We start from the raw sequence: 122708 nt of genomic DNA on the forward strand, positions 1-122708 counted from the left end.
CACAAATGCAGTTCTTCCATCCTTTCTCGTGCATCAGAACGTCACTTGAAACGTTAAAAAAAATCTAATTGTGGCGGTGTCTTCCTAACCCAGCCATCAGCTGAAGCAGTCACAAGCTTACCTGAGTAAACATAGGATGCACTCAATGTAAAATAGTCTCGAACGCCCCTTTATCTCGTTGCAAAATTCTGTGGACGCACAATAAAAGGTTCAGAAACCGGAACACTTGCTGACCTTGGATGCAAAGGGGATTCAGATCAAGGATTGTATCCTCCCTGTGTCTTGGCTGTTCCCCTGGAACCTATAGGTGTGAACTGAGCATCCCCTTTCGATCAGGGACCTGGCCTGACTGGGGAGAAAGAATATTTACTGAATAGCCTGGTCCAAAAATACAAGAAAGCCTGGGGGTTGTGCTTCCAAACAAGTAACACAAAAGAAACAGCTGATCCATCTATTCCCATGGAAACATGTAATAGATAGGACCTTTAAAGTGACGGCTTAAGGGCAACTGGAGGATTTAATTTTGCCGAATTGCCCTTAAAGGGGAAGTACAACATTTAAAATGCGAGATTTTCCTCATGGATTCCCAGCCTCGCTCGTTTGGCTTTTTTTTTAATTCTTTAAAATTGCTGACAAAGAGGAGCCTCCAAAAATCGCTTCTTCACAGAATTCTAAAGATTTACAGGAAGGTTAGGCATTACTATAATATCCTCTCATCTGTGTATTCTCCAGGAGGCGCCAGATCATTGTCCCCAACCTAGCTTTCTGTTACCGACACTTCATGAATGGTCCAGCTCAGAAAGACGCCATTGAGCCCATTACAGCTGTGCTAGCTCCTATCCAAACATCCCCTGTTTTGTTCATAGCCCTGGAATTCCCTCACCTCTCAAAGGAATTTCTACACTGTGAAGGCAGGTCAAAATAGTTCTGCTGACCCTGTATTGGCATGTTGCTGACAGTATGGGACAAATTTCTTGTGCCAGAATAACTAAGCTCATAATTTCTAGGCTATGTCTTTTGTTTGGATTTTCATCGAACCCCTAGAGTGTGGAAACAGGTCACTTACCCATCAAGTTCATACTGACCCTCCAATGAGTGTCGCACCCAGACCCATACCCTTGCCCTATTCCTATATTTCCCATGGCTAATCCACCTAGCCTGCCCATCCCTGGACACTATGGAGCAATTTCCCATGGCCAACCCACCCTAACTTGCACATCTTTGGATGGTGGGAGGAAATCCACACAGACATGGGGGAGAATGTGCAAACTCCACACAGGCAGTTGCCCAAGGATGGGATTGAGTCTGTGTCCCTAGCACTGTGAGGCAGCAGTGCTAACCACTGGGCCACCGTATCACCCCTCCGTTCATAATTTCCTCTTGAATGTCATTATTTTTTAAAATCTGCTTCCACTGACCTTTTCAAACTACACACTCCAGATTGTAACAACTCACCATGGTAGAAAATGGATTTCCCCCACACCTTCCCGTTGTCCCCTTTATATTCTCCGAATCAAGCGAAGGTGATACTTTAAAATGTCTGCTCCATGTTTGTTCCACGTTCCTGAAGAAGGGCTTATGCCTGAAATGTGGACCCTCCTGCTCCTCAGATGCTGCCTGACCTGCTGTGCTTTTCCAGCTCTTTTTGTATGTCTGTTCTCCCACCCATTCATCCAAACCATGCAATCTTTTATTGAGAAGGACAACACAGATTTAATGAAACATTCCCATAATCTGTTTGTCTTTTCTCCTGAAACAAACAAAAACAGAAATTGCTAGAGAAGCTCAGCAGGTCTGGCAGCATCTCTGGACAGAGAAACAGAGTTAACATTTCATGTCCAATGACCTTGCTTTCTCTTCACAAATGCTGCCAGCCCTGCTGAGTTTTTCCAGCAATTTTGCTTCTTGTTTGTTTCACGGTGGCTCAGTGGTTAGCACTGCTGCCTCATAGCACAGGGACCTGGGTTCGATTCCTACGTCAGGCAACTGTCGGTGTTGAATTTGCACATTTTCCCCATGGGTTTCCTCCCACAATCCTGGATACAGGACTGGCTCAAAGGTAGAAGACAGAGGGTGGTGGTGGAGGGTTATTTTTCAGACTGGAGGCCTGTGACCAGTGGAGTGCCACAAGGATCAGTGCTGGGTCCTCTACTTTTTGTCATTTACATAAATGATTTGGATACGAGCATAAGAGGTACAGTTAGTAAGTTTGCAGATGACACCAAAATTGGAGGTGTAGTGGACAGTGATGAGCGTTAGCTCAGATTACAACAGGATCTGGACCAGATGGGCCAATGAGCTGAGAAGTGGCAGATGGAGTTTGATTCAGATAAATGCGAGGAGCTGCATTTCAGGAAAGCAAATCTTAGCAGGACTTATACACTTAATGGTAAGGTCCTAGGGTGTGTTGCTGAACAAAGAGACCTTGGAGTATAGGTTCATAGCTCCTTGAAAGTGGAGTTGCAGGTAGATAGGATAGTGAAGAAGGCATTTGGTATGCTTTCTTTTATTGGTCAGAGTATTGAGTACAGGAGTTGGGAGGTCATGTTGCGGCTGTACAGGACATTGGTTAGGCCACTGCTGGAATATTGTGTGCAATTCTGGTCTCCTTCCTATCAGAAAGATGTTGTGAAACTTGAAAGAGTTCAGAAAAAATTTACAAGGATGCTGCCAGAGTTGGAGGATTTGAGCTATAGGGAGAGGCTGAACAGGCTGGGGCTGTTTTCCCTGGAGCGTCGGAGGCTGAGGGGTGACCTTATAGAGGTTTACAAAATTATGTGGGGCATGGATAGGAAAAATAGAGAAAGTCTTTTCCCTGGGGTCGGGGAGTCCAGAACTAGAGGGCATAGGTTTAGGGTGAGAGGGGAAAGATATAAAAGAGACCTAAGGGGCAACCTTTTCACGCAGAGGGTGGTATGTGTATGGAATGAGCTGCCAGAGGATGTGGTGGAGGCTGGTACAATTGCAACATTTAAGAGGCATTTGGTTGGCCATATGAATAGGAAGGGTTTTGAGGGATATAGGCCGGCAGGTGGGACTAGATTGGGTTGGGATATCTGGTCGGCATGGACAGGTTGGACTGAAGGGTCTGTTTCCATGCTGTATATCTCTATGACTCTATATGCAGTTTAGGGTGGATTGGAGATGCTAAAATGCCCATCCTGTTTGGTGCATTAGGCAGGGGTGAATTTAGGATAGGCAAATGGGTCTGGGTGGGTTACTCTTCGGGAAATCGGTGTGGACTTGTTGGGCCGAAGGGTCTGTTTCCATACTGTAGGCAATCTAATCTAATCTCCAGTTTTTTTGTTTTATCTTAGTGTCTTTTCTCCTGTCCTGGTTGTTCCCTGAAGTTTGGGTTTCCATGAGATTGGGTCTACACTTACAGGCAACATACTGGAGAGGGTGCAGAGGAGGTTCACTCGCTTGATTCTGGAGTTGAGAGGGTTGGCTAATGAGGAGAGACTGAGTATACAAACTAAAAAGAGCATAGACCCATGGTCTGGGGTTTGCTTGTGGAATCCATCTGTGTGACTTAGTTGGGGTTTAAGTGCACCTATTCTTTTGGAACTTGACATAAAATTCAAGATATTGCAACCAATATCCACCCAGACTTTTGGAGATTCTCTCAGACTAATAGCATTTTTATGGGATTAAGAGGGAGATTTTATTGCTGGAACAGCACAGCAGGTCAGGCAGCATCCAGGGAACAGGAGATTCGACGTTTCGGGCACAGGCCCTTGTTCCAGCAATAAAGTTTCAACTTTGATCTCCAGCATCTGCAGACCTCACTTTCTCCTTAAGAGGGAGATTGTATAATTTGCTCACTAAAGAGTATTTGAAGAATGAAGAGCCTTTTCATTAGTTGTGTGGCTTCTAATTATCACAGCTGATTCATTACAGGATTAGACTGGGTTCACATCCATAAGTTTAGCAATGCTGTGAAGCAATTTCTCTAACATAATAGCGTTAAAGCATTTTTTCCCGTACAGATACTCGGTCAAGGTGTGATCCAAGCATGTTAAAATGAAACATTTAACAGTCCCCTCCCCCATTTAACCCCTATCCTCCCAAGACAGCCTTGTGACCCCAGAAACAGCTGCATTACCTTTACAACATCAACTTACATTCACACAGTGCTTTTATGCCCAAAATGCTGGACAAGCATGACTATGATACAAAGCAAGCCCACATAAAGGAGACTTGGTCAAAGATCTATATTTTGAGGAGGATCATAATGGTGACAGAGAAGCCAAGAAGGATTTTCAGAGCTTAGTGCCTTGACACTCAAAGACCATGATCACTAATGGTGGAACAATAAATATTTCTTTAACAGAAACGCAGGGGTGTGGTAGAAATATTTCACACTGAGTAGACAGTGTTGGTGTTGAATACACCCTCAATTGTGGCTTTTGTACTTGCAATACCATGTGAGCCCTAGTGGGGGTAGTAATGGGCTCCACTGTGGTGGCGCCACCTGTAAGAACAATGTGGCATTGCACCCTGGATTGGCAAGCAATTGGCAACAAACACAAGATCCATAAAATAAAAATAGACTTTGAGTTTGAATTTGATTGATTGATGTCACATGTACTGAGATACAGTGAAATGTGTTGTTTTATGTGCTATACAGGCAGATTGTACAATACAAAATGCATCAGGGTAACAGAACCGAGTGCAGTGTTATAGCCACACAGAAGGTGCAGAGAGAGACAGAGATCAGAATTAATATTTGAGGGGTCCATTCAGAAGTCTGAAAAAAGCGGGGGAGAAGCTGTTCTTGAATCTATTTGTACATGTATCCAAACTCTTATATCTTCCGTCTGACGGTAGAGGGTGGAAGAGAGTATAACCAGGGTGGGAGGGGTCTTTGATTATGTTGATTGCTCTCCCAATGCAGCGGGAAGTATAGACGGAGTCAATGGAAGGAAAGCTGGTTTGTGTGATGGGCTGGGCTGTGCTCAGGACTCTAGTCTTTTGCGCTCTTGGGCACAGCAATTGCCATACTGCGCTGTGATGCATCCAGAAAGGATGCTTTCTATGGTGCATCGATAAAAATTTGTGAGCACCTTTATGGACATGCCAAATTTCCCCAGGCACTTGAGGAAGTAGTGATATTATTGTGTTTTCTTGACCATCACAACAATATGGGTGGACCAGGACAGATTGCTGGTAATCATCACTTCCACCAACTTGACCTGTTTGACTATCTCCACCTCAGTTCCCCCATTGATGCAAACAAGGGGCGTGCCTTCCATTCTGCTTCCTGAAGTCAACTACCAGCTCCTTCATTTTGCTGATATTTATGGAGAGATTGGTGCATTTACATCATGCTGCTAAACACTCTATCTCTTTTCTATACTGTTTCGTTTTTTTTTGAGATCCACTCCACATGGGCAGTGTCATCAGCAAACCTAGAAATGGAATTGGAGTGGAATTGGGACACACACTCACGAGTGTATAAGGAGTATAGTAAGGGGCTGAGTACACAGTCTTGTGGGTTACTGGTGTTCAGAATTATGATGCAGGAGGTGTTGTCACCTATTCTTACTGATTGCAGTCTGTGGGTCAGGAATCTGAGGATCCAGTTACAGAGCGGGGAGCTGAGATCTTGGTCTCAAAGTTTAGAGATGAGTTTGTATGGAATTATGGTGTTGAAGGCAGAATTGTAGGCAATAAGTAGGAGCCTGATGTAGGTATCCCTATTATCCAGATGTCCCAAGGATGGGTATAGCGCCAGGGAAATGGAGTCTGCTATGGACCTGTTGCTCCAGGAGGCAAATTGCAAAGGCTGAAGGCAATCTGGGAGGCTGGAGTTGAGGTAAGACAGGACTGATCTCTTGAAGCTCTTCATAGTTATGGAGGTCAGAGCCACCAGCCGGTAGTCATTGAGCAACACTGCATGATTTTTCTTTGGCACCGGGATGATGATGGTCTTTTTGAAGCAAGTGGGGACTGCAGATTGTAGTAGGAAGTGGTTAAAGATGTCCACTAATATTCCCACCAGCTGGTCCCCAACAGGATCTGAGTGAATGGCTGGGGACTCCCTCAGTGCAGTCTCAATGGACTGAATTGCCTCTATCTGCACTGTAGGGATTGTACAAAAGCCATGAAGTGCTCATAGAATAGCTGTCAACTCTATAAGGAGGTGTTTGTAGAGCTGAAACAGGATTTATGCCCCCAACCCCAAAGTATGAGGGCAAGAAATTAGGGCCACTGTTCCATCAGATTATTTCCTGTTTGAAGATTGTGGTGTTGGAAAAGAACAGCCGGTCAGGCAGCATCCGAAGAGCAGGAGAGTCGACGTTTTGGGCATAAGCCCTTCATCAGGAATGAGGCCTGTGGGCCATAGGGGCTGAGAGATAAATGGGAGGGGGTGTGGCTGGGGGGGGGAGGGGGGGAAGGTAGCTGATAATGCGATGGGCAGATGAAGGTGGGGACGAAAGTGATAAGAGAGAGAGGAGGATGGAGCAGATAGGTGGGAAGGAAGATGGACAGGTAGGACAGTTCAAGAGGGAGGTGCTGAGTTGGAAATTTGGGACTGGGATGGGGGGGAGGGATGGGGAAACTGGTAAAATCCACATTGATCCCATGTGGTTGAAGTGTCCCAAGCGGAAGATGAGGTGTTCTTCCTTCAGGCGTAGGGTGGTTTAGGGTTTGGCAATGGAGGAGGCCCAGGACCTGCATGTCCTTGGCGGAATGGGAGGGGAAGTTAAAAAAGATGTTGTGAAACTTGAAAGAGTTCAGAAAAGATTTACAAGAATGTTGCCAGGGTTGGAGGATTTGAGCTATAGGGAGAGGCTGAACAGGCTGGGGCTGTTTTCCCTGGAGCGTCGGAGGCTGAGGGGTGACCTGAAAGAGATTTACAAAATTATGAGGGGCATGGATAGGGTAAATAGGCAAAGTGTTTTCCCTGGGATCGGGGAGTCCAGAACTAGAGGGCATAGGTATAGGGTGAGAGGAGAAAGATATAAAAGAGACCCAAGGGGCAGCTATTTCACACAGAGGGTGGTACGGGTATGGAATGAGCTGCCAGAGGATGTGGTGGAGGCTGGTACAATTGCAACATTTAAGAGGCATTTGGATGGGTATATGATTAGGAAGGGTTTGGAGGGATATGGGCCGTGTGCTGGCAGGTGGGACTAGATTGGGTTGGGATATCTGGTCGGCATGGACAGGTTGGACCGAAGGGTCTGTTTCCATGCTGTGCATCTCTATGACTCTATGACTCTATTCAAGCATTAAAGCGACAGGGCGATGGGGTTGGTTGGTGCGTGTGTCCCAGAGATGTTCTCTGAAACAATCCGGACGTAGGCATCCTGTCTCCCCAATGTAGAGGAGACCACATCGGGTGCAGTAGATGACATGTGTGGAAGTTCAGGTAAATTTCTGTCGAATGTGGAAGGTTCCTTTAGGGCCTTGGACAGCGGTGAGGGGGAGATGTGGGCGCAGGTTTTGCAAAACATCAACTCTCCTGCTCCTCATCTCCAGCATCTGCAGTCATCACTTTCTTCTATTTTCTGTTCGGTCTTAATGACCCATGTATAGTTAGACACCCAAACTTTCTTTGGCATTCTATTACAAAAGTAAAACTCTGCAGATGATGGGAATCTGAAGTAAAACAGAAAATGCAAGAAATTTAGCTAGTCAAGCGGCGCATATATTGGGAGAGGGCAAAGTTCATGTTTCAGGTCAATGACCTTTTGCCAGGGTTCCACTGTTTTCAGCTTGACACCATTTATGATAATCCATTTTGATAGAATCTTGAACTTAGAGCTAACCAACGTATTTCTCGATCCATCTTTCCCACATTTGCTCAAAGTGGAAACTGGATAAAAATGAGTGTGCTTTTCCCTTTAAGAAACAGGCTTCGTGGACTTCCGTCAATCTTCGGTCACTCTCCCCTTCTGCCTCTACCCAACCTCCACCCCTCCTTCGGTGATCTCCGGCAACTCTCGGCCATTTCCGGAATCGTCCGTCCGTATCTCGTCCTTCCCCGCTTCCGCTCGGATCCCCTCTCTCCGCTGTAGCCGGGCCGCCGCTGCGCAATGCACCTTGGGAGGTGTGGTCCCTCTGCGGTAGGTGCGCCGTCCGCATCCATGGCAGCAGGCGGAGGTACTGAACTACAATTCCCGGCGCGACCGGCGGTACCCGCGCCTGCGCGCTGCGCTGTGGGAGCCGACAGTGCATTGTGGTAAGATGGTGGCTGCTCCATTGTTCAGCTGTATGTTTGCAAGAGAAAAAAATCCCCTGAAAACGACCGGCGGAGGAAATAAGGCCTGAAATTCATATGTAAGGTAATATTAAACCCATCTGTATAAAAATTAATGAAGGTATAATGTGTTTTTAGCAATTTGAGGATTTGACTGTAATGGATTGGGAATATGTTAATCTCAGTGGGGGCAGAGCACCAGAACATCTTCAGGGATCTCCAGTTAGGAGAGCCAGGTTATTGCAGTTCACAGCCACTGAGGATATTTCAAACCCTGAGAGCTGTTGATGCTTATCGCTGCCTCTCCATTGCCTCCCTCTCCATCTTTTTGGATTTGCAAGCCACAATCATCAGACCAAACTTTGGAAAAATCTGCATCGAAGCCCGCTCAGCCCTTTCCACCCGGTCACTCTTTGGGAAAATGTAAGGTTCTGCTCTCACCGCAGTGCACAGTTTGTGATACCATTGCACTGTAACGTGACGAGCAGAGGGAACTTTAATATGCACTCCCCAGCCTCCTGCTCCCACCCTCCCCCCTTCATCCCTGTGCCTTGCCCGTGTCTGCCACACTCTCTGAAAAATTGTCAACTTGATCTTTTATTGAGCAAAATTTAATACCGTTGTATGTGCTTGTTCTTAGCATTGCTTTCTCTCTTTTGGAAAATTGTGAATCATATGTTCTAGGTTATCAATGTGTCAAAAATATTAATGCATGTAAGAGGATGTCTTGTGTGCATTGACAAACTTTAAGTCACAGTTGAGTTGAATTTGGATGGATGGGGGGGGGGGGGGATCATTAACTCTGAACTAAAGTATCATTTTTATTTTCTTTTCCTGCTCGTGATTCTTTTTGTGTATTTTCTGCTGGATGTCCGAGACTGGAGAAGTCGAACTTTTGTCTGTCTCAGGGATCCAGATTTCTCATTAAGCATGCACAACGCAGTTGGATACAGAATAAATCTTCTTTGATTCAACCCAAAACTCAGCATTCGGCATGTAAGCTTGTGGTGTCATTATCTTCCAGAGCTTGAATTAAGACTAATACAGTTAAGGGTTTTTACAACCATCAAATTATCACAGTATTATCACTGTGCTAGATTGGAACTTAAGACGAGGGGCAAAAGCCTAGTGGACTCGAAATCAGGAATATTTTCTTTAAAGATTTAAGCAATTCAAAGAAAGAAGTAGGCAACTAAGCATCCATGGAGAGAAAGCAAGTTTTGAGTCCATATGACTCTTGGTCAGCACATTTTTTTTCTTTTCAATACAGATTCCAACATCTGTAATAATTTATTCCTAAAGAGGCAACTGACCTCAGGTCCTTTGTCACTCCAGATTTTGAGTCATCCAGGCACCATTGGGATGATTTTTGAGTTCCCTCCTTTGAGCATAGCAATTGGATAATATCAACATTACCTTCCTGCTGGCTTTGATGCCTAATTCATATCAGCAGGTCAACTTTCATTGTTATTCACTGAGGAATTACTCTGTTTCTTTAGCAGACCAACACCCCCGCCTGCACTCTCTCTCTTAGGTATCTATTTATTCAAGTCTGAAGTTGCACCATAAAAATATCAGAAGGCTAGCTCAATCCATAATATATTTTCCAATCCATTTTATAATAGTCATTGGAGGCTCTGCATGTAACTAATATTATTGTAACAGTTATGGCATCGGGCTTGCAATACCGAAGTTCTGAGTTGCAAACCAACCCTGACAAGTTGTGAAATTCACTTTGATAAATCTAGTAATTTGTGGGCTAGTACGAAACGTATGAACGTTGGTGGATTGTCTTAAAGTACCCATGATAATCTCCAACAGTTAAGATGGTAATGGACTCCAATTAAGTAAATATAGAGAAAATATTTCTGGTGATTGGCCAATCCAACATTCTGCGACCTAAGTCTGGCACAAATTTCTTAGGCTTTCAGGAGTGATGTATGGTAGAAATCAGAAAGTATTCCATGAAAGGCAAGAAATCGATGCTAAATTTTAAATATGACCTATGTGAACTCTGCTATTACAGAGGTACAAGGGCCAAGGGCATGTACGTGGATTTAGGTGATTTGATGGTGATCTCATTGAATGGTGGGGAAACTGAATGATCTCCTTCCCTTTCTACGTTAAGGGATAGGATCTTATCATGTGTACTTTGTCCGGTCAACATGTCTTCACTGTCCTGCATGTCTGAGGCAGTCTGACACAACTGAAAGTGACCAAACTCATTCGACATTGGCTGATACTCTGTGACCATGGAATCTTGCTAACTAGGAATGCCTGGTTTCATTGGAATTTTTGTGGTGGTGGGGGGGAACATTTCAATGCAGACCATGAGTAAAAAAACCTTGGCTTTGACCAGGAAGTTCTCAAATTTGATTCCTCTGTAGTCTGTGTTGACCTCAACTCAACTCAAGCAAAGCCTTGAAGTGAGGTGATGCTTGCTCCGTTTTAACATTGACTGTGCATCAATGGCTGAGAAGAGCTTTGGAAATCCTGAATTCTAGAGGTGCAAATTCTTCCCTTCTTCCCATTAATTTCATCCATCTCAAAGTACTTGAGGTCAATTTGGGATTTGTCTGTCATGTGGATGGTGCTTCCAAGCATTCAATCCCACCAAATTTAAAGAGGAACCAACCACTAATTCAGAATGAAACCTAAATAGGACTGAGTTGCTTTAGAACTGAGACCTTGATTGTGGCATTTTGTCCCTGAGTCAGGGTGAAAGCTATTTTCCTCTTACCTTGGCTCATTTGGCCTACCAGAAAACAAAATTGGACTAAATGACCAGTGACTGCTTGGCAGTTTTTAAATGTAATCTCCAACAGCACTTGGGAGAGGAGAGGAGAAAATTGATCTGTTTCTGAGGTGCTGTTGGTTTGGTGGTGATCTGATAGTCTCGTAACCCATTTGCTTTCTCACTGGTCATCACCGAGATCAGGATTTGAAATTTATACTTCTGTCCCAGGACCTCAGAACACTGGGGCCTTTTTACCTCTGTCAATGGTCCCTTCTGCATAAAATCATCAGGTTTCAATTCCTGACTCACACCATCTTTTGTCCCACTCCACCCAAAGTTGCCAGCCTTTTGGAGGGAGACTCCGATTGATCTTTAATGTCACTACTTTGGCTCACTTCTCCTTCAGCAGCAGGCGTTGGGAAATGTGGGGAACTCAACAGAAATCATAACATCGAGCCTGTGGAAGATTTTTCCCATCCTTTGCTGGTTCTTTCTCATGGCAACTGGGTTTGCCTAAAATCCTTCCTCATAAACATTTTGATTATGTTATTTTCAGTGTACAGAGGAACCTCGATTATCTGGAATTCGATTAACCAAATTTCAGATTATCCTAACAAGATAGCAAGGTCCCAATGCTTGGCTAACTATGTCATCCGGCATTCGATTAACTGAACAAAATACTCCTGCCCGTGTCCTTCGGATAATCGACGTTCCTCTGTACTTATCTTCCTATCTTATTTACTATTGCTATTCTCCTTCTTAGATCTACTAGGTATGATATCAGGTGTATTTGGAAGGAATTGGGTTAGTGCAGGTGCAGTGGTGCCATTTAGTAACCAGGAAGTGCTGAGGAGTAACTGATCCACTTCACAAATCACTTGAGCACTGTGAAAGGGATGTCACCAGGGAACTTGCATTGCAGGTGAAAGTATCCTTCTCATTCTTGTCTCTTTTCTCTGGACGCTTTTAACAGCTGGCGACTCTCAAACATCTTTGTCCAGCATCCGGTCTTCACCAAAGAGCCCAGACCAAAGAATATTGATTAACGATTTGACTGCGAGGATGTAAAATGGGATTGTGGATCATCAGCCTGCATCCAGTAATCCTTCCAGACGGTGTTCAGTGTTATTGCACAGGAGGGAGAAGTTTGTCTGACTCTCTACCTCCTGTCCCCTCCCCAGGTTACACCAACTCTTTCTGCGCCCTGAGCCAAGTTTGCTATGTTTGAACTACGATGATAACTAGTGATCACAAATGAATGGGCACTGGAGACCAGGATGACCCCTCATAGCTGTGATGATTGATGTGATGATCAAATGAAATAAGAGCAGAAATAGACCATTTGACCTTTTGGGCTCGCTGCACCATTCATTAAGATCACTTATTTGCTTTCGTTTTGAATTCTACATTTCCTTTTACCCCCAATGACTTTGAATCTCTTTGCTAACAAAAATGTATGTATTTTGGAATATCTGGTCGGCATGGACGGGTTGGACTGAAGGGACTGTTTCCATGCTGTACATCTCTATGATTCTATGACTGTGCCTCTAACAGCTTCTGAGGCAGAGAATTCCAGTGTCACACAGCCATGAAACACAAAAATTCTCTTCATCTGTGCCTGAAAGGGGCACGTCCTAACTTTAGAGCAGTGCCCCCTACTCCTGGACTGCCCCACTAGAGGAAATACCCTTTTCACATTGACTTTGTTAAGACCATTCAGGATTTTATTTGCTTCAATCAGTCACTCCTCTAACTCCAGTAGGAACAAGCCCAGTCTGTCCAATCTTTCTTCATAAGATAACCCACTCATTTCGGGTATCAGTATATTAAACCTTTTCTGAGCTGCTTCCTCATTTACCTAAATCCTTTGGTGATGTATTGCCTGTTTGCCTTCAGTTACATTCACTGCTGATGAGACTGGTAAGAATGGCTTTGGTACAAAAAGATCCTAAACAGTTCTGTTGGGTCAGGCAAGAGCATCTTTATGCCATGCCAAAGAGGGACCCAATGCCCATCTCAGCCCACTAGGAGACACACCAGATACTTCCTAACATCAAGGGTCGATTAAAGGCAAATGAGGTTCTAGGGACCTTCATCTGCCAGTCGGTGCTGGCAGGTGCCTTGGAGATGTTCCCAAGGACAGCACTTGCTTCCCTCCCCACCCCACCACCACCACCAGCTAAAGTACCTTAGGTTGTCTGAATGCTGTGAAATATGCAATGGAACAAACACAATAAGCATGCAGGATTTTACTCAATTAAAGTCTCAGGTTCTTGCGAATCCTCTCCCCATCACACCTTCCTGAGCATTATTGCTGTTCTTGCATTGTTTCTGTGTGAAAATCCTGAAACTCCCTCCCTATCAGCACTGTGGATGTACCCACATCCCATAGACTGCATAGTTTTGGAAGACAGCTCACCACCATGTTCTCGAGGACAGTTAGAGGTAGGCAATAGCTGTTGCCCTAACCAGCCTATGTTCCATGAATATTGTAATGTTCTGGAACAGAGACCAAGGGATTTAGGTACATTATTCTTTGAAATTTGCGTTACATGTAGAATGGTGGATAAGATGGCGTTCAGCACACTTGCCTTCATTGCGCAAACCTTTGAGTATAGGAGTTGGGATGTTACGTTGAGTTGTACAGAACGTTGGTGAGGCCCATCTGGAATACTATGTCCAGTTCTGGTTGCCCTATTAAGGAATTATTAAGCAGGATAGGGTTCAGAAGAGATTTACTAGGATGTTGTTTGAATTACAAGGGTTTGAGTTACAAGGAGAGGCTGGATATACTGGGACTTTTTCACTGGAGTGTAGGAGGTTGAGGAATGACCACATAGCAGTTTATAAAATCATGAGGGGTATAGATAAGGTGAATGGCAGGTGTCTTTTCCCTAGGATGGGCAGTTTCAAGACTAGGGGCATATTTTTAAGGTGAGAGGAGAACAATTTTTAAAAAAATGAGGAGCAGCTTATTTTTTTACACAGTGGTTCGTGTGTGGAATGAACTTCCAGAGATGCAAGTACAATTATAATGTTTAAAAGACATTTGGATAAGTACATGAACAAGAAATGTTTGGAGGGATATGGGCCAGGCGCAGACAGGTGGGGCTAGTTTAGTTTGGGAATATGGTTGGTATGGACTGGTTGGACCGAAGATTTTGTTTCCGTGTTGAAAGGCTCTGTGACTGTAAAATAACAAAAGATGCTGATAAGCTGCTCTGAAGATGAATAAATTGACAAAGCAATGGACCCATGTATAGAGACTCTGATTTGAGGTCAGCGACAAATTTGAAGCAGCAGGATTTAATCGTGGATGTCTTTGGTTCAACAAACATGGCTCCACTTGTGAGAAAAACCTAAACTGCTTGCAATAAATATAAGGCAGTTGTTTATAAATTCTGTCGGGAGCTCAGGAGAAATATTTTGAACCAGAACTCTCTCCCGCAGAAATAATTAAGGTGAATCTTAAATGTATTTAAGTGGAAGTTAGACAAGCATAGGGAAGAATGAAATAGAAGTATATAGGTACTGATAGGCTGGCAGTACAGACATAAACACCAACAGTGCCTACTTGGGCCAAGTGGCCTATTTCTGTGCTGTAAATACTTGGTAATTCTCTTCTTCATTATTTACAATTATTTATGAGATCTCTTCTTAAATCTTCTAACTTCTTTTTCTTCCATTGTCTCCTAACCTCACCTAGAAGGTGCTGATTCCATTGGTGGCTGAAGATGGATATTTTCTGATCCGTCTGTTCAGAGATGTTATTACACACCTCTGAAGCAGACAGTACTTAACCTGGGTGTCCTGGCCCAGATGTAGGGATACTACCACTGCAGCACAAGAACCCTTGAAGTGTTGTAATGTACTTTCTGATCACCCTGTTCAGAGATGTTACTCCACACTTCTGGAGCAGGTGTGTTGGGCCTCCTGGTTTAGAGATAGGGACAGTACCACTGCGCCACAAGTGACCTTGAAGTGTTGTGATATGTCAGTTGAATTTCCATCTCCAGTCTCGGGAAGCTACTTAGCTCTGGGGATGTGGCACAATCTAACCTGCTTCTCCCCAACTGCACCTTGCAAGTTGATCTGTTTATTTGATCACGAGCCCATTGGTGCTGAGATCAGTGGGCAGTGCTTGAATTACAGACCTGCCGAAAATGAGTGAATTGAGATCAGCCTGAACTTGACCTTCCTGATTCATGTATCTTTGTGTTTCACTGTTTATCTGCTGAGCTATCAGTGGGGCTTCCATTGTGACTGCTGAGATTTAAAAAGGGCCTGGGGTGATCTCTGATCGTGGCCTTGTGTGTTTGTTGAGGTAATGGAGTCCACGTAGGAGGAGGTGGGTAGTGGTAATGTCACTGGGCTAGTCATCCAGAACCACAGATTAATATTCAGGGGAGATGGGTTCGAATCCCACCGTAGCAGATGGTGAAACTTTAATTCAGTATAAGTCTGGAATAAAAATCTAGCCAATGGTGACCATGTAAGCATTAAGAAACCAATTGGTTCAGTAATGTAAGGCAAGAGCAGTCAGGCTGTGCCACCGTCCACCCTCCCCACTCAAAAAAAGGATTAAATAGCTCCCTGAGTCTGCAGGTGGAAAAGACTCAATCACTGATGTATCGTGATCCTTCAAGGTCTCCTGTGGTGCAGCGGTACTATCTGTACCGCTACCTTCCCATTAAGGAAGGAAATGATTAGATTAGATTGCCTACAGTGTGGAAACAGGCCCATTGGCCCAACCAGTCCACACCGAATCTCCGAAGAGTAACCCACCCATTTCCCTCTGACTAATGCACCTAAAACGATGGGCAATTTAGCATGGTCAATTCACCTGACCTGCACATCTTTGGACTGTGGGAGGAAACCGGAGGAAACCCACGCAGACACAGGGAGAATGTGCCAACTCCACACACACAGTTGCCTGAGGCTGGAATCGAGCCTGGGACCCTGGTACTGTGAGGCAGCAGTGCTAACCACTGAGCCACCGTGCTGCCAAATCTGCCACCCTTGCCCAGTCTGGCCTTCATGTGACTCCAGACTCACAGCAGTGTAGTTGATTCTTAACTGCCCTCCAGTGATGGGCAATAAATGCTAGTGATGCCTACTTCTCATAAATGAACACAAAACAATGAAGTCTGGTCCACTGGGGCGGCATAGTAGCTCAATGGTTAGCACTGCTGCCTCACAATGCTAGCGATGCAGGTTCGATTCCACCCTCAAGTGACTGTCTGTGTGGAGTTTGCACATTCTCCCCAAGTCTGCGTGGGTTTCCTCTGGGTGCCCCAGTTTCATCCCACAGTTCAAAAATATGCAGGTTATGTGGATTGGCCATAGGAAATGCAGGGTTATAGGGATAGGATAGGGTAGGAAATGAGTCTGGATGGACCCTGTCGAAGAGTTAGTGTGGACTTGTTGGGCTGATCGGCCTGTTTCCACACTGACAAAAAGACTATTTGCTGTTCATTTAAGTTCACAGGTTCCTTTCTAGATTTCATGCAGGTAACTACTGGCAGATCCCTCACTGGAGTAGCCTGCAGCTTTGAGTGTAATTGACCCAACAGTGCTGCTATCCCATCAGTATATAACTGATCCCTCTATAATACTCAATAGTGCTGTTCTGTCACTGTATGATTGACTGGCTAACCCCATGTTAATGTAGTCTTGTCACTGTAACTAACCTCATGTTAAAGCAGACTTATCACTCTGACTTCCTCTATCCAAACTGCTGTTGAAGGTGGGGTGTATTTCACTCCTGTGTACTTTCACCTGAATGAGGATTTATTAACCTTCTAGTCATTGTAATTCTGACCTGAGCCACCGGTAAATAGCTTCTGGATGTTTTTCTTTCTAGTGGTACACTCATTGCGTATGCAAAGACCAGAGAGGCCATGATTTGGAGGTGCTGGTGTTGGACTGGGGTGGACAAAGTTAAAAGTCACACAACACCAGGTTATAGTCCAACAGGTTTATTTGAAAGTAAAGCTTTCGGAGTGCTGTTCCTTTGTCAGGTAGCTAGCTGATGAAGGAGCAGTGCTCTGAAAGCTTGTACTTTCAAATAAACCTGTTGGACTAAGACCAGAAAGGTTCCGTATATGAGCACTCGATGAGAACTCAGTATTTTCCTAATGCACCAGACGTTTCAAGCTGCAACCCTCTCCCACATCGTGGAAAATTGAGAATGATTAATCCCAGAAAAAAATTAATAGCATTAGTATCTTAATGTGTTCCTGGACCTTTGAGTGTAAAATTAGGCGTGCCTCTGTTCATTTGACTGAGTTGAGTCTAAGTGTGAATTGTTATTGATGGGAAACAGTATAAAGTACCAAGTTATTGCAGCGAGTGAAATGGTTAGGTAAAATCAGAATTGGACGAAGACTGAAGTAAGAAGAGAAGATCAAGCAGGGTAAAGAATGCCATGGTTTTACGCCCGTGGGAAAAACTTAATTTGAACAGGAAGTTGCGTGCAGTATTGTCATTTCAATGTAATGAAGTTTTAATGCACACAATCCATTCAAGAGCATCAGGCAAGGATTTTTTTCCACTTTCAGAAGTTCCTTGAACTGACCCATACTTTACTCCCTCTCTCCCCAACAGAATGCAGCTGCTTACTGGGAGTGCAAGAAAAGCAACATTGTGGAAAGTCTAAGTGACTGATACAGTATGGCTGTGCAGTCAATGTAACAGTTGAGGAGAGTGTGGCTGGAGTGTGTGCAGTGCAGGGGTGCATACATGGTGTTAATTTATCTTTAAGATGTTCAATGGTGCTATGGTATCATTCCATAAAGCTGCAATGAAGTAAGAAAGACTTGCATTTGTATAGCATGTTCATGTCCTGGGGACCTGTGAGAACTCTTCACCGGCATTGAGATGATTTTTGAGTTGTCATCATGCACAGTGTAGGGAAACAAAAGAGCAAATTTTAGAAATTTACAGCGTTAGGGACCTCTTACCTGGTCCAGCTTTGACAGCTCTGTTCAGATCATGCGTCAAGTACTGTAATCCACTTCTGGCCACTGTGACATAATGAAAGCATTCAAAAGCTGGAGGTGATGATGAGGAGAGACTTAAAAATCTAGGTGCTTTGATTCAGGATTAATCCAACAACAAAGCAATCCCTTTCTAAACCTACAGATGCGCAAGCATTTTGACTTCTGCATTTGAAATTTTGTTAGAAGCTTAAGTTCTGAGGAGCAGCTAGAGAAATGTGAACTGCATAAAATACAGGCAATAAAGTATGCAAGTTATGAAGTATTATGGTAAGGATCAGCTGGAGCAGGTCTTTGACTTTCATCTTGAAAGTACAACAAATTAGGTAGAAGCATATGTTCAAAATGCTGAAAGTTAAATTCAGGACTGAAAATTCTGGAGATTCTTTCCACTAAGTGTGACTAGCTTCCCAATAATGCGGGGCAAAGACCTGAGTTGTTGGAGAGACAGTTGAATGCTGTACCAGTAAAGCAAGCTGGTGTTGAGCTTCTTAATTGTTGTTGGAGCTGCACTCATTTGGGGTAAGTGGTATTCCATCAGACTCCTGACTTGCGCCTTTAGACGTTGGAGAGGTTTTAGAGAGCCAGAATTCACAGCTTCCGACCTGTTCTTGTAGCCGTAATATTTATATAGTTGGTCCAGTTCATTTTCTGGTCAATGGTAAGATTAGATTAGATTAGATTAGATTCCCTGCAGTGTGGAAACAGGCCCTTCAGCCCAACAAGTCCACACCGACCCTCCGAAGAGTAACCCACCAAGACCCATTTCCCTCTGACTAATGCACCTAACACTATGGCCAATCTAGCATGGCCAATTCACCTGACCTGCACATTTATGGACTGTGGGAGGAAACCGGAGCACCTAGAGGAAATCCACATAGACACAGGGAGAATGTGCAAACTCCACACAGACAGTTGCCTGAGGCTGGAATCGAACCTGGGACCCTGGTGCTGTGAGGCAGCAGTGCTAACCACTGAGTCACCGTGCTGCTCAGGTATGTTGGTTGTGGGGAATTCTGAGATAGTAATGCTGTTGAACATCATAGGTTCATAGTTAGATTCTGTTTTGTTTGGGATGGTCATTGTTTCACTCTTGTGCATCGTGTATGTAACTTGCCAACTATCAGACCTTAGCCTGAATGTTGTCCAGGTCTTGCTTCATGTAGGTACAGACTGCTTCAGTTTCTGAAGAGTTCTGAATGGCAGTGAATACTGTACAATTGACTGTGAGCATCCCATTTCTGACCTTGTGGTGGAGAGAACGTCATTGATGAAGCAGCTGAAGATTGTAAGGGGCTAAAGCACTATCTGACAGAATTCCAGCCGTGGTGTATTTGGTCTGAAGTGATTGACCTGCAATGACCACAACCGTTTTCTTATACGTTCAATATAACTCCAGCCTGTGGAAGGTTTCCTCCCTGATTCTCATTGCCTCCAGTTTTACTCAGGCTCCGTGATGCCACACTTGGTGAAATATGACCTTGATGTCAAAGGGGCATTATTTACTTAACCTCTTGAATTCAATTCTTTTGTTCATGTTTGAACCAAGACTGTAATCGTGTCAGGAGCTGAGAGGCACTTTCAGGAACACAAACTGCATCAGCCAGCAGATTATTGCTGAGTAAGTGCCACTTGATTGCACTGTCAACAACAACTCCCATCACTTTGCTGATGATAGAGAGTAGGTTGGTGGGAATGGTCATTGACCAATTTGGACTTGTCTTGCTTTTTGCGGACAGGGCATACTTGAGTAATTTATCATTTTGCCGATGTAGATGTCAGTTTTATATTGGAACAGCTTGGCTAAAGATGTAGCCAGTTCTGGAGCAGAAATCTTATCTTCTACTGCCAGAATTTTGACAGGGCCCTTATCGTGTGCAGAATCAAGTGCTTTCAGCCCTTTTTTGATATCGTGTGGAAGAATCAAATTGGCTGAAGACTTTAGAAGCCTCAGAAAGAGGCTGAAATGGAGCATTCACTCAGCACTTTTAGCTAAAGATGGTTGAAAATATTTCAGCAAGTGCTGGGCCATCCCATTACTGAGAATAAGAGTATTTTTCAAGGCTCTTCTAGTTACTGATTAAATTTCCACTACCATTTATGGCTGAATGTGGCAGGACAGCAGAGCTGATATCTGCTATATTGGTTGTGAGATTGCTTGACTTTAGCACATTTAGTGTAAGATTACCAAAAAGGTAGCTTCTAAGTCCAGGAAACTCTCTTAAGAAAAGCTGGCATCTGTACAGTGCCTTTCACTTCCTCAGGGCATCACAAAGTTCATTACAACTAACTAAATACATTTTGTGTTACAGAAGTAGAGAAATGCCAACTTGTACACCGGAATGAAACGTGTGACCAGTTAAACCTGTCTTGGTGTATGTTGAGAAATATAGTCCAGGACACCGAAGGGCACTCCTCTCTGTTTTACAAATAATGCCAAGAGATCATTTTCATCCACTTAAGAGAGCGCATGGGATATCATTTTAATGTTTCATCTAAACATTTGCACCCCATACGGTGATAGTATCATGAAAGTATTTTGTTCATGACCGAAAGTATTTTGTTCATGACCAAAAGTATTTTGTTCATGACCAAAAGTATTGAATTGGTTGTAAAGTGCTTTGAGACATCTAATTGTTGTGAATAGCACTATAAAAGTGCAAGTCTTTCTGACTTTTGGATTTATCCCTATCTGACTTTTCTCTGTATGGAGTTTTGGAAAAGGCTGTTCTTGATATTTCAGAGGTGGATAAATCCTAAATCAGAACACCAAAACCCTTTGGTATCAACAACTGGAGTAAATACATGTTAATGGGAACTTGGACTTGAATATTATGCACACCATTTGGCAGAAACATCCTTGAAGGGGTGCCCTTGTGCACTGTTACATGGAAGTCGCCCACAGCTGAATGGGTATTGGGTTGTCTCTGTACAGTGAAGTTGTGCTGTGGTTCATCTGACTATCATTTATCTGTGGTTAAACAATGTTGCTGCAGAATTTCAGGAAAGAACAATGCTTGTTTTGTGAACATTTCCCATGTCTGAATTATGTAAAAGAACCCATAGTACAGTTTCTGATATTGTTCATCTAAAATTTAATTGTGTGTGGAGGGAGCAGCCCTAACAGGGTTGAAGTACAGGTGGTGATAATGAGTGGTAGCAATTTGAAGCAATTCTGAGAAACACAAGAAGCAAATAGTGCATCATTAAAAATCCATTGCATTCACTTTTTATTCCCTGTAATTTATAAGGTAATTCTGTGATCTTTTAAGTATGAGACTTCCTGCTGCAGTTTGTCATCACATTTCAGGTAGTTTTGATGTATCCTTTGACTCTCGGTGAACATCGCCAGTGGAGATCTGAAAACATGCCTGTTTTATAATACTAACAACTTGCATTTTATAGTGCCTTTAACATCACAAACATCCCAAGGTGCTTCACAAAAGTGTTATTATTCAAAATTGGACCCTGAGCCAAAGGAGATAATTGACAAAAAGAGGGGGATTTTATGGACCATCTTAAAGGAGATGAAAATATTCAAGAGCCCACCTCCACTGCTCTCTAAGGAACAAAGTCCCAAAGGTTCATGACCATCGGAGAGTAAAAAAATCTCTTCATCAGTTTTAAATGGGTGACTGCTGATTTTTGAATTGTGTTCCCCTCGTTCTAGTCTCTCCCATAAGAATAATTATCCTTTCCGCATCAGCCATGTCAAGTTCCCTCTGGATCTTGTATGTCTCAATAAGGTCACATCATTCTTATAAACTGCATTGAAAAGAAACTGAGACCTGTCCAATTTTGCCTCGTAAGATAACTCTTACCCATCTCATATATCAGTTGAGTGAGCCCTCTCTGAACTGTCTCTAATGTGTATACAACCTTTCTTAAAGACCAAAATGTTTAGTAAGGGAATTCCAGAGCGGAGGGCCCAACAGTGATTGTTAGCAATTGCTGACTGAGTCTTAGCTACAGTCTGAAACTATCAAATAATTTCCAAGCTGCAGCAATCAAACTCTGATTGTTCTTATCCTGTGTTTACCCGACACATCTTTGTTGCCTTGAAGGCCAGGTCCCTGAGCAGCACAATATTACCATTACATTCCAGTCTTCAGCACTCTTGTCCTTGTTAACAGCATGACATACTTTCAACACCGTACTTATCAATTGTGTCTCATTTCTGTAGTGGTTCTTCTCCTGATCTGGAATTATGGAAGATGATGAAAACCGGGATCCACAGCAGAACGAGTGCTCAGGGGATGAATCCGAATCGGATCAATGCACTGAATCTTACAGGGAGCGAGGTACCAGAAACAATCTCTTTCTTTATTTCCTCCAATTTCCTGCCCTCCTGAAGGTGCTAATTCCAGAAACATCAGTATCACTCTGGTACCTTACCCAAATGGGAATTCTACCTGTCTGAGTTAAGATGGTTATTACTGGTTGACTAATAGATGGAGAGATAGTGGTAAGGAGAGGGGGCTGATGTTGAGAGGAGGTCAAGTCCATCCAGTACTTTAGGTCTGTCTGCTGTTCAATTTGATTATGGTTGATTTGTACATTTTGGTTTATTGTCAGGGACTAGCCCTGCTGACCAGGTACCTGTTGAGGCTATGTTCACTGGAACCATCTGAGGTGCTTTGGGGCAGATTAGTTGCCACCAATTCTCCTTCTTGACATTAGTTTTAGTTACTTATAGCGAATGGCAAGGGTGTCATACAATATCTCGAGGAGATGCTTGGTGTTGAAAGCTGAAATAGGTTTACTACATAGTACTAAATGGCTAGTTACATCTGAGTTACATGAGAGGTTTTTGTGAGACCTCAAGCTATACTTAAGAGTAAGTAAACTTTGCAGTTTGCTACATACACTTAGCACGGACCTAGAACTGACTTTGAATTTGTTCTTCTCCGAACAATCCTTGAGATTTTGGTGGAGCTTATCTCATGACATCAGTTAACCCTTTCAGGTGCTAACTGCAATATACAGCAACCTTGATCCCTCACCTTTCCAAACTGTTAGAGTTTTGTTAGGTACAGATACTATCTTCTATAGAAGAGCCCTATTGGGCTCGAGACATTAATTCTGTTTCTCTCTCCACAGTTGACCTTAGATCTACTGAGCTTCTCCGTAGCACTTTGTTTTATGTTAAAAATTTATCAGTCTCAGTTTATCACTTCCAACTGCTCTCCTCAATGCCCTGAATGCTTAGCAATATTTGGGCAGAGGGGGCATACTATGACTGGTAGGGCACTGGAAAGTACTGAAGGTCCAAGGGACCTTGTTCTGAATATCCACAGATCCCTGAAAGTAGCCGAACATGTAGATGCAGTAGTTGGGAAAGTATACGGAATACTTGCCTTTATGAGCCAAAATTCCTGATGAAGGGCTTATGCCTGAAACGTCGATTCTCCTGCTCCTCGGATGCTGCTTGACCTGCTGTGCTTTCCCAGCAACGCACATCAATTTTATTAGTCAAAGCATAGAGTACAAGAGCAAGGAGGTTACACCGAAACTGTATCAAATGCTGGTTAGGCTACAAATAGATTGCTACATGCAGTTCCGGTCACCACATTATCGCAAGGATATGATTGCAATAAAAATGTTGAGGAGAGATGTACCAGAACACTACCGTGGAGGATCTGAGCTATGTGGAAGGATTGGATCAGCTGGGGTTGTTTTTTTCTTGTAGTAGTGAAGGTTGAGAGGTGTACAACGTATGATGGACATAAGAGTAGATAGGAAAGCAGTTTTTTTTATCAGTTGATGTGTCGACAGCCAGGAGGCACAGGTTTAAGGCATGAGGTAGGAGGCTAAGAGAAGAATTGGGGAGATTTTATTTTCGCCTAGAAGGTGGTGGGAGTCTGGAAATCACTTCCTGAAAGGATGGTTGAATCAGAAACTCTCATAACCTGCTAACAGTATTCTGATTTTCACTTGCATTAGAATAGTTTCAATGGATGTAAACATCCATGAGTTCTATATTTTCATTACCCTTTGTTTGAAAAGGTGTTTTGTAACCCAAGGAACATAAGCCTGTGTTTTTGGTTTTAAAAGAAACAGAAATGTTGTTTGTTTTTCACATTGAACGGACCAGTGGGGATATAATTGCGAGTGGATATGCAGTGATGGTTCAGAACCACATGGTGTCAGTGTTTGGTCACAAGGCCATCCACATGTTCCTTCGTGGGTTCATTCTGGTGTTACTGTTGCCTGGGTTCTGTGGTGAGCTAGGTACCATTTAGGGCTGATTTCACATTTCGCCCAGATCAGTGGGATGGAGTGGAGTTTCCTTCACTCGTTGGCTACATGCTTATGCAAAATAAGTCAGGTGATCGAGTTTTAGTTGGCATTCATCCATAGCAGAACTTATCAACTAAGTTGACACTCGCCTATACCCAGCCTAACCAATAGCAGCCACCTGTTTTCTTTGGGTCCACCATTGATCCTTCTTGGCTTCCCTGACCCATCTGCCTCCCCTTCGGTTTTGCTTTCATGATGCTCTTGTTTTTTTTTTAAACTACTTCTTATGAGAAACCATCAAGAATCCAGAGAGTCCAAATCCATCCCAGACTTGAATGTTAAAGATCTGACAAAATGCTATCGGCCTGAAAAGCTGAATCATTTTGTTCCTCTCTCTCTTTCATGATCATACCTGACCTGCTGACCATTGTCAGCATTTTCACCTCCTCTTTCAGATTTGTAGTATCCACCCTATTTTGTTTTTCTTTTGTTAAATGCTAGAGAGAGTACTTTTTAACATCTTGTGGATGGCATTGAGCTTGCCTGAAAGATGATTCTTGTCTCAACTCTCCACATTCCTTGATTCCTTGGTCTCTTTTATTGATAATTTCTAATTGACCTTCTCAGAGGTGTTACTACACATCTTTAGAGGAGGTGAGACTTGAACCTAGGCTTCCTGGCTCAGAGGTAGGGTCTCTACCATACTCCACTAGAGCCTTTTTTTGCTCTGTTTTATTGCTCTGTACTCCCTTTAGCTTTCTAGTTTATCAATGGTACTATGTCATTGTTCTGAACTTTGTTTCTAAGTTCCAAAAGCCCTTGCCCCAATATTCAATCAAAAATTGCCACCCAGTCTTTCCCAGAACCCAAGCAAAAGTCACGTATGTCAGTCTTTGATTCATTCTCTTATTATAGATTTTTTTTAAACAATCCACAGAGCACAGCTGACTAGTAGTTCCTGATTTGTCTGATTACTTCTGCTCTTTCCAATATCACTGCCATCTTATCTTATAAGCTTCAATCCTTCAGCTTGATTTCTTAACCAAAAAGCTAGAAATAGCAGCTCCACTGGGTGGAATCACAATTACATGTATTTATATACAAGCTTAAACATAGTAAAACATTCCAAGCTACAGGACAGATAGATCGCTAAGAGAAGTTGATATCTGTCACTTTACACACTAAAATGTTGTCATAGTCCTAGAGAACCATAGGGCTGCTCGCTCATTATACCGAAACAAATAGTGAATTTAACCCGAGGGTCACTCTGCGTCAAGCGAGGTTGAAAAAGTGAGACCCAGATTGTGACCTCCACTGTTGCCATCATTCTGCGTAATAAACTAGCCATCCAACCAACTGAGCTAACTGACCTCCAAAGTATTGGATGTTCCTCTGATGATGGTGTAAAGTCCTGAGAGCTCTGCACTGCATTTAACCATCTTACCAGTGACCTGGGAATGCTGGAAGTGCTCAGTTCTCCAGCACTAACGTCCTTTGCTTTGCTGAGATCACTCGATGACTTCTTCGAAACTTTGATTAGCCCAGAGGCATTCCTGCTGTGTAATCCCATTTGAACAGTGATTACTTTCATCCTACCCGTTGTTGCAATCTACTGCAAGGCGGAGAGGACGAGCAGAAACCTGCTCACAGGCGTCTGTTACTGCCATTTGTGAGACAGTGCTGAGAACTGCACAAACTGGTCTACAGGCAACATTCAATTCTTGCTGCTCCCTGCTGTAACACATGAACCATATGTAGTTCATGCAGAGATGTACTAACAGACCCTAGGGTACTGCACCTTGCAACAGTCCCCACTGCATTGACTTTCAATGAAAATTCACACTCTGAAAACAAGAGCCAGTATTACAAGGATGCTTATACTTCAAGAACAGGGTTACCCCGGTAAAGTATTATTTGATCATGATAAAGATTATAATATTAAATGTGCTGTCATCGTTTGTTCGTTAGCATAAAAGTGAGAGGTAGCATAGAGATCTTTAAGATGATGAGAATAGACTTATGGATATACAGATATTTGAATTAGGAACATGTGCAGGGTATTCAATCCCTTGAACCTGTTCTGCCATTTGATGGAATCGTGGCCTGTTTGGTTGTGGCCTCTGTTTTGTCTACTGTCTTTCCTTCAATACTTCACCAGTAAAGAATCTATCAAACCTGGCTTTAGCAGTATTCCGTGGCACTGCTTCCACTATTCTCTGAGGAAGAGAATTAACAGATCAGTGATCTGTTGACAGCAAAACAATTCTCATCTCCAACATTAACCGGAGATGACTTACATTTAAACCATGTCCCCTCATTTCAATTTGTCCCACAAGAGGAAACATGCATTTAATGTCAATCCTGTCAACTTGGGAACAGCTTTTTCTCTTTGTGGGGAAAGGTCAGTCACCAAGAAATCCTGTGCTGAATTAAGAGGAGGCTTCTGTTCTCGAGTGGGGTAAGAATGTTGTACTCACTACACAGGGAGTATTGAGCCAAATAGTATATCTGTGGTCAAAACGTTGCTGAATAAATGCGAGAGAAAAAAGCAAAGAACTGCACATGCTGGAAATCAGAAACTGCCGGGAAAACTCAGCAGGTCTGGCAGGATCTGTGGAGAGAGAAACAGAGTTAACCTTTTGAGTCTAGCGACCCTTCTTCAGGATGTTAGCTCTACTTACTTTCCATAGGTGCTGCCGGACCTACTGGGTTCTCTCAGAAGTTTCTGTTTTTGTTAAAGGAATAGAAGGATATGTTGATAGGCTGCGATGGTTAAAGGTGCTATGGACAAGTTGGGCCAAATAACTTGGGCAGAAGTGAGGACTGCAGATATTGGAGATGAGAGTCAAGCTTGGCGTGGTGCTGGAAAAGCACAGCAGGTCAGGCAGCATCGAGGAGCAGGAATATCGATGTTTCAGGCAAAAGCCCTTCAAGGGCGAAACATCGATTTTCCTGCTCCTCGGATGCTGCCTGACCTGCTGTACTTTTCCAACACCGCTCTAATCTGGGCCAAATAACCTTTCTTTGTGTTGCGCACACTGTAATAATCTCTTTACTCATAATTCTTTAATTCCTTAATTCTGTCATTCCTTAATCTCCTCACATCAAAACCAACTACGTAATCTCTTATACATTTTTAATAGAAATAAAACAGAAAATGCTGAAATGGTCACTAACATAGATCTGATGATGTCACACACCTGAGATGTTAATGCTGCTTTTCTCCACAGAGACTTCCAAACCTGCAGAGGATTTCCAGCCCTTTCTGCATCCTCAGTATTTTTTTCATTTCTAGCCTTATTGTTCTTTAAAAACATTGTCCGAACCATAGGAGCAGGAGGAGGCCGTTAGCCCCTTGAGTGTCCTCCACCCTACAGTAAGACCTTGAGTGATCAATGATCTAACACCAGGTGCCCGTCTCTGCCCTATATCACTCATACCATTGAAAATCTGGCAATCGCAGATTTAAAGTTAGCAAATGACCCACTATCAACTTGTGCTTGTGGAAGGGAGTTTTAGAGTTGTACTGGCATTTATGGTGTAGAAGCGTTGCTTGTTTTGCTCCTGATTAGGCTATGTTCCCTAATCCGATATTCCCCAACCAACAGAAATAGTTTATCTCTATCTACCTTATCAGTCCAACGGAAATAGTTTCTCTCTAACTACCCTATCAGTTTCCCTTAATAGCTTAAAACTTTGATCAAATCTGGCCTTAATCTTCTAAATTCCAATTTGTGTTAATCTCTCTTTGCCATTTCGTAGATGGAGTTCAGCTTTCATTCTGATAAATCAACGCTGCATTCCCTCCAGGGTTGATATTTCTTCTGAAAATGTTTGTCGGAGTCGCATTGTACTTTTCTCTTAACTATATTCCTCAGCTTACAGCAATGCCTCCTTCAATTTCTTCCAAATCAAATTTATAAAACAGGCTCTCTCATTGTTAGTCATTATCAGGAGTCCACGTTCCTGGTTTGCTGGATGTTGTGTTAAGTAGTGGCTTTGGTTCTGTGTGTTGCAGGTGCTGAGCAGGTACGGCTGATCCTACAGCCACTGGGGAGGAGCCCACTCGATAAATGGACTGAGTGCAACACTTCGACACAGGTCAACTGCACCCAGCCATGTGTGCAGCAAGTTAAGGTAATGTTTAACGTTGTAATGCTGTGCGGACATCTCCAAGAATTCCTGCTATTCTCAGGGAGCTGCAGATCCGATATTCAAATATTGAAATTGGAGACAGTAAGGACTGCAGATGCAGGAGGCCAGATGTGAGGCTGGAAAAACACAACAGGTCAGACAGCATCCAAGGAGCAGGAGAGTCACCTTTTTTTTTAGATTAGATTATCTACAATGTGGAAACAGGCCCTTCGGACCAACCAATCCACACCGACCCTCCAAAGAGTAACCCACCCAGACCCATTTCCCTCTGAATGATGCACCTAACACTATGGGCAATTTAGCATGGCCAATTCACCTGACCTGCACATCTTTGGACTGTGGGAGGAAACCGGAGCACCCGGAGGAAACCCACGCAGACACGGGGAGAATGTGCAAACTCCACACAGACAGTTGCTCAAGGCTGGAATTGAACCTGGTGCTGTGAGGCAGCAGTGCTAACCACTGAGCCACCGTGCCGCCCCAAACATCGACTTTCCTGCTGCTCAGATACTGTCTGACCTGCTGTGCCTCCCGCTCCAAATCTGTTGACTGTGATTGAAGTTGGTTGGCCATTCTCAGTCAGAAGGTTAGAGAGTTAGACTGGATCTCCTTAGCACTATTTGAAAGACAAGTACTGGGGATGTACAACCTGGTTTCTATTCCGCTGTTGAAACCTCAAATAATATTCATAAAACAGCCTTTTAGGTCCTTACCTGTTGCTGTTCATAGGATCTGCTTCGCCTTTCACTTCTCAAATCACTTTGCATTCTGTACAACAGTTTTTGAAGTTAGATGATGTTAGGATGTTGGGATGATAGCAGCTAATTTGCAAGCAGCAAGATCCAACGTTAAATAAGACAGTGAGGAGATGATCTGGTCTCGTGTTAACTGAGGGATCAACATGGTAAGATGACTTGTTCTTCAAAATAATACCAGAGGGTCTTATGTCTGCTTGATAGAGTCAGCAGGGGTCTCAGTTTAACATCTCATCTGAATGACAGTGACTCTGACCTTGCAGCACTCCCTCCATATTTCAGATCTGCCACCCTAGAACTCTCCAGAGAGGGATTGAACCCATACTCTTCTGACTTTGGGATGGAATGCAATTCAGTAAGCCATAGCGACACTGACACTGTAGCTAACATATCATTAGTCACAGTAACTCGTATATCAACTATTATTTCTAAAGTGTTTCACAGTGATGTAGAGTTGATTGAAGACAAGAGTGCTCCCATTCAGTACAGAGTGCAGAATGCTGGGTTATGGTTGACTGTGAGTGAGCTGACCGTCACATCAGCCTGTGTCAAAGAGAAACTGTGATTTATTTTCCAGAACACGCTGCAGCACTTAAGAGATTTGAATGCAGCCACTCGACAACCAAATGACTGCGGGAAAACATGTCAACGAGGTATGTGTGACCCTTCATAAAGTGCATCCGAGCTTGAATGCAGTTAAAACTCTCCTACGATCAGGTCCGGAGATGATTATTATCTGAATTATTAGAGGTAGGACATTCAAGAGTCAAATCAGAAAATGCTTCTTGAGTCAAAAAGGCTGGTGGAAAACTGGAAACCTCCTGTATGTACAGTCATTGATGATGGGATAATTCAAATTTTCAAGAGTTCAGGTCAATAGATTTTTGTTATGCAAAGGTACAAATGATAATGGAGTTGATGTCCATGCTCCAGAGGCTGAAAGGGGCTGTATATCTGTAAAGATACCTGTCAAGTGTGTGCTTGATGTCGCTTAATGAGGTGTGGGGATCAGCAATCTAGTGGGAGAAGTGTGCAGTTGCCAACAGAGCTGCCTTGTAACAACCATGTCCTATGGCAGGAATAACAAAGGTAATTAATTAGCGATTGATGTAGATATTGACAGCTATGTCTTGGAGGAGAGACCTGTAATTTTGATTTCTTGTCTGTATATGTGTTAACCTTATTTATCATCTCAAGTTGGACCTGCTGCCTTTTTCATATTTGTGGGATGAATGCTGTTAGCAAGGTCAGCACTTAATAACCATCCCTAATTGCTCTATATTACCAGTGTCTGGTTTGTGCACACAGCACTATTGTGTCTGTTTGAGAGATGCAAACCCACATTTGTATGGCTGAGAGCACTCCAGTAAACATTGTGTGAAGATGTCCTATCCCAACCATTATCCTTCACTACAGTCTAGATAACAGCACAGTGGTAGTGCTGCAGGGCTACATGTTGACTTATTTAAGGTCCATTGCGTCTGTGTATGTAGAGAAGCACTGTAAATACACATGCAGTCCCATATGCATCACACAAACCTGCAATATACACCAGCAGTGTGTTCTCGGGCTGTGACAGAATCTGAGATCCCAGTGATGTAAGCTTAAACGTGAATCTTTATTAAGCTATGTGGAGGCTGTCTCTGAGATAGCCCTTCTACGTTCCTTTGGTGATCTGAAAGGGCAGTGCAAACTGATCAAGCAGTCAAAGGAGAATTGAGTTTCTACTTGAATACGAGCAATTTACAGGATTATAACGAGAGAGCAGCAGGTAGTTTTGCCAAAGAGCCAGCACAGCTGAAGTGGGCTGAATGCCCTCATTACACACTGTATGATTTTATTTGTGGCTCCTATTCCCCCAGATTCCAGGAAGCAGAAACAGATTAGAAGGAGGAAGACATGCACACCAGCAGGTTCAAATGCCATCACTAGGAACTCACCGGAGATTGCAGTGGCTGGTCTTCACAGTACAACCAGCAATGGGAACCCGGTAAGATATTGGAACTGCCTATTGGCTGTAAATTTGCCCTCACATCCTAGAAACGTAAGAGTTGCTGGACATTTTAAAAAATGCACAGTCCTGCATTCTCCCTTTCTAATACTCTCCTAGTCACATGATACTATGATAATGCAATCACTGATTAATCTCAGTGATCATTCTCTGTCAATGACTTTACAACAGACATGAGGTGAGGACAACCTTCAGTGCAAGAGGTTTTTTGTGAATGCAAACTCCAAACTTGCTTTTCCTTCCAGTCTCCACTGCCCGTACGTTATGTGTCAAATTATTCATATACTGACCGTCCTATCAGCCTCTGTCAAACAGAAACCGAAACAGGTGTTACTTCTGGAAAAAATCTGTACAATTTTGAAACAAACACAGAAAATGCTGGAGAACCTCAACAGTTCTGGCATCATCTGTGTAGAGGGAAGCAGTTAACATTTCCAGTCAGATATGATTCTCATTCAGATTAGCAGCATCTGTAGGATTTCACTTTTGTATTTAACACTGTCTGCTTCCACCATCATTGAGACTGTGCTAGAGATTGACTTTCTGCACTCTTTACTGTTCTTTTTCCTATGAAGGAGAAGGAAGTGGTATCTGTTTTACTGTCCCACCTCACCAGTGCACTGCAACATATCGGATCCACATATGGAGCCACTTTCCGAACACGGCTGAATCCAGAACCTGAGCCTGTTGCAGATCTGGGAGCTTCTTATTTGTAAGAATCACCTTTCTTCTCCTTTTATTGCTGAGTTAGATGCTACTGTCTCTCTTCCCTGACACATACACTTGTTAAGCTATTGAAGAAACAAAGAACTTGCATTTCTTTAGTGCCTTTCGCAACGTAAGAGCGAGAGTAGTCCATTCAGCTTTTTGAGTCTAATCCACCACGTTCCAAATTCCTTTACAATCATCATAGTTTGTCTTGAGTCAGTTGCTGTTGTCTTTTTAGGGACAAAGTTACCAGTTTGCACACAGCAAGCACTCACAAACAAGAATGAGATGATTATCAGGCCATCTCCATTTCCTTTTCATATTATTGATTATAGAGTCATAGTCATACAGCACAGAAACAGACCCTTTGGTCCAACCAGTCCACGCCGATTACAATCCCAAACTAAACTAGTCCCACCTGCCTGTACTTGGCCCTTATCCCTCCAAACATTTCTTATTCATGTACATATCCAAATGTCTTTAACACGTTGTAACTGTTCCCACGTCCATCACCCCCTCTGGAAATTCATTCCACACACGAACCACTCTGTGTTTAAAAAAAAAGTTGCCCCCTCCCCCCCCCTCCATTAGCTTCTTTTAAATTGTCTCTCCTCTCATCTTAAAAATATGCCCCCTAGTCTAGAAATTCCCCACCCTAGGGAAAAGATACCTACCATTCAACTTATCTATATCTCTCATGATTTTATAAACCTTTATAAGGTCACCTGTCAACCTCCTACACTTCAGTGAAAACGTCCAAGCCTATCCAGCCTCTCCTTATAACTCAAACCCTCCATTCCTGGCAACATCCTGGTAAACCTTCTGAACAGTATCCAGTTTAATAATATCCTGGATACAGTACCCCAGAAGAGGCCTCAGCACGGGGAAAGATCAGTACTGGCAGCCATGCCTTCAGCTGCCTGGTGATCATGGGTCCTTTTATTCCACCTGGGAGATCTGTTCAGTCTCACATTCAAAGAGAACAGGTCTCACAAGTGCAGTAAACCCTCCTTTCTGGACTGGGGGCTTGTACATTGATTTTGTCCTGCAATCCCTTGCATGGGGAGTTGAACCCTCAGACCCTCTGACTCAAAAGTGAGAGTGCTACCCAGTGAAGCCACAACTGCAATGCCTCATATTATACAAAGTTAAAAATCACACAACACCAGGTTATAGTCCAACAGGTTTAATTGGAAGCACTAGCTTTCAGGTGATGAAGGAGCAGCGCTCCGAAAGCTAGTGTTTCCAATTAAACCTGTTGGACTATAACCAGGTGGTATGTGATTTTTAACTTTGTACACCCCAGTCCAACACCGGCACCTCCAGATCATATTTATACGTACCTATAACCCAGTTAACCTAGTGTTTCAAAGCAGCTACATAAAGAGAAAAAGAGATTTTCAGAAGTGTGGAGGATGCGGGTTTCAGAAAGATGTGCTTGAAACCTAGGCATCTGAAGGCGCGACTGTCAAAGATGTGCAAAAGGCCAGGCTCAGAGGAATGCAGTTATAAAGCTGTAGGAAGGATTACGGAAATAGTGAGGGGAAGAATCAATAGAGGATTAGAACAAATAAACTGCCTGCACTTCAACACAGTGACCCACTGTTTCACCTCAAATTCTTCAGATTAGCTGTTGCAAGAAATGGAAAAAATGCCATTGACGTGTGATTGATACATGTAAGCTGATTAAAGGATTTGATCAGGTACATAGAATCTGCATCCTCTGGGAGAGTCCAGAACAAGCGTGCATAATCTCAGAACAAGAGCCAAGTAGTTCAGGAGCGATGTCAGGAAGTATACATTCACACAATGGGGATGGAAGTCTGGAACTCTCTGCCCTCTCCTCCCCAAAAGAAAACCTATCGTTGAAAACGAATTGTAAATTTCAGAACTGGGTTTGCTAGATTTTTGTTCTGCAAAATTTTGTGTGTTCTGGAATCAAGGTTAGAAGTGATTAAGGTGCAGCTCAATGGGAACATAATGAGATGCACTATCTCTGGAACCTTTTCTAGCCCCACGATATTTTAATTGCACTCCTCACATTCAGGCCTTCTGAAATCCTCGCATTTGATCATTTCACTGGCAGCCATGCCTTCAGTTGTTTCAGTCTTTCTCCTCCTTTAAAATGTTTCTGCAAATTCCCTTTTTCATTGGACCTGTCTCTCTGAATAGCTGCTGCAAAGCAGCTTGGCATGTTTTGCAAGGTTAAAGTGCTATACAAATGCGCATTGCTGTCATGGGTTGAATGTTGCATTCTGTTTCAGCGTAAGTGCCCAGTTCCATGTTGGATGTTTGCTGAATATACGCCATCATTAGAAAAATGGCACCTGTCATTTTTTAGCTGGCAGCACAATGCAAGCTCAGGACCTCCTGGACTGTTGGTAAATTTGATTGGTTAAGTTGGTGGTCTTTGTTTCCATGAGGTTGAGCTTAGCTCCATTAGGAGTTCTTTAATCTCTGCATTGGTTTGGCTCCTAGTAGCAGGTTGGAGCCGGAAAGCACGGAGGCCACAAGTGACCTGCAAGAAGACGGCATCTCCAGTCTTGGGATCCGCGTTGTGCATCACCCAGGGTTTACGCTCAAGAAGGATCGAGCCTGGAGATACAAAAAGTCAGGTGGGGAAAGGTCTTTCTTGTTTCTTTTCCACTGTCTCTCCAACAGAAGCAACTCAGGATGTGTGACACCTGTTATTGGGTTGCATCACTCTGGGTTGATGCACTGTGATATCTTTCAGGTTGATCTACAAGGTGTGTTGCTACACTCAAGGTATGAATGATGCTGTTAAACATTGAATTATTTGCTGTCCTTAAATTATTTTTGGGGTGGGTGAGGATGATGTACAGAATTAAATGGAATGTACATCATAGAAATAAGCCATTTGGCCCAACCAGTTCATGCTAGCACTTATGCTGTATGCAAGCCTGCTGTAACCTACTTCATCTCAGCCTAGTTTATCTTTCTGTACCTTTTGTGTTTGTCTAGCTTCCCCTTGGAGCCATTCACACTTCTCGTCTCAACCATACTATGGTTCTCTGCATCATTGCTTCCCCACTCACTGCACATGGTGTAATCTGGTAATTTGACATTTACATGCTGAAGATGACCCTATGCAAATAAAGAGGTCCCACAGTGCTGTTATTGCATATTAAAAGCTAATTTCCATACCATAAGCTTTACATGGGCTATATTTAGTTAAGTTTCATGGAAATTGCATAAAAAGGCGTACATTTTAATATTACTCCTCCTGTATAAAGAAGGCAGAGGTTCTCTGATGTTAAACCATACGGTTCAAGAAATACTCATTTCAATTCTTAGTCTCCACTGAGATGGCTATTTTCAGCCAAAGTATGCATTCAGAAGGTTTCATTTGACTTCCAAGTCCCTGGGCTAGATATTTTGCCATCTAATAGTTCCAGTAGCAAATGGCATGTTTGGTACCTTCTGGTGAGGATAGAATTAAACATTTTCCATGCTCAAACAGGCCACCCACCACTCGCTGCCTGAGTTCTTACACACTGTCTAACATCTTGGTTAAAGCTCTGCACTGTAACCATACAGACTAGCAGAAATCACCCTCTACAAGAAAGAAAGAGGGGAGGGCATTGCAATTAATTAAAAATGTGACTTCTGATGAGTCAGTTGCAACTTACTGATGTATGTTTTGCATTTCTCCTTGCAGCGTCGGCTGGCCTACCACCTTCATCACAGAGAGTACCGTTTCACAGCATCTTGGGAGAAGCTTTACCTTACCAAGATTGCGTATGCAGTGGTGGACTGTCCGGCATGAGAGACGATGCAAACCCATCTGTGGAGTCCCATGGCGCTAAAAAGACAAACAATGGATTGCATTTATTGGATCGATATATGTTGTCACCAGCATCCTTGGAACTTTTGAGACAAGGTTTGCTGAGGAACACGGGCAGCCTAGAGGAATCTGAAACTTTGGGGATCTCTCGAATGAGAAACAAAGAACTAAGGACAGAGACAGGTAGTCAGCCAGTGACTAAAGACTTCAGAACCCCAGTTTTCTCCCCAGATAAGGATTTGGGAATGAAGAGAAAACTGGATCTATTGGATGTGGAGCTCAACTGCCTATCTCAGAGAGGCAGTGGGCTCGGTGGAATTGCAAATCCTAGCACAGATCAAAAATCATCGGATTCTCCTTTAAAAAGGCTAGTGGGTGATACCCAGAGCTCTCAGCCCTCTGAAGGAGCCAACTGGGGCCTGGTTCTTGGGAACGGCAGTGGTATCTCAAATGGTCAACAAAGACCATTGAATGGAGGTGGGTGCTCCAACTCAGGAAACCAACCAAGTTCATCCAGTGTCTCTCAAACATGTCCGGAAAAGGCTGAATCCAGCTCTGTCTCTTGCCAGCAGAACGTTACAAACCGGATTACTTGTTCTGATAGTCGATTGGGGCCTGATACCTATGACCCATTCAGTCCAACTGATGAGGAGAATGTCAACGGAGAGTTTATGGGTGGTGACTTCTCCCCAAAAGACAGGATTGAATTGGATGACGGTGAGGAGGAAGCTGAAGAGGAGGAAGAGGATGAGGAGAAATATGACCCTTTTGATCCCACAGGGTCCATTGCAAGTTCTAATAATTTAAGTCCATTAGGAGATGATTCAGAAGGTGAGCTGAAAATTGTTAGTGATGCAGGGCTAACTGAAGAAGAGGATTGTGAGAGTCCTGAATACGAAGAAGACCAGTCACCGGAATCAACAACATGTGCTCTGTCAGACGTGGAACTGCAGATTGACTGCGGCAACGTGGTCAAATCCAGTCTGGAACCTGATCTCTACAGCTCCCCTGAGTACAGAGATTTAGAATCTGAGCTCCAGACGGGCTTTGCAGAAGGGTTAAGCTGTGCGATCAAAAATGAATTTGAAAGTGACTCCAAACTGCAGATCAATGTTCAGCTGGACTCAGTCTCACAACAAGAGACTGAATCGATTGACTCAGAAAATGATATTCAGTCTCAAAATGAGCTGGCTAGAGAGGGGACCAGCGATGCAATGTTTGAAGATGAGGAGCCATTGTTATCACCAGTTGGCATTGATTATAGCTTAATGCAGAGTCCTGGCCCCAATTTACAAATGGAGAATGAAACAGTGAAGCTTTCATTGAAATCGGTGCAGAAAGAAGTCTTAGTCTGCTCCTTGCAGGAGGGAGACATTTGGAAAAGTGAACACACAAAAGAGCTGGGTCTTGAAGCAAAGGGCAATTCTGGCCCCCTGGAAACAGCGAAACAAGAAACAGATGCAGGTTCACTCAGTGCCCCCAGGTATCAGAAGAATTCTGAAAGGACCATCTCTGAGCCAGTAGAATCGCTGGAATCCCAGAGCCGGTTAAAAGCAAAGTCGAGCTCAAGTAGCTGTGTCACGTCCAAGTCCGCATCGAGGCAACGGGCAAGAACTGAAGTGGTTCGAAAGGACAAATCCGACTCCAAAGTGCATTCAAAGGCAGAGCACAAGAGCAAGTCTGCTTCTGCCTCCAGGTACCACCACAAATCCCACCGTACTGTGGAAAGAAAAGACAATCTGGTTTTCACGGTGAACGTTTCCAAGTGGCCAGAGGATGCACGTAAATACGAAGACTCTGAAATCGAAGAGGGCGAGATTGTGCAGCAAGATGAAGAGAACTTCAGTCCTGCTAGAACCTTTCGCAGTCGCGGGCGTATCTTTGAGCGCCTGAGGGGAGTTGAAGGAGATGATTTCATCTCTTTGCACGCTGATTCCGACGAAGGGGCACTGCAGATAGATCTGGGCGAGAGCTCAGCAGATGGAGGGCGAAAGAAAGTGGACCAGAGAAGAAAAGTGACAAACCAGCAGAGGGAGAAGTATGTGAAAGAGTCCAGGTCGCCAGCAGAGTCCAAGACCCAGTCTGGGTCACATTCCGAATCCAGCTCCCGCAGCCGGAAAAAGCGCAAGAGAGAGCACAAAAAGGCCCGGTCGAAAGATCGCAAACGATCCAGGTCCCAGTCACGGGAACGTAAAAGGTCCTCGTCTAGAAGTAGGTTGCGAATCCACCGCAAAAAGTCCAGATCCAGATCTAGATCCTGGGAACGAAGGAGGTCAAATTCCAGATCACGTCATAAGGTATCTCGGTCCCGGACCCATTCTCGAGAGCATCGTAGATCCAGATCGTGGTCACCTTCCAACAGCACTAGCATTTCTGCGCTCGGGCCTCTGAGGGCTTCAGCCGAGAGGTGGAAAAACCGCGTGCCCCAATCAAAGGAGAGTGGGTCATTCCATCGTTCCCGGTCAAGCAGCAAGTCCAGGAAGGAGAGGAGGAAGAAGGAGAAACACCGGGAGCTGGAAGCAGTAAAACGCCGAAGGCATTCAAGGTCCAGGTCCACGGAGCGGTCACAGAGGGAGAAGAGAGCACTCAGCCCTTCTCCCAGAAGATCGAAAGAGAGGAACGAGAAAGAGAAGGACAGAAGTAGAGAGAGAAACCCCCCAAGTGAAAAGAAACATGAGAAGACTGTAAAGGGAAGGCGGGACAGCAGAATAGTGGTCCCCCCCTCAATTCAAGACCTAAACGATGATGACATCTTAATTAAAGCTCGCTCAATTACCAGGACCATTACTGTGAATCCAGGTGAGGAAGACCAAGATGATCCCATGGAGGTGGCAGCTCTGTCTCCAACCCGGGAAGCCATGTACGACTCCGACGAGTTGGGCTTTGAGAACAGTTTCTCTGACGTCGAGGCTGGGGACCACGCGCAGGAGAGCAGGGTTCCTGGAAAGGGCCAAGGGAGCAAGAACGAGAGGCGAAGCAGTCACGAGAAAAGCCACAGAGCCGGAGACCCTGGGGCAAAGCTTCTCAAAGTCAAAGACCGAAAGCGAGCTCATGCAGACGAGAAGTCAGGCAAAGAGAAGCGAAGGAAAAAGCTACCGGATGGGCAGAAGGGGGCAGCTGGGTCAGAGAGCTTGAAGGCAGAGAAAAAAGGGAAAGAGCACTTGATTGGCAGCCAGTCCGGGAAAAAGGTCAAGTCTGTGCCCAAGGAAAGCAAACAGGTGCCCAGGAAAGTGAAGCTCCAATCCAAGGTAGCAGTTCTAATCCGAGATGGGGTGAGCTGTGCTGCCTCAATGAAGGAAGACCGTGGCAAAGGCGGAGGCTTGATTGGCGTGAAGTTCAGTCGCGATAGGGAGAGCAGATCGCCGTTTATGAAAACCGAGGAACAGATCCATGACTCCAAGCCCGGCAGGCACCGAGCCGTCAGTTCGGAGAGCAAAGGCATCGCCTTGCGGGCGCCAAAGGGAAAGGCCGTGGCCAAGCCCCGCTCCGCGCCCAAGAAAACGAAAGCAGCCGGCGCCAAGGTGAAGGGATCCGGGAAAAAGAAGAAGGAAGCCAAGCCGAAAACGGCCCTGAAGAAGGCAGCGACTGACAGTGGCAGCAGCAGCAGCAGCAGCAAAGAGTCCAGTCCCTTCAGGATCAAGGAAGAGCTGTCGTGGTCTTCGTCGGAGAAATCCGACGACAAAGTCAACCTCCCGAGCCCGTCGAAGGACACGGTGGAGCAGGGGCTGTCCCCCCTCTCTCAGATTTCAGAGTGTGCTCCCCAGCCCGTGGAGGCTGCCTTCACGCCAAAGGAGCCAACTGTCCACCAGCAGCCCCCTCCCCCACCCCCTCCGCAGCAACAGAAGGACTATCACGAGCACAGCGACACTTCAAAGGTCAATGGAGACAAGCCGAGAGCACTGAGCAAACCGTTGTCTTGGGACCTGCAAACAGGCGGAGGAATGTTAGCACGTAAGTGACGTCTCTGTGTAGTGTTGGAGGGGAGGCCCTAATGAAGCCTGGCTTTGGCCACATGCCACACAAAACCGAGTTGAATGATCCTGTGTTTCAGACTGATGTGCAAATCTTTCTGAGTTGCGCTGTATATTTTATCCTGGAAGTGAAACCAGTGTTAGAAAAGGAACCGTTATTAAGATCAGTATACTTTGTATTCCTCTCACTGACCTCACCTCAAGGTGTTATTTCAGGCAGGCATGAGGTTTACACTGCCATAGATGGTGTCTGATGTCTCCTTTGAGTGATTGCTTTAGGGGAAGATCTCCCTGTCAGATTTCTTTGGGCTTGTCTCGCTCAATTCCGATCCTCTGCTTGTGTGTGCCTGGGTAGGGGAAGGCAGGGCTGATGTTCCTGCAGCGAATGGGCAGTATGCTCAGTCCTACAACTCCTGCCTCTGCTCCCTCACAACTTAGCTGAATACTGCTGTTGTGTGCAGGCATTGCCGGGACTTTGAGCAATGTATGATATTTTACTAATAATTCCTTGGCAGAATCACTAAGCCCAGCCCCTCGTTTCCTGTTGTACGCAAGTTATCATCTCATGCAGTCAGAAGCATTTGAAAACTTGAATTAAAAGGACTCAAACCTGTAGGCACATTGGCAAGAAGTTATAAACAAGAGTGTGGGAGGCAGCTGTCCCAACCGTGGCCAATACTTGCAGAGTGTACATCAGTAAGCTGAGCGATTCCATCCATATCTGGTTAGGTAGAGCTCCAAGTTCAAGCAATGGTCGGTTAGTTCCTCGGAGACCTTTGGAGTAGTTTGTTGTCTATAGGTTCTATCACAGTTGATAATTTTATTTTCCCAAGATCAGCTCATCCTGCAAATTGCCAATAACGTGGCATTTGTAGTTTTTTGATGCCCACATTTGTGTTTGCAGGTCACTTGGCATCATCCATGAGAAACTAAACACTTCCCTTTCTACTGTTAGATTCAATATCTATGGAGGAGAAATGGTTAGGACTGTCAACATACTGACAAACACACACACACACATCTCTTCCTTTGATACAAGTTCAAGATTGAGGTCAGGCAGGAAACAAATTCCTGTAAGTTAACCTGTTTGGGCATTATCCATGTCTGAGGGGGGGGCTTTTATCTGGGCCCTCTGGGCGAAAGTGAGGACTGCAGATGTTGGAGATCAGAGTCAAGGTTGGAGTAGTGCTGGAACAGCACAGCACGTCAGGCAGCATTGAGGAGCAGGAAAATCGACGTTTCAGGCAGGAGCCCTTCATCAAGGATCCCTGATGAAGGGCTTTTGCCCGAAACGTTGATTTTCCTGCTCCTTGGATGCTGCCTGACCTACTGTGCTTTTCCAGCACTACTCTAACCTTGACTCTGGGCCCGCTGGTCCAAAGACCCACATCATCATTGTACCACGAGACCCATGTATGTATGTTGGAATAATGGAATGAAGCAGTGCAGAAGGAGGCCATTAGGCCCATTATGCCGGTGTTGGCTTTTTGGTAGAACCATCAAGATAGTGCAACTTCATATGCCCTTTCCTCTGCAATCTCTTCTCCCTTCAAGTATTTAACCAATTACTGTTTAAACCAAGGTTATTCATCGTCTTTCCATCTCTGTTCAGTGCAGCGCTGATGGGAATTGTGGTTGAGGAAATGGGGCCAAGAAAATGTGGTCAACTTTCCTAGCCATCGCAAGATTCCTATTTTGGGGTGGCACAGTGGCTGAGTGATTAGCATTGCTGGCTCACAGCGCCAGGGTCCTAGGTTTGATACCACCTTCGGGTGACTGTTTCCTTCTATGGTCCAAAGTTGTGCAGGTTAGGTGGATTAGCCGTGGGAAATGTGGGGAATTGAGTCTGGGTGGGATACTGTTTGGAGAGTTGGTGTGGACTTGATTGGTCAAATGGCCTGCTTCCACATTATTGGGATTCTATGATTCTTTGCCCAAATGCTTGTACACTGTGGAGAACAGCCAGATTACTCCTGAAAGTTCTGTTGCCTCAGTTCTATATTCACTGCAGCCTCTGCCAATAGTACTCTTGTTGGTTATTGAGTTCTGAGACTGCCATTTGTGCTTTGAACAGTATAATTTTCGAACATTGTCCTTGTGTTTTGGTTCTTAGTTACTGCACTGCTGTTCAAGATGGAGGAAGCCAACCGAGCAAAGGCCCAGGATTCTATTCAAGCAATCACCCAGGTAATGTCACTGCAACTGACAGCTCCAAATCTGTACTTACGGATTCTCTAGTAAAGCTGCAGTTAATTCCAAAGAAAGATTTTCTTTATTCTTTCATGGGATGTGCATTTCACTGGCAAAGGCCAGTATTTGTTTTCCATCCCTCAGTACCCTTTTAACTGAGTGGCTAGTTTAGCCATTTAAGAGGGATTAAAAGAGCCAACCACATTACTGTGGCGTCTGAATTCATACATAGGCCAGTCCTGGTAAGGGCGGCAGATTAGATGGAGTTTAAATAAATATGAGGTTGCTGCATTTTGAGAAAGCAAATCTTAGCAGGACTTACACACTTAATGGTAAGGAATGTTGCTGAAAAGAGTGTAGTTCGTAGCTCCTTAAAAGTGGAGTCGCAGGTAGATAGGATAGTGAAGAAGGCATTTGGTATGCTTTCCTTTATTGGTCAGAGTATTGAGTACAGGAATTGGGAAGAAATGTTGCGGCTGTACAGGACATTAGTTAGGCCACTGTTGGAATATTGCGTGCAATTCTAGTCTCCTTCCCATTGGAAAGATGTTTTAAAATTTGAAAGGGTTCAGAAAAGATTTACAAGGATGTTGCCAGGGTTGGGGGATTTGAGCTACAGGGAGAGGCTGAACATGCTAAGGCTGTTTTCCCTGGAGTGTCGGAGACTGAGGGGTGACCTTATAGAGGTTTATAAAATCATATGGATAGGATAAATAGGTAAAGTCTTTTCTCTAGGGTGGGGGAGTCCAGAACTAGAGGGCATAGGTTTAGGGTGAGAGGGGAAAGAGACCTAAAGGGCAACTTTTTCATACAGAGGGTGGTATATGTATGGAATGAGCTGCCAGAGGGAGTGGTGGAGGCTGGTACAATTGCAACATTTAAAAGGCATCTGAATGGGTATATGAATAGGAAGGGTTTAGAGAGATATAGGCCAGGTGCTGGCAGGTGGGACTAGATTGGGTTGGGATCTTTGGTCGGCATGGATGAGTTGGACCGAAGGGTCTGTTTCCGTGCTGTGCATCTCCATGACTCTAGTAAACCAAATGGATTTTTCTAACAAGCAATTATAGCCTCGTTCTCACCATGAATAAATTCCAGATTTATGAACTGAATTTCAATTCTCCCAGCAGCTGTGTTGGGATCTGAACCTATAGCCCTCCGGAACAAAAAGCTGGGCCTCTGGATGTTCATTCAGGAGGAATTGCCACTCTGGCATCTGCATAAATACCCATATACTGCTACTGCCACAGCAACCATCACAGTGGGATGGTAACTCACTACAGTGAGGCACTTGACTGGGAATTTTCATCATGTGGGTGTGAGGTGCCCTCTGAAGGGTTAGTGCGACCTCACTGCTCTAAGGAACATTTCAAGAGCCAGTTCTCTATAAGAAGAATCTGTTATTGTACCTAAACTGCACTTCATAGTGTGGTGGTAGTGTGTTACACTTCACTCTGGGAGTCCTCAAGTTGCTGTGGATGCTTGCACCTTCTGCCCTGGAGCTCTGGATCGTGACGGCTGGTCACCACAGCTGACCAGGAATCTGTCCCACTCCCACCCCCAGCCGTTGGTGTGTCCCACTCCCACCCCCAGCCGTTGGTGTGTCCCACTCCCACCCCCAGCCGTTGGTGTGTCCCACTCCCACCCCCAGCCGTTGGTGTGTCCCACTCCCACCCCCAGCCGTTGGTGTGTGCTGGAATGATTGATGATTTGGCCCTGTTATGAACTCTCCTTCAAGTTTGGGCTTTGAATTCAGGCTGACTCAGAGGCAGTGACTGCACAGGACGTCCACTGTCCATGGAGAGCAGCAAATTCAGATGCAGATTCTCTGCAAGAAAGAGCAAAGGTGTGACATCCCATCCCTGTGCTCACTGTGTAGTGTTTTCTGTGATCATAGGCCCATTAGTCTTTACAGGTCTAATTGCTGATTAAGGTAGTGGTAGTAGACACTTTCAAAGCATCTCATAAGAATTATACGACTTTAAGGCGTGTTGACATGAAACTTTAGTTTGTGTATGGTTAATACGTTAAATTTGCAGGGTTTTGGGGAAATGAGGAAGGCTGGTGTGGGACCGATAGGACACTGCTTTCAAACCCAGTACAGACAAACTGGCAAATGGTCTTGTGTGGCCTGTAATTGTCTGAGCAACTCTGGATATTGTGACACTGCAATCTGTGATACCTTGTGTTGAAGAAGCCTCAGTAACCCACAAGGCACGCAGCAATCCTCTCTAACTGCTCTGTTGGCCTCCAGATTCTCAGCCAGACTAAGCCCCCCGTGCCACCAGTGCCGACCAGCCTGTCCTCCCACCTTCCTGCCAACCAGCCGGCACCCAAGTTTCTCCGGCAGGGCTCCTTGTCGATGTTGGGCTGCTCAGCGGGGCTGCCTGCACTGTCAGGGTCTGCAGTTCAGCCTCCAACCTCCAGCTCTGGGAAGCTGTATAGCACATTGGAGAGCACAGAGCCCAGCAAGATGGAAGGCACCACCAGCACAGATGGCAACATGGACAGCGACAGGGTAAGCCTTTTGCGTGACCTCAGCAGAATGCCCCAGATTTGTCCCATGTACAAAGAATCTTATTTCTTATTTATGATAGAAGCACAAGTGTGGTTGGGCCTGGGTGAGAGGGTGGGTAGATGTCAGTGCTCATCCCACCTCTTGGACACCCTTGTACCCTCAGCCTGGAGTCACTGCTCTCCTGCAAGGGGATTGGAATAAAAGCAGGCATGGGAAATTTCATCAGAAACCCTGCAACTCCCAACCCCAAACTTTACTTGTGAAGCATCAGCACACACACAGAGTTAACCCCTCTCCTTCACCCAAATGAGCACACTGTTTTGACACAGCATTTAACCAACCGCTCATAAGAACATATGGAACTGGAGGTGTAAGCTAGATGTTCCCTTGAGCTTTTTACACCATTAGGTTTCACAACAGATCATCAGCCTCTGTCATGGATGTTATTAACCACTGAACATCCACAGCTGCCTTGAGTATAGAATAGCAAACGTTCACAACTTTCTGCATGGAGTAGTGTCTCTTGATGTCAGTGTTAAAAAAACTCAAGTCCTTATCCTGAGATGGAGGATCTAGCCAGCGACAAAATAAAACCTCTCATCATTACCCTGTCGACCCTTCTAAAGAATTCAACAAGATTAGCTCTCATTCTTCGAACTGCCATAGACTGTGAACTCATTCCACTCTCTTCTCTCTCCACCTCATTGTTGGCTCCTTTATTCCCCTCCTTCCATTCCGCTCCCCACTCTTTATCCTTCCCTGTACGGTTCATCTTCCCTCCTGGTTATCATCTACAGCTGATTGACTTCCTTATCCTCACTGGATCCTTCCCATAAGACAATTCTGATTCAAAGCAATGAGGCTTTCTACCTCGCCTTTTCGCTCCCTAATCATATAGAAAAGGCTTTTTAGCCCATCGAGTCTGTACTGCGAGAGATACGCCACTCCCTACGTTAGTCCCACTTTCCCACACTAGGCCCATAGCCTTCAAGTGCTCATGTGTCTCAACCACCCTCCCAGGCAGTGCATTCCACCCCAACATCCTCCGGGTGACAAAAGCATTTTCTCAAATCCCCTCTAAACCCCTTGCTTTTCACTTTGAAAGTGAGCCCTCTTGTTCTGGCTCCTTTGACTGAAGGGAACAGCTGCTTCCTGTCCATGCCCCTCATCATCGTATACACCTCTATCTGGTTCCCCCCTTTCCCCCTCCAACCTTCTCTGCACCAAAGAAAACAATCTGAGCTTCAGCCTCTCTTCATCACTGAAATGCTACATCCCAGGCAATAAATCTCCTCTGCACCCCATCCACAATATATACAGTATCATTTTAGATACACACCCGTGCTTAACCGGTCTGTGCTCGGTGACAGAAGGGATGCCCACTTTGGGTTGAGCTGCTCGGGCAGACGAGGGAAAATGTTTCACGGAGAGAGGATGCGTGCTGACCGTGTTTCTCCCTCTGGTCGCAGTACCTGAAGAAGCTGCACACGCAGGAGCGTGCAGTGGAGGAGGTGAAACTCGCCATCAAACCCTTCTATCAGAAAAAGGAGATCAACAAGGATGATTACAAAGATATTCTCCGCAAAGCCGTACACAAGGTAAGCCCTTCTCAACTGTTGATGGATGGTTTCTGCAGTGACTCAAAATGGTGAGAACGTTAACACCCATCCCCAACTCAGTCTAAAATGTACTGACTGTCATTAGTTCTCTTTCTCTTGGTCTAAGTGTCAGAACTGAAACAGAATAAAAATAACTAAAATGCTGCAGATCACAGCGGATCATCCGGGGATGCTGTCTGAAACCCTGGGATCTCCAGCATTTTTGTTTTCAGTACAGTTTCCAGCATCTGCAGTAATTTGCTCCTATAGAATAAAAATAAACTTTGTTGGATCCTAGTCTCCAAAGGGCTCCAACATGCCAGACTGCTAGCTGTGCAATTTATAGTTCCATCTTTCCGAATGTGACTGGTCTCTGAGGAAAGTCATCACCTTTTCACTGGGGAGACCAGCATTTATTGCTGTTCCTAGTTACCTCTTCAGAGGTTATAGTGTCACAGAGATGTACAGCACAGAACAGACCCTTCGGTCCAACCCCTCCATGCCGGTCAGATATCCCAACCCAATCTAGTCCCACCTTCCAGCACCTGGCCCATGTCCCTCCAAACCCTTCCTATTCATATACCTATCCAAATGCCTTTTAAATGTTGCAATTGTACCAGCCTCCATCACTTCCTCTGCCAGCTCATTCCATACACATATCACCCTCTGCGTGAAAAAGTTGCCCCTGAGGTCTCTTTTATATCTTTCCCATCTCACCCTAAACCTATGCCCTCTACTTCTGGACTCCCCCACACCAAGGAAAAGACTTTGTCTGTTTATCCTATCCATGCCCTTCATGATTTTGTAAAATGTTGGTGGTGAGGCATGTAGCTGAACCGCTGTAGTGACACCCATTGTGCTGCTAAGGAGATAATCTCAGGATTCAGACCCAATGTCAGTGAAGGAACAATCGACATTATGTTCTGGGCTGTAAAAAGACTGGTGGGTCATAGCTTACGCTGATGTAATAAAAGTTATTAATGGTGGTTATACTCTCAAGACTAGCCCTTCCACCAAATGTGAGAAGTATTTTTGTTAGGGAATTCCTAAATTGATGTGGGTTTGTAATTTTCAGTCACCCCCCCGATGATGGAAGACGGAAGAAAGGGTATGTTCATATATAGACAGGAAATGACATCAGAGACAAGACACCCTTCTACAAAACTTGAACATTAGGAGCTGGAAACTATTAATCACTGTTAATCAAAATCATGACTGATCCATCTCAACTCCACTTTCCCACACTATCCCACGCCTCTTAATTCCAACACCTATAGTTTCAATTTATTAGTGGACTGAGCAGCCCCAATTCTCTGCAATAGAGATTCACAACTCAGAGGTGACGAGGAATTTCTTCACTCTCAATGCTGACTCCATTATTTTACAACTTGTCCCCTTAATCAATATGTCTGTATCCCTCTGCAGGTTTATTGTATTCCGCTCCATGGGTCCCTTAATCGCACTAAACACATCAGTTTTCACATTGCTCAAGTCAATAACAGGACACTCGAGTGTTGAGAGAAAGTGGGTGGGGAACTGTGTCTGGAGGGCAGAAGGGTCTAGGCAGGGAGGTTGAGGTGCTCTCTACTGCAGAAGAGGAGCCCAGCTTTATGATACACCCTCCCCAAATCCCAGGAATCAAGCTGGGAAACGCTCTATGCACTCCCTCCATAGCCAGAACTTCCTCCTTCATATAAGGAGATCAAAACTGTACATAATACTCAAGGTGTGGTCTCCCTGCTGTCCTGTACAGTTACAATAAGACATTGCTGCTCCTGTACATGAATCCTCTTGCTGTGAAGGTCAACATAATCATTTGCTGCCTTCACCACCTGCAGTTATAGAGTCATAGAGATGTACAACATGGAAACAGACCTTTCGGTCCAACCCGTCCATGCCGACCAGATATCCCAACCTCTTACTTTTCAGTGGCTGGTGTACGAGGGCACCCAGGTCTCATTATACTTTCCTAATCTATGGTCATTCAGCTAATAATCTCCCTGCTGGGATTTGCGGCCAAAGTGGATAACCTCAGATTTATCCACATTGTACTGCATCTGTCACGTATCTGCCCACTTAGCTTGGCCAAATCACAGTATCACCTAACTCTCTGAGTATTTGTAGAGCTGTACTCACTCAGGCAATTTAGGAATATTTCATCATACCCCTGACATAAGCCGAGTGATGGACAGGTTTCTGGAGTCAAGGGTTCCTCTGTACAATTTCCACTCGCTGACCAGCTCTTGAAGCTGCAGTATTTACGTGGCTGGTCCAAATATGTTGCTGATCGATGGTAACCCAGGATGGTGGCCATTCAGTGATGGTGATGCCATTGAACGTCATGAGATGGTTAGCTTCTCCCTTGTTAGAGATGGTCATTTCCTAGTATTTGTGTGACACGAATGTTCCTTGCCGCCTATCAGCTTAAACTCAAGTGGTTGTCCAGGTATTGTTGAGGTCAGAGTGGTGCTGGAAAAGCACAGCAGGTCGGGCAGCATCCGAGGAGCAGGAAAATCGACGTTTTGGGCAAAAGCCCTTCATCATTGAAACATTGATTTTCCTGCCCCTCGGATGCTGCCTGACCTGCTGTGCTTTTCCAGCACCGCTCTGATCTAAACTCTGGTTTCCAGCGTCTGCAGTCCTCACTTTTGCGCTGTCCAGGTATTGTTACCTACCGAAAGTGCCCATTCTCAGCCGAACCGAACCGAACCTCACCTCTCTCTGCTGCAGATCTGCCACAGTAAAAGTGGCGAAATCAACCCTGTCAAAGTTGCCAACTTGGTGAAAGCGTACGTGGAGAAATACAAGTATGCACGAAGACACAGCAAGAGACCCGAAGAAGGAGGACGCCAGAGCAACGGGAAGGAGGCCGGGAAGTTAGACAAACATGGAAAAGCCTCAGCACAGACGTAAACGGGAACGAGAGACAGTTTTTATTATTTACCAGAATTCAATAATTTTGCGCACCTCCTTTTATTTTCATTTTAATAAGTGTGAAGACTTTTTTTTAAAAAAGAAAACTTTAGAAAGTCATTCTGACGTTCCTGGGTTTATCTCATTGTGGCAGTGCCTAATGATCCTGAATTAGATGTAAGAAACTTGGGACACTTTTAATGAAATGCTGAGGGGTGGGGAGGGAGGGAGGGAGGGGGCAGAATATTCTTGGAAAGTAAAGGACAAAAAAAGAACCTTTTAAGAACTGTTTACTGTATCTCCTGATCGCTGTATATAAGTTAGGAGCCACTGGCAAGCTTTCTCATCTCCTCCCGTGTCCTGTTGGTTTTTATTTGTTTTTCTCTTCCTTCTCCTCCTCCTCCTCCTTCCTTCTTCCCTTCCCTCCCTCCCATTTTCTTCATGCATGAAGTTTTTTTGTAGGTCAGTGAATTCCATACAGCTGCACTGTCTTTTAAATGGTAATAAACGATATTACACAGTCAGCCATTCTGAGAGAAGGCAATGTATCAGAGAGAAATGATTTTTCCTGTTGATGTCTATGCTATTCTACTCTTTCTTTTACAAAAGTATATATACACACATGTATAGTACAATGTTGGAAAATGGCAGAGGGGAATTGATTTAAGTATTTTCATTTGCGTATTTTAACTAGGGAAGTCATAAGGATTGTACTGGTGAGCACTGTTTCAGGACTGCAGTCTCTGGACACTTTTACGTTCATCATCCACTCAATACTGGAGTTAGTGGCCCATGAGGCATCTATGGCCAAAGTATTTTCATCCGCTGCAAATCACTGTTGTAGAGTGAGTGTTAGTTCTTGGAGAATGGGGCTGTTTTATTCTGTATTAGGGACTGTCTAATCACACATCTGGTACAACGCTATGCCACCATCTTTCTCCCACAGAACCATTTGTGAGTGTCAGACGTTAGGCACAAGGTCCACAGAAGGGACTAGAAGACTTGCTCAGACTTTCTGGCGAGGGTTAAGAGTCTCATCCCCAAGACAGAATTGAGGAGCCCTCATGAAGAATGAAGGAATACCTTTAATTTGAAATTTCTGGCAATTACTTTTCCAACCAAAAAAAAACACACCAAAAGATTTTGAACCCAGATATTTTATGGTAAGCTTGGGCAATCAAATGGCTGTGACCACCCCTGCCCCGCGGTCTCTCTGGGTTTCTGAGAGGGAATTTAGGCAACACTGCTGTTTTAATTTTAGCGCTTTTAGTCAGCAATTGTGCCCCATGCCCTTCCCATATTCACACCCCACCCCCCTCTCAATCTGCTGCCAATCATGTTATAGAATACGGGATTAACTCAGGCAACTTGCTAGGCATCGCACCCCCGTTGCGCACCTCAAGGTTGAATTGCCACATCTGACTCTGTTGCTGTAATTTGCTTTTTTGTTTCTGCACAGGAACAGTCTAGCTCAAAGGTGCAAAGAAGTTCAGTCGTCTTGTATGTGTGACCTGCTTTATGTCATTTCTGGCAATGTGATAAGGGGCTGGGTTTAAGATTTAAGCTGGGGCTATGTCCTGTACATTCTGTAATTTCGAGGAGTGGTTTGTGGGGGAGGGAGGTGATGAAGCTGGGGAGGAGAGGGAGGGTGGGTGGGCTGAGAAATTCAGTGTGATGACAGTGCAACATTCCCAGCCTTTGTCTGACTGTCGTTTGATGTCGTCTATACCTCTGGATGGATTTGCCAGTGTGTGTGTCTGTTGAAAGGTGGTTATTTGATGAATGAGACTGTGTGTGAGTGTGTGTGTGCGTGCGTGCGTATGTGTCTGTGGAACCAAAGCAGGTTTCACTGACCCAAGGAGTATATATATATTGATATTTGGGGTTTTGCTGGCCTTTTTAAATACTAGGTAATAAAGAATGCACATTTAAAAGGAGGCAGTAGGGCCCCCCTTGTGAAATTACAGTATCTCATTAAAAACAATTTTTTTTAGTTAAAAGAAATAAGCTCACTGCCTCAAGAAAATTGGACAAACTGTTTTGTAAAACAACTAATTTATTTGGGCTGTTTATATTCGCAGTTGAGGGGGCCCGCCCTAATGTTTCCACACCTCCCACCCTGAATAAAAATAGAACTATTAAACAGTATTAGCACCGCTGAAATGAGGAACACACTGATGTTAGGATTTGCTGAGCTAAATGAGGTGAAATGTCTTCAGAGTTTTACTTGTTATTCTTCCTACAATTCCCACTGTGTCCTTTCACCAATGTGACTGGCAGTCTCTGACATCACAGCACCAACGATGAAATAAATCACTGGGCAATCAGCAAAGATGCTGCTTTGGATGAAGTGGGTCCCGCAGCAGGGGTCAGTTGCCAAAGAGAAAAGGAACGGACAATTATTTTTTAAAAAAACAGCGATTCCCTCCCCCTTGCGTGGCTCTTGATAAAATCAGGCAAAGTGAAATCATTGTAAAAGTTTGAATCTCTATCTGAAGAGAAATAAATTCCAATTGTACAGTCATCCCCACCCAGAAGTGATAATGGGCCAGTTGTTGTTGGATTGGTGGGGAGATGATCAGTTTTGGTAGACAGCTCAGTGCTCCATCAGCCGTGCTAATATTGTATTTATCTGCCTGTTATTGAGAATATTGTAAAAATAAAAGTCAGATTGTTACAGAACAGGAGTGCTTGTCTCTTTGAAAAACAGTAGGAGACATGAGACAGCATTTTATTTCATTTAGTGCTCTCTCTCTGCCTGGCACAAGTTGATTCTGGGCTATCAACAAGGACAGCAGTGTTGGCTTCACCAGCAGTGAGCTAGTGAGAGGAGCAGGTCTGTACAGGCAAGTGCTTGCCTACTTGCAGTCCTGGGACCACTGCATTCCAGTGCTGTGGCACATTGTGAAAAACAACTCAGAGATAGCTTTATATGCCTGGAGGAAACCTAACTCCAGCAGCAGCCTCTGCGTGACTGATGTACGGACAAAGCATGTATACCTTTGCTTCAGAGTGCATACTGGTAGCAGATCTGTTCCCAGAAGCTCATTGATTCATGCGTTTGAAACTTCACAGCGTTCAAAGGGGGAATTACAGGATAGAAATAAATGCATAATTGGACCCACAGTCAGAATTTGAAAACTGGCTGCTTTAGCAACTTTTGCCTTTGGCATGTGGTGCCATGGATTCAGCCAAGCCCAGTTCTCAGCAGGGTTTCCCCATGGAAAGATAGGAATGTTATTTACATAAATACATCAAGGTTTCCAGTGAAGCCTCTTCAGAATTGAGCCTGTCCTCCCCACAGTCACTGACCTGCTTTGGTTTTCAATTGTTAGTAGCTGGCCTCTCCGATTCCCTTCATTTCTCTGTTGATCTGGAGCACTTTGCCTATACTTAGGCTTGCACCCTTTCTCTGATGTTTATTGCCCCTCCTGTGGGCTTTCCTGACCAGTGATTGACAGCTTGGTATGACCGAGGGTCTCCTTTCGGAGGGGCTGTTATGAGTCAAGTGTTATTGGTGTGGGATTGGATCACCTATAGTTTCTCACTTCCCAGCCTATCGACACAAGTTGGGCTTTTACAGTGATGCAACAGTTTCACAATCACTTCCCAAACCACTGCCGGATTACTTTTCTTTATAAATTTTTATCATTTCACTCATCCACCCCTTCCCCCCCCCCCCCCCCCAACCCCCATCATCATGAAATTTGAACTCCCAGTCTCTCTGGATTAATGTGTTTATTTCGATACAGTCACTCCCTCTTGTCACCGCAATGGTCATCAGAGACCAGTTGTCCAAGGGAGGTACTGTCTGTGTACTCGACATCCATGCACTGTTCCAGTATAGACAGGAGGCTGGAGGAGGAGAGGGGGTCAGAAAGCTCGAGGTTTATAGAATCACCATTCAGTGAGGAGGCTCCCACTCCGTGTGCCAGTTCATGTAACAGCTTGAAGGTTATAGGTGTCACCTGAAAGGAGGGGAAGAAGAACCCATCAGTCCAGCGGCTGGAATCCCCTGCCATAGTTAAAACATGTTTGACGCTAATTGTAGTTCTGGGCATTCAGTGCCCCTGGGCAGCTCATCGCACCTTTGAAGTGTCCCCACACCACTTGATGTAACCTGCCACAAATAGACAGCAAGGAAACTGGAGCTAAGGCAGGAGAATGCAAGTTGAGGAACACATCAGCCACCATCCTACTGAATGGCAGAACAGGTTTGAGGGGATGAATGGCCTCTTCCCATTTCCAGTGGCAGTTACAGGAGGTTGTGTTGTAGGCTGCGAAGAGAAAGTGGATATTGAGTAGAAATTTTCAGTGGTCATGTTTGAGGAAACACTCTCCGGTCCCTGTCATATTGGACTGAGGTCTTTCCCAGCTGGCAGGGTTTAAACATCTCCACCCTCAGCTTGGATAATGTGGAATGTACAACACTAAGTAGGCCATTTGGCCCAACTACACGGGGTCTGAAAGTTCCCCTGTCAAGAGAGGAAGAGCGATTTCAGAGTTTGAGGAATAGGATTGTGGTACTGGTGGGATGGGGAAACGGGGAGAGATGCCTTGGATTCAGGGTGGAGTCAACGGAGCAGGGAGGGACAGGCCAAAGTCAAGGGGTAAAATCCACTGTGGGTATCACAGGCTGGCCTTACCTGCACCATGATCATCTTCTTATGCCAGGGTCTATCACCACAGTCTGGCCAGAGCTCCCCGAAACATAGCCAAATCGAATACTGCGGAGAGCCACGCTCAGAGTTCAGAAAGGCACACAGTTCTGTGGAGAAAGGTTTTGGAACATTTACGGTGCAGCAGAACCCAATAGCAGCCCTTGTGCTGACTAAACAGTAATGGAACTACCGGAGGTTTATACCAGTGGCTGGTTCAGACCTCACCACGTGCCCTGTCTGTGTTCCCACGCCTACACCTCCCTTCAACCTGTTCACCCGCCTCTCCCCTCAGTGCCCTTACAAGTGGACTCCACAAAAATGTGGAAAAAGTTTTATTATTCTTTTGTAGGATGTGGGTGTCGCTGGCAACACCAGGATTTATTGCCTGTACCTAAGTGCCCCTGAACTCATTAACTGTCCCGGCTATTTTCAGAGGGCAATTAAGAGTCAAACACAATTCTGTGGGTCAGCAATCACGGAAACCATCTTGGAGAACTTCCCGAAGGGACACTGATGAACCAGATGGGTTTTTACAACAATTGATGCTCACCATTACTGAAACATTAGTTTTATACCTGTTTCTTGTCAAAATAATCCCGGTTTTTGTGGCAATTTCTTTCTCGACACCTGAAAGCATAGCCTGGGATCAAAGGTTTGACTTTTTGAAAAGGTAGAAACTACACCAAGTTATTGAGTGTATTTAAGACAGAGTTGGATAGGTCCTTGATTAGCAATTGATCAGGCATTAACAGGGAGAATGGAGTTGAGAAACCTATCAGACATGATCAAATGGCAGAGCAAACATGATGGGCCAAACGGCCTGAATCTACTCCTGTATCTTAGGGTCCAAGTGTGAGTCTAATGGTGACAGGTGTGGAGGATGTCTGTAATGTGACAGTGAGATGTGTGCTATGTCAACTCCAGCACCAACCTTGATGAAACTGGGGCAGGCCATACAGGACAGTGAGCTCCCTGCTGGAGATCTGTCGAGGTTCCTTACTGCTGGGGTGCTCCGTCATTGACCAGAAGGCCCTACAGCTCCCGTGTCTCTGCGCGCAGATCTGATTATTGTTCACTTCCACAGTCAGCCCTTGGCCCATCCCCTCCAACAACACATTTGTGTACACGATTTGTTGCTGGTCAGTCAAACAGGAGGCTGCGTCTGGGAACTGGAGGTCCTCCAGGTACGGGTATTTAGATTCCGATGTGTAAAACAGTCGGAATCCATTGATGTTCTTCAAAGTCTGCTCCTTCACCCTCTTGCCACGATAGTAGATTGTTATCTCAAACTCGGTTGCTGTGGAAACACAAGCTTTGTGTAAGTATTTAAATATTCCATGTTCACTGTGAATCTTTGTATCCCAAACCTTTGAGCCAGTGTCTCATTTCACCCCAGTGAAACTGTAACCTTGTAAAACAAGACATGTTTGTTTGTTACCATACCATGACCACACTGTTAGTTACCAGGGTGACACAGTGGTTAGCTATTGCTGCCTCAGAGCCCAGGGATCCGGGTTCAATTCCACCCTCAGGCAACTGTCTGTCTGGAGTTTGCACATTCTGCCAGTGTGTGCGCGTTTCCACCGGGTGCTCCAGTTTCCTCCCACAGTCCAAAGATGAGCAGGTCAGGTGGATTAGCCATGGGAAATGTAGGATAGGGGTTGGGTCTGGTGGGTTGGTGTAGACTCAATAGGCCAGATGGCCTATGTCCACACTGTAAGGATTCTATGATGCTCTGAGACATAGAAGCAGAAGTCAGCCATCACACAGGACAGTGAAGATGGTGTTTGGTATGCTTTCCTTTATCGGTCAGAGTATTGATTATAGGAGTTGGGAGGTCATGTTGCAGCTGTACAGGACATTAGTTAGGCCACTATTGGAGTATTGCATGCAAAACTAGTCTCTCTGCTATTGGAAGGATGCTTGAAGGAGAAACATGAAAGGGTTCAGAAAAGATTTACAAGGGTGTTGGAGGGTTTGAGCTATAGGGAGAGGTTGAATAGACTGGGGCTGTTTTCCCTGGAGCGTTGGAGGCAGAGGGGTGACCTTATAGAGGTTTATAAAATCATGAGGGGCATGGATAGGATAAATAGACAAGTTCTTTTCCCTGGAGTAGGGGAGTCTAGATCTTGAGGGTATAGGTTTACGGTGAGAGGGAAAAGACATAAAAGGGACCTCAGGGGCAATGTTTTCACACAGAGGATGGTGTTTGAATGGAATGAGCTGCCAGAGGAAGTGATGGAAGCTGGTACAGTTACAACATTTAAAAGGCATCGGGATGGGTATATGAATAAGAAGGGTTCGCGACTCTATTTTGATTTAATCCCTGCCCTCCCCTTCACTGTTTAATCACCCAGCACTGTGCTTTGATGTGAAGGGCACCGCTTGTCACTGGCCACTTGGGTGTTTCCTTTCTTCCTGGTGGTGGAAAATGAATAAAGATTTGTGCACCTTGTGTCTTTCACTGTGTCTCACACCTGCACATACACAACATGGGGGCTGGGGAAAAAATAAGCACTACCACAGTTAGGCGGTAGTGTGGGGGGGGGGGCGGGAGGGAAGGGTTCAGAGGGATATGGGCCAAGTGCAAGCAAATGGGACTAGATTGGGGTGGGATATCTGGTCGGCATAGACTATGACTCTACCCCACCATTCAATGAGATTATGGTTGATCTGATAACCCTAATTAAAATCTGCCTGCCTGTCTATCTACATCAGACTTGAACAGCCTCAGTCTGACAACATAGAACTAATGTAATTACTTTCAGCAACTCCTCACCCGTAGACAGCATTAACTTCTGATTAATTCCACTCACAGCCAGGGTCACACCCTAGTCGTGTACTCCAAGGGTTAAGTTATCAGATGAGGTGATGTAAAATAGCACTGTGTACCTTGGAACAGAGGACCAACGGTAAAAGGGCTAATTTGAGTGGTGTTTCCAGTTATCTTCAAGAATGTACAAAGAATCCCTATAAATCCAGTCACCAAGTCCCCCTTTACTTACACATGGAGAGTCCTTGACACTGCTCCTGCTCTCTCAATGAACAGAACCTCTGCCACTCCTGTTTTTTTAATGCTGTTTATGTTGCTTAAATAGTTGTAATTCAGGGAAGAAGTCATTCACTACACTATCCATGCTTTCCATTTGTTGTTGAAAGTTTGTGGATAACTTTTATTGAAATGGAAGACAGGGCTTGTTTGTTTCTCTCTACTATTTGTCTTCCTGTGTTCTGCTTTTTTAGTTTCTTTCTCCTTTTGCTTCGATTTGTCTGTATTTTTCAGTGTTGTAGCCTTTCCAATGTGAGTGAACCTGCTTCTGCGGCTGGGTTTTTACGAATAAAGGACTGTCGTCAGGGAGCCGTTGCTCAGGAATCCGCACCTCCGTTCTCGCGGGTTCGAGTGGCTGTCAGAGGGGAAGGCCATGGTGGCGAGGGTGACCAGGGGACGTGCTGGGTGCCGGGGGCCTGGGCTGGACGCTGCCGCAGGACATAGCCAGCAGGGCAGCGGCAGACATCCGGTACGTGGCCACCACCATCCGACGCCTTAAAACGGCGGTGCTCGGACCCGACGTAGTGCACCAGTTGGAGGACGCTCAGGTGTGCGGTGGGATCCCGTCCGCGCTCACCCCAGCCCGGACGGAATTTCACATTGGCCCCAAGGTCCCGTAATTCCCGCGGGAGCCTGTGCCCTACAACCTGAGCCACCTCCGGAATTTTAATTTTGTCCCTTTTAAAGGACGTAAAAAGGCCCTGTATCGACTGCTGCTGCACACCATCCCCTCTTCTCCCTCATCCACCGTCCGGACACGCCTTGGCGTGCCCATTTGCCACCGGGCGGTGGGGATCCCGAGTGGAGGGCTCTCTACGCGGGAGTCCTCCCCCTTTCTCTCGGGGATCTGGGGTGGAGGGTGCTGCACGCAGTGGTCCCCTACAACCGCAGATTGCGGTGGTTCACGGACTCCCAGCCCAACTGCTTGTTCTGTGGCGCTGTGGAGTCCGTGGACCATGTATATGTTGGGCGTGGGCGTTTGCATTCCCTTTTTGATTTTCTTAAAAACCTCCTCCTCTGCTTTTGGCAGCACTTCAGTCCCACGCTCCTGCTCTTCGGGCACCCGGTACGGAGGAGGGAGGGCAGGTCTGAAGACCTCCTCGTGGGTCTGCTCCTGGGCCTGGCCAAAATGGCCATCAACAGGTCCAGGCAGCGGGCCGTGGAGGGGGTCGTTAGGGCCGACTGCCTGCCCCTCTTCCGCGGTTACATTAGAGCCCGGGTTTCCTTGGAGAAGGAACACGCGGTGTCGACCAACACCCTGGAGTTGTTCAGGGAGAGGTGGGCGCCGCAGGGAGTGGAGTGCGTCATTTCTCCCTCCAACTCTATTTTGATTTAGTCCCTACCCTCCCCTTCACTGTTTGATCACACAGCACTGCCCTTTGATGTGAAGGGCAGTGTTTGTCACTGGCCACACGGGTGTTTCTTTTCTTCCTGGTGGTGGAAACTGAATAAAGATTTGTAAACCTGTTGTCTTTCACTGTGTCTCACATCTGCGCACACACACACAACATGGGTGCTGGGGAAAATACCGCAGTTAAGCAGCAGTGTGGGGGAAAATATGGTGTAACCCAGAAAAGAAGAGGGCTGTTGTAGCAGGGTTCAGCCACTAGAGGGATGACACCACATAAACCTTGGTGCCAAACGAAAGAAATAAGATGAAACCAATAGATCTCTACACACACAAGATTCTTTATGTCAGAAAATCAATTCTTAGTGCTTAAAATGCTTTTCTCCCCCCAAACAGAAGGATTCCAAAGCTAAATTAACTGTACACCTTTGAAATAAGTGCACAGAAGACTCCCTGATTGGTAGTATTAATCCAATCAGGAAACTCATATTCCATGAGGTCTCCCTGGCTGACCTCATTACAACCACTGCACTCTACAGTGCAGAAATAGGCCATTCAGCCCACCGAGTCTGAACTGAGACCCTCCGAACAGAGACTCACCCCATCACTGACATGGTGTTTTCCATGGCTAAACCACTTAATCTACACATCCCTGGACACTACGGACAATTTCCCATGGCCACTCCACCTAACCTGCACAGCTTTAGACTAGGAGGAAATCGGAGCACCTGGAGAAAACCCACGCAGACACGGGGGAAGAATGTGCAAACTCCACACAGTCACCGGAGGCTGGAATTGAACCTGGGTCCCTGATGCTGAGAGTGTGCTAACCGCTGTGCTGCCCCAGTAGATGGAGAGAAATTGTTTCCATTGGCACGCAAAGTCTACAAGGTGCACCCAGATCTTTCAGAAGTGAAATTAGATATATAACCTTCACACACAAGGTGTAGTCCAGTTTTGAAACTCTCTCCCTCAAATGGCAATCGATTTGGAGTTGAGGCTGAGATGAGATCAGCTATGATGGTATAGAATGGTGGAGCAGGTGTGAGGGGCTGAATGGCCTACTCCTGCTCCTAGTTCTGATGTCCCCTCACTCAGTACCGTACTGGAACAATCAGTAACTGAGTGGGATTCACAGTTACAATCTTGTGTCTCACACAACCGCAATTAAAGATACAACTTGTACTTTCACAGAACCTTTCACGAGTTCCCGACCTGCTTTAACAGCTTCCAAGGAGAATCAGAATTCCTTATTGGACGAGACAGCAATCTTTGTCCAGACCATGACTATCTGGAAGTTAGAGGGACTTGAAGTTAAACCTGTTAAATACCCACTATTTGTGAACAGAGCGCGTAGGCTGAAGGAGAGAACAAAAGACCGGAAAATTAAAACTAACCGAAGTGTCCATTCTGGAAATAGCCCCTCATCTGTGTTTGAAACTCGCCAACGTTTGGGATGACCATGTTGGGATCTTCGACTGCAAGTGGCATCGCACAGGCAGCATCTGCACCGGCAGTGGGCTGGCCACTGGGGTCTATTTGACTCAGGTTGTTTGGAGCCACAGCATAATCCAGAGCACAGTCGGAAGAATACGGGGCCGCTCCCACTTCCATCATGGTTCCTTCTCCACCGCCCCCTGAGATGAGATAGGCACCAGATCAATATGCGACAAGGTCCACTCCTGTTCTTGCTGTCCGCCATTGGGCCTTTTGGACCTTCCGTGGACAACAGCTGGTGGCATAGAGAATGGCCACCATCCCAACTGGGTGCGAGGCCACCCTCCCACCCCCGACAGGCCATCAGCCCCGCCCAGACTCAGTGGAACCTCTGAGGTGAAGTTAACTTGCCCCCAGTCTCAATACCCTGGGGGAGCATTCCATTGTTGGAGGAGGGACAGTTCAAAGTGAAGTGCAAAGACATTTGGGAGTTCTAGTCCAGGATTCTCTCAAGGTAAACTTGCAGGTTGAGTCAGTAGTTAGGAAGGCAAATACAGTGAGGGCATTTATTTTGAGAGAACTTGAATATAAAAGCTGGGATGTACTTCTGAGGTTCAAGGCTCGGGTCAGACCACATTTGGAGTGTACTGTGCAGTTTTGGGCCCCATATCTCAGGAAGGATGGACTGGCCTTGGAGCATGTTCAGAGGAGGTTCACGAGAACAGTCCCAGAAATGAAAGACATAATGTATGAGGAATGTTTGAGGACTCAGGGTTTATACTCATTGTAGTTTAGAAGGATGAGAGGGGATCTAATTGAAACATACAGAATATTGAATGGCTTGGACAGAGTAGATGTTGGGAAGATGTTTCCATTGGTAAGAGAGACTAGAACGCAAGGGGATAGCCTTAGAGTAAAGGGAAGACCTTTACGAATGGAGATAAGGGGAAATGTCTTCAGTCAGAGAGTGGTGAACCTATGGAATACATTGCCACAGAAGGCTGTGGAGGCCGGGTCATTGAGTATATTTAAGACTGAGATAGATAGGTTCTTGAGTAGCAAGAGGATCAAGGGTTACGGGGAGAAAGTGGGAGAATGGGATTGAAAAGTCTATCAGCCACGATTGAATGGTGGAGCAGACTCGATGGGCATGAATGGCCTAATTTCTGCCCTTAGGGTCTTATAGTTCCTGGGCCACGGGAGCAGGTTTCTGGTAGCCACGAAAGCAATGCCAGGGAGAGTGGCTAGACAGTGGATTACAGCGTTGTCAAGGATGGTCTATTTAAGGGCGGAGCAGAATTTTGGAATCAACGTATTCAGGAGAGATCACTATACACAGTGGTGGGATTTGTGCCTGGGACTCCTGGCTCAGATATAGGGACACTACCATCACCTCAAAAGACCCCCTAAGAATGGACCAGACCTGTTTTTCTGAACAACCTGTTCAAAAGATGTTATTACCCCCATTTTGGAGCAGGTGAGACTTGAACCCAGACCTCCTGGTTTAGGAGTAGGGTCACTACTACAGCACCCAAAATAGCCCCATAGCATGTACGAGACCACGCTCCACAGATAACAGACAGCAGTGTATGCTCATTGGAGCATATGTTTAGGGGCTAGTTTTCTTTGATAGGATAGTGTACCCTTAACGTATATTATTCGATTGGAAACACGGGGTGATTTACTACTGGTGGTTACTAGATGGGGAAAAAAAACAAAATGGGTGATTTGGTGATGGGAAATAACATATCAATCATATGTAAGAGAACTTCTGGATATGGGATTAAAAGTAAAGGAAAGAGCCTCGTCTTTTGTAAGGTTATTTTGGGGGAGACGGTGTGTCCCTACCTCACACCAAGAAGCCCCAGGTTTGAGTCCAATCTACTCCAAAAGCATGTAACAACATATTTTCCGATTTAACCTGTTCAGACATATCAGCAGCTTGTTACTGGTGTGTGAAATTCTCACCTGCCCCAGAGTTGTGTCCTGACAGGTTGGTTTGTTTTTTCCTGTGTTTTTATTTTAAGAAAGGGCCAGTTTTTCCCCCAGAACAGGGGGGGTTGGTTAGAGAGCAGACTGGGGTTTGCATTAAATTATGAAATGCAAGCAAACCGTTGAGGAGAGCAGACAGACTCTAGCTTTGGATAACCCGGCGATTTCACAGTAGGCCAGCCCACAACCAGAGAACTCAGGTTCATCTGTCACAGGGGGTTGGGTTAACTCAGTACTTTAGTGAAGGTGGAGTTTGCGTGCTGAGGTTTTCAATAGAAGAGCTTTTTTTTTAAATTCATTCACAGGATGAGGGATTCAGTGCCCAGGCCAGCATTATTGCCCATCCCTAATTACCCAGAAGGCAGTTAAGAGTCAATTCACATTGCTGTGGGTCTGGAGTCACGTGTAGGCCAGACCAGGCAAGGATGGCAGTTTCCTTCCCTAAGGGGCATTAGTGAAACAAATTAGTTTTACTGACAATCGATTCATGGTTATTATTAGACTCATCATTTCCAAGTTTTTATTGAATTCAAATTCCACCATCTGCCTTGTGGTGAGATTCAAACCCAGGTCCCCGGTATATTTCTTGAGTCTCTGGATTGGCAATTCAGCAATAATAGGGCTAAGCCATCACTTCCCCTTCCTCTCTAAATACCCCAGCTCCTATCTCCATGGAGACTGGTCCTTCAACCCCATCATTATGCTCCTGTTGATGCCCTCAGTTCCACAGTCTCCAGGTACTTAAGGGAAAACCAAAAAAAACCTTAAAATTCCATCCCTCCCCCACCATTTTCTGTCAGACGGTAAAGTCTCGTTGCTCAAATGTCCAAAGCAATGCATGAACCCTGACCTTTGGAGGTCAGAGATGAGTGTTAGCCACTGAGTCAGCAAGGGGGATGGAGCTAATGGAGAAAAGGCAAACTAATTACCCCCAAAGGGATAGCGACGGTTTGCCCCCGCCCGACACCCCATGCCTGAAGGTACAAAACCAATTGGTCACCCCATTGAATCTTGAACAACCCTAAGATTGGGGGCGGGGGGGATCAGTGCTTGAATTGGCCTCAGTGCCCTTTTGTAAAAATCCACTTGCGATTGACTATTTGCGTCGGCGGGGAAAAGCCGAGGGTTTTAGCGATATCAAAGACACAGACAGCTATAGTATGATAGAGACGAAACAATGTTATTTACCTGACTCCCAGTCGAATATCGTCATGTCTCGCAAACTGCTCTCCAGGGTCCCCTGCTGAAAGACAGAGTTAAGATTATCCCACGGAGCGAACTAACACCACTCCCTCAGAAAACACAACTCCGATTCCAAGCCTGATCAACTTGGTAATGACTCTAGCAAGGTCAGCCCAATGGATCTCATAGCATATGAGTTCCCTGATTGGGGCTATTAAGCTGGTTCAATCAGGGAGCCCTGGCTGACAGATATATACTGGAGTGTCATAAGTTCTGTTCACTCCGAGAGCTGGCTCTGAGGGAGCGAGGTCAGTGTCGAGGACTCTCCATTTGTAAATAAAAGGGATCCTAGTGTCGGGATACCACTTCTGTGGAGATATTTCAGACACTTTCACGAGAATCTTTCAGCCATCGAATATTGTGAAGGGATCCTCTAGCCTCAGTGGGTAGCCATGGCAACTTATGATCTCTGGGGAACAATTCAAGATCCAGGTAAGTATTTTCTCCCCCCACCAGGAACAAGATAGTGGAGTGGCCTAATCTAAGTTGTTAATATTACAAAGGGGTGTGTGACTGGGTGGACTCAGGAAAGATGTCTCCACAGGGAATTAGAGAGGAGTGAGGGACCAGTTACACAACTAGGCAGTGTTCAATCCTTGGAAGTTAGCAATCCATTTAGTCTTGTTCCATAATGGCATCAGGATCAGCTGATATCAAAGTGGAACAAATTGGACAAGAAGTCTTCTGGACAGGCTTTTGAGTTGATCCTAGAATCATTGAGTCATACAGCATGGAAACAGTCCAACCAGTCCGTACCAACCACAGTCCCACACCAAACCAGTCTCACCTGTCTGTACTTAGCCCATATACATCCAAACATTTCCTATTCATGTACTTATCCAAATGTCTTTTAAACATTATAACTGTACCTGCATCCACCACTTCCTCTGGAAGTTTATTCCACACACAAGCTACTCTGTGCCCCTAATGTCTGTTTAAATCTTTCTCCTCTGACCTTAAATATATGCCCCCGCTCTTGAAATCCCTCACTCTAGGGAAAAGATACCTGCCATTCACCTTATCTATGCTCCTCATGGTTTTATAAACCTCTACAAGGTCACCCCTCAACCCCCTATACTCCAGTGAAAAAGGTCCCAGACTATCCAGTGTCTCCTCATAACTCAAACCCTCCATTCCCAGCAGCTTCCTGGTAAATCTCTCCTGAGCCCTCTCCAACTTAATACTATCCTTCCTATAGCAGGGTGACCAGAACTGGACACAGTACTCCTGAAGAGGCCTCACCAGTGTCCTGTACAACCTCAACATGATTAGATTAGATTCCCTACAGTGTGGAAACAGGCCCTTCGGCCCAACAAGTCCACACTGACCCTTCGAACAGTAACCCACCCAGACCCATTTCCCTCTGACTAATGCACCTAGAACCATGGGCAATGTCCCATGGCCAATTCGCCCAACCTGCACATCTTTGGACTGTGGGAGGAAACAGGAGCACCCGGAGCAAACCCGCACAGACACGGAGAGAATGCCTGAGGCTGGAATCGAACCTGGGACCCTGGTGCTGTGAGACAGCAGTGCTAACCACTGTGCCACCCCCAACATGATGTCCCACCTTTCACTGGATGAGATCCATGGCCATTATGAAGCTACAGAAATCAAACGAGGTAGAAATATTAAAGCAGTTTTGTTGAAAAACGCAAGCATGAGAAGGAAGCGCTTCAGAAAGCTCCGGAAGAAAAAGGGTCAGCTTCGGGAAAACGGCAGAAGAGGAACTGTCCAATGGTGGAGCTAAGAGTGAGAGATGTGACGCCCAAGTGGGTGTGCTGAGGGGAGAAGGAAAATCAGGTGGAAGAAATGTGAGAGAGTAAAAAGAGATCAAAGAACAAAGTGAAGGTGAGCTCCATGTCAATTTTGTTTTTACTTTATTCAGAATTTGAGAATTTTCAAACCTACGCAGAGGTGTTTGATTTTTAAATACTCAGTGTGGGAACTCCCCCTCATTTGTAACAATGCTGGAAAAGTGTGGAACACTGAACAAACAGGGTTTTGTATCCTTTTTGTAAGTAATTCAGTCGATTATTCTTCCCTTGCCTCCCAGACCAGATAACAACACACCGCCCACCCCCCATCTAAACCCCGACAGACCCTCACCCACCAATCACCCAGAGGGACAATTAAGAGCCAATTACACAGCTGTAGGTATGAGGTCACTTGTAATGCAGACTGGGTAAAGATGGCAGTTTCCTTCCCGAGAGGACATTAGTGAACCAGATGGGATGTTCCTGACAACGGATTCATGGTCATCATTCGATTCTTAATTCCAGATCTTTTTTTGTAATGAATTCAAATTCCATCATATGCTGTGGCAGGATTTGAACCTGGGTCCCCAGACATTAAAATTCCAACCCTCCCCCACCATCTTCTGTCCAAACAGTTCAACCTGTGTCTCTGGATTAACACTTATGCCCGAAACGTTGATTCTCCTGCTCCTTTGATGCTGCCTGACCTGCTGCGCATTTTTAAGCTCTGATCCCCAGCATCTGCAGTCCTCACTTTCTCCTCTCTGGATTAATACCACCAGCGATAATACCACCAGGCCACTGCCTCACTTTTATTCATGTGAAGCACAAACAGCAGCTTGGATTGGATGGGCTGAATGGCCCCCACTGTTGCGCTGGAAACTGCTCATTCACAAAACCCCACAGTCAGTGGGTCATCAAACGTCGTAAATTGTAACACGTACCACGTTTGGGGATGAGCCCGAGGAGAGTCCAGGGCTGGCGCTGTCGATGGCAGGACTGACTTCCTCACTCTCCTCCTCGGCACTGGCCCCACTCTGCTGGCCTTTCAGTGAAAAAGAACAAGGCTTTCAGTGAGACACAGTCAACTTTATAACTTCACACAGCAGGAGGGAGTACAGAAACCTAGGCACTCATACTATGTCAGTGCCAATGGCAGGTCTTTCTCTGTAATCTTTCAGGAGTCGCTGGCCTGGGGAGTATTTATTGTCCATCCCTAATTGCCCTTAGGCCGAGTGGCTCCCTAGGCCACTTCAGAGGGCAGTTAAGAGTTAATCACAATCACATCGTCAGGAGTCTGGAGTCATGTGTAGACCAGACCGGGTAAGTGCAGCAGATTTCCTTCCTGAAAAGATTTTAATGAATGAGATGGATGCATATATGGATCCACAGTTGAATTCGACCAGCTTTCTCAGTCATTGAGAGGCATCAGCGTTGAAAATGTGTTGCTGGAAAAGCGCAGCAGGTCAGGCAGCATCCAAGGAGCAGGAGAATCGACGTTTCGGGCATGAGCCCTTCTTCAGGAAGCCCTCCTCGGCTCATACCCGAAAGGTCGATTCTCCTGCCCCTTGGATGTTGCCTGACCTGCTGCGCTTTTCCAGCATCACATTTTCAGCTCCGATCTCCAGCATCTGCAGTCCTCACTTTCTCCATTGAGAGGCATCAGCAAAGAATCTGACCAAAAACAAAAAAAAGAGTGTTGGAGATCACAGCAGGACCGGCAACATCCGTGGAGAGAAGCAGAGAGACGGCCAGCTAATGTTTCAAGTCAAATGACCCCTTGTCAGAGCTGAATCTGATACCCAAGTCTGAAGACTGGGCAGGTTCAAGGGAATCGGGAGCAAATCTCCTTGCTGGGTGGAGTCATACCTGGCACACCGATGGTCACGGTTGTTCAAGATCAGTCACGTCAACTCCAGGACATCTCATCAGGGGTTCCTCAGAGTCAATACTTGATAATCAATTTGTTCAGAAATGGTATTGCACACTTCTGAGCCAGGTGGGGCTTGAACCTGGGCCTCCTGGTTCAGAGTTATGGACAATACCACTGCACCACAAGTGCCCCGAATCCCCACATTAGTCTCCTAGGCCCAACCATCTTCAGCTGATTCATCAATGACCTTCCCTCCACTATAAAGGTCTGAAGTGGGGATATTCAGCACAATTTGTGACTCCTCAGATACTGAAGCAGTCCATGTTCAAATGCAACAAGATCTGGACAATATCCAGGCTTAAACTGACAAATGGAAAGTAACATTCATGTCACACAAATGCCAGGCTATGACCATCACCCATAAGAGACAATCTAATCACTGCCCCTTGACATCACCAAATCCCCCACTATCAACATTCTGGGGATTAACATTGACCAGAAACTCAACTGAACTCACCACACAAACAGTGGCTGCAAGAGCAGATCACAGGCTGGGAATACTGTAGTGACCCACCTCCTGACTCCCCAAAGCCTATCCACAATCTACAAGGCACAAGTCAGGAGTGTGATGGAACACCCCCCACTTGCCTGCATGGGTGCAGTCCCAACATCACTCAGGAAGCTTGACACCATCCAGGACAAAGCAGCCGCTTGATTGGCACCACACCCAGAAGCATCCACTCCCTCCACTCTATAGCAGCAGTGTGTACCATCGACAAGATGCACTGCAGAAACTCAACAAGGCTCCTTCGACAGCACCTTCTCAAACTATGACTTCACCCACCCAGAAGGGAAAAGAGGAGCAGGAGCAAGAGTAGGCTATTCGGCCCTTCAAACCTGCTTTGATATTCAATTATGATCATGTCTGATCATGTGGCTCAATAGCCTGCTCCCAATTTCTCTCCAGACCCTTTGATCCCTTCAGGCCTAAGAACTACATCGAACTCCTTCTTGGAATATTTTGTCCTCAACCAAAGGACAAGAACAGCAGATACATGGGAACACCACCTCCTGCCAGTTCCCTTCCAAGCCACTCACCATCCTGGCTTGGAAATATATCGCCGTTCCTTCAGTGTCGTTGGGTCCAAATCCTGTAGTTACCTCCCTAAGGACATTGTGAGTCTATCTCCAGCCCATGGATTGCAGTAGTTCAATAAGGCAGCTCACCCCCACCTTCCCAATGGCAACTAGGCAACTAAATATTGTCCAGTCAGAATAATAAATAAATTGCCCCATTCCAGAGGCTTGAGAACATAGTCTCTTGTAGCCTTGAGAGAGCAGAATACTCACCAATGCTCTGGATCTCATAAATCAGGTGAGGTCTCTCAGAATTATTCCTACTGTCAACCACGCGGTGAAAATGCTTCTTCCGATTCAGAGCACTGCGAAAGTTTCTCTTCCATACAATAGGGTCACGAACATCAATCCCTGGCTTATATCGGCCACTTGCTATCGCCCAAGCCTGCGGAATATTTAAAATGTATTCATCCTTACCCTGCTGAACTCAGCTTCCACACAGACTCACAGTCTTGAATAAACAGGAACTTAAGCAACTATTACTACTGATCTTGGATTGTACAGAAATTGCTGGAAAAGTTCAGCAGGTCTGGCAGTGCCTGTGGAGAGAAATCAGAGTTAACATTCCGGGTCAAGACCTGAAACATTAACCCTGATTTCTCACAGCACTGGTGGAAGGAGCATGGCTGCCTTCCAAGCAGTTGACCCGGGTTCAATTCCCGGCCATCACAAGCTGAGCCTTTATTTTTTTTAAAAAAAACAAATCAACAACAATCCTGATTTCTCTCCACAGATGCTGCCAGACCTGCTGAGCTTTTCCAACAATTCCTGATTTACAGCATCCACAGTTCTTTCAATTTTTCACTTTGGTATTCTATATAGTTACACAGTAAGAAATGTTACCCGGCTGAATTAATGGATACAAGTTTGTTTCTCTTTCTATGTACTCAGAAGTGCTATCACACACAATTGAGCGACTCTCCCACCTTCAGAATCACCATGACTTTTTTCTTGCTTTTTTTAAAAACGACTATCCACCATCAGTCCTGTGCAGACAACCCAATATTCACACACAGAGTCCATTACGGGCACTACATGCCAATAGGTCTTTTTTAAAAAGCAGGAGAATAGAATTCGACACAATCAGGACTACTTCAAAAATCAAGCCACCAATCATTTTTGGACAAGTAGGAAGTTGACACAACTGCACCTCAAATATTTTGAAGTCATCTTCAGAAACGTCGTGCCTCGAGTGATGTTTCCAGGGGATCTGGAATCGAGTTCTCTCCGCATTCAGCCAATAGAGGCCAGGGTACAGCCCACTGTTTATCTGCTCAATAAGCCAATCGCACAACAACGGCTTCTGGGAACCCATTCTGTCGGGATCAAAGGAAAAAGTAGGAATTTTTAAAAATTTTGTTCATGGGATATGGACATATATGAATAGGAAGGGTTGAGAGAGACACGTGCCAGTGCTTACAAATGGGACTAGATTAATTTAGGGATGTCTGGTCAGCATGGACGAGTTGGGCTAAAGTGTCTGTTTCAGTGTGGCAGTTAAGAACCAGCCACATCGCTTTGGGTCTGGAGTCACATGAAGGCCAGACTGGGTAAGGATAGTAGTTTCCTTCCCTGAAGGACATTAGTGAACCAGATGGGATTTTCCAACAATCAGATTCAGAGTCATCAAATTAGACTCTTAATTCCTGATCCTTTTATTGAATTCAAATGCCACCAGCCGCCCTGGTGGGATTCGAACCTGGGTCCCCAGAACATGACCTGGGTCTCTGGATTAATAGTTCAGCAATAATGCCACTAGGCCATCATGCCCCCAGGGAGCTGAAGCGCTGGAGCAAAAGCAATGAGGAGGAATAATCTGGTGGGTGGGCGAGGGTGGGGTTGGTGATGAAGAGAGAAATGGAGTATGCAGCACAGAGAGGACAAGAAAGACATTTTTGGAAAATGTGACGCAACGCGAGACAGATTTTCTGACATCAACTGAGATCTTTCTTCAATGTTCCTCAGCTCCATGATCATACATGGAATCCCTACAGTGAGGCAAAAGGCCACTCCCTTACCCCAAGACTGTGATCCTGTAACTAAGGGAAGCACCTCTCAGCGTCCACTCAATCAAGAAAGAAAGGCATACATTTACATAGCAACCGTCCCAGCCACTAGATGCCTCAAAATGCTTTATTGCCACCGAAGTTCCTTGGAAGCGAGCCACAAGATGCACAGCAAGATTCCACAGACATAGTGAGCAGATTGTCTGTTTGGATGTTTTCTGGTCCACCTGCTCAGAGATGTTATTACACCCCGCTGCAGCAGGTGGGATTTGAACCCAGGCCTGCTGGTCCAGGGGTAAGGACACTACCCCTGCACCTTAAGTGTCCCGAGTAAATTTGCTCCCCCTCCTCACAATGCCTTCCATTACACCATGGTAGGGACACTACCACTGTACCACAAGAGGACCCCTCTTGCTCTGAATTTTTTTTTATTTTAACCCATTTTCAGAGACGTTATTGCACAGCTCTAGAGCAAGTTGGGAGTGAACCTAGGCCTCCACTCAAGAGGGGGGACATTACAACTATGCCACAAGTGCCCTTAGTTACTTTCTTTGTACTGATGGGAATAATTACCAGCTCAAATCATCCAAGAATATAATCGCCTGCACTTTCTCCTCGATTTGTCCAGCACTGAAAATATCAGGCTGAACTTTAACCCTGTTGTCAGGAAATGGAGGGGAATTTGGAGCTGTAGGGAGTTAGATCTAGCTGCATTGGGCACATTTATGGCTCTTAGACTCCCAGCTCCAAATCCAAGCATGATATTTTGCCAATCCATTAATGAAGCAACCCTGAATTTCATAAAGGCTGTGAACTAGAGTGTCCTGTGCTTTTTCATAGAAGAATCGTAGAATGTGGAAGCAGGCCATTTGATCCATCAACTCCCTGCTGACCCTCTGATAAGCTTCTTGTCCAGGCTCACCCTCATCACTCTGCATTTCCCATGGCTGATGCACCTAACCTACACATCCCTGGACTGAGGGGAAACCCATGCAGACACAGGGTGAATGTGCAAACTCCACACAGACAGTCACCCAAGGCTGTAATTGAACCCAGGTTCCCAGCGCTATGAGACAGCCGTGCTAACCACTGAGCCATCGTGCTGCACTTTTTCCTTTCCCTTGTGTTTGCAAATGAAAAAGAGCTATGTTACCATAGTCCCACCAGGCCATAGGGCTATTCTCTCATTGGAGGCAGAGTGAGAAAGAGAGACAACTGGTGGGATTTTAACCTGAGGGACACCTCACCTCAGGCGAGAGGAGACAGTGAGAAGGAGAGTCCCTCACCAGCGTGGGAATTGAACCCACTCTGTTGGCATTACAAACCAGCTGTTCAACCACTTGAGCTAAATGATAAAATTTAAAGCAAACGGCTAAAAGGGGTTATTATTTGCAAAGGATACTCATTATAGTTAATCGCGGAACCATTATGATGCAGAAAGAGGCCATTGGATCACTATATGTGGAGATGATATCATTGCGCCTCGCGGTGGTGATGTCATCACAGCTGCGCATGGCATCTGATGAATGACATTGTCAACCCGCCCCAGTGCATGCGCAGCAATGCAGCCAACGTGTCTGCATGTCGACCATTGGCGATTCCTGCAGAAACGTTCATCACCTCCACCATCCCACCATCCTACCGTAAAAACGTTAACCCTTACTCCCAATTCCTCCACCTCCGCTGCATCTGCTCAGGACATCCCAGATGGCCTCCTATTTCAAGGACTGCAATTTCCCCTTCCACGTGATCAACAATGCCCTCCAGCACATCTCCACCACTTCTTGCACCTTCAATCCCACCCCTCCAAACACAACAATGATAGAAATCCCCACCCTGGTCCTCACCTTCCATCCCACCAACCTCTGAATACAACGCAGCCTCCTCTGCCATTTCTGCCACCTACAGACAGATTCCACCACCAGAGATATGTTTCCCTCACCACCCTTTTCAGCATTCTGCAGAGGCCCTTCCCTCCGCAACTCCCTCATTAGCTCCACACCCCCCACCAACCCACCCTCCCCTCCTGGCACCTTCCCTTGCCACTGCGAGAGGTGTAAAACCTGCGCCCACACCTCCCCCCTCATCTCCATCCAAGGCCCCAAAAGGATTCTTCTACATTCGACAGAGATTTTCATGGTCTCCTCCACATTGGGGAGGCAGGACGCCAACTTGCAGAATGTTTCAAAGAACATCTCTGGAACACATGCACCAATCAACCCACTGCCCTGTGGCCGAACACTTCAACTCCCACTCCCACTCCACCAAGGACATGCAGGCCCTGGGCCTTGTCCATTGCCAAATCCTAACCATCAGACTACTGAGAGAAGAATACCTCATCTTCTAAGATTAGATCCCTACAGTGTGGAAACAGACCCTTCAGCCCAACAAGTCCACACCAACCCCCTGAAGAGTAACCCACCCTGACACATTTCCCTCTGATTAATACACCTCACACTGTGGGCAATTTAGCATGGCCAATTCACCTGACCTGCACATCTTTGGATTGTGGGAGGAAACCGGAGCACCTGGAGGAAACCGACACCGACATGGGGAGAACGTGCAAACTCCACACAGACAGTTGCCCGAGGCTGGGATTGAACCCTGGTCCCTGGCGCTGTGAGGCAGCAGTGCTAACCACTGAGCCACCATGGGACCCTCTACCCACACGGAATCAAAGCCGATTTCACTGGTTTCCTTCACCCTCCTTATTCCAGATCCAACCCTGCAACTTAGCGCCGCCCTCTTGGCCTGTCCATCTTCCTTCCCACCTATCCGCTCCACCCTATCACCATTGCTCCCCACCTTTATTTACCTATCACCTTCCTAGCTACCTTCCCCCAGCCCCAACCCTACCATTCATCTCTCAGTCCCCTTTGGCCTCATTCCTGATGAAGGGCTTATGCTCGAAATGTTGACTCTCCTGCTCCTCGGATGCTGCCTGACCTGCTGTGCTTTTCCAGCACCACCCTTTTTGACCCCGACCTGCAGCCCTCACTCCCTCCACCTGTTTTATTACCACCGATTGCTGGAGATCGATCTGTTTCTCCGGCGAGGACTGTTAACCGCAGCCCCCCCTCTCCGTCCTACCTCAGGGAAGTGAACGAAAGCATCTTTACCTGGAGCTTTATTTTCAAAGGGTCTACTCCAATCTTGCAGCAGCCACTGAACTGTTGCAGGACACAGCGATGCCAGGTTTCTGGGCTAGTTCCCCCCCCCAGAACCAGATCACTTCTTACTTACACTTCAGGATTTCCTCTGGCCAGCCAATTGCTAATAAACGCCAGCCAGCTCCACCTTCCCTGACATCAGTTCCTCTGGTATCGCTCGAAGTCTTAAAGGGAAGTTTCCCCAGCTCTGCTGTTGTGGATTTCAGAATTGCCCAAGAGCGAAAGTTTACCAGCAGAAATTCCCGTGACGCAGAAAATGGATTATCCGCCCTTTGTTTAGAGTGCAAGTTAGAAAGTTCATCTCTGGAAACCGTGATGGGGAGGTGCCGGTGTTGGACTGGGGTGTACAAAGTTAAAAATCACACAGCACCAGGGGGTGGGGATGGTTTAACCCGTTTTAACCCCTGCCCTTCTAGAGATGGTTAAAAATCACACAGCACCAGGTTATAGTCCATCAGGTTTATTTGGAAGCACTAGCTTTTGGAGCGCTGCTCCTTCATCAGGTAGATGTGGAGCAGGAGCATGAGACTCAGAATTTATAGCAAAAGATGATCATTTCAGTTGCATGACACTGTAATCTTTTGGGGTAAATTCTGTGCCTCATGAACCTGCTCCACATCTACCTGATGAAGGAGCAGCGCTCCAAAAGCTAGTGCTTCCAAATAGGCCTGGTGGTGTGTGATTTTTAACCATCTCTAGAAAGGCAGGGGTTAAAATGGGTTAAACTATCCCCACCCCCCCCAGTTCCCAAATACACACGCCAACCCAACTCAATATCACGTGTTGAATATTCTTTCCTTCCCAATATCCCTTGGTCTACTGTGTTCCAAGAAAATAGTTCACCACCACCTTCTCAAGTTGCAGTTAGGGTTTTGGGATGGGCACATCCCTAGATTTCACAATACGATGAGGAAGAGCCAGGATTTTGCATCCTCAGGTAAGGCTGGGAACAGGGGCAGTTGCCCCAGTATCCCAGCACTGGGTCATTTTCCTGGCAAGGGTTAGGGTGAGGTGGGAAGGAGGCTGCTCCCCTACACTCAGTTCATGGATGACCACGTCCAGGTGGGTGAAGCAGCACGGCTGGGTCTCCCAGGGCAGTCCCCATGGCCCAGTGCAGACACTGAAACAAGTCGAGCAGATCCAGACAAGGGGCCAGTGCTCCAGGCTGCTTTCCAAGCCCAGCTACAGCAGCAGGGTCAGGCTGGAGAGGTCTCCTCCAGACCTCTACCCCGTAACCCCAACACCACTCTCTCCTCCCCTTCCTCCACCCCTCGTCCAAACCTCCATTCCTCTTTCACCCCCCATTCCATCTGCTCCACCATCACCACCCTCCTACATCACTCCTGCCCCTTCCAAACTCCCTCCTACACACTTCCACTTCTCCCAACTTCTCCCCCCTCCTTCCCCTCCATTCCTCTCCTCCCCCCTCCATTCCTCCTCCCCACCTCAACTACATCCTCCCTCCAACCCACTTCTCCCACCTCCATTCCTCATCTCCTCCTTCCCCCTCTTCCCCAACTTCACTCCATTTCTATTCCCCTTCTCCCTTTTGCCTCTCGTTCCCACCTCCGTTGCCCCCCTCCTCCCCATTGCCCCCACACCCCCTTTCCCCACCACCCCCTCCTTCCCCCATCGCCGCCTCCTTCTCCCATCGCCGCCTCCTTCTCCCATCGCCGCCTCCTTCCCACCCACTGCCTCCTTCCCCACTGCCTCCCTCATTCCCACAGCCATCTCTATCTCCATCATTCCGTCCTCCCCCACCTCCTCCTCCTCCCCACACCCCCCTCCTTCCCCACCCCATCTCCCAGCCCAATACTGGTCTCCTATGTAGTTTGCATAAATTGGAAGACACTGCCTCCAGATGTGCCCCCTCCCCTCCACTTACCTGTCATGGCACTTTCACATTTTATTCACTCATGGGACATAGGTGTTATGGGCTGGGTCAGATTCGGCCTCCCACTGTGCAGTACGATTCTATAGGGTTAGTCATACAGACATTTGTCAGTGTATGTGAAAGCTGGAGTGTTATAAAATCAAATGAATGAACTTTCACAGTCTGCTACACTTAAGTACATCCTTGACGTTTAAAAAATTAATTCGGAGGTGTGGGTGCTACTGACCAAGGCAGCAATTATTGCCTGGACAGTAATAAAGAGTCAGCCAAGGCTGACTACTGTCCTGCAGGAAGGCTAGCCAAGGGTGGTCTGATCAGTATGTTGTGCAAGTGGGTGTCAGGTGTCTCTTATAGCTACCTTGGGTCTGTGCTCTATGCACTGTTTCTCATTTGATTGCACTGTCTTGTCTGTGTTTGTTACTGTTATCTTTGATGAATGGAAGTGGGATTTGAGGTTTGTCCTCATTTCTCTGAAAACTTGTTAAAGGGTGGGGTTTGGCTTTGCTGCCTTTCTCATGTATATAGGTTTTTTTTTTAACTGCTGCTTTCTGATTATTGTCAATTGTATTTTGTACTGTTTAATAAAATAAAGAGTCAGCCACCTGCCTTCACCGCTGCTGCCTGGAGCGCACCCTGACTTAAGGACTGTTGCTGCTGTCTGGGGCCGAACTCCACCGCTGCTGCGTGGGGCCCAACTCCACCACTGCTGCGTGGGGCCTAACCCCACCAACTGCTGCCTGGGGCCTAACCCCACCAACTGCTGCCTGGGGCCTAACCCCACCAACTGCTGCCTGGGGCCTAACCCCACCAACTGCTGCCTGGGGCCTAACCCCACCAACTGCTGCCTGGGGCCTAACTGCACCGCTGCTGCCTGGGGCCTGTCTTCACTGCTGCTGCGTGGGGCCTGTCTTCACTGCTGCTGCCTGGGGCCTAACTCCACCGCTGCTGCGTGGGGCCTGTCTTCACTGCTGCTGCAAAAAAGGTCAGCCATATTCCTGTGGGTTTGAAGTCATATATAAACCCAGGATAACAAATTTCCTTCCTGAAGGAGTTTAGCAAGCCAGAGGAACTAGCTCTCTTGTGCTGACTTCCCATTGAATCCAAATTTGCCGAGGTGTGATTTGAACCCCATGCCCCCAGAACATTAACCTATAAGTCTGGGTTATCCACCCAGTGACATTATAATTAGACAATCAACATCTTCCTGTATGCAATGTGTAAGATTGCACCTGCAAGGCAGCCACTGGCCAGCAGGAGCCACTGTTGTGCACATTTAAAGACAGCTGGTGATGTTTTCTTGCACTTTTTTAACATCCTGTTCATTAATCAATTTACACGAGTCACGAGGGGGTCTCTGGCCGATCCAGTCACTGCCTGGGCCCAGACACTCCCAGGTCAGTTACAGAACCTGCCCGGAAAGGGCCATGGGAGGCATAATAAAATATCATTGGCTGTGCAGCACTCTGGGATATCCTGAGGCCACAAAGGATGCTATTCAAATGCAAATCATTTTTGGTATTGGCCAAGCTTGCTGACATTTGCATTTGAATAGCATCCTTCCTGACCTCCAGGCATCCCAGAATGCTTTGCAACCAATAACATGCTTGCTTGCGAGGCTCAGCCACTGCTGTAAGGTGGGAATCGATTTGAGCACAGCAAGATTCCAGACACAGCAAAGAGCTAATGACAGAGTCAGGCCACGCTTGATGACACCACGCTTAATGAGCATGCACATTACGAATGCTATCTCTTATAAATACGGTTACAAATATTTACAAAAAACAATTATTGATAGTAGTTTTGTCAAACATTATGTCAGGTCACCACCTGCAATTTTTTTCCTACAAATCCACCGGGGGGGATAAGTGCACCAACGCTGAGTGATCTCTACCAGGCCGATACTCCCAGGATCGAGGCAGTGGGCACAGGTAAGCAGCTACGATGGATGAGCCGTACTGTTTGTACGCCTAGCACCAGACTCTGTAAACAGGTGCTGTACCCCAGCTGGGAGGTGATCACTAGGAAGGCACAGATACCATAACAAGAGCATTCTTAATAATCTCCCTGAAACAAATGGAGCATTCCCACTAACACAATGGTTCACTTGACCCTGGAACGCATAAATGGGAGAAGTGTCCACAAAGACACCAAATACTCTGCGAGGTGCAAGTGGAGTGCAAACGGCAGAAAGAGCATGCAGAGGAGTTACAGTAGAGTTGATGGTAAATTTACTGGACAGCAGGCAGAACCATGACAGGGGCCACAATGGCAAACGTGGCAGAACAACACGGGAATCCCGGTGAGGTCTACACTGAGCTTGGAAGCCAAATCCTGCAACCCACATCACACTTCCAAACCAACCCCCAGGAACCAGTATCCAGACAGTCTCACACCCCCCCATCCACAAACCAACCCCCAGGAACCAGTATCCAGACAGTCTCACACCCCCCCATCCACAAACCAACCCCCAGGAACTAGTACCCCGACAGTATCTCACCCCGCCCCCATCCACAATCCAACCCCCAGGAGCCAGTACCCAGACAGTCTCACGCACTCCCATCCACACACCAAACCCCAGGAGCCAGTACCCAAACAGTCTCACACCCCCCCACCCACAAACCAACCCCCAGGAGCCAGTATCCAGACAGTTGCACCCCACTCCCCCCCATCCACAAACGAACCCCCAGGAGCCAGTATCCAGACAGTTGCACCCCCCCCCCCATCCATAAACCAACCCCCAGGATCCAGTATCCAGACAGTCTCACCCCCCCGCCCCCCCCCCCCCCCCCACCATCCACAAACCAACCCCCAGGAACTAGTATCCAGACAGTCTCACCCACCCCCCCCCCATCCACAAACCAACCCCCAGGATCCAGTATCCAGACAGTCGCACACCCCACGCCCCCCCCCCCCAACCCCCCACCTGCCCCCATGTCGGACAGAGTCTGCTCCTCCGGGATTGAATGGTTCACCCACCACAGAACCGACTCTCCCAGAGAGAATCAAGCCACCCTCGACATGAGGGACCGCCAACAATGAAACAGAGGAACTTTGGGACATAGAAACAAAGAAGAACTTTTATCTAAATTGTAAAAGACTCGGTTAAAAATGCATGCATGTGCAGTCGGAAGTAATCAGCAGTGCTTTAGATAACAAAACAGATTAATGAGTACAACAAACTGTGTGTTTTAGCCAGCACTTTTATCAACTAACATCCTCAATAAAGCGGCAAAAATGATCTACCTTAAACACCACAAAGTTTACTGTATTATTCTGTCCAAATATTACAGTTTTATTAATTTATTATCTCAGTGTAAACATACTTGCCGTTCAATCGAAGGGCCACAAAAATATCAACAGTTGGTTCAATTCCAAGTCAATTTCTCCCCCTGGAGGCTCAGTGGTTAGTACAGCTGCCTCATAGTACAGGGTGACAGTGAGGTCTGCAGATGCTGGAGATCAGAGCCGAGAGCGTGTTGCTGGAAAAGCATAGCAGGTCAGGCAGCATCCAAGGAGCAGGAGAATCAACATTTTGGGCTGAAGCCCTTCATCAGGATCCATCCTGAAATGTCGATTTTCCTGCTCATAGTACAGTGACCTGTGTTCAGTTCCACTCTTGGTGACCATTATTGTGGGTTTCCTCCGGGTGCTCCGTTTTTCTCCCACAGTCCAAAGATGTGCAGGCTAGGGTGGATTGGCCTTGGGAAATGGCCCATAGTGTCCAGGATGTGCAGGCTAGGGTGGATTGGCCTTGGGAAATGGCCCATAGTGTCCAGGATGAGCAGGCTAGGGTGGATTGGCCTTGGGAAATGGCCCATAGTGTCCAGGATGTGCAGGCTAGGGTGGATTGGCCTTGGGAAATGGCCCATAGTGTCCAGGATGAGCAGGCTAGGGTGGATTGGCCTTGGGAAATGGCCCATAGTGTCCAGGATGTGCAGGCTAGGGTGGATTGGCCTTGGGAAATGGCCCATAGTGTCCAGGATGAGCAGGCTAGGGTGGATTGGCCTTGGGAAATGGCCCATAGTGTCCAGGATGTGCAGGCTAGGGTGGATTGGCCTTGGGAAATGGCCCATAGTGTCCAGGATGAGCAGGCTAGGGTGGATTGGCCTTGGGAAATGGCCCATAGTGTCCAGGATGTGCAGGCTAGGCTGCATTGGCCTTGAGAAATGGCCCATAGTGTCCAGGATGTGCAGGCTAGTATGGATTGGCCTTGGGAAATGGCCTATAGTGTCCAAGGATGTGCAGGCTAGGGTGGATTGGCCTTTGTAAATTGCCCATTGTGTCAAGGGATGTGCAGGTTAGGGTGGATTGGCCTTTGGAAATTGCCCATAGTGTCAAGGGATGTGCAGGCTAGGGTGGATTGGCCTTGGGAAATTTCCTGAAGAAGGGCTCATGCCCGAAACGTCGATTCTCCTGCTCCTTGGATGCTGCCTGACCTGCTGCGCTTTTCCAGCAACACATCTTCAGCTTGGGAAATTACCCATAGTGTCAAGAGATGTGCCGGCTAGGGTGGATTGACCTTGGGAAATTGCCCATAGTGTCTAGGGATGTGCAGGCTAGGGTGGATTAGCCATGGGAAATGCAGGGTTACAGGGATGGGGTGATCTGGGTGGGATGCTGTTCAGAGGGTTGCTGTGGACCTGAAGGGCTGAATGGCCTGCTCCCACACTGCAGGGATATTATGATATGAATACCGTGATGTCTAAGTGGTCAGTTGAGGGCATGAGTGCGAAGGAACTCTGCTGATAAGTTTTACTTAAGCCAAAGTTACATCATGAATTCAGTGATTTATGCTGTAAATGAAGTGTTACAGTGACATGCATAGCCCCTGCATTACATTTCTATTACTTAAAAGTTTCCTTTTACTATTCAATAACTGTTTTGATGTTGTGATGGTGTCAGTAGACAGACTTTTTCATGTTTCAGACTCATGAGTCACATTCCTCGAATTTGTCTGACTGTTGGTGACACATTGAGAATTCAGACCCAATCCATGTCTCTGCCACGGCACACAGCCCTTATCGAGAAAACATTTACCTGGAAGCAGGAATGTGAGTTGGCCCCACTGCTGATTCTTACATCAGCGCTATCGCCTTGCATGCATCCACATCATCATCACTCTTAACTTCCAGGAATCTGTCTGTCTCATCTGCATGCTGCTCTGTAAGCCACCTTCTCAATACAATACTGCAATACCTTGCATTTCCATAGCTCCGTTCACATAGTGTAAATATCCCTATGTACTTCACCATTGGGCACTTAAGGAGCCATGTAAGGAGATGTCAGGCCAGGTGACCAAAGGAGAGAGATTCCCCAAGGAGCGACTTAAAGAGAGATGGAGGGAGAGAGTTCGCTGTTATGCAATAATTGAAAATGGGTAATAGGAGATGGGTGAGATAGTAAACAAATATTTTGGGTCAGTATTTACTGTGGAGAAGAACATGGAAGCGAGGGAAATAGGGGAAATAAATAACGATGTCTTGAAAAGAGTTCATATTACAAAAGAGTAGCTAGAAGAAGTGGTGGAGGTGGGTTCAATTACAACACTTAAAAGGCAAATGGGTGGGTTTATAAACAGGATGGGTTTAGAGGGATGTGGGCCAAGTGCTGGCAAACGGGACTGGATCAGTTTAGGATATCTGGTCAGCATGGATGAGTTGGACTGAAAGGTCTGTTTCTGTGACTCTAACCTAAAGGCTGACAAGATTTTATTTGAAGAAATCAGTTCTCATCTCAGTTCAAATGACAGTAATTCACAATTCCAGAGTGTCTAGCCAGGTCAAGTGGCCTGCAGTATCCTGTCACAGCCTCTAGATCCTTACACAAGGGATCCCCAATTTGTAAAAGTACGACTTATGAATGCTTCTACTTATAGGCAAAATCCCACACATGGTTATCATTTTAAAGACCCAACCTACGTACGGCTATTTTCAATTTGCACACAAACCAACTTGCAAACAGACACCAGAATGGAAGCCATTCACAGCCCAGGCACTGCCTGGACCATTGTTCATTCTTCAAAACATAGCTCAGGGATGGACAGAACTGGCAGCTTAATGTGCCAGGGTATTGATGCTGTGGGAAGGATTGAAAGGGGGGTAAGAGAGGAGGGAGAGTGGCCTTTTTGATTAGGGATAACATTATGGCTGTACTTAGAGGAGATATTCCTGGGAATAGTCCAGGATGTTATTTGGTCGAATCAAGAAATAAAAAAGGGATGATCACCATATTGGGATTGTACTACAGACCTGCTAATAGTCAGTGGGAAATTGAGAAACAAATTTGTAAGGAGATCTCAGTTATCTGTAAGAATAATAGGGTGGTTATGGGAAGGGATTTTAACTTTCCAAACATAGACTGGGACTGTCATAGCATTAAGGGTTAAGATGGAGAGGAATTTGTTAAGTATGTAAAAGAAAACTTTCTGATTCAGTATGTGGATGTACCTACTAGAGAAGGTGCAAAATTTAAGCTAAGCTTGGGAAATAAGGCAGGGCAAGTGACTGAGGTGTCAGTGGAGGAGCACTTTGGGGCCAGCGACCATAATTCTATTAGATTTAAAATAGTGATGGAAAAGGATAGACCAGATCTAAAAGTTAAAGTTCTGATTTGAGGGGAGGCCAATTTTGAGGGTATTTCGCAAGAACTTTCAAAAGTTGGTTGGGGGCAGGTGTTCACAGGTAAAGGTTGGAAAATAGGAAGCCTTCAAAAATGAGATAACGAGAGTCCAGAGACAGTATATTCCTGTTAGAGTGGTAGGTGTAGAGAATGCTGGATGACTAGGGAAATTGAGGCTTTGGTCAAAACTAAGAAGGAAGCATATGTCAGGTATGACTATCAGAGATCGAATTAATTCTTAGAAGAGTATAATGGCAGTAGGGGTATTCTCAGCACTCAATCACAGCACCCAGTTTATACACAGTCTGGGAGGAGCCATGAAAGTACGTTGGAAAGGCTTAAGCCCTACAAAGAGGATTATGAAAATCTCCTCAAGGTGAATAAAATGCTAACTGATACAGATGATGTAAGCACAGAGGATTACTTCACATTAAATCAGGAGAGTGGAAAGCGATGACACACATAGATTTGGAAGAGCTCATTGACTCAAAGATTTCAGACTTCTAGCAGCCTGGAGGCAACTTGCAAATCCCGCATGTACCAAGGTGGAGGACTTCAGCTGGTTCTGCATTGGCCATATCATGGAGACTAGCATCATACTGTTAAATATATACTTACATTATGTATATCTGTCATGGCAGCAAAAGTGAGGACTGCAGATGCTGGAAACCAGAGTTTAGATTAGAGTGGTGCTGGAAAAGCACAGCAGGTCAGGCAGCATCCGAGGAGCAGGAAAATCGACGTTTCGGGCAAAAACCCTTCATCAGGAATGGAGGCAGGGAGTCTCCAGGGTGGAGAGATAAATGGGAGGGGGTGGTGGGGCTGGGGAGAAGGTAGCAAAGAGTACAATAGGTGATTGGGGGTGAGGATGGAGGTTATAGGTCAGAGAGGAGGGTGGGGGAAGGTAGAAAAGTGTACAATAGGTGAATGGGGGTGGGGATGGAGGTGATAAGTCAGACGGGAGGGTGGGGGAAGGTGGCTAAGAGTACAATAGGTGAATGGGGGTGGGGATGGAGATGATAGGTCAGAGGGGAGGGTGAAGTGGATAGGTGGGAAGGAAGACTGGCAGGTAGGACAGGTCATGAGGACAGTGCTGAGCTGGAAGGTTGGAACTGGGGTAAGGTGGGGGGAGGGGAAATGAGGAAACTGGTGAAGAACTGGACAGAATATCTGTCATATAGTGTAACTTGTTTCCTTTATTTTCTCTATTTTTCATACCTAAGGTTTGCACAAAGAGTAAAGAACAATACAGCACAGGAACAGGCCCTTCGGCCCTCCAAGCCTTTGCCGACACATTTTGCCCTTCCATGCTAAAGCTGTCTTAAAGAACAAAGAAAACATTATACCTAAGATGGTGCCATGTGTTGGCGACATTGTACTCTTTGCACTGTCCTCCTGTTCTTTTGTAACTTGAGTACACATGGCAATAAACTGAATTTTAATTCTAAAGGGTCTTCTCCCACAACACAGACTGGAGTGTCCCACCAGCGTGTTTTTATATTTGTTCATGGGAATGTCGTGTCACTGGAAGCTGCCCTAATTGTCGTTGAGCTGAGAGATTAGCCAAGCTGCATCAGAGGGCTAATGATGCAGAATGGATACAGAAGGGCAAGTTTCCTTCATGAAAGGGCATTGGTGAGTCTGATGGGTTTTACAACAATGAACAATAGTTTCATGGCTATCATGGCTAACATGGGCGGCACAGTGGCTCAGTAGTTAGCACTGCTACCTCACAGCACCAGGGTCCCAGGTTCAATTCCAGACCTCAGGTGTCTGTCTGTGTGGAGTTTGCACATTCTCCCTGTGTCTGCATGGGTTTCCTCCCACAGTCCAAAGATGCGCAGGTCAGGTGAATTGGCCATGCTAAATTGCCCATAGTGTTAGGTGCATTTGTTAGAGGGAAATGGGTCTGAGTGGGTTACTCTTCGGAAGGTTGGTGTGGACTGGTTGGGCCAAAGGGCCTGTTTCCACACTGTAGGGAATCTAATCATTGAGACTAGTTTTCAACTGCAAACCTTCAGATATTTTTTTCTAATCGACCTGTTCAATATTTATACACATGTCTAGAGCAGGTGAGACTTGAACCTGTGTCTCTTAGCTCAGGTCACTGCATCACAAGAATTCATTCCAGACTTTTCCCTGTTTAATTTAAATTCTGTGTAGCTGCATTGATGGGATTTGAACCCACACTCTACACAGCACTAACCTGGGCCCCTGGATTCTACCCTGTCTACCATTACTGGTGGTCAAGCCTGCATTGAGAGACCATATCCTACTCTGCGCTTAACTAAGATTGATGTGAAGCAAGAATCCTATCCAGTAACTCGAAGGTTCACTGTCTTTGCAGGTTGTTAGATGCATAACATTCACAACTTTGAGGAGATAAATGATTGGGTTGAGGTTTGAGAGGGGTTTACCCTCTCTCGAGGAATGGAGTGGGAAGGGAGGATAGAATCTGACTGATCTGGATGAGGTCCTAAAGGTTCCACCACCTTGTCACAATGGCCCTTTCTGAGGTGAACAGACACTGGAAGCTAATGACTCCGAGGGGTCAGAGGGTTCACAGACAGAGGAACTGCACTCTCTTCTCCCTCAATATTTCCAACCACTTGGGAGGACAGTAACTCAACAATGGTCAAATGTAGGGTATTGTTTTCCTGCATGGCCCGGTACTCACAAAGACATGGTGGACACACACTGAGGGCAGTTATAACATTGTCACAACTACCCTCAACAAATAGCTACGTTGTAACTATATGCTGAGGGTGGTTGTAGACTTACACTGAGGGCTGTTATATTTTACAACACAACAGGAACATATCAGTTAACACTACTGACCATCCGGAATATTTAGAGGAGACGTGGATGGTTCGGTTTTTCCCTCTTGAAGAAACTCATCCAATCACTGACCCGGGGAGTGCACCCCCCCCCTCGACAAACAACAACAATAACTTGCATTCAGAGAGCGCCTTCAATATGGCAAAGCATCCCATAGCGCTTTATTTGACACCAAGTCACATATGCAAGAGTTAAGAGGGGTGACAGAAAGCTCAGTCTGTGAGCTGGATGAAAGGAGGAGTGACGGGAAGAGAGGATTCAGGCAGCTAAAACATGACCATGAATAGTGGAGCAACTAATGACCAGTGGCTTTGTCCAAAAGGTGCAGCAATGTCTTTATTTATTCACAGGATGTGGACATCGCTGGCAAGGCCTCCATTCATTGCCCATCCCTAACTGAACCTGAACTGAGTGGGCCATTTCAGAGGGCAATTAAGAGTCAATCACATTGCTGTGGGTCTGGAGTCACACATAGGCCAGACCAGGTGCGGATGGCAGATCTCCTTCCCTAAAGGACATGAGGGAACCAGAACAGTATTCATAAGCAATGGTTCTATGGGTGAGGCTGCATGGTGATTAGATAGAAATAGTACAAAGGGAAATTGGGGAAAGGCAGAAGATTGGCACTGGGTTGATAATGCTTGCTTGAAGAGTTGATGCAGGAATCATGGACCAAATGGCCTCGTGAGATTTTTGTGATGAGACCAAGTTTTAATGCCAATTTTTATTGAATTCAAATTCCACCATCTGCTATGGTGTGGGGAATTTGAATCTCTGTTCCCCAGAACATTAGATTGGGAAGCCTGTTAGCCTAGTGACATTACAACTGCACTGTGGTCACCTCCAAGCCTTGGTGCTAGCCGGCACAGACTTTACAAGACACGTCCAGACCCTCCCAAGCCTGGAAGCTGTGACCTTTGCTCTGTTTTGCACTCGTTTACTCATTCTCAAAAGAGAACAATCTTTATCCCGCAGGCAGAGTTTTTGGAATATTTAACCACGTTTATCAATGTTTATATGACTCTATTCTGAGAAAAATCAAAGTGAAGATGTCATGTTCTGTGCGTTCCAGAGCTCAGACAGAGGTGTTTGTGGGTGGGGTTTATGGAGGCTAACTTACTATCTTTATTCTCAACATATTTGCAAATTTCAGCGAACTCCCTGTGCATTTCTGTCTGTTCCATTTCCATTTTTTAATTAGATAGGACAGTTTTCTGTGTCTCTACACTCGCCCACGAAGCACATGCAGTTCCCAGTGATCACTGCGAACACCCACGACAGCCACAAGTTGCTGAATTAGGCCTATGTGAAAATCTAGGAGAGTGTCATATCTATGTTAAACATTATTCACATCTGAATCTGCTTTAGGCAAATCTAAGATGTGGCTGAGCGATTTATAAATTTTAAATTGCCAAATAACACTGCTGTTGAACATGTGGCCTCCATGCTCATTTTGACATGATGGGTTTTTTCGTTTGTTCCTCTCTCAGGAAGGTATCTGTACACTGACTGGTGTCTATCAATCCCCTCTCTCTCAGGGAGATATCTGTACACTGACTGAGGTCTCTCAGTCCCCTCTCTCTCAGGGAAATGTCTGTACATTGACTGATGTCTCTCAGTCCCCTCTCTCTCAGGGAAATATCTGTACATTGACTGGTATCTCTCAGTCCCTCTCTCTCTCAGGGAGATATCTGTACACTGACTGATGTCTCTCAGTCCCCTCTCTCTCAGGGAAATATCTGTACACTGACTGGTGTCTATCAATCCCCTCTCTCTCAGGGAGATATCTGTACACTGACTGAGGTCTCTCAGTCCCCTCTCTCTCAGGGAAATATCTGTACATTGACTGGTATCTCTCAGTCCCTCTCTCTCTCAGGGAGATATCTGTACACTGACTGAGGTCTCTCAGTCCCCTCTCTCTCAGGGAGATATCTGTACACTGACTGATGTCTCTCAGTCCCTCTCTCTCTCAGGGAGATATCTGTACACTGATTGATGTCTCTCAGTCCCTCTCTCTCTCAGGGAGATATCTGTACACTGACTGGTATCTCTCAGTCCCTCTCTCTCTCAGGGAGATATCTGTACATTGACTGGTATCTCTCAGTCCCTCTCTCTCTCAGGGAGATATCTGTACACTGAATGATGTCTCTCAGTCCCCTCTCTCTCAGGGAGATATCTGTACATTGACTGGTATCTCTCAGTCCCTCTCTGTCTCAGAGAGATATCTGTACACTGACTGAGGTCTCTCAGTCCCCTCTCTCTCAGGGAGATAGCTGTACACTGACTGGTATCTCTCAGTCCTGTCTCTCTCAAGGAGATATCTGTACACTGACTGATGTCTCTCAGTCCCCTCTCTCTCAGGGAGATATTTGTACACTGACTGGTATCTTTCAGTCCCCTCTCTCTCAGGGAAATATCTGTACATTGACTGGTATCTCTCAGTCCCTCTCTCTCTCAGGGAGATATCTGTACACTGACTGAGGTCTCTCAGTCCCCTCTCTCTCAGGGAGATATCTGTACACTGACTGGTATCTCTCAGTCCCTCTCTCTCTCAGGGAGATATCTGTACACTGACTGGTATCTTTCAGTCCCCTCTCTCTCAGGGAGATATCTGTACATTGACTGGTATCTCTCAGTCCCTCTCTCTCTCAGGGAGATATCTGTACACTGAATGATGTCTCTCAGTCCCCTCTCTCTCAGGGAGATATCTGTACATTGACTGGTATCTCTCAGTCCCTCTCTGTCTCAGAGAGATATCTGTACACTGACTGATGTCTCTCAGTCCCTCTCTCTCTCAGGGAGATATCTGTACACTGATTGATGTCTCTCAGTCCCTCTCTCTCTCAGGGAGATATCTGTACACTGACTGGTATCTCTCAGTCCCTCTCTCTCTCAGGGAGATATCTGTACACTGACTGGTATCTTTCAGTCCCCTCTCTCTCAGGGAGATATCTGTACATTGACTGGTATCTCTCAGTCCCTCTCTCTCTCAGGGAGATATCTGTACACTGAATGATGTCTCTCAGTCCCCTCTCTCTCAGGGAGATATCTGTACATTGACTGGTATCTCTCAGTCCCTCTCTGTCTCAGAGAGATATCTGTACACTGACTGATGTCTCTCAGTCCCCTCTCTCTCAGGGAGATATTTGTACACTGACTGGTATCTTTCAGTCCCCTCTCTCTCAGGGAGATATCTGTACATTGACTGGTATCTCTCAGTCCCTCTCTCTCTCAGGGAGATATCTGTACACTGAATGATGTCTCTCAGTCCCCTCTCTCTCAGGGAGATATCTGTACATTGACTGGTATCTCTCAGTCCCTCTCTGTCTCAGGGAGATATCTGTACACTGACTGAGGTCTCTCAGTCCCCTCTCTCTCAGGGAGATATCTGTACACTGACTGGTATCTCTCAGTCCCCTCTCTCTCAGGGAGATATCTGTACACTGATTGATGTCTCTCAGTCCCCTCTCTCTCAGGGAGATATCTGTACACTGACTGGTATCTCTCAGTCCCCTCTCTCTCAGGGAGATATCTGTACACTGACTGAGGTCTCTCAGTCCCTCTCTCTCTCAGGGAGATATCTGTACACTGACTGAGGTCTCTCAGTCCCCTCTCTCTCAGGGAGATATCTGTACACTGACTGGTATCTCTCAGTCCCCTCTCTCTCAGGGAGATATCTGTACACTGATTGATGTCTCTCAGTCCCCTCTCTCTCAGGGAGATATCTGTACACTGACTGGTATCTCTCAGTCCCCTCTCTCTCAGGGAAATGTCTGTACGTTGACTGGTATCTCTCAGTCCCCTCTCTTTCAGGGAGATATCTGTACACTGACTGGTATCTTTCAGTCCCCTCTCTCTAAGGGAGATATCTGTACACTGACTGGTATCTCTCAGTCCCCCCTCTCAGGGAGATATCTGTACATTGACTGGTGTCTCTCAGTCCCCGCACCCTTTCTTTCTCTCTCAGGGAGATATCTGTACACTGACTAGTGTCTCTCAGTTGCCCCTCTCTCTCAGGGAGATATCTGTACACTGACATATCTCGCACAGTGCCCTGTCCTTCACTGGGAAAGACACAAGCCATCTCCCAGATGTAAATAATGGCTGTAGGGTCGAGGGTAATGGCTGAACTGAAGGGAATTTATATTAGGCAGGAAATGGTGTCGGATATATGGTTAGGTCTGAAGGCTGATAAGTCCCCAGGACCTGACAGTCTACATCCCAGGGTACTGAAGGAGGTGGCTCTAGAAATCGTGGACACATTTGTGATCATTTTCCAATGTTTTATAGATTCAGGATCAGTTCCTGAGGATTGGAGGGTGGCTTGTGTTGTCCCACTTTTCAAGAAGGGAGGGAGAGAGAAAGCAGGGAATTATAGACCAGTTAGCCTGATGTCAGTGGTGGGAAAGATGCTGGAGTCAATTATAAAAGATGAAATTACGGCTCATTTGGATAACAGTAACAGTATAGGTCAGAGTCAGCATGGATTTACGAAGGGGAAATCGTGCTTGACTAATCTTCTGGAATTTTTTGAGGATGTAACTATGATGATGGACGAGGGAAATCCAGTGGATGTAGTGTACCTGGACTTTCAGAAAGCCTTTGATAAAGTCCCACATAGGAGATTAGTGAGTAAAATTAGGGCACATGGTATTGGGGGCAAAATACTGACTTGGATTGAAAATTGGCTGGCTGACAGGAAGCAAAGAGTAGTGATAAATGGGTCCCTTTCAGAATGGCAGGCGGTGACCAGTGGGGTACCACAAGGTTCGGTGCTGGGACCACAGCTGTTTACAATATACATTAATGATATAGATGAAGGTATTCAAAGTAACATTAGCAAATTTGCTGATGATACTAAGCTGGGTGGCAGAGTGAAATATGAGGAGGATGTTAGGAGAATACAGGGTGACTTGGACAGGCTAGGTGAGTGGACAGATGCATGGCAGATGCAGTTTAATGTGGATAAATGTATGGTTATCCACTTTGGTGGCAAGAACAGGAAGGCAGATTACTATCTAAATGGAGTCAAATTAGGTAAAAGGGAAATAAAATGAGATCTGGGTGTTCTTATGCATCAGTCATTGAAAGCAAGCATGCAGGTCCAGCAGGTAGTGAAGAAAGTTAATGGCATGCTGGCCTTCATAACAAGAGGAATTGAGTATAGGAGCAAAGAGGTCCTTCTGCAGCTGTAAGGGCCCTGGTGAGACCACAACTGGAATACTGTGAGCAGTTCTGGTGTCCTAATTTGAGGAAGAACATTCTGGCTATTGAGGGAGTGCAGCGTAGGTTCATGAGGTCAATTCCCGGAATGGCGGGACTATCATATGTTGAAAGACTGAGCCACTGGGATTGTATGCACTTGAGTTTAGAAGACTGAGAGGGGATCTGATCGAGACGTATAAGATTATTAAAGGATTGGACACTCTGGAGGCAGGAAGTATGTTTCCGCTGCTGGGTGAGTCCCGAACCAGAGGACACAGCTTAAAAATAAGGGGTAGGCCATTTAGAACAGAGATGAGGAGAAACTTCTTCACCCAGAAAGTGGTGGGTGTATGGAATGCTCTGCCCAGAGGGCAGTGGAGGCCAAGTCTCTGGATACTTTCAAGAAAGAGATGGATAGAGCTCTTAAAGATAGTGGAATCAAGGGTTATGGGGATAAGGCAGGGACAGGTTGTGGATGATCAGCCATGATCATAATGAATGGTGGTGCTGGCTCAAAGGGCCGAATGGCCAACTCCTGCATCTATTGTCTATTGTCCAAGAACAAACTGCATTTATAAAGCTCCTTTCAATCTAGTAAGATATCCCAAGCCATTGCTGCAGAGATGAAGAGTTTATAGGTGGATAGCGATAGGTTAGGAGAGTAGGCCTGAATCTGGCAGGTGGAGGTTCATGTGGATAAGTGCTTGGTTGTCCAGTTTGGCTGGAGAAACAAAAGGGCAAGTTATTAATTAAATGGAAACCAGTTTCAAACTGCACCAATGCAGAGGGATCTGGGTGTCTTTGTGCATGAATCGCAGAAGGCAGGTACACAGATACAGCATTTTATAAGAAAGGCAAATGGAATCCTGGCATTTATTGGAACAGGACTGGATTATAAAACTAATGAAGTGTTGTTACAATTATATAAGGCATTGGTGAGACCACACCTGGAGTATTGTGCCCAGTTCTGGTCTCCTTACTTGAGGAAGGATGTGGTGGCCCAGAGGAGGGTCACCAGGTTGAGTCCAGGGATGAAAGGGCTGGCGTATGAGGAGTGGTTCAGCAGCTTGGGTTTGTACCCACTGGAGTTCAGAAGAATGGATGGGTGGGGCGGGGTTTGAATGAGGTATATAAAATGCTAAAGGGGTGTGATAAGGTGGGTAGTGAACATATATTCCCCCTTGTGGGACAGTCTGAAACAAGAAGGCATGGATAGAGAGTGAGAGGAGGTCGGTTCAAAACTGAGATGAGGAGAAGCTACCTCTCTCAGAGGGTTGGGAATCTGTGGGACTCACTGCCCCGGAGTGCAGTGCAGGCAGAATCAATCAACAGAGAAGTCGATGTGTTTCCGATGAAAAACAGGATAAAGGGCAATGGGGAACCTGCAGGAAAGTGGAAACCAGGATAAGATCTGCCATGTTAAACAGCAGAGCAGGCTCAAAGGGCTGAATTGTCTACTCCCGCTCCTAATTCCTATACTCCTACTGCGCTATCACAAGTTACCTTGGAAACCAAAAGTCCCTGTAAACAAGTTGGCATCCAGTTGTCCTTGGGTTCCCAATGTGTACACGCTCCATAGGGCTGGATTAAGTGATGGGGGGAACCAGGACACCCCTCCCTCCCTCTCTCTGTCACCTCCTCCAGCCCGTACAACCCTCCCTATCTCTGTAACCTCCTCCAGCCCCTATACCCCACGCTATCTCTGTAGCCTTCTCCAGCCTTCACTCTTCCCTATCTCTGTAACCACCTATAATCCCCTACACCCCCTCCCTATTTCTGTAACTGACTCCAATCCCCTACACTCCTCCCTATCTCTGTAACCATCTCCAATCCCCTACACCCTCCCTATCTCTGTAACCTCCTCCAGCCCGTACACCCTTCCCTATCTCTGTCACTTCCTCCAATCCCCTACACTCCTCCCTATCTCTGTCACCGTCTCCAACGCCCTACACCCCCTCCCTATCTCTGTCACTTCCTCCAATCCCCTACACTCCTCCCTATCTCTGTCACCGTCTCCAATGCCTTACACCCCCTCCCTATCTCTGTCACTTCCTCCAATCCTCTACACTCCTCCCTATCTCTGTCACAGTCTCCAATGCCCAACACTCCCTCCCTATCTCTGTCACTTCCTCCAATCCCCTACACTCCTCCCTATCTCTGTAACAATCTCCAATGCCCTACACCCCCTCCCTATCTCTGTCACTTCCTCCAATCCCCTATATTCTTCCCTATCTCAGTCACCTCCAATACTGCCCTCTTGAGCATCCCCTGATTCCTATCGTTCTGCCGTTGGTGACCTTGTCTTCATCTCTTGGCCAAACTTTGAACTTTCCAGAATAATCCATTCAAGCAGAACAATAACAACATCTACAGACATCAACAATGTGCTGGACTTATCATGGATGAGATAACCATTTATACCTCTGGTATTTATTAGAATAATGTTCCTGAATGTTTGTCCATCGACTGGGAGATAAGGGCCTCTCATTTGCACATTTCTTAAATATTTTCTGCATGTATATTAGATTTTCATTTTTTCCACCTGCCTTGGAAGTATATTGCTGTTCCCTTTAGTGTCACTGGGTCAAAATCCTAGAATTCCTCCCAAGGGCATTGTGGGTCTACCTACAGCTGATAGACTGCAATGGTTCACGAAGACAGCTCACCCCCACCTTCTCAAGGGGCAACTAGGGACAGGGCAATAAATTGCAGGCCCAGCCAGTGACACCCATGTCCCATGAGTGAATAAAAAATGTAATAATGCAATACAATACAGTCCAGCTATAGGCTCTTTAACCCACCAAGCCTGCGCTGATTCCTAATCCTTATTTAGACCCATTAATTATTGTCCATGCACAGTTTCTATCCCTCTATTCACCTCCCGTTCATTTGTCTATCAAGATACACCTTAAACAATACTAATGTTTCTTCCCCCACCTCCACTGGCAGTGCATTCCAGGCACCCCACACCCTCTGAGTGAATACCTTTTCCTGCACCTCTCCCCTAAACTTTCCCCCTCTCTCACCTTGAACCTGTGCCCTCTTGTAGTTGACCTTTCCACCCTGGGGAAAAGCCTCTGATTATCCATCCTATCTATCCTTCTCATGATTTTGTAGGCCTCTATCAGGTCACCACTCAGCCTCCATCTTTCCAGTGAAAATGATCGGGGTTTATCCAACCTCTCCTCATAGCCAAAACCCTTCAGACCAGAAACATCCTCGTAACTTTTTGTAGATCCTTTCCAAATCATCCACATCCTTCTGGTAGTGTGGTGACCAGAACTGCACACAACATTCCAAATATGGCTTAGCTAAAGTTTTATACAGCTATAATATAACTTGCCAACTTTAATATTTAATATTTAATAGTTAATATTTAATACTTAGTTAGGGTGGCATAATGGCTCAGTGGTTAGCACTGCTGCCTCACAGCATCAGGGTCCCAGGTTTGATTCCAGCCTCAGGCGACTGTCTGTGTGGAGTTTGCACATTCTCCCAGTGTCTGTGTGGGTTTCCTCCGGGTTCTCCGGTTTCCTCCCACAGTCCAAAGATGTGCAGCTCAGGTGAATTGGCCATGCTAAATTGCCCGTAGTATTAGCTGCATTAGCAAGAGGGAAATGGGTCTGGGTGGGTTACTCTTCGGAGGGTCGGTGTGGACTGGTTGAGCCGAAGGGCCTGTTTCCGCACCGTAGGGAATCTAAAATAAATGGATCTAATGAAGGTGAGGGTGCTGTGTGCCGTCTTGACCACCTTATCCACCTGTGTTGCCACTTTCAGGGAGCTGTGGACCTGTACGCCCAGATCCATCTGGATGTCAATGCTCCTAAGGGTTCTGCCATTTATTGTATAATTCCCACCTGAATTTGATCTTCTGAAATGCATCACCTTGCGTTTGTCGGGATTAAACTTCGCCTGCCATTTCTCTGCCCAAATCTGTTATCTATTTTTTATCTCACTGCATCCTTTGTCAATCTTCCTCACTATCTGCAACTCTGCCAATTTTGATGGTATCTGTAATGTACCTACAGGTACATTTTCCTCCGGATCATTTACATGTATTACAAACAACAAAGGTCCCAGCACTAAGCCCTGCAGAATACCTGTGGAAACCATTGGATTGTAGTTCTGTTGTGGGACTTGAAGTTGCATTCATCATTCAGGGCTGAGCTGTGGCATCTCCATCATGGTGACCAACCACTTCCTGTCAAAGTTCTGCTCATAATCACAGAGAGTAGTCAAAATAAATGCCAGACGCTTCAACATGACACTGTCTTCATAGCCTCTGAACAGCAGTTCAACATATTACTACTGGGGTGGCACGGTGGCTCAGTGGTTAACGTTGCTGCCTCACAGCGCCAGGGACCCAGGTTCGATTCACCCTCGGGTGACTGTCTGTGCAGAGTTTGCACATTCTCCCCGTGTCTGAGTTGGTTTCCTTAGGGTTTTCAGTCTCCTCCCACAGTCCAAAGATGTGCCATGGAAAATGCGAGGTTATAGAGATGGTGTGGGTGTGGGTGGATGCTCTTTGGAGGGTTGGTGTGGGCCGAATGGCCTGCTTCTACATTGTCAGGCTTCTAGTTGTCTGTCCAACACACATGTCCACAGAAGTGGTCAAGCCATATTTTCGCAAGAAAAATCTCAAGACAAATCCTCAGATTCTTTACATCCCTGACCAATGGGAGGCAGGGGTTTAATGGACAGAGGTTTGTATACCAGAGTCAGTCTCAACAGCGATGGTCAGGAAAAATACCAAGAGCTGGTCCTTCATTAGTTGCCTAGAATACGAGTGATAATCAGGAGCACTGGACATGAGCCAAGTAGATCTTAGAAAGTCAGATCTTTCTGTGTCCTTAATCATGTTACACGCCCCAGCCTGCATAGTTTAGCTACATTCCGTACTCTATGGTTATTACTGATATTGCAATTACCTGACCTTGGAAACTGCACCATTTTTCATTTCTGATTAGCAGGCCCAAGGCCACTGAACCCAATGTTTTGATTTTGCTTGTTTTTTTCAGCTGTGTGAACTCACCAATAGATTGACAACCCTGGGTTGATATCACTACAGTCGATCATTGCATTCTCTCCGTGTGAATGACCAGACAGCAGTCAGGAGCTGGAGTCCCCTGGGATTTTATCCCTATCCATTATCAGCAAGGAAGCAAGCCTCAGTGAGTTCAGCAATGTTGAGTGCCAAGAGAGTAAGGAAAGGCAGGGTGGTCTTTACTTTAATGTAAGACTGATGAGTTAATGGCGTGGATTGACACATGGAAGTATGATATTGTTGCCAACACATCGTTGAGGGAAGGACTGAATTGGCAACTCTACATTCCGAGGTATAGCATCTTTAAGAGAGTCAGGGGAGGGTATAAAAAGGGAGGTGGTGTTGCACTATTAATTAAGAAGTCAATTACTGCAATAGGGAGAGATGATATCTTGGAAAGATCCTCAAAAGAGGCTTTGTGGCTACTTTCCTGGGAGTTTATAACAGGGCCATAAAGAGTCAGTGCAAAACAGAGGAGCAAGTATGTAGCCAGTTCACAGAGGTGCATAAGAGTAACAATCGGGCAATTATATTCGGGGTTTGAACCTTCCCAACATCAATTGGGATAGTCATAGTGTTAAGGGTTTAGAGGGGACAGACTTCTTGTAATGTATCCAGGGCAGTTATAGAGTCATAAAAATGTACAGTGTGGAAACAGACCCTTCCATCCAACCCGTCCATGCCGACCAGATATCCCAACCCATTCTAGTCCCACTTGCCAGCATCCAGCCCATATTCCTCCAAACCCTTCCTATTCATATACCCATCCAAATGCCTTTTAAATGTTGCAATTGTACCAGCCTCCGCTACTTCCTCTGGCAGCTCATTCCAGTCACCCGCTGCATGAAAAAAGTTACCTCTTAGACCTCTTTTAAATCTTCCCCTCTCACTCTAAACCTATGCCCTCTAGTTCTGGACTCCCCCACCCCAGGGAAAAGCCCTTGTCTATTTATCCTTTCCATGCCCCTCATGATCTTATAAACCTCTAAAAAATGGAAATCAGGCCAATTATGGTAGCAAATCTGTAAAATTTGCCATTTGCTACTTTAGGTGATTGAAACTCGTTGAGAAAAGATCACATTAACCTGACCTAAGAACTCTTCCACATTAGTAACATGTCTAGCTCACTTCCTTGGAAATATTAATGACGTCAGCTCAAACAAGCTTGAATCAAATCACCAAGTTTATGTTGCTTTGAAGCATATTGGCTTGGGCTTAAAGCTATCTGAAAATGTGTTGCTGGAAAAGCGCAGCAGGTCAGGCAGCATCCAAGGAGCAGGAGAATCGACATTTTGGGCATGAGCCCTTCTTCAGGAATTAGGAAAGTGTGCCAAGCAGGCTAAGATAAAAGGTAGGGAGGAGGGACTTGGAGGAGGGGCGTTGGAAATGCGATAGGTGGAAGGAGGTTAAGGTGCGGGTGATAAGGTGAGGGTGATAGGCCAAAGTGGGGGTGGGCGCGGAGAGGTCAGGAAGAAGATTGCAGGTCAAGAAGGTGGTGCTGAGTTCGAGGGTTGGGACTGAGACAAGGTGGAGGCAGGGGAAATGAGGAAACTGGAGAAATCTGAGTTCATCCCTTGAGGTTGGAGGGTTCCTAGGTGGAAGATGAGGCGCTCTTCCTCCAGCCGTCATGTTGCTATGGTCTGGCGATGGAGGAGTCCAAGGACCTGCATGTCCTTGGTGGAATGGGAAGGGGAGTTGAAGTGTTGAGCCATGGGGCGGTTGGGTTGGTTGGTGCAGGTGTCCCAGAAGTGTTCTCTGAAACGTTCCGCAAGTCGGCGGCCTGTCTCCCCAATGTAGAGGAGGCCACATCATGTGCAGTGGATGTAGTAAATGATGTGTGTGGAGGTGCAGGTGAATTTGTGGTGGATATGGAAGGATCCCTTGGGGCCTTGGAGGGAAGTGAGGGGGGAAGTGTGGGCGCAAGTTTTGCATTTCTTGCGGTTGCAAGGGAAGGTGCCGGGAATGGAGGTTGGGTTGGTAGGGGGTGTGGACCTGACGAGGGAGTCATGGAGGGAGTGGTCTTTTTGGAACGCTGATAGGGGAGGGGAGGGAAATATATCCCTGGTGGTGGGGTCCGTTTGGAGGTGGCGGAAATGACGACGGATGATACGATGTATATGGAGGTTGGTGGGGTGGTAGGTGAGGACCAGTGGGGTTCTGTCCTGGTGGCGATTGGAGGGGCCGGGCTCAAGGGCAGAGGAGCAGGAAGTGGAGGAGATGCAGTGGAGAGCATCGTCGACCACGTCTGGGGGGAAATTGCGGTCTTTGAAGAAGGAGGCCATCTGGGTTGTTCAGTATTGGAACTGGTCCTCCTGGGAGCAGATGTGGTGGAGACAAAGGAATTGGGAATATATACAATGTATATGGAGGTTGGTGGGGTAGTAGGTGAGGACCAGTGGGGTTCTGTCCTGGTGCCGATTGGAGGGGCGGGGCTCAAGGGCGGAGGACCGGGAAGTGGAGGAGATGCGGTGGAGAGCATCATCGACCACGTCTGGCGGGAAATTGCGGTCTCTATGATGTATTTGGAGGTTGGTGGGGTGGTAGGTGAGGACCAGTGGGGTTCTGTCCTGGTGGCGATATGATGTATATGGAGGTTGGTGGGGTGGTAGGTGAGGACCAGTGGGGTTCTGTCCTGGTGGCGATACGATGTATATGGAGGTTGGTGGGGTGTAGGTGAGGACCAGTGGGGTTCTGTCCTGGTGGTGTAAAGCTGTCTTGGTGGCTTAAAGCTGTCTGCATGGGGCTCGCAGGTTTTAAACTAGAATTCAATGTAGAATTCATCATCTGCACCTTTTTCAAAACCTCAATCCATGTGAGAGCATTGAGGCTGAGGAAACTATTTGATGAAGCCTAATGTTGGGAGTTGTTAGTATCAATATGTAGAAGGCCCAACAAGGGATAGTGCAGCCCTGGATCTAGTTCAGGGGAAAGAAACTGGTCAAGTGTTTGACATGGCAATGGGGCAATGTTTAGGCGATAGCGACCACAACATGGTATGGTTCAAATTTGTTCTGGACAATGATAAAGGTGGCCTGCAAAAGTGTTGGTGGAGAGTAGAGTTTCTCAAAATATAGCAGAATCTGGCCACAGCAGAGGTTGAATAGGTTAGGATTATTTTCATTACAAAGACGGAGGTTGAGGTGGGACTACAAAATCATGAGTGGTATAGATAGGGTGGATAGCAAGAAACTTTTTCCCCAGAGTGAGGGACTCGATTACTCGGGGTCACGGGTTCAAGGTGAGAGGGAAAAAATTTAGGGGAGATATATGTGGAAAGTTCTTTATACAGAGGGTAGTGGGTACCTGGAACGCATTACCAACAGAGGTGGTAGAGGTGGGCACGATAGCGTCACTTAAGATGTATCTAGACAGATACATGACTGGGCAGGGAGAAGAGGGATATAAATCCTAGGAAAATAGGTGGCAGGTTCAGATAGAGGAGCTAGATAGGCGCAGGCTTGAAGGGCTGAAAAGCCTGTTGCTGTCTGTAATGTCCTTTGTTCTTCATTCTTTGTTATAGGCTGGGAACTTACCCTTGTGGGTGAATCTAAAGCGAAACAACGGGGGGCATTCAAAAAGAAGCTGGGGAGTGTACACGTCCAACATGTACCATTTAGGGAAATGTAGGAGCAATAACTTCAGAGAACTCTGGATGTCTAAGACAACTCAGGACTGGATAAGGAAGAAGATAAGGATTTTAGCAAGTCCTCAGAGAACTGTTCAGCTGTGGCCCATGAGGGATACAGGAAGTACAGGAAGGAACTTAAGGAAACAATTAGAAAAGCAAAAATGGAGCATGAAGAAGGACTTACAAATCGGATTTGGGAGAATCCCAAGATATCTTATAAATACATGAAAGGAAATAGATTAACCAGGGAAAGAGCAGGGCCCATTAGGGACCATGGGGGCAACCTGTGTGTGAAGTCACAGGATATTGAAAGGGTGTTGAATAAATACTTCCCTTCAGTCTTCACCCTGGAATAAGAGAAAAGATACAGAATTCAGGATAAGGGACTATGAGGAATGTGTACAGTTCGACATAGCAAATAGGGAGATATTGAAGGTTTTGTCAGGCTTAAAAACAGGCAAACGTGTTATATTAAAAACTGAATTCAACTACACAGTCTTTTTAGCAAGGTGAGACTCAGAATAAAGCTCCCTCTACACTGTCCCCATCAAACACTCCCAGGACAGGTACAGCACAGGGTTGGATATAGAGTAAAGTTCGTCCACGCTCTCCCCATCGAACACTCCCAGGACAGGTACAGCATGGGGTTAGATACAGAGTAAAGCTCCCTCTACACTCTCCCCATCAAAATCTCCGAGGACAGGGAAGCATGGGGTTAGATGTAGAGTGAAGCTCCCTCTACACTGTCCCCATCAAATACTCTTAGGTCTGGTATACCACAGGGTCAGATACAAAGTAAAATTTCCTCTATATTGACGATGGAGATGCCATTAATACAGAGGATCTTTGATACTGCAATAATCCTGTGTTACTGTTTCTCTGCTCCTAATGGCTGTCAGTATTCGGCTGTTGGGGTGAATGGCAAGTACTGAGGATGACACAAAGATTCTGCAGCGTGTTTGGACAGGTTAAGTGAATGGACGCAAACTTGGAGATGAAATATAATGTGGAAAATGTGAGATTATGCACTTTGGCAGGAAGAAGCTGACCAGTAGTTAATTGAGGAAAGACTATGGAAAGTTCCAGAGGGATTCGGGAGTCCTGGAACATAAATCACAGAAAGCTAGCATCCAAGGTCAGTGGGTAATGTGGAAGGGAAATGGAACATTATTTCAAAGGAAATGGAAGAAAACAGGGAGGTCTTGATGAAACCATACAAGGCAGTAGTCAGATAACAGGTTGAATACAATTATGGCCCCCCACTTATCTAAAGAAAGATATACTGGCATTGGAGGCAGTCCAGAGAAGGTTCACTCATCTCAAGCCAGGGTATGGAGGGGTTTTCTCATGAGGAGAGCTTGAAAGGTTTGGGCCCAGACTTATTGGAGTTTGGATAAATGAGAGGAGATGTTATTGAAACATGCAAGATTCTGAGGGGACTTAACAGGGTAGATGTGGAGAGGTTGCTTCCTCTTGTGGGAGAGTCTAGGACCAGAGGACCTCATTTCAGGATAAGGAGTCACCCATTTAACTCAGAGTTGAGGAGGATGTTTCTCTCTCTCCAAGAGTCGTGAATCTGTGGAATCCTTTCCCACAGAGACCTGTTGAGGCTGGGTTGTTAAGTATATTCAAGGCTGAGATGGATGGATTTTTAATCCGGAAGGAAATCAAGATTCTGGAGAAAAGGTGGGAAAGTGGAGTTGAAGATGATCAGATCAATCGCAATGTCATTGAAGGGTGGGGTGAACTCGATGGGCTGAATGGTCGACTTTTGCTCCTAAGTCTTATTGTCTGATGGCTGTGGGTTGATCTTGATTTATAAGGTTAAAGAGATTTATTCACTCAAGCATTGTAGTGAGAGAGAAGAATTTCAAGACATCAGTTGGACCAGATTTTAAATGTGAACCAGCAATATTTGCCCATCCAGCGATCAGTGGTGTGTCTTATAACATGACTCTGTTGGTCAGTGGTGTGTCTTATAACATGACTCTGTTGGTCAGTAGTGTGTCTTATAACATGACTGTCTTAGTCAGTGGTGCGTCTTATAACATGACTCTGTTGGTCAGTGGTGTGTCTTATAACATGACTCTGTTGGTCAGTGGTGTGTCTTATAACATGACTGTCTTAGTCAGTGGTGTGTCTTATAACATGACTGTCTTAGTCAGTGGTGTGTCTTATAACATGACTCTGTTGGTAAGTGGTGTGCTTTATAACATGACTGTCTTAGTCAGTGGTGTGTCTTATAACATGACTCTGTTGGTCAGTGGTGTGCCTTATGACATGACTCTGTTGTGCTGATGTTTTACTAAATGCTGTCATGTGTTTTTACTCATCACAGACACATTTTGTTTTGTCTCAAGCTGAGTATTCTAACCATCAATCTCTTTTCTCATTTGTTTAGTCAATGCAGGTTTCCTTCTCGAGTTATCTGCTCATCTTGTACTATAGAATTCGCTGCTTCATGAATATCGAGCACAAGTGAAATGTGGGGGAATGCAGCGACACTCATCATTTCAGTTTGTGGTTTGTGTGCTGAAGTATAGGGTGAGCAACACTCTACAGCATGGTCAGAACGTCACAGGCTCGAGACCGACTCTAATACTAGACACCAAAATGTCAGCTGACATACTGGTGCAGCACTGAGGGAGTGCAGCACTGTTGGAGGTACACTTAAGCCCTTCCTTAAATAAGGAGAACAGAACTCTACACAGTATGGTCTCATCAGTGCCTTTTATAACTGAAGCTTATGTGCTTTTGTAATTTGTTTTGTTTGCAATAAATAAAAATAACCTTTTAACTTCAATAGCTTCATGCTGTACCTACTCACCAACCTTTTGTAATTCCTGCAAAATTCCTTCATTAAAGAATAACCAGCTCCCGAACTACATCCTCGGTTCAAACATGGACAGAAGAGCTGGATTCCAGAGGGGAGGGGAGAGTGACAGCCCTTGACAGCAAGGCTGCATTTGATCAAGTGTGGCATCAAGGAGCCCTCACAAAACCAGAATCAGTGGGTACCAGGGGCGAACTCTCTGCTGGTTGGAGGCATACCTATTAAATAGGAAGATGGTCAGGGATGTTGGAGGTCAGTCATCTCAGCTTCAGGACATCTTTTCGGGAATTCCTCAGGGGAGTGTCCCACGCCCAACATCTTCAGCTGCTTCATCATTCCTTCATAAGTTCAGAACTGGGGATATTCGCTGATGATTACACAATGTTCAGCACCATTTGCAACTCCTCAGATTCTGAAGCAGTCCATGTTCAAATGTAGCAAGATCTGGACAATATCCAAGTTTAGGCTGGTAACTGGCAAGTAGCATTAGTGTCACACAAATGCCAGGCAAAGACCACCATTGTATTCCGTACAGCTCAGTGTTGTATCTGAGGATTGGCTGGGTGCTCCCAAAACCTGATACTCTGGAATATCAATGTGCTGGTTCATTTAAACAGACCAGACAATCCCACTGAAGCACTCTGCTCCATTGACTGCATTTGGAATCAATAACGATGAAATAATGATTGAGTGAAAATTAAAGACTGGACCTAGCTTGGGAACATGGCCTCATACCAATGTGGCTTCATAGAGGCATAGGGTCATACAGCACAGAAACAGACCCTTCGGTCCAACCCATTACGTGCCAAACATAATCCCAAACTAAACTAGTCCCACCTGCCTGTTTCTGGCTCATTTCCCTCCAAACCTTTCCTATTCATGTAATTATCCGAATGTCTTTTAAACATTATAACTTGACCTACATCCATCACTTTCTCTGGTAGTTCTTTCCACACACGCACCACTATCTGTGTAAAAACGTTGCCCATCATGTCCTTTTTAAATCTTTCCCCACTCACCTTCAAAGTATGTCACCCCTAGTTTTGAACTCCCCCACCGCAGGGAAAGATCCTTGCCAGTCACCTTATCTATGCCCGTCATGATTGTATAAACCCTGATAATGTCACCCCTCAACCTCCTACTCTCCAGTGAAAGACGTCCCAGCCTTTCCAGTCTATTTTATATCTCAAACTCTCCACTCCTGGCAACATCCTGGTAAATCTTTTCTGAACCCTCTCCACTAAAAGACATTGGATTTAAAGACAAGACCCAATACCAGCTGTCAATAAGTCTTTCAGCTGCTTTTTTCTTGGAAGTTGATTGTGTGGTGGATTGGGATGTGAGATCCAAGAACCATTGCTTGTTCCCCCACTACCCCCTTCCTTGGCTTCACATGGTGAATCAGATCCATAACATCAGTAATTATCTATGCTTGACCTTCAAGTGTCAAGATAAGAAGTATTCCGATTGTCAATAAAGCGACTGAGTTGTGGGAATAGCCCTCAACAAGACGTGAGTGAGTAGGTGTGGCCTATGAGCTCAAGGTTGGGAGTGATATATAAAAGAGAGCTCGGGTTTTGAAACTTGACAATTGAAGGTTGGTGCTGGTGTATGTGGAGTTCGCTACAGAACAACAGATAGCTGCTTCTGAAAGTCTCTGTAAGTACCAACAATCTAATGTGAATTTTCTGCCAGTTCTGCTTATGTGGAGCAGATACATAATCTCCCCAATGTGTAGTCAGAGACAGTGTTGTTTTGAGGAGATGGGAACCCCTAATGTCCTGGTTTAAACCTTCCACATTCTAGGCAATGCTAACAGTTCCAGGTCAGCCACTGTAGGGCACAGAAAGATCCCAACTGTGACTGCACGAAATATTTTCAGCATTTTCCATCTCCACTATATTTTCCAGCGAGATTAGGTTCTGGGGTAATGTTTGTGCCAATTTGACTCATTTCCACTTGGCATTAACCAATAGCATTTGCCAAAGTGGGGATATGAGTGATCATGTGGGAGGGAGTCTTTGTCTGACAGCTTTAGGAAACGTGGGGGATTGCCTCTGAATAGTGAATACATTCAGAAAAAGCAAACATCTCCTGGAGGGTGACACTGGAAGTTTAAAGAAATATGCATCCACTCAGATAATTAACGCCTAATGGGTTGGGATTGGGTAAAGGGGTGCAAATTAGAGTCCGAAGTATCGTAATGGAAACATGTGAGAAAGTGGACCTTCCTGTAATTCGAGAGATTTTAGTCAATACAGTCTATCACTCAGAGCAGGCTATTCGGCCCAATTGATCCATACTAGGTATATCTTCCCACATGATCATCCTCCCATGTTCCGTTATCTCACCCTATGTTTTTTGGATTGCTTTTTCCCTTATTTGGTTGAATATATTCTGTGGATTTGAAAGTCTACTTCCCCACACTTTCTCTCCATTCTAATCCCCTCTGCCACCCTGCATCCCTTTTTTCCTTCTTCCTTTCGTATTTGCATTAAGCTTCTGTTTAAATGCACTCAACGCTATTTGCCCCGATGGCTGAGTTATGGGGAAAGTCTGGGAATGGATAGAAAGTTAGAAAAATGGTAGCCTTGAGATGAAGACAAGGTTAAAATAAATTCTGTCTTCACAGTGTCATGGACAGCATGAAGGTTCTCGTCCTAGTGACCCTCCTCCTGCAGGTGACACTACCATTACCTCAAAACAGGTGAGGATGTTCGAGATGCAGTGTATGCTTTTATCAACAATCTTGTTCCCCTGTTGCATGGTAAACAGAGAGAAATATTTTGGAAGTCATGAGGCAGGACTTCAAGTTCTTGTTTACTGCCAAGCCATTTTGTGGAATGGAAATTCTGGTATCTAATACAGCACAGAAAAAGGCCATTTGGTGCAGAACACTGATGCTAGCTTTTTGAAAAGAGTGATACAATTTGTGAAATTCCTCCCTGCCCTTAGCCCATGATGTTTCATTCCATTTCATTGAGCCCCTTTTGAAAATTTTGATTCAATCTGCTTCCAATGCCCTTTCAGGCAGAATGTTCCAGCTCATAAAAACTTATGGCGCTCAAAAGACAAACATTAATTCCCCTCTGATATATTTTTTGGCAATTATTTGAAATCAGTTCCAAAGGTGTCATACTGGATTCGAAACATTAACCCTGTCTCTGACCCCATAGCAACTGCCAGAGCTGCTGAGTTTGTCCATCAATTTCTGTGTTTGTATCAGATTGTCCAGTCTCAGCAGAAGTTTGCTGTTGTATTAAATCATAAGAACTAGGAACAGGAGTAGGCCATTTGACCCATCGAGCCTACTCCGCCATTCAATAAGATCATGGTTTATCTTTACATAGCCTCAGCTCCATTTATCTGCCCACTCAACATATTCCTTAATTCCTTTACTGTTCAAAAATCAATCTATTCTAAAAGCATTCAGCCTCAACTCTTCACTGGGCATGGGATTCCACAGATTCACAACCCTCTGGGAGATGAAGTTCCTCCACAACTCAGTCCTAAATCTGCTCCCCAGTGACCTCTAGTTTCCAAACTCTTGTTAATGGAGATAGTTACTTCATTTTCTGTTGTCTTGCCATCATTTTGAGCCACTCTATTAACTACAACAAATTTCTGAAGGAAAAACAGACAATATCAAACATTTCCAGTATATTTCGAATTTTTTTATTCTTGCATGTATCCTGATGAGCGCAAGTATCCTTAAATGTTGGTATTCTTGCATCAGTCCAGGTGAATGCAACTGGAACAATTTCAATACCATGCCTCCTTTATTAGCAATACACGACCATTGTGTTTTTCTGATAATGGAGGCACAGGATTGAATCAGTTCAGAACTGATGCAAGAATGGCAAAAATTTAGAAGCATGCTTCCTGTGAAATTGAATGCTTACTTCAAGGTTTACAGCATCCTTCTTCATATTTTGATCTGTTTGTAATGTCAGTACACAATCCTAGTCTGATAGTTATGGAGAACAGTGATTATGACTAGCAAAGAGGGACACAATGTCAAACTCCTCCTCTTGCACTCATCAGGACAAATGCAAGAATTCCAAATTTTGCAGCAAATATCCTTTTCAATGTTGGCATTCTTGCATCACTCCAGATGAGTGCAAGTTGACCTGTTTCAATACCATGCCTCCTTTATTAGCAATACTTGACCATTGTGTTACCATGGGACTGTGAAGCTAATGTGATTGTAAAGGTATCAGTCACATTTGTCACAACCTGTCTCGGTGCTTGTTGGAATTTGTCTTGCATTGGTGCACAGCGTTCACTTTCCTCCTGATTCCAGCCTGGTTTGAGGCCAGCCTGCCCTATCCTGTGGCCATGCAGTCACTGTGACACAGCTGGGGACCAGGCTCACCTGTCACTTGACATTCTAACAATAACGGCGCTCTCTTCCTTTCAAACAGGTACAAACGGCACTCCGACGGCCTGTTCACCAGCGAGCTCAGTAAGGCCAGAAACACAGCCGTGGCTCGAAACATCATCAACTCCATTCTGGCAGCACAGGCACGGTAAGGGGCCAGGATGTGCTCCCAGATGGTGATGGGCGGGTTTTGAGACCACTCTCTGCCACATCCCAGGAGGGTCTGCTTGTCTCGGAGTAGGGGTTGGGGGGTTCTGGGGCAGAGGGGGTGTGTAGCACTTTCACCCTCAGTGTGTTAGCCCCTGGGTTAGTTTTCCAATCCAAGGATGGAGCTCAAAATTTAGACGGACTCTGTGGGTGTTCAGGCGAGACACTGAGCTGAGGCTGGAGAATGGAAGGGACCCTATGTCAGCGTTAGACAAAGGAAGGTTGCTGCCCATGGGATCTTGCTCTGTGGGAAATGATTGACATGTTTTGTCACATGACAATAGTGACTGGATTTCCCAGGGAGCAGCAAGGTGCTTGATAAAAATGGAATGTTAGAGTCATAGAGATGTACAGCATGGAAACAGACCCTTTGGTCCAACCCATCCATGCCGACCAGATATCCCAACCCAATCTAGTCCCACCTGCCAGCAACCAGCCCATATCCCTCCAAACCCTTCCTATTCATATACCCATCCAAATGCCTCTTAAATGTTGTAATTGTACTAGTCTCCACCACTTCCTCTGGCAGCTCATTCCAACGTATCACCCTCTGCATGAAAAAGTTGCCCCTTAGGTCTCTTTTATATCTTTCTCCTCTCACCCTAAACCTATGTCCTCTAGTTCTGGACTCCCCGACCCCAGGGAAAAGACTTTGTCTATTTATCCTATCCATGCCCCTCAAAATTTTGTAAATCTCTATAAGGTCACCCCTCAGCCTCCGACGCTCCAGGGAAAATAGCCCCAGCCTGTTCAGCCTCTCCCTATAACTCAAATCCTCCAACCCTGGCAGCATCCTTGTAAATCTTTTCTGAACCCTTTCAAGTTTCACAACATCTTTCCAATAGAAAGGAGACCAGAATTGCATGCAATATTCCAACAGTGGCCTAACCAATGTCCTGTACAGCCACAACATGACCCCCCAACTCCTGTACTCAATACTCTGACCAATAAAGGAAAGCATACTAAACAACACCTTCACTATCCTATCTACCTGCGACTCCACTTTCAAGGAGCTATGAACCTGCTCTCCAAGGCCTCTTTGTTCAGCAACACTCCCTTGGTTCTTTGATAGCTTCCGTGTTAACATGTCAAATGTACAGGTTCTTGGACAACGCAGGAAGCTGATAGAACCAATACTCACAGAGGGGCCCCTGCAATTTTATTGCACCTGTCACAACCTCAGGAAGTCCCAAAGTATTATTCAGTGATGGACAATGACCAATTCCTGAAACCTTATTCTCAGATTTTATTCACATTTTAGTTCTAGCTCAAAATCAAATAGCACAAAAGTGAAGAGGCACCTCAGTGACACACAGGACTCAACTCATCAAGATTCTTCGGCCATGCTGCAGAATGGGCTCGAGTTACCATCAACCCTCCAGCTCAATGAGGGAAGGTGAGAGGAAAATCATTATTAAACAGGCATTGTCTCCTCACACTGTTCAATCTTTAATTACATTCTACGTGGTAATGTCAGCAAATAAAAATGGTTTGTTTTGGGTACACTTCCTATCTGCAAAATCTTGTTATCAAAGATTGATGCCAGCTTTTTGAATTTGAACTCCCATGGCCACTTAATGGTGATTTCCTATGTAAACATGTCACACTGTATTTCTAACATTCTGCCAGTGGTGGCATTCTTTCCTATTTCCTGACTCCTCAACACTGCTACAGAAGAATTCAAACCAACTTGACTTCTCTGCTGTCAGATTTGTTATTCATTTAGAAATATTAGGAAGTCAAATCAATGCATAAAATATAAGACCAGAAAATAGGACATTAAAATGGGTCTGAAACAGCCCGAGACAGATTACCCCTTGTCCTCTAATTCCATTTGAAGACTATAATTCACTCAAGTCTAAATAAATAGCCCAATTATAGAGATACATTACAGTTGACTTCGGGCTTCACTCCCCATGTCTAACCACGCGCACACACATAAACTTCCTCCTCCTGGCCAAGTTAATCCATTTTCAGTAAAGTCCTACAAATATTTGAGCAAAGAGTCTCATCCCAACACATTGGGAACGTTTTCATTTTAAATTCACAAAAACCACAGAGAGAGGTTACAGAGGATTGACTTTAACCATCTCAGGAGGTTCAGTCACTTGGTTTTTGCTTAGGTTTTTCTGATAAAGGAGGCACTGTATTGAATCAGTTCCACTTGCATTAATCAGAATTGATGTAAGAATGGCAAAGTTTAGAAACGTGCTTCCTCTAAAATCAAATAGCTACTTCCAGGTTTACAGCATTCCTTCTTCATATTTTGATCTATTCGTTTGGTCAGTACACATTCCTAGTCAGATAGTAATGGGGAATAGAGATTATGACTAGCAAAGAAAGACAATGTCAAACTGCTCCTCTTGCACTCATCAGGACAAATGCAAGAATTCCAAATTTTGCAGCCAGTATCCTTTTAAATGTTGGCATTCTTGCATCAGTCCAGATGAATGCAAGTTGACCTGTTTCAATACCATGCCTCCTTTATTAGCAATACTTGACCATTGTGTTACCATGGGACTGTGAAGCTAATGTGATTGTAAAGGTATCAGTCACATTTGTCACAACCTGTCTCGGTGCTTGTTGGAATTTGTCTTGCATTGGTGCACAGCGTTCACTTTCCTCCTGATTCCAGCCTGGTTTGAGGCCAGCCTGCCCTATCCTGTGGCCATGCAGTCACTGTGACACAGCTGGGGACCAGGCTCACCTGTCACTTGACATTCTAACAATAACGGCGCTCTCTTCCTTTCAAACAGGTACAAACGGCACTCCGACGGCCTGTTCACCAGCGAGCTCAGTAAGGCCAGAAACACAGCCGTGGCTCGAAACATCATCAACTCCATTCTGGCAGCACAGGCACGGTAAGGGGCCAGGATGTGCTCCCAGATGGTGGTGGGTGGGATTTGAGACCACTCTCTGCCACAGCCCAGGAGGGTCTGCTTGTCTCAGAGTTGGGGTTGGGGGGATTCTAGGGCAGAGGGGGTGTGTAGCACTTTCACCCTCAGTGTGTTAGCCCCTGGGTTAGTTTTCCAATCCAAGGATGGAGCTCAAAATTTAGACGGATTCTGTGGGTGTTCAGGCGAGACATTGAGCTGAGGCTGGAGAATGGAAGGGACCCTATGTCAGTGTTAGACAAAGGAAGGTTGCTGCCCATGGGATCTTGCTCTGTGGGAAATGATTGACATGTTTTGCCATATGACAATAGTGACTGGATTTCCCAGGGAGCAGCAAGGTGCTTGATAAAAATGGAATGTTGTTTGTTCTTTGTTAGCTTCTGAGTTAACATGTCAAATGTTCCAGTTCTTGGATGACACAGGAAGCTGATAGAACCAATACTCACAGAGGGGGCCCTGCATTTTTATTACACCTGTCACAACCTCAGGAAGTCCCAAAGTATTATTCAGTGATGGACAATGACCAATTCCTGAAACCTTATTCTCAGATTTTATTCACATTTTAGTTCTAGCTCAAAATCAAATAGCACAAAAGTGAAGAGACACCTCAGTGACACACAGGACTCAACTCATCAAGATTCTTCGGCCATGCTGCAGAATGGGCTCGAGTTACCATCAACCCTCCAGCTCAATGAGGGAAGGTGAGAGGAAAATCATTATTAAACAGGCATTGCCTCCTCACATTGTTCAATCTTACATTACATCCTCCGTGGTAATGTCAGCAAATAAAAATGGCTTGTTTTGTGCACACTTCCTATCTGCAAAACCTTCTATCACAGATTGATGCCAGCTTTTCTAAAATCTGAACTCCCATGGCCACTTAATGGTGATTTCCTATGTAAACATGTCACACTGTATTTCTAACATTCTGCCAGTGGTGGCATTCTTTCCTATTTCCTGATTCCTCAACGCTGCTACAGAAGAATTCAAACCAACTTCGACCTCTCTGCTGTAAGCTTTGTTATTCTTTTAGAAATATTAGGAAGTCAAATAAAAATAAGACCAGAAAATAGGACATTAAAATGGGTGTGAAACAGCCCGACACAGATTACCCCTTGTCCTCTAATTCCATTTGAAGACTATAGTTCACTCAAGTCTAAATAAATAGCCCAATTATAGAGATACATTACAGTTGACTTCGGACTTCACTCCCCATGTCTAACCACGCGCACATACATAAGCTTCCTCCTCCTGGCCAAGTTAATCCATTTTCAGTAAAGTCCTTCAAATATTTGAGCAAAGAGTCTCATCCCAACACATTGGGAATGTTTTCATTTTAAATTCACAAAAACCACAGAGAGAGGTTACAGAGGATTGACTTTAACCATCTCAGGAGATTCAGTCACTTGGTTTTTGCTTAGGTTTTTCTGATAAAGGAGGCACAGTATTGAATCAGTTCCACTTGCATTAATCAGAATTGATGTAAGAATGGCAAAGTTTAGAAACGTACTTCCTCTAAAATCAAATAGCTACTTCCAGGTTTACAGCATTCCTTCTTCATATTTTGATCTATTCGTTTGGTCAGTACACATTCCTAGTCAGATAGTAATGGGGAATAGAGATTATGACTAGCAAAGAAAGACAATGTCAAACTGCTCCTCTTACATTCATCAGGACAAATGCAAGAATTCCAAATTTTGCAGCCAGTATCCTTTTAAAAGTTGGCATTCTTGCATCAGTCCAGATGAATGCAAGTTGACCTGTTTCAATACCATGCCTCCTTTATTAGCAATACTTGACCATTGCGTTACCATGGAACTGTGAAGCTAATGTGATTGTAAAGGTATCAGTCACATTTGTCACAACCTGTCTCGGTGCTTGTTGGAATTTGTCTTGCATTGGTGCACAGCGTTCACTTTCCTCCTGATTCCAGCCTGGTTTGAGGCCAGCCTGCCCTATCCTGTGGCCATGCAGTCACTGTGACACAGCTGGGGACCAAGGCTCACCTGTCACTTGACATTCTAACAATAACGGCGCTCTCTTCCTTTCAAACAGGTACAAACGGCACTCCGACGGCCTGTTCACCAGCGAGCTCAGTAAGGCCAGAAATACAGCCGTGGCTCGAAACATCATCAACTCCATTCTGGCAGCACAGGCACGGTAAGGGGCCAGGATGTGCTCCCAGATGGTGGTGGGTGTGATATGAGACCACTCTCTGCAACAGCCCGGGAGGGTCTGCTTGTCTCGGAGGTGAGAGTTGGGGGGGATTTGGGACCGAGGGGGTGTGTAGCATTTTCACCCTCAGTTTGTCAGCCCAGGTTTCATAGTCCAATCCAAGGATGGAGCACAAAATCAAGATGGACACTGTGGGTGTTCAAGCGAGACACAGAGCTGAGGCTGGAGACTGGAAGGGACACTCTGACAACATTAGACAAAGGAAGGTTGCTGTTAATGGGATCTTGCTCTGTAGGAAATGATTGACATGTTTTGCCATATGACAATCGTGACTGGATTTCCCAGGGAGCAGCAAGGTGCTTGATAAAAATGTTTGTTCTTTGTTAGCTTCTGAGTTAACATGTCAAATGTTCCAGTTCTTTGATGACACAGGAAGCTGATAGAACCAATACTCACAGAGGGGGCCCTGCGTTTTTATTGCACCTGTCACAACCTCAGGAAGTCCCAAAGTGTCATTCAGTGATGGACAATGACCAATTCCTGAAACCTTATTCTCAGATTTCATTCACATTTTCGTTCTAGCTCAAAATCAAATAGCACAAAAGTGAAGAGGCATCTCAGTGACACACAGGACTCAACTCATCAAGATTCTTCGGCCATGCTGCAGAATGGGCTCGAGTTACCATCAACCCTCCAGCTCAATGAGGGAAGGTGAGCGGAAAATCATTATTAAACAGGCATTGCCTCCTCACACTGTTCAATCTTACATTACATCCTCCGTGTTAATGTCAGCAAATCTAGAATGATAAAAATGGCTTGTTTTGTGTACACTTCCTATCTGCAAAACCTTCTATCACAGATTGATGCCAGCTTTTCTAAAATCTGAACTCCCATGGCCACATAATGGTGATTTCCTATGTAAACATGTCACACTGTATTTCTAACATTCTGCCAGTGGTGGCATTCTTTCCTATTTCCTGACTCCTCAACGCTGCTACAGAAGAATTCAAATCAACTCGACCTCTCTGCTGTAAGCTTTGTTATTCTTTTAGAAATATTAGGAAGTCAAATCAAAGAATAAAAATAAGTTCAGAATATAGAACATTAAAATGGGTCTGAAGCAGCCCGAGACAAATTACCCCTTGTCCTCTAATTCCATTTGAAGACTATAGGTCACTCAAGTCTAAATAAATAGCCCCATTATAGAGATAAATTACAGTTGACTTCGGACTTCACTCCCCATGTCTAACCATACATACACACAGTCATACACGTAAAATTCCTCCTCCTGGCCAAGTTAATCCATTTTCAGCAAAGTCCTTCATCCCAAAGCATTGGGAATGTTTTCATTTTAAATTCACAAAAAGCACAGAGAGAGGTTAAGGGGGAATTGACCTTTTCAATCCCATTCGGTTCAGTCACTTGGTTTTTTGCTTAGTTTTTCTGAAAAAGGAGGCACAGTATTGATTCAGTTCACCTTCATTCATCAAAACTGATGCAAGAATGGCAAAGTTTAGAAACGTGCTTCCTGTAAAATGAAATAGTTACTTCCAGGTTTACAGCGTTCCTTCCTCATATTCTGATCTGCTTGTAGTGTCAGTACACAATCCTAGTTCGATAGTAATAGGGAATAGTGATTATGATTAGCAAAGAGAGACAATGTCAAACTGTTCCTCTTGCACTCATCAGGACAGGTGCAAGAATTCCAAATTTTGCTGCCAATTTCCTTTTAAATGTTGGCATTCTTGCATCAGTCCAGATGAATGCAAGTTGACCTGTTTCAATACCATGCCTCCTTTATTAGCAATACTCGACCATTGCGTTACCATGGGACTGTGAAGCTAATGTGATTGAAAAGCCATCAGTCACATTTGTCTCAACCTGTCTCGGTGCTTGTTGGAATTTGTCTTGCATTGGTGCACAGCGTTCACTTTCCTCCTGATTCCAGCCTGGTTTGAGGCCAGCCTGCCCTATCCTGTGGCCATGCAGTCACTGTGACACAGCTGGGGACCAGGCTCACCCGTCACTTGACATTCTAACAATAACGGCGCTCTCTTCCTTTCAAACAGGCACAAACGGCACTCCGACGGCCTGTTCACCAGCGAGCTCAGTAAGGCCAGAAATACAGCCGTGGCTCGAAACATCATCAACTCCATTCTGGCAGCACAGGCACGGTAAGGGGCCAGGATGTGCTCCCAGATGGTGGTGGGTGGGATTTGAGACCACTATCTGCAACAGCCTGGGAGGGTCTGCTTGTCTCGGCAGGGGGGGGGGGGGGTGGGGGGATTTGGGCCAGAGAGGGGTGTAGCACTTTCACCCTCAGTGTGTGAGCACCTGGGTTCATATACATTGCACCTATCACAGCCTCAGGAAGACCCAAAGTGTTATTCAGTGATGGACAATGACCAATTCCTGAAACCTTATTCTCAGATTTAATCCACATTTTCGTTCTAGCTCAAAATCAAATAGCACAAAAGTGAAGAGGCACCTCAGTGACACACAGGACTCAACTCATCAAGATTCTTCGGCCATGCTGCAGAATGGGCTCGAGTTACCATCAACCCTCCAGCTCAATGAGGGAAGGTGAGCGGAAAATCATTATTAAACAGGCATTGCCTCCTCACACTGTTCAATCTTACATTACATCCTCCGTGTTAATGTTAGCAAATCTAGAATGATAAAAATGGCTTGTTTTGTGCACACTCCCTATCTGCAAAACCTTCTATCACAGATTGATGCCAGCTTTTCTAAAATCTGAACTCCCATGGCCACATAATGGTGATTTCCTATGTAAACATGTCACACTGTATCTATAACTTGGTACCTAGGGTGGCACTGTTTCCTGTTACCTGTCTCCTGAACTGTGCTGTAGATGAATCCAAACCAAAATTGCTTGTCTGCTGAAGGCTTTGCAGTTGGATCAGAAATGGGAACAAATCCCATTGATATTTGAAAAATATCGAAAGTTAAAATGTGGACTGAAATACTTCCAAAAGCCCATGTTGGATTTTCTCTCCTTCGTTAATCCCATTTGCAGACTACCGTTTGCGCAAAACTAAACAAATGGCCCAATGTTTGGAAATAAATTTCAGGTGGCTCAGGTCGTGACAACGCACCCAGGAAATTCCTCTCCCTGGGCAGGTTAATCCATTTCCAAAAAGTTTCTTCAAAACACATTAATGATAGAATCTGTTCCCAACACCTTGGGTGTGCGCTTATTTTGCAGTACCAACTCTTGAATGGAGTTACTTCTCAGATTTATAGCATTAATTCTTCACAATTGGGTGGCAAGATCTATTTGTATCTTCTCTGCCATTCAGTACGATCATGGCTGACCTCTTAGCATTGAGAGTTCCGCATTCCCCTAACCCTTGACCCCAACTGCCGACCTCGATTTTAAAGTTAGCCATTAATGCCCTCCTCCAACACCTTCTGAGGCAGAGATTGGCAAATTGCTGAAGTTCCTATGTTACTTTTAGCCTTGAACATGGTTATTGGTTCCAGTCAATGCTGACATATTGACTCTTAGTCTTGCTTTCAGCATTTTCTGCAGTGATTCCCATTGGCCAGTCACAGCTTCAATAGATGACCAGATATGTGAGATCATTCGCCAGCTCGTAGTGAGTCAGCAAATATATTCCTTACTGAGCGTAATGGACTTGCAATGAACAGGTAATTCCAGGGGGTTTACAATTCATTGTATAAATGCTGTGTTGCTGTCTTGTCAATTTGAAGAAGGGATGGGGCCCGAGGGGTGGTGCAGTAGCTGGACATTGTTCCAACATGGCACCAAATCTACAGGGTAATGTGGGGAAGATGTTTCTATTGGTAGGAGAGACCACAACCCGAGGGCACAGCCTTAGAGTAAAGCTGTGGAGATGAGGAGAATCCTCTTCAGCCAGAGAGTGGAGAATCTGTGGAATTCATTGCCACAGAAGGCTGTGGAGGCCAGGTCATTGAGTATATTTAAAACTGAGGATAGATAGATTCTTGAGTGTCAAGGCGATCATGGGTTACAGGGAGAAAGTGGGAGAATGGGGTTGAGAAACTTTTCAGCCATGATTCAATGGTGGAGCAGACTCAATGACCTAAATGGCCTAATTTCTGCTCTTATGTCATATGGTCTTATTAACTCACACAGAACAGCCAAAGTTCAGGAAACCTGGTCAGCATGGACGAGTTGGACCGAAGGGTCTGTTTCCGTGCTGTATGACTCTATGCCTGTGGATACATATCTGGATTCATTTCTTCAAATGGCTGGGAGACGTGGGAAAAGGCAATCTTGGCTTTCAAAATCTCCGTCCAATAACAGTGACATAAAGACCCTGTGACGTGTACTCTGTGAACCCAGAGCTTGGGGAAAGTAAACTTCAAAACTAAGGCACATTCTTCAGACAGGAACACAAGAAGCACTACTTCACCCATGAACTCCGGGACCACCCCACTCTCCCCTGCCCCCCACATCCCCTCCCCCCAATAAAAGGCTGTGGAGGTTATGGGTCAACTAGACTCTCCCAGACTGAGATTGAGATATTTGATTGGGTATTGTAGGGTCAAAGGCAGGTAAATATGGGATAGAGACAAAGTTGTGTCATAATCTGAATAGTTAATATCAAGCTTGCGAGGGACTGAATGGTCTCCTTCAGTTCCTACTATTCAGTTTTTCATAGAGCCATGCAGCATAGAAAGAGGCCCTTTGGCCCACCATATCCATGCCAACCAACAAACATCAAACTACACTAATCCCACTCACCTGCACTTGGTCCATAGCCTACTAAGGCCTAGCATTTTATTAGCTAATAGAATCCCTGCAGTGCAAGGGGAGGTCATTCAGCCCATCAAGTCTGTACTGGCTGTCCAAAGAGCATCCACCACCCCTCAAACCCAGCCTCATACTCCCACATGGGGCTTTTACCATGGCTAATCTACTTTACCTGCACACTATGGGCAATACTGCATGGTCAATCCACTTTGGACTGTGGGGGGAATCTGGAGCACCCGGAGGAAACCTACGCAGACACAGGGAAAACATGCAAACACCACATAGACAGTCACCCAAGGGTGGAATCGAACCGGGTGCCCTGGCGCTGTGAGGCAGCTGTGCTAACCACTGAGCCACCGTGCTGCCAGATGCTTCTGAGTTGTTACAAGAATATTTGCCTCCACCAAACTCTCAGTTTGACCATTTCTTTTTTTTTTATTTGAAGGCACCAAAGACTGATCACCGTCTTGTGGAAGACACCAACAGGGTCTCACCTCAGTGAGGGGGTGGGGAGAGCGACTTAGTGCCCAAATTTCTCTCGCTCATTCCTCTCACCTCTCTCTCTCTCTCTCAGAAAAGTCCAGAACCTTCGTGAGACAACCAGGATCTCTTGCAAGTGACAGGAGTGAATTTTCATATTGCGGGCTGGCTTGGGTTTACTCTGCTGGAGTCCCTGTGCATGTGAATTTGTGATCCTACTGTAAATAATCTGTGCCTAGGGGGAAAAATGAAGGGATATTTTGGTTAAATTTTTACAAGTTTTCAAACTCTGCTTCTCTGCACAGTCTGCAAGAGCCAATTCACTGAATCACATTAAAACATAATTGGCTACCACACTTCCATCCTATTTTGAGTGATCCCAAATAACTGAATGGCATCATGGTGCACTAAAGGGCCCCTTTCTGTGCTATACTGTTCTAGGTGCTCCATTCTGACTAGACTCAATTACTTGAATCTTTAAGTACACACTCCTACCATCTCCACACCCCCATCCTTAATGGCCCTACATTCTCTTAAAATCTCTCCAAAACTTATGTTGTTAAACTTGAAAGGGTTCAGAAAAGATGTACAAGGATGTTGCCAGGGTTGGAGGGTTTGAGCTATAGGGAGAGGCTGAACAGGCTGGGGCTGTTTTCCCTGGAGCATTGGAGGCTGAGGGGTGACCTTATTGAGATTTATAAAACCATGAGGGGCGTGGATAGGGTAAATAGTTAAGCTCAAGATTAGAGTGGTGCTGGAAAAGCACAGCAGGTCAGGCAGCATCCAAGGAGCAGGAAAATCGACGTTTCGGGCAAAAGTCCTCCATCACCCCACTCTAATCTTGACTCTAATCTCCAGCATCTGCAGTACCCACTTCCTCCTAAATAGCTAAGGTCTTTTCCCTGGGGTGGAGGAATCCAGAACTAGAGGGCATAGTTTAGCATGAGAGGGGAAAGATTTAGAAGAGACTTAAGGGGCAACCTTTTCACGCAGAGGGTGGTACGTGTATGGAATGAGCTGCCAGAGGAAGTGGTGGAAGCTGGTACAATTACAACATTTAAAAGGCTGGATGGGTATATGAATAGGAAGGATATGGGCCAAGCGCTGGCAAATGGGACTAGATTAGGATATGATTAGATTAGACTCCCGACAGTATGGAAACAGGCCCTTCGGACCAACCAGTCCACACCCAGTGTAACCCACTTCCCTCTGACTAATGCACCTAATACTATGGGCAATTTAACATGGCCAAATCACCTGGCCTGCACACCTTTGGACCATGGGAGGAAACTGGAGCACCCGGAGGAAACCCACACAGACACAGAGAGAATGTGCAAGCTCCATACAGACAGTCGCCCGAGACTGGAATCGAACCTGGGACCCTGGTCCTGTGAGGCAGCAGTGCTAACCACTGAGCTACCGTGTCACCCACAGTGCTGACCATATCTGGTCAGCATGGATGGGTTGGACCAAAGGGTCTGTTTCGTGTTGTACACCTCTATGACTCTATTTGGATGTGTGCCCGAGATTGAGGGAGTAAATTGATGCTGAGAGTCATGGGCGCTTGGTTACAAAAGACAGCTCTGTTCCCAATCTGATCACCTCATTGGAACACACCGAGTGGGTGGTGAACTCAAGATTGGGCTCCACTGCAATGCCTTGTGCAGTCCAATAGCCCGATGACTTTAACTGTCATGAATCCCACTCCCCTCAGTAGCTATGGGATGCTTTGGTTCTCTGTCCTGAAATCCAGCCCAATTTTGGTGGTGGGGTGGGAGGTGTCATGGGGCAGGTGAAATACTGAAGGAGAGGAAGCGTGCACAGTATGAGTGAAACGATCGATCCAAAGCCTGCATGAGGATATGTTGGACAGAACATGGCTTTAGCAGCCAATTTCCAAGGACAGGAGGGGCATTAACTAGAAAAAGCAGATTCAAATTAGCAAGAGAACCAGAGGGGAAGCAAGCTGACTTATCCTTTCAAACAGCAATTGGGCATATCTAGAATGCTTGGCCTGAGATGCTGCTGGAAGGCTATTCTTTCAAAATACATTGAATAAATGTTTGAAGTAGAAACTATTTGCAGGATGTTGGGAAAAAGGCATTGGTAGTGCGGCTGTTTGGACACCTCTTTCAAAGAGCCAACATCAGGCTGCATGACTTCTTTTTACTGATGCATCATCTGAAATATTCCAATTCGAACTGATCCCAGAGGGGCCCCGACCCTCCAGAGGTGCTGGTGTCAACACCAGTCACTATATTTCCAGGGAGATCCTCCTGTTCGGTTGGAGTGTATGATGGCTCTGTTGTTAGCGCTGCTCTCTCACAGTGCCAGGGATCTGGGTTCAGTTCCACCCTCGGGTGACTGTGTGGAGTTTGCACATTCTCCATATGGGTTTCCTCCGGGTGCTCCGGTTTCCTCCCATAGTCCAAAGATGTACAGGTTAGGGTGGATTGGCCATGGTAAATTGCCCATGGTGTCCAAGAATAGGGTAGGGAGAATGCTTTTTTGGAGAGTTAGTTTGGACTCAATGGGTTGAATGGCCTGCTTCCACACTGTAGGGATTCTATGTCCCATGGATGTGCTTGTAGTATCCTTTAGGGTGCCACATTGTGGAGTGTGTGTGGTAGGACTGGGCATTGAGAATGTGCACCTTCCTGGTCTCTCTCAGCTGCCCAGCCAGTCTGGCATGTCTAGTGGATATGGCATCTTCTCAATCTCCCACTCCCCTGGCATTTGATCTGTTCAAACCTCAAGCGCAGAGAAATGGTGAACTTGTTCTTCATAGCTACATCCACGAATTAAGTTGGGGCAGATATTTCCCTCACCTTCTCTCTCCCTCGTCCATAGTTAATTCTATAACAAGAGTATTTATACCGTGTAAACTGTGAGCTTTGTGATAGTCTTGATGGTGTCCATTGTACTTTCTGTAAAATGTTCTCAACAGAACTGGTATTTATTTATTTATTGCATGTTTCTATATTTCTGGAGTGTATTATGAGAAGTTGGCTGATTTTTAATGACCATGAAAATAAAATCTTGTATAATACCAACAGAGATGGATTTTGTTGTGATTTCCCGCCATTCTCAGGAGGGCAGTGACCATTAGCACACAGAGTGTCTGGATGGTCAGGCTATCATAACCCTAGCACTTGCTTCAGCAGCACACTGATTTACAAATTCTCATCCTTCTAGTCTAATCCCTCCACAATATTTCCCTCTCCCCAGTCTCTTCCCACTCCCTCAACCCTCAGTGATCTCTTTGCTCCTCAGACTTTGGCCTCTAGAGAACACCCCCCACTAATTTTTAATTCCTTCACCACTGGTGGCTGTTCCTTCATTTGCTATGGGCCACAGGCTTTGGAAACCCTGGCTGAACACTGATTTCCTGTCTTCCCTGTCATCTTCGTCCTACAAGATATTCCTGGATGTCTCCCTCTGTCTAACTGTTGACCATTCACAGCTTGATTTGAGGATTTGCAGTGCTATGTTCTGTCCCCAGAATCACTTTCATCTCGAACCGTCCAATTTTAGACATTGATCTTTCCACTGCTTGGGAAAGATGGGCTGAATAGCCTCTTGGTGCATTGCAAGCTTTCATAAGAACTCCCCATTTTTCTTCTGTACCCCTGAGAGCTCTACAAATCCCTTAAACATTTTGAAATGTATTCTTTCATGGCTCTGCTGACTAGGAAAACACTTGTTGTGAATTGGGCTTGAACTGAGTGGCTTGCTGGGACACTTTACGAGGATCATGGGTGATCTGGCACTCCTCACGTCCACTCTCCTGCCCTTCTCCGGTAACCCTAGATTCCCCGCCTGATTGAGAATCGATCTCAACCGTAAACATACACGAGGCCTCTGCCCCCACAGCTCTCGGTGACAAGGATTCCAAAGACTCACAACCCTCTGACAGAAGAAATTCCTCCTCATCTCAGCCTTAAATGGATGCCCCTTTATTCTGAGGCTGTGCTCTCTACTCTGAGCCTCTCCCATGATGGGAAACACCCTCTCAGCATTGACCCTGTCAAGTCCCTTCAGAATCCCTTATGTTTCAATGAGATAACCTCATTGAACCTCATAACCTGGGTGGCATGGTGGCACAGTGGTTAGCACTGCTGCCTCACAGCGCCAGAGATCCAGGTTCAATTCCTGCCTCAGGTGACTCTCTGTGTGGAGTTTGCACATTCTCCCCCTGTCAGCATGGGTTTCGTCCGGGTGCTCCGGTTTCCTCCCGCAGTCCAAAGATGTGCAGGTCAGGTGAATTGGCTGTGCTAAATTGCCCGTAGTGTTAGGTGAAGAGATAAATGTAGGGGAATGGGTCTGGGTGGGTTACGCGTCGGTGTGGACTTGTTGGGCCAAAGGGCCTGTTTCCACACTGTAAGTAATCTAAAAAAAACTCTCATTCTTTTAAACTCCAGGGAGTAGAGACCCAATCTGTTTAGTCTTTGCTCATAATTATGAGAATAATTTGGTTATGAACAATTATACTCGTACCAATGTGTGTGCATGTGTGACAGTGCATGCCTGTCTGTGTGCATATATGTATGTTTGTGTTTGTATGTGCAATTATGTTTGTATGTGCGTACGTGTTTGTGTGTGTATACATGTTTGTATCTGCGAATGTGTTTGTGTTTGCATATGTGTTTGTAATGTGCTTATGTGTTTGTGTGTGCATAAGTGTTTAGATATGCATACGTGTTTGTATGTGTGAACGTGTTTGTCTGTGTGTACATGTTTGTATGTGCGAACGTGTCTGCATGTGCAAATGTGTTTGTATGTGTGTACGTGTTTGTGTGCGAATGTGTTAGTATGTGTGTACGTGTTTGTGTGCGAGAACATGTTTGTGTGCGAGTGTGTTTGTGTCAGAACACGTTTGCATGTGCGTACATGTTTGCATGTGCGTGCATATTTGTGTGTGCAAACGAGTTTGTGTGTGAGAATGTGCTTGTGTGCGAATATGTTTGTACGTGCAAATGTGTTTCTGTGTGCAAACATGTTTCTGTGTACAAACGCGATTGTATGTGTATGCAAGTTAATATGTGTGAACGTGTTTGTATGTGTGAATGTGTTTGTGTGTGCAAATGTGTTTGTATGTGTGAACGTGTTTGTATGTGCGAACGTGTTTGTATGTGCAAACGTGTTTATATGTGCATGTATGCTTGTACGTGTCAATGTGTGTGTGTGCGTATGTATTTGCATTTGCATGTGTGTATGTGTCTGTATGTGCCTATGTGTTTGTATGTGCATATATGTTTATATGTGTGTACGTGTTTGTATGTGCGTACGTTTGCATGTGCGTGCATGTTTGGGTGTACAAACGTGTTTGTGTGTGAGAACGCGCTTGTGTGCGAATGTGTTTATGTGTGTATATGTATTTGTATGTGTATACGTGTCTGTATGTGCGTATGTTTGTATGTGTGTATATGTTTATATGTGTTTACGTATTTGTATATGTGTACATGTTTGCATGTGCATATATGTTTGTGTGTACAAACGTGTTTGTGTGTGAGAATGTGCTTGTTTGTATATCCGGGCATATTTGTATGTGCAAATGTGTTTCTGTGTGCGAACATGTTTCTGTGTGCAAACGTGTTTGTGTGTGCATGCATGTTTATATGTGTGAACGTGTTGTATCTGTGAACATGTTTGTGTGTGCAAATGTGTTTGTATGTGTGAACGTGTTTGTATGTGCATACGTGTTTGTGTGCATATGTGTTTGTGTGTGTATACATGTTTGTATGTGCATATGTGTTTGTATGTGCATGCATGTTTGTTTGTGTGTATGTGCATACGTGTTTGTATGTGCATACGTGTTTGTATGTGCAAGCATGTTTGTATGTGTGTATGTGCATACTTGTTTGTATGTGCATACGTGTTTGTGTGTGCATACGTGTTTGTGTGTGCATACTTGTTTGTGTGCACGTACGTGTTTGTGTGCGTGCATGCCCACCCTAACCAAGCTTACCCACCCACCCTTACCCAATTATACATCTGTAACTTAACCCACTCACTGACCCGCTGTAAAGCTGATTATTCTGAAACATTCCCATGTGCTATTAAATATTTATCCCAATACAGCGACTTGTGCCATAATGAAGGGGAATGCTGGCTTCTGATTTGTTTCTTTCCACTGCTGCCTCTGGGGGGTTCCCATACTGGATTCTGCAGGATCTGACAGTGGACAATTGGCCAGAAATAGGGGGTTGCACACAGAAGGAGGTATAGGCAACTCGGCCTTTCAAACCTGCTGTACCATCTGAGGGGATCACCCCTGATCTGGCAGTGACCGCAGTTCCACCTTCCTGTCTGTGGCCTCAATACCTCTTGGCTCCCAGATCTGTCAATGGAATGTAAGTGTGTAGTTCTGTGTCTGATGGGGGTTGAAGAGAGAGAGGAGGGTTCTGGTACTGTTCAGAAAATCTGTGTCCGTGTCTTAATCTAGAAAGCAAGTTAGTAACAGACAGCACTGGGGCCAATCTTTACTCACTCCCACACTTATTTGCGGAAAGAAAGGTTACAAGCATACACCTCCAAAGCCAGAGCTCCTGTAGTGCTGAGGCAGTGTCCCTGCCTCTGAGCCAGAAACCTCAGATTTGAGTCCCACTTGCTCCAGTGGTCTAGCATTGCATACCTGAACACGTTTATTCAAAATATCTCCTCCTTTGAACTCCAAGTTTTTGTGATATGGTGATAGTGTCCCTACCTCTGAGTCAGAAGGCCTGGGTTAAACTCTGACCTTCACTGGAGATGTGTCCGAGCAGGGTGATTTAATAAAATATGATGGATTATCAGAGACACGTGGCAATATAGAGTTGAGGTGAAAACCAGATCAGCTACGATCTTATTAATTGACAAAGCAGGAGCTGAGTGGTCTACTTGTTATTGTAGAGTCATTGAGTCATAGAGAGGTTAAGCACAGAAACAGACCTTTCAATCTAACTCATCCATGCCAACCAGATATCCTAAATTAATCCAGTCCCTTTTGCCAGCACCTGGCCCATATCTTTCTAATCCCTTCATATTCATTTAACCATCTAGATGCCTTTTAAATGCTGTAATTGTGCCAACCTCCACCACTTCCTCTGGCAGCTCATTCCACACATGCATCACCCTCTGCGTGAAAACGTTGACCCATTGGTCCCTTTCAAATCTTTCCCCTCTCACCTTAAACATCCAAACCCATTTCTCACTAATGCTCTCATCCTGTTCAAACAGGGGTCTCTTTATCTGTGATCAAAACTGAAATACCAATGAAACACAATTAAT

At 45.6% G+C, this 122708-nt stretch overlaps 3 protein-coding genes across 9 annotated transcripts in view; 1 reads left to right on the top strand and 2 right to left on the bottom strand.

Moving 5' to 3' along the window:
- Window positions 1-415, bottom strand: part of LOC122542119 (ATP-sensitive inward rectifier potassium channel 11-like) — a 13469-nt gene extending 13054 nt beyond the window's left edge. The window contains exon 1 of the mRNA XM_043679507.2: window positions 122-415. The gene's annotated coding sequence lies outside the window, so the exon portion shown is untranslated. The remainder of the gene's footprint in view (window positions 1-121) is intronic.
- A 7766-nt stretch (window positions 416-8181) lies between these two features.
- scaf1 (SR-related CTD-associated factor 1) lies at window positions 8182-51490 on the top strand. 3 transcript variants are annotated; one of them, XM_043679508.2, is made up of 12 exons: window positions 8182-8294; window positions 22128-22245; window positions 28203-28321; window positions 29672-29747; window positions 30957-31084; window positions 31681-31817; window positions 34292-34428; window positions 35493-39569; window positions 41703-41776; window positions 44034-44297; window positions 45767-45895; window positions 48626-51490. In XM_043679508.2, the coding sequence occupies exons 2-12, from the start codon at window positions 22152-22154 to the stop codon at window positions 48806-48808; spliced, it is 5418 nt and encodes a 1805-aa protein (XP_043535443.2). In that variant the 5' UTR covers window positions 8182-8294; window positions 22128-22151; the 3' UTR covers window positions 48809-51490. The 3 variants fall into 3 exon arrangements, with proteins under 3 accessions (XP_043535443.2, XP_043535445.2, XP_043535444.2); XM_043679510.2 differs by having other exon boundaries at window positions 34295-34428; XM_043679509.2 differs by having other exon boundaries at window positions 8190-8289.
- A 1041-nt stretch (window positions 51491-52531) lies between these two features.
- Window positions 52532-72689, bottom strand: LOC122542122 (interferon regulatory factor 3-like). 5 transcript variants are annotated; one of them, XM_043679512.2, is made up of 9 exons: window positions 72554-72689; window positions 68455-68620; window positions 67518-67689; window positions 65239-65339; window positions 62484-62538; window positions 59264-59503; window positions 54401-54766; window positions 53455-53576; window positions 52532-52776 (listed from the first exon to the last, which is right to left on the bottom strand). In XM_043679512.2, the coding sequence occupies exons 2-9, from the start codon at window positions 68617-68619 to the stop codon at window positions 52561-52563; spliced, it is 1437 nt and encodes a 478-aa protein (XP_043535447.2). In that variant the 5' UTR covers window position 68620; window positions 72554-72689; the 3' UTR covers window positions 52532-52560. The 5 variants fall into 5 exon arrangements, with proteins under 5 accessions (XP_043535447.2, XP_043535448.2, XP_043535446.2 ...); XM_043679513.2 differs by having other exon boundaries at window positions 62484-62535; window positions 72430-72559; XM_043679511.2 differs by having other exon boundaries at window positions 72430-72559.
- Window positions 72690-122708: the final 50019 nt, after the last annotated feature.

The sequence above is a fragment of the Chiloscyllium plagiosum genome, unplaced genomic scaffold, assembly GCF_037043375.1.
Source record: "Chiloscyllium plagiosum isolate Xiang-an unplaced genomic scaffold, Cpla_swu_hap1 HiC_scaffold_33, whole genome shotgun sequence".
Taxonomy (NCBI): domain Eukaryota; kingdom Metazoa; phylum Chordata; class Chondrichthyes; order Orectolobiformes; family Hemiscylliidae; genus Chiloscyllium; species Chiloscyllium plagiosum.

Excerpts from the sequence above, each read along its gene's own strand:
- scaf1 (XM_043679508.2), top strand. The coding sequence starts at position 22,152 with ATGGAAGATGATGAAAACCGGGATCCACAGCAGAACGAGTGCTCAGGG. Across the intron at positions 34,429-35,492 it reads CTGGAGATACAAAAAGTCAG|CGTCGGCTGGCCTACCACCT; the intron begins GTGGGGAAAGGT and ends TTCTCCTTGCAG. Across the intron at positions 45,896-48,625 it reads TCCGCAAAGCCGTACACAAG|ATCTGCCACAGTAAAAGTGG; the intron begins GTAAGCCCTTCT and ends TCTCTGCTGCAG.
- LOC122542122 (XM_043679512.2), bottom strand. The coding sequence starts at position 68,619 with ATGGGTTCCCAGAAGCCGTTGTTGTGCGATTGGCTTATTGAGCAGATA. Across the intron at positions 67,690-68,454 it reads ATGACTTCAAAATATTTGAG|GCTTGGGCGATAGCAAGTGG; the intron begins GTGCAGTTGTGT and ends AATATTCCGCAG. Across the intron at positions 52,777-53,454 it reads AGAAGATGATCATGGTGCAG|GTGACACCTATAACCTTCAA; the intron begins GTAAGGCCAGCC and ends CCCTCCTTTCAG.